The sequence below is a fragment of the Culex quinquefasciatus genome, chromosome 3, assembly GCF_015732765.1.
Source record: "Culex quinquefasciatus strain JHB chromosome 3, VPISU_Cqui_1.0_pri_paternal, whole genome shotgun sequence".
Classification (NCBI taxonomy): Eukaryota; Metazoa; Arthropoda; class Insecta; order Diptera; family Culicidae; genus Culex; species Culex quinquefasciatus.
Window position 1 is genome coordinate 81,511,088 of NC_051863.1, and position 144,179 is coordinate 81,655,266.

General features: G+C 41.2%; 4 protein-coding genes, 1 long non-coding RNA gene and 1 pseudogene across 5 annotated transcripts; 4 read left to right on the plus strand and 2 right to left on the minus strand.

Moving 5' to 3' along the window:
- Nucleotides 1-20,561: 20,561 nt before the first annotated feature.
- On the minus strand, nt 20,562-35,337 carry LOC6047721 (annotated as a pseudogene).
- Nucleotides 35,338-56,012: 20,675 nt separating this feature from the next.
- LOC119769010 lies at nt 56,013-57,737 on the plus strand. Its single transcript, XM_038260884.1, has one exon. The coding sequence runs from the start codon at nt 56,013-56,015 to the stop codon at nt 57,735-57,737; it is 1,725 nt and encodes a 574-aa protein (XP_038116812.1).
- Nucleotides 57,738-57,838: 101 nt separating this feature from the next.
- Nucleotides 57,839-60,650, plus strand: LOC119769011. The gene is made up of 3 exons (XM_038260885.1): nt 57,839-58,117; nt 58,177-59,886; nt 59,976-60,650. Exons 1-3 carry the CDS (start codon nt 57,839-57,841, stop codon nt 60,648-60,650), a joined length of 2,664 nt encoding a protein of 887 aa, XP_038116813.1.
- Nucleotides 60,651-72,780: 12,130 nt separating this feature from the next.
- Nucleotides 72,781-74,961, plus strand: LOC119769012. Its single transcript, XM_038260887.1, has one exon. It carries the CDS (start codon nt 72,781-72,783, stop codon nt 74,959-74,961), a length of 2,181 nt encoding a protein of 726 aa, XP_038116815.1.
- A 101-nt stretch (nt 74,962-75,062) lies between these two features.
- On the plus strand, nt 75,063-76,958 carry LOC119769013. Its single transcript, XM_038260888.1, has one exon. It carries the CDS (start codon nt 75,063-75,065, stop codon nt 76,956-76,958), a length of 1,896 nt encoding a protein of 631 aa, XP_038116816.1.
- A 29,200-nt stretch (nt 76,959-106,158) lies between these two features.
- On the minus strand, nt 106,159-106,755 carry LOC119770583. Its single transcript, XR_005278899.1, has 2 exons — nt 106,402-106,755; nt 106,159-106,336 (listed from the first exon to the last, which is right to left on the minus strand). It is a non-coding gene; the product is annotated as an uncharacterized LOC119770583 (long non-coding RNA).
- Nucleotides 106,756-144,179: the final 37,424 nt, after the last annotated feature.

The window sequence follows — 144,179 nt, forward strand, 5'->3', positions numbered from 1 at the left end:
AGGTGAAATCAATGACTTTCCTTCACCACTAGAAAGTTACCAAGATGCGGGAATGTTTTTGCAAGGCAATCGGCGGTAGTAAAGAAATTTGAACAGCAGACATTAAAACTGCCCTTTACAGGGCTCTAATAGATTACGAAAAGTTATTCTAAGTTTCCAGAAACAGATTTTCGCAGCGGCACAAAAAATGTGCATCGCAGTAATCTATTTATTACTTCGTGCCTAATAAGCAATTTATTTTAACTGCTATACTTCGGATAATGGCCAAATGCAACTTTTTATGTCCAGTATCAAAAATCATAAAGTTTGATTCCCATATTGCCCCAACTCTTACGGTTCGGCAAATGTCCCCCCATCGGAACACCCCCGGGGCCTCCGGCCACTCCAGGTGGTTGCCACTACTGCCGAAATGTCAAATTTCATGTCCAGTTTCAAAAACCCTAAAGTTTGATACCCGTATTCCCCCAACTCTTATGGTTCCGCAAATGTCCCCCCATCGGAACACCCCCGGGGCCTCCGGCCACTCCAGGTGGTGGCCACTACTGCCGAAATATCAAATTTCATGTCCAGTATCAAAAACCATAAAGTTTGATACCCATATTGCCCCAACTCTTATGGTTCCGCAAATGTCCCCCTATCGGAACACCCCCGGGGCCTCCGGCCACTCCAAATTGTGGCCACTACCGCCGAAATGTCAACTTTTTATGTCCAGTATCAAAAACCATAAAGTTTGATACCCATATTGCCCCAACTCTTATGGTTCCGCAAATGTCCCCCTATCGGAACACCCCCGGGGCCTCCTGCCACTCCAGATTGTGGCCACTACTGCCGAAATGTCATCTTTTTATGTCCAGTATCAAAAACCATAAAGTTTGATACCCATATTGCCCCAACTCTTATGGTTCCGCAAATGTCCCCCTATCGGAACACCCCCGGGGCCTCCGGCCACTACCGCCGAAATGTCAACTTTTTATGTCCAGTATCAAAAATAGGGACCTACATAGGGAAATGAAATGTTCTGGGAGAAATTTCAAACACCCAAAGTCATTCAAATTTAAGGTTCAAAAACTTGTAGTTTTTCTTCGGTGTTGGCACTTTTCTTGTACCGAACAAGCACAAACATAATGAAAACTACCAGATTATTATCAAAAACAGTTTTACAATACTTGTAATTGTTATAAGTCTCGTTTTTTTGCCAAAATTATTTCAAATCGATTCCAACCTTGTTCTTGCATGATCTTGTTGCTCGATTGGAACCCCGATTTGACAGTTCGATTGGAACCCTGAGAGTAACATTTCGCCTCTCCATATAGGCTCTCTAATCAAAAATCATAAAGTTTGATACCGTAAACTGGGGTCAATCGGGACACATGGGGCGAATTGGGACAGCAGTTTTAACCATGTTGGAGCACAATACACCACCACAACGTCTTTGCGCGCTTGCTGTGCCTCGATACGGCTCCGCGAAAGTATCCTCAAAACCACGGTTACTCGGTTTTATCGCGACCCAAAGTGATACTAATCAACGCGGGAAGGTGCCGGGAATCAGTGCAGTGAATTATATTTCCCCTGCGACCGGTGGCGGAGCAGAAAAAGTGAAGATTACTCTGCTGCACAGCGGCGGCATCGTGGGAAGAAACAAAGGAAGCAAAACAAGTGATCGGTCGTGGCCTGGGCTAGTGTTTCGCTACGGGTGACGACACGCACACCATTAAAGGTCGATCGCGGTGTGTCGAGAGTGCAATTTTTTTGAGAAAAAAGTGGTAAAAGTTTTGAAATTGTTGAAAATTTAGAAAGTGATTTCGGTAGCGCAAAAGCACACAAGCACAAAGCAGTGTATTTATGTTTTGCTGCTACGTTCTCTTCCGGATATGAAGACCGTTAGGCTTCGAGACAAAAGCCCCCGTTACGGTATCGAGAGAAAACCGGAGCTAAGTCTCGGTAGCTCGTAGGCGACCTCGTCGCCCCGAGGCTAGGTAGCGCGGCCCTGATAAGGCTGCCTACCGAAAAAGAGGATCGCGAATGGCAAGAAGATTGGAAATCCGGAGCAAACGGCAGAAGCCTATTAAAAAGCAGATCACCGATTGGCGACTCGGTTCTTGGAACTGCAGATCCCTGAACTTTTTGGGTTTCCAGTTCGCATTGGCGAATGAGTTGCAACCTCGCAACTTCGATGTTGTGGCACTGCAGGAGGTGTGCTTGAGGAGGAGCAGGTGCTCGACTGGCCAGGTCGGCAGACCGATTCCCGTTTTTTTCTGAGCGGCGGCAAGGACAAGAAGCTGGGTACCGGCTTTATTGTGCGGGGCAAGATGCAGGATCGCGTGTTCGGCTTCACGGCGATCAGCGAGCGGATGTGCAAGTTGAGGATAAGAGGCCGTTTCTTCAACTACAGCATAATCAACGTGCACTGCCCCCACGAGGAAAAGTCCGATGATGAAAAGGAAGCATTCTACGCGACGCTGGAGGAGGTGTATGACGGCTGTCCGCGGCAGGATGTGAAAGTCATCATTGGGGATATGAACGCTCGGTTTGGGAGGGAGGAAATGTATCGGCCGACAATAGGCCCAGAAAGCCTGCACTCGGTCACGAACGACAACGGCCAACGCTGCATTGACTTTGCAGCCTCCCGAGGAATGGTGGTCAGGAGCACCTACTTCCTCGCAAGGACATCCACAAAGCCACCTGGACATCACCTGACCAACGGACGAAAACGCAAATCGACCACGTCCTGATCGACGGCCGATTCTTCTCGGACGTAATGCACGTGCGCACCTTTCGCGGTGCGAATATTGACTCGGACCACTACTTAGTTGGAGTTGACATGCGCTCAAAGCTGTCGACGGTGTTTAACCAACGCCGGAGCCGGCGGGCCCCTCCGTTCAACACCGCGTGTCTTCAGAACGGAGAAGTGGCCCACAGGTACGCGCAGCAGCTGGAAGCGAATCTGCCAGGTGAGGAGGAACTTGGCGCAGCCTCGCTCGAAGATGGTTGGAGTCGCATACGCTCAGCCATCGGCAGTGCAGCGGAAGCCACACTGGGTAGTGCGATCCGAGTCAGCCGAAATGATTGGTACGACGACGAGTGCCAACGGATTACTGCCGAGAAGAAGGCAGCTTACGACAGGAAGCTGCACAAGGCGACGAGAGGGAACGTGGAACGATACAGGCAGGCTCGGAATCGGCAGGTCGCGGTCTTCAAGCTCAAAAAGCGCCAGCAGGAAGACCGGGATTGCGCAGAAATGGAGCAGCTATTCCGAGCTAACGAGTCGCGGAAGTTTTACGAGAAGGTGAACCGGTCCCGCAAAGGCTTCGTGCCGCGAGCCGATGTATGCAGGGACAACGAGGGGAACTTGATCGTGAACAAAAGCGAGGTGTTGGACAGGTGGAAGCAGTACTTCAACGAGCACCTTAACGGCGATGAAGCGGACGGAGACGGCGTTGGAGTCAACCTTGGAGCGCCCGCAGCTGATGAACAGTTCCCGGCGCCTGATCTAGAAACGGTGAAGAGGGAGATCAGGAAGCTGAAGAACAACAGAGCTGCCGGCAAGGATCGGTTACCCGGTGAGCTCCTCAAATATGGAGGAGAGAAACTGGCGAGGGCGCTTCACTGTGTGATCTCCAAGATCTGGGAGGAGGAGAAGCTACCGGAGGAGTGGATGGATGGTGTCGTGTGCCCCATCTACAAAAAGGGCGATAAGCTGGACTGCGGCAACTACCGCGGCATCACGCTTATCAACGCGGCCTACAAAATCCTCTCCCAGATCCTCTGCCGTCAGCTGTCACCCCATGCAAGGAGGTTCGTGGGGCCCTACCAAGCGGGCTTCACTAGCGCGCGCCACCACGGACCAAATATTTTGTCTCCGACAGATCCTCGAGAAATGTCGTGAGTACAACGTGCCCACACATCACATCTTTATCGACTTCAAGGCGGCCTATGATACAGTCGACCGCGAGCAGCTATGGCAGATTATGCACGAGAACGGGTTTCCGCCTAAACTGACTCGACTGATCAAGGCTACCTTGGATGGTGTGATGTGTCACGTGCGTGTTTCGGGGGATTTAGCGGAACCCTTTGGATCACGCCGAGGGCTGCGGCAAGGTGATGGCCTATCCTGTGCGCTGTTTAACATCGTCCTTGTTGGCGCCAACGCCAAAGTAGATTTAATTTGCCCAATTTTCAGCTCAGAAGATATAGTTTCCAACCGATATGATTTTTTAACAGTGTCAGGTATAGTAAATTTGCAATAATAACCCATCCATTTCCACAGTGTCAGTTAATCCTTCCATTGTTTCAAGCACATAACACAACACAAATGTACCCGCACATACACGCCACACATTGAAGAAGAAAAGAAACAATAGCATGTAAATAACCGCAGACCAACTCACCATTCGTGTCCTTTCCTTTCACACATATTTCATTCATGTATCTCACAGCACACAATAGGCTCAAGGACGCGCAGCGCGCGTCTGAATAGGCAGCTTGCGCAAACAGACCAATAGGAGAGCAGGGAGTAGGAATGAACGAAGTATGAATGGAAAGAAGAAGTGGCGTGTACATGGTCTAGGGAAAAAGGATTGCGCACCCGAGAGGAGATTAAAGAATAAGAATGTTTTTGTTGCAAGAATGCAAAGAAGATTCGGAAAAAATTGCCGAAGTTTTAGCTTTAAAAACCAAATGATTTTGTTAGTCCGTAAGTCAGTTTAAGCTTGTAAATATAGCAGTAAAGATCGTGAAACAAGCTGTTTTCTTGCATCCTGGCCAAAGGAGTCCACTTGAGAAAAGTTGTGAATACAGTCCACTCGCCGATTGTCGCCTTGAAGCTGTGTTGTACCACGGAATTTCCTGCAACACAGTGGAAAGGTTGGACAATCAACAAGCCCTCCTGGAGCCGGGCCTAGCGCTCCTACATGGTCCTTCGAGCCGGATTTGTGTGAAGTGTTCGGACCTACAAGGTCCTTCAGACCGGAATTGTGCGAAAAGTGCGGACCTTCATGGGGTTTCAACCCGTTATTCTGTGAACGTTCAATGAGAGTCGCCAACCGGAAGTAAAAGTGATCCGTCAACCCGGACATGTGAAAGTGGCCTTTAGCGGATGCGAGGAAGAACTGACAAGTGGGTCTAAAGAGACCAAAGTAAAGCACAGCAAAAGTGTTTTACAAACCAAAAACTCGTGAGCCAAAAAGTTGGCAAAGTGCGTCCACGCCGTGGACAAAAAGTTGCAACAAGCAAAAGGTTGCAAAAGTGAAGTGAAGTGAGAGCGCCAAAATGGTGTTACACACGCCAATGAAGCAGCCCGTGAATCCAGATGAAGTGAAGTCGCTGATTCATCAGCGGGGACAGGTCAAGGGAAAAGTGACGAGAATTAAGAGTGCCCTTGACGAAGCCAAGAAGAACCCGCAGAGGATAACCAAGGCGACGCTGAAAGTGTACGAGAAGAAGCTGGAAGCGCACTACCAGGAGTACGTGTTGCGCCATCGTGAAGTGATCGAAGCAGTTGACAAGAAGGAGGAACAAGATGATGTGCTCGACGTGTTTGACCAGCTTCACACCGAAACGCTGGTGCTGGTCGAAGAGCTGATGGAGATGTTCAACCAGCCGGTCGCTGGCCCCTTTCAAGTCGGTGCCAACGGAGTGGCGCCTCAAGTGATCGTGCAACAGCAACCTCTTCGAGCACCGATACCGAGCTTCGACGGGCAGACAGAGAATTGGCCAAAGTTCAAGGCCATGTTCGAAGACCTCGTCGGTCGCACCCGCGATTCCGACGCCATGAAGCTGCATCACCTCGACAAAGCCCTGGTCGGTGATGCAGCTGGGTTGATCACCGCGAAGATGATTCAAGACAACAACTACGAGCAAGTTTGGAAGGAGATCAGCGAGCAGTTCGAGAACCAACGTGTCATCGTGGATACGCACATCGATGGATTGTTGCAGCTCAAGCCAATCACCAAGGGAAACCACAAGGACTTGCAGGCGCTCACCAAAGCCTGTGATCGCCACGTCGCCGGATTGCAGTACCAAGGACTCGTCGTCGACAGGCTGTCAGGACTTATCATTAACAAGCTAGTGGTAGGGTGCTTAGATGATAGTACTAGACAGCAGTGGGAAAGGACGCAGAAACAAGGTGAGTTGCCAGACTTTAACCAAACATTGCAATTTTTGAAAACCGAGTGCCAAGTCCTTGAACGTTCCCAAAATTCGCGCGTCTTGAGCTCAGCAAAGGAGCAAAGCAACACCAAGCCATCTTGCCCCAAACCAACCCCAAAAGCCCATACTGCCACATCTGCAAAGGTCGCCAAGTCATGTCTGGTTTGTGGGGCGGATCACCGTCACTTTGAATGTTCTAAGTTGCTGGCGATGACAGTTCCGGAGCGCAATGCCAAAGTTAGTGAGTTGAAGTTATGTTTTAACTGCCTCCGAGCTGGTCATCGACTTTCTAGTTGCTCCAGCAACCTGAAATGTCAGACTTGCCACAAGAAACACCACACCTTGCTCCATAACGACTCTTTCTCCAAAGCTCAAAGCGTAAGACCAACCCCAAGCCTCCAAGTAACGAACCCTACAACACCTCAGTCTAAATCTCCCAACCTTCCCACGTCCACTACACTGAGTCAGAACCTGCAGCAGCAAACCCCTCTCAACTCTTCATGTTCATCCAACCATTCCCAGAGTTTGAAAACTGTGATGTTGCTGACGGCTCTTGTCCTGATCGAGAATGATGGAGATCCCGTTCCTTGCCGTGCGCTTCTTGATAGTGGTTCGCAAGTGAACTTTCTCTCCGAGCGGATTGCCGACAAGTTGAAGGCCCCTCGTGAGTCGCTGTACGTTCCAATCGCTGGTGTAGGTGGGTCAAAGGTGTATGCTAGGGAGAAAGTCAGGGTTACCGTTCATTCCAGATACTCGGCCTTCGCCGCCAGTATCACATGTCTGGTGGTTCCAAAGGTGACTGGAATCATCCCCGGATCGAAGATTGATGTTTCCTCCTGGTCGATCCCAGTGGGAATCCAACTTGCGGATCCAGAGTTCAATGTCCCCGAGAGAATTGATATGTTGATTGGTGCCTCCATGTTTTTCAGCCTGCTTAAGTCAGGACAGCTGCACCTGGCAGACGGTCTGCCAGAGTTGCGCGAAACTCATTTCGGCTGGGTATTTTCCGGCGAAATCGAGAATTCTGTGAACCATTCACACATCGCGAACAACGCTTCGTTGGATGTGCTGAATCAAACGATTTCAAGTTTTGGGAGGTCGAGGATCTTGCCGATCCAACGCCCCCACCCTCTGATGTTGATGAATGTGAGACGTTGTTCGTGGAAACGCATAGTCGTTTGCCGTCAGGTCGATTTGTTGTTAGATTACCTTTTCGAGAAGATGTTTCAGGGTTGCCAGACAACCGTTCGCTCGCTCTTCGTCGGTTCCTGCTGTTGGAGCGCCGTCTCAACAGAGAACCAAGTCTGAAGCAGCAGTATGCTAAGTTCATTGATGAGTATGAAACCCTTGGTCATTGTCGTGAGGTTGATGAGTCCAAGGATGTAGACCAGCATCGGTACTACATGCCCCACCACGCCGTCCTGAGGCCGATGAGCTCGACCACGAAACTGCGAGTAGTGTTCGACGCGTCGGCCAAGCAAGGTTCTACGGCGAAGTCGCTCAACGAGGTTCTCCACGTTGGAAAGCCGGTCCAAAGTGATTTGTTCAGTATCCTCCTCAGATTTCGTAAAAACCCCATTGCATTCACTGCCGATATTGAAAAAATGTATCGGCAAGTGCTTATCGACTCGTCTCAGACGAGGTTCCAGAGAATTCTGTGGAGGAGTGACTCTTCAAAGCCGATTCGCGTGCTGGAGTTACAGACGGTAACTTACGGTACAGCAGCTGCCCCTTTCCTCTCGACCAGATGTCTAGTTCAGTTGTGTCAAGATGAAAGAGAGAATTTTCCGCTAGCATCTGAGGTGGTTCGTGATGATTGTTATGTCGATGATATCCTTTCCGGTGCTAGCTCCGCTGACGAAGCTGTAGTCGTCCAGCGGCAGATTCGAAAGATGCTTGAGTCTGGAGGTTTTCGTGTCCACAAATGGAGCTCGAATTGCCAGGAAGTGTTGAGTAGTGTTCCCGAATCTGATCGCGAGAAACTTGTGTGCCTCGATCAAGGAAACGAGGTCGTCAAGGCACTGGGTCTGACATGGTGTCCCCAGTCTGACGAATTTATGTTCGTGGTGCGTCTTCCAAAAGATGTCATCGAATTCACCAAGCGAAGTATTTTCTCTGAAATCGGCAGGTTGTTTGATCCCATCGGATTTCTATCCCCCGTGATTGTTGTTGCGAAGCTTTACATGCAGAAGTTGTGGTTGATTGAGTTGCCATGGGACGCTAAGGTCGAAGGAGATCTTCTGGCGTCGTGGTTGTGTTTCCGTAGAGCCCTCCCCAAGGTTAGTGAAATTCGGATTCCACGCTATGTTATCAGCCCGTCGACTGTCGCGATTGAGCTTCATGGATTTTCCGACGCTTCCGTTGTTGCTTACGGTGCAAACATTTACGTCCGATGCATCTTGTCCGACGGTAGAGCTCAACTTCGCCTCCTCTGCAGCAAATCAAGAGTTTGTTCGCCCAAGAAAGATCTCAACATTCACCGCAAAGAGTTGATGGCGTGTGAACTGTTGGCTCGCATGATGGTTAGAGTTCTCGAGACTGTCAAGTTTAAGGTAAGCCAAGTCGTACTTTGGACTGACAGTCAGGTTGTCCTCGCGTGGCTTAAGAAGTCCTTGGCGAAGCTCGATGTGTTCGTCCGAAATAGAGTTGCCAAGATTTTTGAGCTCACTGCAGAATTTATTTGGAAATATGTCAGGTCAAAGGACAACCCCGCTGATATTGTTTCCAGAGGCATGCTTCCCGAGGCTCTAATGTCGAAGTCCGAGTTCTGGGAAGGCCCATTCTTCCTGAGAATCGAAGTGTATGATGAGGAAATCCCCCCAGAAATTCCAGATGATGAACTCCCCGAGTTGAAGCTTGGTCCGATCATTGCAACCCCAGTGTTCAATGAAGACCAGCTTCCGGTGTTTACAAGGTTCAGTTCGTTCAGAAAGCTGCAGCGTGTGATGGCATACGTGCAGCGTTTCATCCAAAATTGTCGTCAGAAAGATCCGTCTTGTCGAGTGTTCATGATTCACCCAACGATCCCTGAGTTGCGCGCTTCGCTGGAACTGATCGTAAAGATTATTCAGCACGAAGCACTCAGTGACGAAATCCACCGTGTTCAGAATGACGAACCGTGCAAGAAGATTGCAGGTTTGCACCCGTTCTACCAGGACGGTGTCTTGAGAGTTGGAGGTCGGCTTCAGCAATCCTCGCTGTTGTTTCACTCCAAACACCCCTACATTTTGCCGAAACACCCTGTAGTTGACCTTTTGATTCGCGCTTATCATGAAGAAAATTTGCATGTCGGTCCCAAGAGTCTGATCGCTGCTTTGAGGACAAGATTTTGGCTGATCGACGGAAGGTCGTCAGTTCGCAGAATCACCCATCGTTGCGTCACGTGTTTTCAGGCTCGCCCGAAGGTTGCTAGTCAGTTGATGGGAAATCTTCCTGCATATCGTGTCAACCAAGCTCTGCCGTTCGAGGTCACAGGTGTGGATTACGCAGGTCCAGTTTATGTCAAGGAAGGTCGATACAAGCCCAAGATCGTAAAAGCTTACATCTCGGTGTTTGTTTGTATGGTCACTCGAGCCGTACATTTGGAACTCGTTTCAGATATGAGTACAGAGACTTTTCTCGCAGCTCTGAAACGCTTCGTAGGTCGTCGAGGACTTCCCGAGAAATCCACTCCGATAACGGAACCAATTTCCGCGGAGCGAAACCGAGCTACATGAGCTCTATGAATTGTTGAAGTCCCAAGTCACAGTCGATGAAATCGCTCAGTTCTGTCAGCCTCGTGAAATTAATTGGTCGTTCATTCCCCGAAGCCCCCAACTTTGGTGGTATTTGGGAAGCCGCCGTTAAGAGTACCAAATTTCATTTGAAGAGAACTCTCAAGGAAGCCAAGTTGTCCTTTGAAGAGTACGCTACAGTTCTGACTCAGATAGAAGGAATTTTAAATTCACGCCCTCTCTATGCTACCTCTTCAGAACCTAATGATTCAGAGATTCTCACCCCCGGACACATTTTGATTGGTCGTCCCCTGACCGCCGTACCTGAACCCAGTTGTGAAGGTGTTCAGATAAATCGGCTCAATCGCTGGCAGTACATGCAGCGATTGCGCGATGAGTTTTGGAGAAAGTGGCATCGCGATTATTTGCAAACCCTTCAACCCCGCGGTAAGAATCGAGTCAAGTCCGCCAACATCAAACCAGGTATGATTGTCTTGCTAGAAGAAAAGATGCGCCCGTGCAGGTTTGGAAGTTGGGAAAATCACAAAAACCTTCCCGGGAAAGATGATTTGGTGCGTACGGTAGAAGTGCAGATCGGTACAGTAGTGTACAAGCGGGCGATCCATAAGATTGCTGTTCTGCCAATCATTGATAATGCAAATTTGGTTAAGGTCACAGAGATTCTATCTCTGCCCGGCGGGAGTATGTTGGCGCCAACGCCAAAGTAGATTTAATTTGCCCAATTTTCAGCTCAGAAGATATAGTTTCCAACCGATATGATTTTTTAACAGTGTCAGGTATAGTAAATTTGCAATAATAACCCATCCATTTCCACAGTGTCAGTTAATCCTTCCATTGTTTCAAGCACATAACACAACACAAATGTACCCGCACATACACGCCACACATTGAAGAAGAAAAGAAACAATAGCATGTAAATAACCGCAGACCAACTCACCATTCGTGTCCTTTCCCTTTCACACATATTTCATTCATGTATCTCACAGCACACAATAGGCTCAAGGACGCGCAGCGCGCGTCTGAATAGGCAGCTTGCGCAAACAGACCAATAGGAGAGCAGGGAGTAGGAATGAACGAAGTATGAATGGAAAGAAGAAGTGGCGTGTACATGGTCTAGGGAAAAAGGATTGCGCACCCGAGAGGAGATTAAAGAATAAGAATGTTTTTGTTGCAAGAATGCAAAGAAGATTCGGAAAAAATTGCCGAAGTTTTAGCTTTAAAACCAAATGATTTTGTTAGTCCGTAAGTCAGTTTAAGCTTGTAAATATAGCAGTAAAGATCGTGAAACAAGCTGTTTTCTTGCATCCTGGCCAAAGGAGTCCACTTGAGAAAAGTTGTGAATACAGTCCACTCGCCGATTGTCGCCTTGAAGCTGTGTTGTACCACGGAATTTCCTGCAACACAGTGGAAAGGTTGGACAATCAACAAGCCCTCCTGGAGCCGGGCCTAGCGCTCCTACAGTCCTTGAGGGCATTATTCGAAGGGCGGGCATTGACACGAGTGGCACGATCATGAACAGGTCCTACCAGCTGCTTGCTTTTGCCGATGACATCGACATTGTGGCAAGAAACCTGGAGACGGTGAAGGATGTCTACACCCGACTGAAGGTACAAGCAAGGCGTGTAGGACTTGGCATGAATACGACGAAGACGAAGTACATGAGAGGAAGGGGTTCGAAGGACGTTGGCCCCCCATGTCTCACCCCTCTAGCTGTGGATGATGATGAGTTGGAGGAGGTGAGCGAGTTCGTGTACTTGGGATCGCTGGTAACCGCCGACAACGACACCAGCAAAGAGATCCGGACTCGTATTTTTGCCGGGAATCGTGCGTACTTCGGATTACGGAAGACTCTCACATCAGATCGAGTGCAACGCCGCACGAAGCTGACGATGTACAAAACACTGATTAGACCGGTAGTCCTCTATGGCCACGAGACTTGGACGATGCGGCAGGAGGACGAACGAGCCCTTGGAGTTTTCGAACGGAAGGTGCTACGAACGATCTACGGTGGAGTGCAGGTGTCTGACGGAGTGTGGCGAAGACGCATGAACCACGAACTGCACGCGTTTCTTGAAGAACCGACCATCGCCACCCAGGCGAAGATCGGGAGGCTCAGGTGGGCCGGCCATGTCGCCCGAATGGACGAGAGCCAGCCTGTCAGACTGCTTTTGACCGCGCTGAACCAGCTGGCGGAACAGGCAGAAGAGCAGGGAAACCGCGCGCACGGTGGGGAGATCAAGTGAATGGTGATATCCGGAAGATCTGTAACCTGGGAAAATGGAGAGTAGCAGTTCAAGATCGAGAAAGATGGAAGCGTCTTCTTGCTACAGCACGCGTACCTGGTGCGCTATGCTGATTGGTATGGTATGTATGGAGCACAATATTGTGATTTTTCTGGTTGGTTTCGGTTAGAACAGACTCAGACTAACAAAATGTGTACATCCATTTCCATATTTAAAAGCTTTAAGTGCTCTAAAAACTGCTGTCCCTATTCAGACTGTAGTCCCGATTCGCCCCAGATTACGGTACCCATATTGCCCCAACTCTTATGGTTCCGCAAATGTCCCCCATCGGAACAACCCCGGAGCCTCCAGCCACTCCAGGTGGTGGCCACTACTGCCGAAAGTTCAAATTTCATGTCCAGTATCAAAAATCATAAAGTTTGATACCCGTATTCCCCCAACTCTTATGGTTCCGCAAATGTCCCCCCATCGGAACACCCCCGGGGCCTCCGGCCACTCCAGGTGGTGGCCACTACTGCCGAAATGTCAAATTTCATGTCCAGTATCAAAAATCATAAAGTTTGATACCCGTATTCCCCCAACTCTTATGGTTCCGCAAATGTCCCCCCATCGGAACACCCCCGGGGCCTCCGGCCACTCCAGGTGGTGGCCACTACTGCCGAAATGTCAAATTTCATGTCCAGTATCAAAAACCATAAAGTTTGATACCCATATTGCCCCAACTCTTATGGTTCCGCAAATGTCCCCCTATCGGAACACCCCCGGGGCCTCCTGCCACTCCAGATTTTGGCCACTACTGCCGAAATGTCATCTTTTTATGTCCAGTATCAAAAATCATAAAGTTTGATACCCATATTGCCCCAACTCTTATGGTTCCGCAAATGTCCCCCTATCGGAACACCCCCGGGGCCTCCGGCCACTCTAGGTGGTGGCCACTACTGCCGAAAGTTCAAATTTCATGTCCAGTATCAAAAATCATAAAGTTTGATACCCGTATTCCCCCAACTCTTATGGTTCCGCAAATGTCCCCCCATCGGAACACCCCCGGGGCCTCCGGCCACTCCAGGTGGTGGCCACTACTGCCGAAATGTCAAATTTGTTTGTTTGTTTGTTTGTTTGTTTATTTCTCTGGTAGCGTAAGGTTTGCACCTTTTAAATTGCTACTTCCGATTTTGATCGACGTGCATACACAAATTTTATAACCTAAATTGTATACTAATAATTGAAAGCACTAAAATTTGAAAAAAAAAACTAGTGTCACTTAAGTCTGAATTCGCTGGTTCAAATCGTCCTTTTCGTTGTTGTCTCGTGTTGCTGGTAGTGTAGCGTTGTCGTGAGGTAATGTCCAAGGTTCATCCGAGGGGATGGGGGTTTGCCCCTTGTGCGACCTCTTCCTGGTGGCCACAGGAGCCCGGGGGGTTGTCCCTATTCCACTCTTCCTTTGACTTGTGGTTAGGGGGGCCCCGGGTCTCCTGAGCCTCGGTGGATTCTCCGGTTGGCGTTTCGTCGGTTCGCGTTTCGTCGGTTGGCGTTTTGTTAGTTGGCTTTGCGTCGGTTGGCATCTCGTCGGCTTGCGTGTCGTGTTTACCAGGCGCCCCGGAGGAGCCGGAGGGTTGTCCCTATTCCACTCTTCCTTTGACTTGTGGTTAGGGGGGCCCCGGGACCTCCGGGCGCGACAGTGGTTACACTTCATTCCAGTGTTCTTTGCAGTCTCTCTTGAAGGTTGCCTCAGATAAGCTGTTCTTGACTGCGGGAGGAGTGAGTTCCAGTACACAACCCCTCTGACGAACATAGTGCAGGCATATCCAGCTGTACGGTTCGCTGGGACGACCAAGTTGCGTAGACGTCGGCTTCTTGCATGGATGAGTTTCTGGTAGAGCGCTGGTGGTGTTTGGGTCGACATCAGGTTTCTCAAGAACAGACCAGATCGGTACGCGAATAGGTTTTGCATCGGACATCCAACGAGGTTCTTTTGTAGGTGGCTCACGTGGTCACGCCTCCGCAATCCGTAAACGTAACGTACGCAGCAGTTAAGGGCCACACGTAGTCGATTGAACAGACTCGATGAAAGACGGACAAAGAAAACGTCGGCGAATAGAAAGTGAGGCAGGACAAGGGCTTTGAACAGCTTCAGTTTTGTAGCCACGGGTGCAGTCGGTATGTAGCTGTAGAGTGTGCGAAGGCTGGCGTAGATTTTGCCACATTGCTGTGACACAAGACCGTCCCACTGCAGGTCGCTCTGGAAGATGAATCCAAGGTTGCTTGCACGTTCTGTCCACTGAATTTGCTCACCATTCATTTCGATGCGCAGGTCGGGAACAGAGTCACCTCTGCGGTTCGCACTTTGAATAAAGAGGGCCTTGCTTTTAGCGGGATTCACGAGCAAACGATTTCGGGTCGACCACTCGGCAACATTCTGGAGGTCCTGATTAGCCATTCTGATCAAATCACGCGCGCATGGACCAACACCACGGATGTAGAGCTGGACATCATCTGCGTACAATTGGATGGAGCAGTGTTTGAGAACGTTCGGTAGATCGTTGATGTGGCAACAGAACAATCAAGGACCGATTATTGATCCTTGCGGGACGCCCGATGTTGGCTCAGCACAATCTGAGCAGCGATCATCACAGAACACTGTCTGCTTCCGTCCTCGTAGGTAGGAGTTCATCAAGTTCAAGGCAGTCGAAGAAAAGTTGAATTGGGTTTCCAGCTTGTCCAGCAGTTTGTTGTGGGGGATAGTATCGAAAGCTTTTGAGAAGTCCAACAGGATTAGTACCCCAACACCACGCCTGTCGATTGTGGACGCCAAATCGTCGTGGACGCGAAGCGCTGCAGTTTTGACGCTTTGACCCTTCCGGAAACCTGCTTGATATTCTGTTAGAAGATGGTTGTGGTCGATGTAGTTCGCCATTTGCTGATCGAGAAGCTTCTCAAAAGCTTTGGACAACGAGCATAGGATGCTGATCGGTCGCAAGTTCGTCACGTCGTTTGAGTTCGTTTTTTTCTTTAGGGGCAGAACTTTAGCATGTTTCCAATGGTTGGGAAAGGTAGATGTATTGATGAACAGGTTAAACATGTGGGTTATTTGTTGGATTACAAGTGGCAGCACGATTTTCAGAAACCTGATTGGCAAACCGTCCATCCCTACAGCGTTCGACTTTACTTCACAGATGGCGTTGACGACCTCCCAGTATTGAACGTTGCGGAACGAGAAATTGTACTGAGATGGCAGTGTTCTTGCGTGTTGAGCGTTCCTAGTTTCAGCTTGTGTGAAGCTCGAGAGAAACATATGGTTGACTTCATCGGGATCGTGGTCACATGGTTGAGATGATTTGTCTTTTCCAACTCCAAGATTCTTCACGCGGGTCCAGAGCAGCTTTGATGGGATGTTTGCGTCCAGGTGACCACCGAGAAACGTCTTTTCGCCCGTTCGATGACAGAGTTCGCACGATTTCGCAGCGTTTTGTACGTATGTCGCTTGAGGTCCTTTACGTCCGGAGCAGCAGTTCGCCAATCCTTGTACGCCAGGTCTCGTTCTAGAATTGCTCGTTGAACATCACCTGTAAACCATCTGTTCGATGCATTGCGACGAGAGCTCGTCTGAAGCGGGAAACAGGTGTCGTGCACAATTTTGAGTTGTTCCGTGAAGAACTCCAAGGAGTGATTGGGGTCCGAGATTGCGTAGAAGTTTCTCCATGGAATACTGATTGTGGCGGTCTTCAGGGCATCAGCATCAAAATGCACGTAGTCACGATAGTTGTTCACTGTGGGCGTTTGCGTAGCGTCAAAGTCCAAAGATGCGTAAATCAGGTCATGCTGCGACAATCCCGGAAAATCGACTTGCCCGAAACGTAGGATTTTGTCCCTGTCGTTGGTCACTAACAAATCCAGTTGAGAGCATCCAGTATCGTGGTAATGGGTCGGTTCGCAGCCGTAAGGAACGAGTGAAAAACTTTCGAATGCTGAGAGGAGCAGCGTACGCTTATTGCTCGCTTGAAGCAAATCAGTGTTGAAATCGCCAACCAGAAAGACCGACTCGTAGTGCAAAGTGAGACTAGTCAGCTTTTCCTCGAGGAAAGATGCACAGTTGTTGTCAGGAGGGTTGTAGACGACTAACAGCAGAACTTTGAATCCGTTTAGACGAAATTCCAAGGCTAGACACTCGGTTTTATCGGCGGACTCGGTGGTTAGTTCGGTGTTGAAGATCTTAGTGCACGACATAGTATCCCTGTAGTAAACAGCGATACCACCGCCTCGCTTGTACACCCTATCGTTACGTACGACAGAGTATCCTTGGACGCCGATGCTGCGGTTATTCCTTGAGGCAGTCAACCAAGACTCAGTAAAGCACGCGATGTCAACTATGTGGCTCGACAGGACAGCTCGAACTTCTTCCAACTTCGAGTTTTTCCTCGCACACAGACTTTGGGAATTCCCGTGGCAGATGTTGAGCTTACCAGGGAGAAGTGCAGCATTTAGCACGGCTCCCGGGATGTTCGTGAAAGTGTGGTTGTGTGGGACAGGCATTATGTGTGTGTTTGTGTAAGGGGGAGGGGGGTAAGGGGTGTTTTTAGAGAAGCAGTTTCAACGGGCTTCTTAAAGTCAAATTTCAAAAAGACAATCTTAAAAGTTTCACAATAAAACATAAACATAACTTCAAAAGTGACGCTTTGACTACGGTTACACGTCATCCAGATCTTTCACAGACTGAACAGCGATCGGTGGGTCACCAACCCTGCGCTTTACGTGGACTATTCCTCCTTTGGTGAAAACGGATGTCAGCTTACCCACTTTTTTCAGCAGGAGGGCCGCCTTTTTCACCTCACGAGCGCCAGCGTTCAGGTTCTCGTTGATAAACACACGTCGATCCGACGGCATGCCGAGATGTCGCAGCTTAAGGTCCCGCCTACGCAGGTATGTACTGTAGAACCGGTCGCGTGTAGTTTTTAGAGCGAATTCCACGAGTAGAGGGCTAACGTCTCCGTCCTTCAACCTGTTCACGTGGATTCGTCTGGTACTCGTCAGCAGTTCTTCGCCTCCGCTGCATTCCAGCTGGCGACAGATCGTCGCAAAAAGTGCGTCCGGGTCTTCGTCACTCGCAAATGGCACACCTGAGATGATCAACTCCTTCTGGTTCTCCAAGGCATCGATGTTCAGGTGGAGGTGATTAACACGATGATTTATTTGGCCCAACGTAGCATCCTGGTTGACAAACTTGCCTTCGTATTCTGCTTTCAGTGTCGTAATGTCGCTTTGGAGACCGCTCACCTTGCCTTGAAGCTCCGATTTGATTGTGTCGATTTTACGGTTGAAGTCGTTGCGAAAAGTCTCAAGCATCAACTTCATTTCGGTGAACTGCATCATCAGCATCCTCACAGCAATATCCAACGTCATCGAATTTTCCCCAATTCTGCCATCGATTGACGATTGACAGCCCTGGACGAACGACGACTGCTTGTTGTTGTTTGTGTCGTCGACAGTAGTTGTATTCGTGGCCATCGTGCAGCAGTATAGAGTTATCTAGATAACTCTATGCACAACGAAAACAGTAAAAGTGTTCGTAACAGCGTTCAGCGGTGCGGCTTGTTTGCGATGGCGGTGGTGGATCCAGCTCAGCGGTGCAAATTTATATTTGTTTTAATTGGTCCAGATGACGACGATTTTTGTGGATAACACAAACGGGTTGCGCACGGGTACTTCGGTTTTCGCGGGTGGGAATTCGGGAACGGTAAGTTCGATTTTACATCACTTTTGAAGCTTGTTAACTACGCGCTACTCGCAACACATTTTGCTCGTCAGTGTTGTGTGTTTTCATGTCCAGTATCAAAAACCATAAAGTTTGATACCCATATTGCCCCAACTCTTATGGTTCCGCAAATGTCCCCCTATCGGAACACCCCCGGGGCCTCCTGCCACTCCAGATTTTTGCCACTACTGCCGAAATGTCATCTTTTTATGTCCAGTATCAAAAATCATAAAGTTTGATACCCATATTGCCCCAACTCTTATGGTTCCGCAAATGTCCCCCTATCGAAACACCCTCGGGGCCTCCAGCCACTCCAGATTGTGGCCACTACCGCCGAAATGTCAACTTTTTATGTCCAGTATCAAAAATCATAAAGTTTGATACCGTAAACTGGGGTCAATCGGGACACATGGGGCGAATTGGGACAGCAGTTTTAACCATGTTGGAGCACAATATTGTGATTTTTCTGGTTGGTTTCGGTTAGAACAGACTCAGACTAACAAAATGTGTACATCCATTTCCATATTTAAAAGCTTTAAGTGCTCTAAAAACTGCTGTCCCTATTCAGACTGTAGTCCCGATTCGCCCCAGATTACGGTACCCATATTGCCCCAACTCTTATGGTTCCGCAAATGTCCCCCTATCGGAACACCCCCGGGGTCTCCGGCCACTCCAGGTGGTGGCCACTACTGCCGAAATGTCAAATTTCATGTCCAGTATCAAAAACCATAAAGTTTGATACCCATATTGCCCCAACTCTTATGGTTCCGCAAATGTCCCCCTATCGGAAATCCCCCGGGGCCTCCGGCCACTCCAGATTGTGGCCACTACTGCCGAAATGTCAACTTTTTATGTCCAGTATCAAAAATCATAAAGTTTGATACCCATATTGCCCCAACTCTTATGGTTCCGCAAATGTCCCCCTATCGGAAATCCCCCGGGGCCTCCGGCCACTCCAGGTGGTGGCCACTACTGCCGAAATGTCAAATTTCATGTCCAGTCGAGGGGGATGACACTTCCGCGTTGACCGAGCGATAAAGATTCCTTTGCTTACCTTTTCAGCGTTCACTTTTACCTTTCCGCTTTTTTATGCTTTAACTTGCGATAACCGCGTTAACTCGCGTTTTCGTTTACCTTTTCTTGCGTTTTCGCATCACACTGCTCGATTTTTTTGACAGCGAGAACTGTCAAGAGCAAATGACAGTTCTCGATGTCAAATCAGTCGAGCAGTTTGTTTTGCCAATTTTTTCTGCGTCACTGGACTAGATCGTCGATTTAAAAAAAAACTGGGGCACCCGGACAGGAGTAAGCAGGACACAGCGGCCCGGCTTCCGGACAGAACGGCAGCAACTGCAACCTGAAAGATCGGCATTGTTTACCGTCCGCTAAAAAAAATAAGAAATACTAATTCACGCGTTTAGTCTTGTGTTTTGCATAAATCCGGTCGCTGGAGTACGTTGCGGACCCGGGAGAAGTGGAGTTCCGGCCCTGTGGTCGCATTTCGGTGAAATTGATCGTGTCGCAGATTGAGGTTAGGATGAACGGATCCGACCGACGCTCGATCAATTCCAAAGGTGGAATGAACGGAAGGTCGACGAACTCCGAAACGGCGAATTCCAGCGTCTCACAGCAGTTGCAGGAGATTTACGCAAAGCTGCAAAAGCTGGACGACCTGGAAAAGCTAAGCAAGGACCTCCTTGGGAAGCTGCTGCTGCTTGCGCATCGGATCGACGTCGTCTCCGCTGAAAACCTGCTGAAATGGGGAATCTAGGAACTGCAGCAAGATCGGTTGCAGGAGGAAGTCCTTATCAAGGGAAAAATGTTGGAACGTCCGAATCAACACCTGGAGGTGTTCCGTGGTGTCTGTGGGCGCGCTGGGTTCAACGCGCCGGACGACGTGAAAGAGGTGCGCCTTCAAGAACAACAAACGTACTCACGCCGTGCTGGTGAAGTTCTGGAGGGTCGAGGACAAAGGTCGGTTCATTCGGTGCATCCTCAAGAACCCATTGCGCCATGAGACGGACCAGATGGATTCGGTTGGAAATAAACTGTTGTTGAACGAACTTCACGTGACCTCCACCACTTTCCGGACGAGAGTGTTAGTGGAAACAACCTTGAAAGCGGAATTGAAGCCACCTCACTGGAACATCCTGAAGGTGCGATCCTGAGCTAGTGTGATGTTCAACTTTGCCAATGTCTACTTCTAGAAAAAAAAGTTGTATGCGTACTTGATTGCTCAGTCGCTGCAATTGATTGCACGAGTCGGAAGTCTACCATGCAACTGTTCTACCGGCTGAAACACAAATCTGTCTGCTGTGGAGGAAGCGTCTACAGCAAGAGTGTCGGTAGCGCTATGAGAGTTTTCCCAGAACGCGGTTGGATTTCTTTTGAAACAAGTTCTATTTTTAAGTATATTTATAAGTAGCATTACAGTCTCTTTTACAGTTCATGTTAATAAAGTATTTTAACTATATTTAAAACTCATCTGACTAGTAGTTTTGTTCATCTTCATAGAAACAATCATCTTTTCGTTAAATTTTTGCTCCAGCAGCATAATCCGGCTGTCCAGGATGTCCAGGTCCGGCCATCGCTGCAGCGTCCTTCGATGGGCATGTTGATTACACGTGCACCTGCAAAGAAAATAATCATTAACATAAAAAAAAGTCCTGCAAAACCCCTCTCCAACATTCTTACTCTTCGTTTAGATAAGCGTTACAAACGGTACTCTTCGTTGTCGGCGATCGTCGTCGTCGTCGTCAGCTAGAGCAGAGCGAGACCGAACGCTTCCATGGCTATCGATTCCTCACCGGACGTTTCCGCGGCCAACACGCAAAGAGCGTCGTGCAGCGAACGATCCGCTTCGTCGGTAAAGGCCTCTCCGAGGGAACTCCGCTGAAACGCAGTAGCGTGTCCTCGGCGATCATGACCTGTTCGATCAGATCGCAACGACCGAGACGAACCTGGTCCGGGTTATCACCTTTTCCTTCATCTTCTCCTTCTCGACAATCTTCGCCATCGAGTCCATCTTGATGCTCGATCCAAAAACCTTGATTTCAATTCCCCGGATCACTTCAACCGCATCACGGCATCGACGGCCAACTTGGCAAAGTAGTTTTGCTGAGACAGAATCTTCGACCTGAGCGTCATCCAGGCAATGTTCATTAAATCCTCTAGAAACTTTTCCACCTCCTTCGAATTGTCCTGAGCCGCGGTAATCAGCGCCGAAGGTGTCGCCTTTGTGGTAGCTCTTCACCCGGCGATAATCGTCTTTGGGTGCAACTTTTGCTCGATCAACTTTTCCGCCTCTCGCAGCAACTCTGACGCCAGCACTGTCACGGAAGTCGTTCCATCGCCAACCTCGTCGCGCTTCCAGGACTTATGTCCACGAGGATCTTCGCTGCCAGACCTCAACCTGGCCGGCGCTGCGGCCATGCGCAACCAGAATCTTGTCCATTCCCTTTGGACCGAGTGTGCCCTTGACCAGATCGCCGATCGCGATGGCCCCCTCAAACGAGGACAGCCGGGCGAATTCGCCCTTCTCCTCGGCAAACGTTTCGACGCTTCGCTGGAGGAGGGTCACAATCAGGGCAAAAGCTAGTGATGCAGCGTGGTGGTGCGCCTTTCAGCGGTCAGGCTGATCTACATCCAAGCGACTCGATTATCTGGCAACAAAAACAATAAAAATCACAACTAAAATCACTTAATCGCACTGCCAAAAAAAATTACCCAAAAACCCTCCTTGAGTTTGCGTCAGGATTTTCCGCCAAAGTCCGTCTTAAGCACTTGATGTTAGAGCCGCCTATCACACCCAACACACCGGGAGTAAAATTAACTTTTCCGGTCGTCAAAATGTGCGCCGTGCTGTGAACGGTGGAGCCGGCGATCACACAGGAGCAAACTTTTCCGGCCGTTGACAAAAATCGCAATTTTTGCATTGTTTTTCTTTCTGTCAAAACTGCTTGAAAACAAACCAAAACAAATACCGAGTTGCCAAACATGACCAAAAACTGCTCGACGGCAAGGTTGCAAGATAGATTTCCCTGGCTCAAAAGTCGAGCAGACGCTGGTCGCTTTAACTCGCTTTAACGCGCGTTAACTTGCGATAACTTGCTTTAAGGTGGCGTTATGTGAAAACTCGGCACGATGAGTAGCGTTGATGCTTTTCGAGCTCGTTTTTGTGCGTTTTAGTGTGTTATCGCGGAGTGACGTCCCCCTCGTGTCCAGTATCAAAAACCATAAAGTTTGATACCCATATTGCCCCAACTCTTATGGTTCCGCAAATGTCCCTCTATCGGAACACCCCCGGGTCCTCCGGCCACTCCACTCAAAATCCCTGAAGTTTGATACCCATATTGCCCAAAATCTTATGATTCCGCAAATGTCCCCCTATCGGAACACCCCCGGGGTCTCCGTCCTCTCCGGATTGTGGCCACTACTGCCGAAATGTCAAATTTCATGTCCAGTATCAAAAACCATAAAGTTTGCTACCCATATTGCCCCAACTCTTACGGCTCGGCAAATGTCCCCCCATCGGAATATCCCCGGGGCCTCCGGCAGCTTCGGATTGTGGCCACTACTGCCGAAATGTCAAATTTCATGTCCAGTATCAAAAATCATAAAGTTTGATACCCATATTGCCCCAACTCTTACGGTTCGGCAAATGTCCCCCATCGAAACACCCCCGGGGCCTCCGGCCACTCCAGGTGGTTGCCACTACTGCCGAAATGTCAAATTTCATGTCCAGTTTCAAAAACCCTAAAGTTTGATACCCGTATTCCCCCAACTCTTATGGTTCCGCAAATGTCCCCCCATCGGAACACCCCCGGGGCCTCCGGCCACTCCAGGTGGTGGCCATTACTGCCGAAATGTCAAATTTCATGTCCAGTATCAAAAACCATAAAGTTTGATACCCATATTGCCCCAACACTTATGGTTCCGCAAATGTCCCCCTATCGGAACACCCCCGGGGCCTCCGGCCACTCCAGATTGTGGCCACTACTGCCGAAATGTCAACTTTTTATGTCCAGTATCAAAAATCATAAAGTTTGATACCCATATTGCCCAAAATCTTATGGTTCCGCAAATGTCCCCCTATCGGAACACCCCCGGGGCCTCCGGCCACTCCAGGTGGTGGCCACTACTGCCGAAATGTCAAATTTCATGTCCAGTTTCGAAAACCATAAAGTTTGATACCCATATTGCCCCAACTCTTATGGTTCCGCAAATGTCCCCCTATCGGAACACCCCCGGGGCCTCCGGCCACTCCAGATTGTGGCCACTACTGCCGAAATGTCAACTTTTTATGTCCAGTATCAAAAATCATAAAGTTTGATTCCCATATTGCCCAAAATCTTATGGTTCCGCAAATGTCCCCCTATCGGAACACCCCCGGGGCCTCCGGCCACTCCAGGTGGTGGCCACTACTGCCGAAATGTCAAATTTCATGTCCAGTATCAAAAACCATAAAGTTTGATACCCATATTTCCCCAACTCTTATGGTTCCGCAAATGTCCCCCTATCGGAACACCCCCGGGGCCTCCGGCCACTCCAGATTGTGGCCAATACTGCCGAAATGTCAAATTTCATGTCCAGTTTCAAAACCCTAAAGTTTGATACCCGTATTCCCCAACTCTTATGGTTCCGCAAATGTCCCCCATCGGAACACCCCCGGGGCCTCCGGCCACTCCAGGTGGTGGCCACTACTGCCGAAATGTCAAATTTCATGTCCAGTATCAAAAACCATAAAGTTTGATACCCGTATTCCCCCAACTCTTATGGTTCCGCAAATGTCCCCCTATCCGAACACCCCCGGGGCCTCCGGCCACTCCAGATTGTGGCCACTACTGCCGAAATGTCAACTTTTTATGTCCAGTATCAAAAATCATAAAGTTTGATGCCCATATTGCCCCAACTCTTACGGTTCGGTAAATGTCCCCCATCGGAACATCCGTGGGGCCTCCGGCCTCTCCGGATTGTGGCCACTACTGCCGAAATGTCAAATTTCATGTCCAGTATCAAAAACCATAAAGTTTGATACCCATATTGCCCCAACTCTTACGGTTCGGTAAATGTCCCCCATCGGAACATCCGCGGCCTCCGGCCACTCCGGATTGTGGCCACTACTGCCGAAATGTCAAATTTCATGTCCAGTTTCAAAACCCTAAAGTTTGATACCCATATTCCCCCAACTCTTATGGTTCTGCAAATGTCCCCCTATCGGAACACCCCCGGGGCCTCCGGCCACTCCAGTCCAGGTGGTGGCCAGTTCCAATGATCGACTCCCGCGACTGGCATGTCTTAGCTGGTCCTTGCCTCCAAGCCATCTGCTCCTGGACCTCCAGGTCGTCTGCTACCGGGCTACCAGGCCATCTGCTTCTGATGTGTTCTCGTCGACGTCCAGCAATAGAATGAATTTTTCGGGACAGACCGAGCCGCGTTGCCTCGTCAACGATCCGAAAATTATGAGGTGGAGTGGAGGTGATTTTAAATACATCAATCTCACGTTTCTCGATTGACTGATTGGGAAACTTTCGTTCATCCAACCAGCGTGCATCAAAAAGAGGGGAAATTTGCCGAGAGGGGAATTCGTCACGTAACGTTTTCGCTTCGCGAAAATTTTGGATTGACACCACGTATAGAAACCTTAGGACAAAGTTCTTTGTCAAAAAAAATGATGTGTTATTGACTGCACTTTTTCCCAACAAATAGTTAGCAAAGTGATGCGTACTCGAAACTACACACAGCTTTCAAGTTTCTTAAGCACCAAAATTGTCTTACATATCCAACTTTTCAAACTCAAATGAACCCTTCTCGTAACTCGTAAAACATTGCATCGGAAAAGTTCACCTGTACTGGAAAGTTGTGTCGGAGGTGGTGCTAACAAGAGCTTGTTATTCGATGCTAATGCGGTGGTCTGTTTGTTTGAAAAACATGAGCTATCGAATCTCGTTTGTGGATGTGATGTATTTGTGTGTGGTAAGAGCAAAAAAACATGTCAAACAAATGATACCGTTTAAATTCAGCAACTTACATTTTTGTTAATTTTTACACAACTGGAATGACATTTAACATGGTGGAAGTTTCGGCAAAAAAAAACTTGTTCTTTTAATTAAATTTAACCTAACAAAACATGTTTAGTATTGGATAGTTATGAAAAAATCCTAGTTTTTGTTAAATTTATACCATAATTCGTGCTCCACACATACTCTAACACATTATGAAATGCAACCTTTCTTCTGCTTGAACGAATTGCTATTCTAAACATTTCATTCTAATTCTAATTCAAATATACAGCAATTCCATTTGAAATAAGCCTAAACCGAAAAAAAGTTCTCCGATCGAGCTCAAATTTGTTCTGAGGGTCAAAATAATTAGACCCTTATTTTTTTGTTTGGCCATTAGGTTACCTACATCGTGCTAGGGTTGGTTCGAAAAATGGCAATTTTCATCATTTTCGCAAAAATCACTTTTTATAAAATCATATCTCCGTGTCATTTTATCCGATTTTAGCTGTCTTAGACGCAAAAGAAAGGTGATTAGTTTGACTATTTGAGAAAAGTAAATTGTAAGAAGTTTCAAAAATCCAGCGTAACATTTGAAAACAGTACCAAAAGTTTCGTAATTAAAATACGCAACTTTTGGTACCCTAACATGTATAGGTCATCGCTGAAATTTTTAAGTTACCGTAAACTGGGTCAATCGGGACACATGGGGCGAATTGGGACAACCGTTTTAACCATGTTGGAGCACAATATTTTGATTTTCTGGTTGGTTTCGGTTAGAACAGACTCGGGTCAACAAAATGTGTACGTACATCCATTTCCTAATTTAAAAGCTTTGAGTGCTCTACAAACTGCTGTCCCTATTCAGACTGCAGTCCCAATTCAAGCCTTATTACGGTACACTCAACTCCCGGTGGGGTTTTATCCCTTATCCTCGAATCCCACTTTCCCGAATCCTATATCCCCGAAAATCATTTCCCCGAAAATTCCACATCCCCGAAAATCATTTCCCCGAAAGTGCCACTTCCCCGAAAATCATTTTCCCGAAAATTCCACATCCCCGAAAATCATTTTCCCGAAAATTCCACATCCCCGAAAATCATTTTCCCGAAAATTCCATATCCCCGAATGTCATTTACCTGAATGGCCATTTTACCGAACTGCCGTTTTCCCGAATTTACATATACCCGAATGGTTACTTCACCAAAATATCAAATTTTCCGAATGATGACCTACATATAAACTAAATTGTTATTTAGGGATTTTTTTTATAAAAGTATGAAGTTAATATTAAATTCTCCTACGTGTTTTGTAAGATTAAAAAAAAACAAATTACCGTAGAAGGCCATTAATAAACCATTTCGGGAAAGTGTCTTTTCGGAGATGTGGCATTCGGGGAAATGTCTCTTCGGGAATGTGGGTTTCGGGGAAATGTCATAGATTCTCCCGGTGGTTGGTCACTTTTTTGTTTGACCCTTTTTTAGTTTGTACCCCGTTGGTTGGTCAAAATCAAACTAAAAAGTGACGAACTGTCACTTTTTACATGGTGTTCACGCACACTATCAAAACGAACGTTTCGTAGTGTGTGTGAACTCCTTGTAAAAGTGGTGTCAAACTAAAAAGTGACCCCGTTCGTTTGACAACAGTTGGTGTCAAACCTTCGGGGTTTGAGTGTATCGCAGTTTTAGTAAAAATGTGGATTTTTTGCCCATTTCTCCAATTTCCTGTTTTTGCGCGTGGCGCGTCGTAAAACTCAGTTTTTATTTAAAAAATTCATATCTCGGAAACGTACGGTTCGTCATCATTTTCCGAGGAATCCGATAAAAATATTTTCAGACATAGGCTCTTTGGTCCAGACACGGTCAAAACGAAATTTTTCATACAATTTTTTCAAATTTTAAGCTAGATTTTTGAAACTTTTTACTATTTTTCTCAAATAACCAAACTAATCACCTTTCTTTTGCGTCTAAGACAGCTAAAATCGGATGAAATGACGCGGAGATATGATTTTTTTTTGAAAAAAGTAGTTTTTGCGAAAAATGACGAAAATGACAATTTTTCGAACCCCTTTTATTTTGGCCGAGCAACCCCCAGATTTTTTTTGAGCCCGATCGGAGAACTGTTTTTTTGGTTTAGGCTCTTTTCAAATGTAATGTATATATAATGTAAATGTAAGGAAAAAGCATGGCAATGATGAAGGTTGTCACCATAACACGGAGCGTACTGTGTGAGACAAACTTCCATGTCGTTTTTCTCAGCTTGCTGTTTTTTTTGCATATGGGACATTTATGTGAACATGTGAATGTTTATACAATTTTTTTAATGAAAATAAACTTCCCACGTTTACATAATGTCCCACATCGACGCCGTCGTGCTAACTTCTCGTACGTCGCTTTTTGACGTTCCGAGAAAAACGCGTTTTTATGTTTGACCTTGAATAAACAAAAACTAAAGCACGCAATCCAAACAATGACAAATACCCCGAAGTTTGGTTGAATTTGGTTGCCGGAGTCCCGAGCTATATCTGTGTCAAACGCGTTCTGACCTGAAATCCCTTTGGCCAATTATCGCACTTACATCAATTTTCAGGCTATGTCAAGATAGCACGGCAAGATTGAAACTACTTTCATATGAAAAGCGACAACAATGCACAGAGTTTTTTCGGTTTTTATTGAATATCTCAGGATTGAAGTCGAATTTTGGGGATCTGTGAAGGTCTAAATGTGAGCCATTGTGAGCTGCACAAAATGGCGTTCTTAACTCAATTTGGCCCAAAATGCAAATGTTAGCGCGACAGCGACGATATGCAAAAACAGCAAGCTGAATTGTCGTGGTATAACAACGTAAAAATCAAAACAGGTCATTTTATGTTCATCTTCCAATATTAACGAATCATTATCATTCAATTTTTAAATTACACAAACAGTCTATAGGTATGCAAATAATAACTCTTTGCCTGACCATCATTGAATAATTCAGGGCTGTGGAGTCGGAGTCGGAGTCGGAGCCGGAGTCGGTGGAGTCGGGTCTTTTTGGGGACCTGGAGTCGGAGTCGGAGTCGGAGTCGTCAAAACTCTAACAGCTGGAGTCGGAGTCGGAGCCGGAGTCGGCTAAATTTTAAGAGCTGGAGTCGGAGTCGGAGTCGGAGCCGAGGATTTCTGATAACCCGGAGTCGGCGTCGGAGTCGGAGCCGGAGTTATCTTAAATTCAACAAAAAATATGTTTTTTTTTTGTTGTTTAGTATTTCCTATAGAACAGCTTAACCCTTTACAACCTAACCCCGCCTTTAGACGGGCTTCGATCTGAAAAATCGCCAAAAATCCATTTTTCAACCAATGTTTGATCTTTAAAAAGCATTGGAAAGAAGACCTCTTAAAATTTTAGAAAATTCATGGGTTGGAATTTTTACTTGTTTTACAACGTTTTTAATAATGTCATTTTTAGGGGTCAACTTTGGCTGTGTTTGTTACTAACATTTCCTATATTTTAAGTAAAAAGAAGTATGCAGTAATTTTTGTAGTGTCCCAGACTATGCCTCTACGCATTTTTCTCCAATTCAAATGATAATGGTGTCATTCTATAGCAGAAAATGTGAAAAACAAGCAAAAAGTTGAAAAAGTAACTGTAAAAACATGAAAAAATTAGATAGGCAAAATGTAATTAAATTACGAGGTAAAATAGGCCAAACACTACCAAAAACAAACATAAACTAAACAAGATAAATGCAAATTAAAATACTAAAAATAAAACAAGAAAAACATAAAACAAGAGAAGTAAAGTTTTTCGTAGAACAAAATTTGATCAAAATGACACGGGAAAAATAAAAATTTTCGAAAAAAAAATTTGGGCGGTAGGGATTTAATTTACAAACATCTCATATTTTTATTTGATTTATCAGAAGCCATTGTGTTTTTGAAGCTTTTTATTGAGATTGAAAAGCTCTAATTGTGTTATTACACAATAATCACTAAATGATAACCTCTTACCCAAGTATGTAGTATCATAATTTAAAAAAATAATAAAAAAAATATTGGTTATGTAGTCAGACATATCTATTTGATTCTTGAATGCTTCCTTTTGCCTATATTTATGTGTCCTTTCAATTCAAATTTGACCAAATTTCATCCAGTTATTTCTGAAAAAAGTACACACACAGTCATATTTTACCCCAATAGCATATGTCTTGGTACGAGGTACATAAAAAGATTAAAAATAGTAATCACTGTTTTTGCAAATCAAAAAAGAGTCACTGACAGTTTAACTTTTGTAACGAATAATCAACGATAATAACTCAACATACGCATTTTGTTTATCACTAAGTACAAGAAAATCAATATGTTGCATTTAAAATAATTGAAACTAACAAAAATATCAAAAGAAGTTGCAACAAATTTTGAATCAATCATTGATTGTTGATGTTGATGTTGATTTTAGTTAAACTATTTTGATATCGTTGCTAATTATCGTTGAACAAATCTCAAGAATTCAGTACAAAAATGAACTAATAAAAAAATTATAGAACAAAATGTAGGATTTTAATTTATTTTTCAAATATTATACAAAAAACAAAATCAAAATATTATCAACTGGTACGAATTTTCTTATACTGTATGTCCCACGCCAATATGACGCAAGGTGATAATCATTGCATAACAATGTACCTTAAAAAATTAAATATTTGAGACCTAGAAAATATTTTACTTGTGGATATTTGTTTTTTATTATATTTTAAGTGTTTTCATATATTTTGATGGAGGCGCAAGATCAGCAAAATATAAATTATCATTCAATTCGACCATTCGTTTCCCGCGAATCGTGGCGACAAATATTGTTTCAACGCGATTGTTTAAGTCCTTCAGATAACATCATAACTCATCAGTCATTAATTGGTCGCTCATCTTATAATAATTTAAAAGTATAAATAGTCTGAGGTCAACTCTACGTAAATATGTAACGCTGAGTTTAATATTTCACCTTTTAAACACACATAATTTTGATTCTATCTTTCCACAGCCGGCTGTCATTGAATCATTTATGCTAAACTCAACACCAAATAACCGGGAATGGTCTCATCCGCATCATCCGATTGCTTGCCTTGAGAATGCATAATACATCACCCTATTCAACAAAATCTATTGATTATTGGGCCACATCATCATCCTCTATGATGAATCCTGGCCATTACCCTTCCCCACTAACAAAATCCCAAGTAGAAGTAGTTTTCCGGCACACGCGGGGGTGTGGATATTGTATAGAACCCACCCTTGGTAGCAGCCTGTGCTAACTAACATTCCCGTCCCATCCCCTCGAGATCTACAAACTGACATGGCGGGCGCCGTTGGTGGCCAACGACTGTTTCCTATTCGCACCGGCTCTAGTTTTGATGATCGTGATGTTTTATCTTTTCAGCGCATTCATGCATGCTGTTGATAAGGGAAACATCATTTGATCGTTGAAACGTGTGACCGGTTGTGCTGATGGGATATTACGGTCCAGTTCAGCAACGGAGAAGGACAACCATGGGTGGTCTCTCATGCTCATGCTCATGCTCATATTTTGATGGAGGCGCAAGATCATTCATAAAGCTTCGTTTTAGGGGAAGATTCACGAAGTATCGTGCGCCTCCTTTTTAAAGTATATAAAATTTTAAAATTAAAATAAATTAAAAATTTCAAGGGAAAAATATTTTCCATGTCACAGATATTTGAAAAGGACAAGCGTCATTTCCACGAAGAAATTGTTTAGATACATTAATTTGCAATAATAATCTCCTTCAGCCATGGCGTGATGTACGTCTAAAAAAAAAACAAAAAAAAAATGTTTCGTTTAAAATTGTCATTTTAAAAACAAGGTGTCTGTCACTGTGCTTTTTACAAATGTCAGCCTGAAAGTGAGCAAATTGAATTTTAATGTTCAATAGATCATTAAGGCCAGGTTTCTTTTAGTTATTCTTTCAAAATAAAAATTTAATATTTAAATTTATTAGCTTTGAAAAAAATATTTTCAAATTTGAGGTTAAGCAAATAAATCCAAATTTACTTACAAAACTGTTCTTCTCAAAATGCCTCTAAAACTGAAAATATTTTTTGATTTCTGTTTCTATAACGTATAAAACTTGTAACCTAGAAACTTTTTTTCCGTTTATTTACTTTACTTTACTTTTACTTAACTTATTTTTCTTGAGAAAAACATGACGCTTGGAGAGTATTCAAATAATCATATTTATCAATGTTTTAAAAATAATTAACTAATAATAGCTAACTAACTTTTGAAACATTTAAAAATATGTGGAGTCGGAGTCGGAGTCGGAGCCAACCATTTGTTGAAAGCTGGAGTCGGAGTCGGAGTCGGAGTCAGCTAGAGTTGGTAGGCTGGAGTCGGAGTCGGAGTTGGAGCCAATCATTTGTTGAAAGCCGGAGCCGGAGTCGGAGTCGGAGTCGGCTAATCTGAGAAAGCCGGAGTCGGAGTCGGAGTCGGAGTCGTTTGAAATATGACCCGACTCCGCAGCCCTGGAATAATTTTACCAATGATTCTGAAAATAAAATTTTCCCTTAATCATTATTCCTTATCAATATCTCATGTTAAGAAAGTCAATTGTGATCAAAACATTCTTGGTTGCAAGTGCTATCAATCCGATGGTAAGTTTATTGATCAATCTCAACAAATCGTTTCGATTAACCTCCCATTTTGAAGTTGCTCATCCGACCGGGCTGCAGGAATTGAAAATAGCCGCATTTCGATGAGAGAGCGCTTTGACTGGTGCGACCGGTGAATAAATAAAACGATGAATTATTCATGACACACCCTCTCACAACCGATTTTCTCGTCATGGTGGCAGATCGATATCTCCTAAACTGCCGCCAAAATTTGTACTTCTCAATGGTTACTTCCAGACGGGTTGCTTTCTTCAGAATTTCGATCCACACGTTGAAAACTACCATCGATGGCACTTCTAGAAATGCCAGAAATGTTGGAAAAAGATAATTACTCTACACCCAAACGGCGGTCGCTTGATTGTGATGCATGGCTGCATGAAAGTAGGGGGAGAGGGGGTAATATGCAGCCCCTAAGGGAAAACTGTGATTTTTCAACCATTACAGCATTACCGTGGAAGAATTTTGTTCAATGTTCTAAAACAACTATTATTCTTCGTCATCCATGTGAAAAAAGTCTTAAAAAATTTCTAAATTGTTCTCAAATATCAAATTTCTTTAAAAAAAATTATTCATTTCAAACAACATTGGGGCAAAATGCACCGGGTTAAAGCAGTTTTCACTAGTCACCACCACACGCCGCTGTTTTTACAAAAGAGCTTCACAGCGGTTCATTTTGTCCCGACCACGCTTTTTGCAGAAAATTTAATTAAAAATGCATTTTTTGATGTTTTTATACTCATCTTTCAACAGAATAATGAAGATTATGGCAAAAACTAAATACTTCAACACTTACAATATCGATAAATGCTTTTTATATTGTCCAAAAATCATAATGAAAGTTCAATGAAATTAGCTGAAAACATTTTAGAGTTTTGCAAATAACTCAAGCTGTTTTAATACTACGACGCTAAAATTTTTCCAGCATGGTTTTACAATGTTAAGCTTCCAATTTCTATGATATTTTTTCCCAAAAAAAATCTTCCAAATACCGAGAAAAGCAAGGGGTGCATTTTGCCCCGGGGGTGCATGTTACCCCCTCTCCCCCTATATCAGATTCTGTATGAAATCTGTCCTCATGCATTTTTAGCGATAAAGAGGTGTGGCATTTTTGACCGTTACCGTCAATCATCCACAGTACCGACTGCTGTTTGCCGGTAATGCGAAAATATCTTAACATAACGAGGATTGAACCAACAACGTCAAGGTTATTTATCCGACACGCTACCACGCTTGTTAGAATGGAAGGGACAGAGCTCCAACATATTGTTCTCTTTGAAGTGTTGCTCGGGGACGGGCCACATTATATGTATTGGTGAGAACTGCAGGTCTCTGACATAGGGGAATGACGTCGCTATTTTTAAGACCACGTTTTCCACTTTTTCTCCATCGAAACCGACTACTTTATCGACTTTTTTCTGCTGGGCGAGATGGGACGCCGTTTATTTTTAGACGATGACTCAGCATTTTTCCACTCTTGCACTTGAAAAAACCCAGATGGCAGCACGATGTAACGCCACGTCCCTATGTTTACACACGGGCAAAAATTATCTACGGGCTTGCTGCAAATTTTTATCATAAAATCATAATGTAACATTTTCTGCAGCAAATCCACTGTTGCAGATTTTTAAACGTATTTTTGCTTTGGGTGTAGTAATTTTTATATAATCTATCATTACAGATCATTACAAGTTTGATTTTTTTGTTTTTAACTTCTTGTTCACGGAGAAAAAAGAGTTCCTGAAATCGTGAACAAGTGTTCATGAAAATGGGAACCACGAACAAAGTGTTCAAATTTCATGGAACGTTTTTCAAGAGTTTAGGTGGTAGTACAAAGGGTCATTGTACTCTGAAACATAAGCTTTATTGCTGTAAACAATAATATCAGCAATCTACCCAAGTAACATTTTTTTCCAGGACTTCTTCAGGAGTTTGGAAGAGTACTTGAAGAGAGTTTTATCCTACCGCGGTCCAAACTGCTATGCTGTAGCTATCTTGAAGAGCTCTTGTTGAACTCCTGGAAAAACTGTTACTTGGGTAAGCTTCATTTTAGGACCCAATTGGTCGCATGATAGATCCGGACAAGGTTGTCATTAAAATAGTTGAGATCCAGCATAAGAAACAGATGATAAACACACTCACCCATTAAAAATCTTGTGGACTTCAGTCAAATTTGGTAACGCATAGCTTTTAAAGTTCTTATCTAAACTTTATAATATTCAAAAACGACTCTTGGGACGCCAATATGGAATGGATGAGTTCAAAACGGACAAAATCCTTCGGCTAGTGCCAGATAACGTCATGATTCAAAATCTGGACACTTAGTAGCATATCATTTTTGTTATAGCTTGAAAATGTAGAAATATCATCAGGCCGTAGTATAAACAGTCTGTTTTAAGAGAATTCAGGCAAAATATATCTTTTCTAACTATTTCTCATCAGAATTTAAAAATTAAAATTACTTCTTGTGCTTCGAATCCCGGACACTGATAGAAGCTGATTCGAAATCCGGACACTTTTGCTTCGAATTCCGGACACTCGTGTTTGGTTATGAATCGTACAAATTTGGACCGAAATGTTATTGAGTTGCATTCTTTAGGTCTGAATTAAGCTGTTAACATCAAAACAATCGATATTTTATATAAAAAATTGCTAGAATTTAAGGAAATCAAAACCATAAATTTCTGCTTTGCCTTCCCGGTGCTTTGGACGCCTATGCAATATTTCACGTGAAATGTTTCGCATTTTTGGTAATCTTATAATTTTATTTTATTTAATTGTTTTGACATTAACTACAGCGTTCAAGCAATCTTTAAATGAAAGTTGATGTTGGAATTAATCAAATAACACAGTTTTGACATTCATAATGCGAACTTATATACAAATAATTGATAAAACAAGATGAGGTGTCCGAGTTTCGAAGTGTCTGGGAATTCGAATCATGACGTTAATCGAGTAAAAAATTATTTCAATCAACATCCTACTACACACTTATATCTGTAACCGTTCGGAACCTCACTCGTGAAGGTTACCGCGATTTACGCGATTTGTTATTCGTTTAATGTGAAAGTTGGGAAGTGTTCGCGTGTCAAGTGTTTTGTCTCCGGTAAACGACCCAGCAAGTGACGTCCACCAAGAACGCAGCCAGCAGAAGCTTCCGAAACCGACCACCAGAGGACCTTGTCGGCAGTGGGCGGTAGAGAGGTGACATGACGGTAGGTTGGAAGGTCAAGGAAAAGGCGCGGAAAGAGGAGGGGAAGGAGGTAGAACGACAATCGTCCAGGACTTCCCGAGATTCGTCCTATTGCCCGGACAACGTTAGAGCGAGCAGTCGGAACGCTACAACTCCGCTGCTACGCAAAGTTTAAAGTGAACGAGTGACCGTTAGAAGTGTCCCAGCTAGAACCAGGAAGGAGCTGGAGGACATCAGGTACGCCGTTTATCCGCCAGTGAGCCTACCCTAACAATCCCATCCACCTTATCAACAAACCCAACCGTCATGATCAACCTAACCTCAAATTGACCGTCGTCTCCAGGACCCCTCGTACTTCGTACGCCAAAACCCAGTCCGCAACCGGACGTGGACCCGTGTCGAGCCTGCTCCTCATCCGGGTATTCCGGACACCCTCGATGGTGCTCCGAAGGTCGTAGGACGCAACCATCCACGACGGAGAGCAGGCCGACCAGTGAGTAACGAGGAGGAACCGTTAACGACCGCAGCCGGTCGAGTACGCCATCCAGTACACCAACCCCGGAGGCTGCGCCACGAGACGGCGAGCGCCGGAGCTGCGGGCAGCGGCTGCGCCGCATGAAGGCGAGTAGCAGCAACCACAACAGAAGGAGAGGAAACGGCGTCACCGGAAGCTGAGTCGGAGTACGGGGCCCCGAGAAGAAGGAAGGAAAAGAAGGTCAGATAGTTATAAGAAAGTGGGAGGACAAATAGAGAAAGTTCAACCAAGATTGTGGAGTTTTCACTGGATTCCGACGCATTTCCCAGCTTACCGCGATTCAGGACCGCAAGCATGCCGACCTTGAGGCTACATGAGGGAGTCTCGGTAGCGCTCGTGAGCCGGTGGTAACCCGACAGTTACATATCGTCGCTTATACATTTGCACTGATTTCGTTCCTCAGCAGATATGCAACCGTGAAGGTGGGTCTAATGAATAAGTTCAATTTTCAAATTTCAACACATAACCTCAGTAAGGTGAGGAAGGAAAAAAATGATGAACGAAGTAAATTTTGCAACCATTTCTTTAACATTCATAATAAAACATATCATGCAGTAGAGTCACGTTTTTGCAAAACTGCATGTACAAAATATTCTTCCAAGCAAAGACATTGTTAGTTTCATGTTCAAAGAAAGAAAGGCAAAAGAGTGTCAGCACTTTCACCGAGCTTTCTCCATATACAAATACTTCGACATGCAAAAACACGTTCGTCAGACAAAATAAGCTTCCGTCTGCACCATATGCAGAATTTCGCAATGTGACAGAAACCTTCATTCTGTGCATCGCTCTATTCCTTACCATTCGTTCAACCTTTGACTTGCAGTATTCTTGGAGTTTTGTGCTGAAGACAGCGTTGAAACACTGTGTACCGGGGGTTTCCTGGTTTTGTAGACCCGCGTTCTTCCTTCCATAACACAGATCAAGCGTTTTTTTTTTTTTGTACTATATTTAACTTCAATGTAGATGGATGGATTATGGATTCGTTAATATTTCCATTTGTCCCCATTTGTCGATTTTTAAAATATTTAAAACTTATTTGGGGTTTTTGCCCCAATTTCCCTGTTCCAGATGAAAACGCATTTTAGAAGCTTTAATTAAACGGTGATTACTAATATGCCAACATTAGTAGCAGAAATATCTGCAAATTTAATGTTACAATTTATCAAAGATTCAACAAAAATACTTCAATGCATAAAGTTTTTACATTTTTGTTGACCAGTGTAATGCAAAGGACTAAGAAACTGTTCCTGACATTTTCCACATTACCCTCGAATGTATGGTACATGTTACGAGCAGAATGCCACAGTGTGTTGTGGTAAACATTACATTATCACATGCGACAATTCATTTGTGAGAGTTAGAAATGGTTCGTACACGCAATTGCAAACCGCAGGCTGAGTTGGTTAAGAAACATTAAAAGTAGGATTACAAACAGCACCGATTTCCTTGAACATTTTCAGCGAGAAACTTACTTTGAAATTTGAAGGTTTCCAAATGAGTGCGGGCATTAGTTTACGGATTCGTAAGCGCCTGCGAGAAATTTTCCGGAAGCCAGCATCAGTGGAACCACCGGATTTATTATCCTATTACGTCGTGGCGTCTTTTTGCCGGCTAATCCCGTTCCAGTTGATGGTGCAGGCAATGCTGTACAAAGTGCAAAGGGGACTTAAATTTTCTGCAGCTTCCTGTGGTTTTTCTTGAGTTTGCCTGGCTGACAGCAAACAAGCACACATACAAACAAGAAGCACACGGACATAAACGGGAAATCGCACTTCTGTAAGTGAAATGAATGAAAACGATATTTCCTTTCTCCGGCTGCTCCGGCGCCGACATCTTTACCACATCCTGCTGAGCTGGCCAATTTTCCACCCTTTGATGGGGAGTGGAAGGTAAGAGGTTACCATATTTCATCTTGCTGCAGAAGCCTCTTCTTGGCTAGGTTCGTGCATATCGCACGGTCTATTTGACTTTTGCTGTGAAAGGAAATTGCCTCTTCGCGCTTCAAACTTCCCTCGAAGGATTAAGATCGGCTTGAGGCATTTTATGGTTGGGTATTTTTACGACCACATAAGCTTGTTAGTTGTCATTGTCCATCTTTGGAATCCGTGTTAACTTTGGTGGAAATTTCGTTATTTGATATACTAAGGATATAAAAGTGAAAGAAGTGGCTCTCCTCATACAATATTACTCATTTTTATCTGAGCCAACTTAAGTAGTAGGAAATGACCCAAAAAACGTTCATCTAACATATACGATAATTGGAGTTAGGTTGGCCAGTTTTTGCGTTTAGTAAATTTATTTACAGACATGCATAAATTTATAATTCTGTTTGATTTTACAGGCAAAAAAAATTGTATTAAAACCGATATTGCTAACATATCATAATTCCAAAGAAAATATGGTGACGGTGTTTATTGGACTAACAATTAATCGAATTTATAGAACTAATAGTGTTAACGAAAAAACCAATTATTATGTATAAGTCTTGTGTAGTATGTATACTTTTTTTGCTGTTGTTTGGCAATCATTATGCAACTGGAAACAACAAGTAAATTGACATTAAATTAAATCTCACATGGAAAGATTAATTGAATAGATTGGATCTGAAGTGAAGAAAACTTCAAAAAAGTATTTTAAAAAAATCGAATAGTTGGCTGTCTTCCACTATTGCCAATACCAACCGCTAGTGCCTTCCTTTTAACTACAAGGACTTCACCGCCCTGGGCTTCTAAGTGTTTGAGTACGGCACGGAGCGATGACGCCGCAAACCCCATAATTACACATAGAATTTCAGAGCGCCCGCCGCGGGATTCGAACCAGCAACCTCTGGATTGTAAGTCCAGTGCGTGGTCCGATTGATCCAAGCGGGCGGAACTTCAAAAAAGTATTTGTGTATCTAAAATCTGTTAGAAAATTAAAAATACATAGTAATATAAATAAATTACAATAAAAACCCTCAACATAGATTACTGTTTTTTTTCTTCCTAAAATGACAAGAAGAACTCAAATGCACAAACCGAACCAACGAACTGAAGCTGGAGGTAATGTAGTGAAAACTTTAAAAAGAAAATTCCCTAGACCAGCCCTTCGAGAAGGGCTCCGTTAGAAAAATAGGGCACCGTCCAACGGGACCAAAACATTGCACTGAAACGATTGCGAGCAAGCTAGGTAGTTGAAATGAAAAATTGCTGTACATTAATCTTTCTCGTTTCCCAAGCGGAAAACATGTTGATTTGCACAAAGAGGACAATCATATTAAAGAACAAGGATTGTGAGTCCACCTTGAATGTTTTGCAGTGTGTTTTCTTTCAATATATTTTTTAAGCTTTTCATTTCGTATTTAAGATTTGCAGTTTAAAAGTTTTGGTGATGCAAAATAGTAAGTTAGCAGTTTTTTTACTGTAGCTAAAATCGATTATCGACATTCTCGATTGAGATTTTTTTTCAACCGGATTTGTTTTCACATCACATGTAAATTGTTTGCGAATCTTCTTCTCGTATTCAGTCAGGACAAGCTTCCTTTTGATTATATCATCATTAAATCCATTATTGTTGATTGTGGTTTATACAATCATCTCATATCGTGTACCTTGTATCCAAGCATCTGTCCAAACCAACTATAAATCAAAACAAAGTTGTACTTATGCTGCTTCGAAACCAATCCGATAGAAAACTTTTGCTTAATCCTTCTCATTCTTTCGTTAAAATATGTATACATTTTATTGAATCCGGTAATTTTTCAACAGTTATTTCACCCAAAATTCTGCGAAGAGTGACAAATAAAAGTTGGAACCATGTTTAAGATCACAAAAATTACAGTTTTGGTCAAATCGAGTTCTGCAAAAAATTAGGATCATCTAGACATCCTTACAAATCACTAGATAAAAGAAGGTTAAGGCTCTTGGTATCGACACTTTTTTAAGGGTAAAATGAACCCATGAGTAAAGTACTCCCGGTAACTTCAGGATTGGTTCTGGTTCGGACTGGTTCGGATGCCGGTGGATTTTCTGACGACGTAATTCCGGGTTGGTACGAAATTCCAACGAAAAATCTATTCTTTCGTTACAAAGACCATCAAAACGGTGCTATACCCACTCCAAAATGTTTGTTTAGCAATTCTATGGTACTATATTGCCATTTAGTTGAATCAAAAGTTTGCAAAATTTAGTTTAGATTAGTTTTATATAGACTTTCTAGAGTTATATAAACTTTAATACTAAGTAGTTAGTAAACTTTATATTCAATCCAAATTATTTTTTAATACAAATAACTTTATTTTTGTTAATTTTTCGAAAGGTGTACAAACTATTTTTTCACCTTTTTGATTTTTGTAATAGTATTTGTTATATAACTTTTTAGAGAAATCATCTTTTCATGAGCTTTTTGTTGCAAAATGTCGGCATGAGTTTCTGAACAAGACTTAGTACTTTTTTTCTGTCAACATTAAATTGTTTAGATGTTTCATCATAATATGTGCATAGTGCCCAATGGGTGTAAATGCTTTTTATTACATACTGTATACCTAAGGCTACCAACTGTACGGATTTTTCCCATAGCATACGGATTTTCGAACCTCTTCGCGGATTTTTAAAAGGCCGGAATTTTTGTAGAGAATTTTACGCATAATACGAATTTGTACGGAATTTTAACAACTTTTTAATCATTGAATTGCTTTTTTGATTTGGTCGAAGCTTTTGTTAACTAGAAATTTTTATAAAAAAAACTCTAGAATTTTTCGTTTAGAAATTCCTTACTAAATATATTTATCCATTTTCAAAGGTTTTCTAAAACTTGTGAAAACATTTGAACATTTGAATTGACAAATCTAGAGTTTTTTTAAAGGTCCTATACACTGTTGTGTTTCACATGTTATAGGACCTTTTCAATAAAAAAAACTCGGATTCGGATTTTTGCTCAGCAAGATTTGGTAGCCTTACGTTGGCCTTATGTATGCTATACCGATGCCCAGTTCTGGGTACAAGTAAAACGAAAATCTGGATCTCCCAAGTTATTTCTCCAAGTTGGCTGGGAATTCAGTTTTGGGTTCACTCGCTCCTTTAGATATCAATAGTAAAAGCGACAACTTCAGGTGTAATCAAGCAAAATTAGGAATCACCTTTCTCAATGGAAGCATATCGATTCATTGAACCTGGTTCAAGTTCAACGACAAATTATCCGGTGTCGTCAGAATCAACGATTACAAAAAAAAAAAATCATACACGACTTTCTGTTCTGAAAATCAAAAAAAGTTACAGGCGTATTCCGATTTTTGTTTTGTTTTTTTTTTTTTTTTTTTCAAACACTTTTGATGTTCTTTGGAATGCTTCTTTTCACCAAAAAACTCGCTGCTTGTAAAAAAAATAAAGCGTACTAAACTAAATATTCCAAACCAAACTTGGCTTTCAAATCACGGAAGCACTTGACTTCATCGCATATCACCATCATGCCGTGGCACTCTCCACGTAGATGATGGCACGTTTGCATGTGGCGGAAGCAATAGGAATCACCTCTGTCATAAATTTGCCGATTTCTTTTTCACTCTCACATTAAACGAATTATTCCACCGTTCCGTGATGAGAAAGCCCACATCCATCATCCGAACGTTTTGCCGCAACTTCACGTCGCCGTCATGCTATCTCGGCACTCGCCACTATCAATTTGTTCAGATGTGCGTCAGGTTAGCACGACAACGACGATTAGGGGAGCTTTTTCTGCGCTCAGCTGGCCGAATGAAAACCGGGAGGGAAGTGAAATTTATTGCAACTGATCTCGGCACGTTGTTGACTTCATTCCAACAAAACCATCTCTTTGTACCATCTATTGAAACGGTGCTGTGAGTTTATTTTAGTTAAATGGAATTTTGGATTTTGTGATTATTGCTCAGGTGGTGTTTTTTATAAAATATTTATTTTTTGATTTAAGTTTGTATTTCTTATTTGGTATTTGGTACAAATAAGTTATTTTTTTTTCATTGTCTTCCAGAACAGTTTTGAATATGAATCGGCTCTAATTACTAGAACAACTATATCATATAAAGAGCGACTCCTAATTTATCCCGGGCAGTTGGTAATAAATTCATGCCATTTCAATAACAAATACTGTTCAAACAACAAAAAATGTTGAGAAATATTCTTTCAAAATCCATTTCTACGTAAGATTTTAATAACATTTAATGTTATCATAACAAAATTTGTTATTGGTCTGATATTGATTGAAATCAAAAACGTTGTTGACTTCATTCCAACAAAACCATCTCTTTGTACCATCTATTGAAACGGTGCTGTGAGTTTATTTTAGTTAAATGGAATTTTGGATTTTGTGATTATTGCTCAGGTGGTGTTTTTTTATAAAATATTTATTTTTTTGATTTAAGTTTGTATTTCTTATTTGGTATTTGGTACAAATAAGTTATTTTTTTTTCATTGTCTTCCAGAACAGTTTTGAATATGAATCGGCTCTAATTACTAGAACAACTATATCATATAAAGAGCGACTCCTAATTTATCCCGGGCAGTTGGTAATAAATTCATGCCATTTCAATAACAAATACTGTTCAAACAACAAAAAATGTTGAGAAATATTCTTTCAAAATCCATTTCTACGTAAGATTTTAATAACATTTAATGTTATCATAACAAAATTTGTTATTGGTCTGATATTGAATGGGAATAACATTTTTTGTTATGGAGGAGATGAGATAATCGGATTAGTTGTTAAAATAACAAAAAAGAATAACAAAGATTTGTTCGATTTGTTGTTAAAAATGTTATAAGTCTTATATTAAAATAACAATCCAAAAACAATAACGTTACCTTATCCTCCTTTAGGTGGTTGGGGCCTTCCTCACATTCATAAAGTCAATACATTCAGTAAAAATAGCAACATCCCTCCTGAACATGTTTAACAAATCAACTTTTGATAGGGTTCACAGACCTTTAATATTTCTAGCTCATCGGCAAGGTCTGATAAAAAAAAACCTATCCAACGGTAGTTCGCATGGAAGATTTAGACAATGTTTCTATCACAATATCTGAAAAACGGCCTCCAAAAAGTGTATATATAACATTTAAATTCTAATAACTTTTGATAGGGTTGTCAGATCCTCGATGTTTAAGGCTCATTTGAAAGGTCTTTTTTAATACCTTCTTGAAAATGTATAACATGATACGGTTTCTTGCAAAAACCACAATTTTTACAATCTTCCGGACATACGCCAAAATCGTTTTTTTAGCATAATTTGTGAAGTACTTAACTAAACTTGCTGATTGTAAATAGAGACCTATGGGACCCCAAGACGGATCGAATGAGCCTAATGTGGTCAAAATCTGTTCATCCAGTCTGGAGATAATCGAGTGACAATTTTTTTGTTCACCCACCTAAACACATCCACACAGACATTTGCTCATAACATGATTTTGAGTCGATATGTATTGTGTACATGAAGGTGGGTCTACGAGGTCAAATTAATAAGTTCATTTTTCGAGTGATTTTATAGCCTTTCCTCAGTAAGGTGAGGAAGGCAAAAATCATAACGGCGAATAACAAAACTTATTATACGTAACATAAAATGTTATTTGCCTAGTATTTTCGAATATCAAAAAATGTTATTCCCACGTTATTTCCGTCTGCTCGGGATAACAATACCTAATTTTACTGTATGCGACGGTATCAAAGCTAGGCAGGCCAAGGGCTTATGAAAAGCAAATGCAGCCTATGCTGTGTGTCATAGACGGCTTCCCATGGCCGACAGCAAATCGTCCTACTCGTATCTACTTGTGGCGTGGCAGCAGGTGCTGTTGACTTTGTACACCATGCCACCGTGACCATCGTTTAGACCCGAAGGCTCATATTATTCACTGTACAGCTGGTGATAGAGCTCGCCGATCCAGACTCGAATGTGCGATTGCGTAAATTAGTCAAATTCAGATGGTGGCAATGTCATGAGTTGATTTTGGATTCAGCATGAGGTAAATTGGTTTTGATTTCCTTCTCTTCAATAGCAGTGTGCGAAGTGGCTGGCAAGGAAATTATGGGAAAATAAAGCTTGTATCAAAACCGAGCAATTTCCGCAGATATCGGGCATTGTCTCACCTTGCCTAAATATAATGAAAATCAGACATTTTCTCGACCAACCTATAAACTTCCAATTCCAATGTTACTAGTTCCAGGAAATACTATGCGTTCAACTTAAAAAAAATGGTTGATTTTTCTAGACTACATTACCTCAACTCATTCTGAGAAAAACGTATTACAAGGTTTTTGTCAAACTGTCAATTTTCCGATTGTTGCATCACAAAATGTGTATAGTGCTCAAGAGGTGTACTATTTGTTTTACATACTGTACATACCTTAGTCCTTCTAATTGAATTCTCCTCACATTCACAGACACCTTAATTGCAGCATATTTCCGTTGATGTTTTCCGATATCTAGATCCAAACGGCTAGGCCATGGATTTTTGCTGCTGCCAGCAACCACACCAACCGTGACGAGTGTTTCCTGCTAGCTTGCTGGCATGTTGTGTATAATGGAACATCCGGTGGCAAAATACTTCCGGCTTTTGTGCCACTTTCATTGCGACTTGGCGGCTCATTCCGGTTGGTAGAGCAACCTACAGCTACAGGTGCATTTCAGAATTCATTTTAAAATTTACGAGCAAGGTGATGCTCTTTCAACCCCGTCTGTCAGCCTTCGTGACCTCTGACATTAGATTGTATTTTTCATGTAAAATTAACTAACTTCATAACGATTCATATCTACATCTCTTATCCATTATATCATTCAGACATCAACAACACCAACTCCACCCTGAAGCAGTGATTTTCATCACTTCAAATCACTTCATTAATCACAAGAAAGTCAGCATCACATTCAAGATTTTCATCTTTTGAATCTAACCTTCTCTGTTAACTGGAATTTAGAATATTGTGAGATTATTATTTTCTCACCAGACAGATAAACTTTTAATATACCCATACGAGCCAACAGGGCAAGAAGCGGTGGACCCATTTTGCGTCCCTCGTAATCTTGATTCCATTTGCTCACACTTTGCTGAATTAAATCGCGGAGCAGTAAAGAAATGGTCATAAAGAACGATGGAGCCTCTCGAGTTTCATTGAGCTATGTCGTCTGTCAGAATTTATGTTTTCTGTCAGGAAATGATGAATCTGCTTCCATGCGTGATTGATGGTGTGAGATTTGATTCGACACGAATTGCTTAAAATATGAAATTGTTATAAGAGGCATTATTACGTGATGAGAATAATATACGTGACATAAGATGATTGAAAATCTTCTATTTTACTATAGGAAAAAACGGATTGGTTTGATCAAATGAATTTTAAGATTTCTACTGAAAAGGAGTTAACGAATGTGGCTACGATTGTACTCAAATTATTTTAAATTAGCCCAAGTCTGATACAAACCAAACTTTTCCATAATTTCACTGCCGGCCAGTAAGTATTGTATAGGAAACAAACACACTTCCACACTGTTAGTCGTCTAGTTTTCCAGTGCTTTGGTAAATTGTTCACTTCCGAGTCTACGCCTCATGAAAAAACCGGCCCAGATTCAAAGTGTGCCCCCACACCAGTGCATTCTTCATGAAAAATGTTCGCAAAAAAATCAACGACAACATCGGTAAAAATTCTTGGTGGTGAGGTGGCCACGCCGTCAATCAGACTTTCGCCTACGGGAACCACCTCGACCGATAAGGCAGACTTGCTCGGCCCACTGATGTGGCTCCCTGACCGGCCATGATGTTTGGATGGTCTGAGTGCATTTGATGTACGTCAGACCGGTTTCGGGTGTCAGGTGCAGAGGTTTTTTTTCGCGCCCACCCATATACAAACCCAAAACACTTGAATATCGAGCAATGCCAAGGTAGTTAGAATCAGAAAGGTGTGTTTTCTGAACTGTTATCTTCACAAGATTTTTTTGTAATTTAGTATTCTTCGGAATATTACTTTTAAAAGGCAATGCTTTTGTGATGTACACAATGTAAGATACTGCCTAACATTGTAGATACCTTGAATCCAATATACGGTAGACTAAAGCATAGAAGACATAAAAGGATTTTTTTGTGAAATTTTCCAGCAGCTGCACTTGTACCGTAACCCGGTGGTCCAGTAGCCCCAGCATGATGAAACTTACACAGTACAACGATAACTTGAACTCCTATATTGCGCCTGTAGTTGCTCAGGCCTTGAAAACAATCAACGATTCACGAGAAGGGAATTTAATTTCTTCTCGTTGCTGTTCGATACCATCGATAATTGCTCGATGAATGGAAATGTGTTTTGTAGTCTTGAACCTGGGAATTTGTTGATGCTGCTTGTGTAACTTTTCAACAGTTGAATATTTCGTTTTCGTCCTCACTTGATTGCTGAGCCCTGAATACGAACGGCGATGCGTTCAAGCTAACAACATGCTATAAATTCACAGTCGAGCTTGATTTCCCAGGAAAGCAGAAATCATTCCCATTTTGCGCTGGCGGCCACGTTCCTTCAAGCTTCTGGAGGAATTCACTCAGAGTGATGCCAATGTCGATTATCCCGGAGAGGTGTGATTCCTAGCGGAAATTGGTTCGTGTTAGGAATCCCGACGCCCAACAGAGTAGTGTATCAAAAAGGAAGGGTTTCTGGGAAGCAATCCAGGTCAATTGGAAGGTTGTATCCATTACGCGGATGGATTGATGCGTTGGAATGGAGTTGGAACGTTGGATTTTTTTGCTTAGGTAGATTAAGATAGTTTCAGGTTCATGATCTCCTAATAAAATCGGTGTGCCTAACAACTAATTTCCCATATAGTGAAAACTATTTGTAGTTTAGTTCACTGTAACACGTCCACAAATCATGTTTAGTATATGAGGAAGCAGTTGTCAGGCACACTGGGGGCTATTTGTAGAACTAAGCACAATCGAAATAATTTCAGTAATTTTAAAATGATGCTTAAAGTATCACATCAAATAGCATCCTGTAATTTTTCCTCTCACACAATTTCACAATTTCCCACTCTTACCTCTCCTGATTATGAGCGATATCTTGAGAGGTAATTATCTGCGGATTATCGGCATTACGCGACGGATCATTGAACTGAATCACTGTCGTCGTCGGCAACTCATGGCCAAAGTTTGGCCTGTCCATCCGCCACAGACAGGCTGTCTGGTGCGATGTCGCAGATGTTTCTTTTGGGTCTTTTGCGATTTTTTTACGATGTCTAAGAGAACAATCAAACAAAAAGTTTTTGCTTAGAGGATAGACTGAGCAGGGCGATACTTGGGCGAACATGAAAAACTTTGTCTCGTTGAACTTTATTAACTTCTTACGGTTAACTTTTTCAAAGTTAACATGAGATTTCAAGCAAAACGATGTAAAAGGACGAAAGCCAAAGTGTTAATTCAAAATGAGTAAACGTGAACAGGATATAATGTTTTCATTCCATTCCCAATGTATGCATCAAAGTCGTAGATGGTTTTATTGACATTTGAAGAAATGGATGTCAACAACGATGAACTGATTAAACTGATTATCATGGTGACTCTTTCATTGCGTCTTGAAAGAAACTTCTATTTTAAACTCCCATTTCATCGCTCTTATAGGAACAAACATTGAATTTCCAAAACCACTCCGCAAAACATTTAGAAATTTTGTACACAACATTGCTCTAAGCATTGAAAATGCGCCTTATCGTCGACCCTTCTTGTGCGTAATGAAAACCTTCTAATCCCGCCCTCGGGAGGTATACAATTTTGCCAGCAAAGAACAGCAAAAGAAGGGTCTCGATCTCTCCGTGCCTAAGCAGATGATGAGTATTCAGCTCATGGTGCTAATCGGCCCTTCTTAACCAGGCCCGTAATGTGTATTTTCCTTGTGGCCACCAAAAGGGTCAACCCGTACTTCCAACCCTCCGAACGCATCCGTCATTCTGAAGTTTGTGGAGTGAGCAAAGTCCGGTGGAACCCAATTCGGTCTCATAAGCTTTGACCCTCTCTCTGACCTTCGACCAGAAAAGCACCGTCAACAACTTTTAAGAGCTCCCAAGACTCTCTTTTCAGTTGGACCCAAAGAAGCTTTCCTAACGGAGAAATCTTTTCCGTTCGCAGCATCACACGATGGCAAATGTGCCTCCCACAGGACCCGTTCGAGGTAGATTTGACAAATGGTATTATTAGGTTTTATTTTCAAACGGAATCAAATAACCTTTCATTTTTTTCATTTTCTTTTCAAATAGACAATGGTAGCTGTTTTCTTTTTGACTCATCCAGCTAGAAGAATAGAAAATGGAAAAAGGTCTGCTGGAAAGTGGCAATTTTGGGAAAACTCTATAAGAAAAGTCAAGGAAAAAGAAAAAGAAAAATATCAGCGGACAGCATATTCTGGTTGACACTTCAAATACCGAGCGTGCTGAAAAACACTTTAAATGCACAATTATACGAACTGAATAAACATGCAAAAGATCCATCCAAAAGACCAATCGAAACTTTAAACTAATTCAAACTAGAACTTGTGGAAATGACACAATAATATCACGGTTTGGTATTTGAAGTGCTATTTTTTCAACTCACAGGGTAGAGTGCCTTACGGACACACAGTTTCTTTAAAACGAGCCGAGCAATTTTGGAGCGGCAAAAAGAAGGAAGATTTGAGATGTTTTGAGGATTCAAAGGAGGGAGAAGGAAATTCGGAAAAGCGGTTTGTTTTTCTCCCACAAAAAGGGATGACAACATTTCCGGCCGAATTGGCTTGCCAAGTCTGAGGGGAAGAAGTTTTTCCGTTTGCCTTTGTAAAATAAAGAATACATGTTGGTTTCATTTGTAATTGAGATCATTTTTATGAGCTCTCAAATGACTTCGCTAATGGAGGGCTTTGAGTAAATACGATTCGCTAAATTATGTTCATATTCCGACAAAAGTTTTCTTTCAAAATTTGCTATTGAAGTGATATTACATTGAAAATGTTTAATAACACGCTAATAAGAGAAAATGTTTTACATTTCAAAAACTCTCCTAATAACAAAATTTGTTATTCGTTCGGTATACTGACTTAGAAATAAAATAACCATAAATCGCACAAATGGAAAAGTTTCTAAGTGTCCATAACGCAATCTGTTATAATTTTTTCTTGTGTTAAATATGTTTAGATCTTTGGGATAATTTTGACCAATTTCGTCAGGGTCATTATTTTGGCCATGAAATGGGGTTTTTAAGCTAAAATTATTCCAAAAAGTTGAAATTTTGAAAGTTGATTTTTTAATTATTTGATATACCCCCTAAGGGACTTTGCTAATATTGGCTAGAACTATGGGATAATTTTGACCAATTTCGTCGGGATCATTATTTTGGCCATGAAATGGGGTCCTTAAGCTAAAATTATTCTGAAAAGTTGAAATTTTGAAAGTCGATTTTTTTATTATTTGGTATACCCCTTAAGGGACTTTGCTAAAATTGTCTAGAACTATGGGATAATTTTGACCAATTTCAGCCGGATCATTATTATGGCCATGAAATGGGGTCCTTAAGCTAAAATTGTTCTAAAAAGTTGAAATTTTGAAAGTAGATTTTTTTAATTATTTGATATACCCCCTAAGGGATTTTACTAAAATTGGCTAGAACTATGAAATAATTTTGACCAATTTCATCGGGGTCATTTATTTCACCATGAAATGGGGTTTCAAGCTAAAATTATTCCGATGAAATTAACTTTTGAGAGTTCATTTTTTTTTTTAATTTTGTTATATTCCCTTACGGAATTGATTGAGAATTGATAACAAATCTTGTAATTCCTTCATGATTCCGTCTGTGTTATTGGTTTGTTATTGCAATAACAATATAATAACAGTTTAAATTATTCTTCGAACAAATCTATGTTATTGATTTTTGTTATTTTAACAACTAATCCGATCATCCCAATAACATATTTCGATCTTCTCACAATATCAAAAACTGACCTTCCCAAGTTATTTCCGTCTGCTCGGGAGGGGACCTTTAGGGGAATTAAAATTGTACTGTCACTTTATTCGAAAACTACTTTATTTTATTTAGACTCCATGTCTAACATTCCTACCCTTGCTGAACTGCAGGCTTTTTAGGAGGGCGCCGGTATCTTTAGGAGTCGGACGGGTCGGCTCCCACTGATCATTTCTGATTTATGTTTAACTTTAGCTGATCTGTGGGAGTAGCAACTCATTTGGCAGTCAATCATGCTCATGCTTAAACTGCTTTTTTTATCTATAGACACGCAATGTTTGGGTTCAAACTACTTGCTCTACGTCAAATCAAATCAGTCATCAAATCCGATCTACGGTGGAATATATTATTCGAGAGCCGCTCTGACTCAGTCAACCCTCATAATTCCTCCAAGCGTATGACAATAATCGTAAACAGTGGATTCAATTTAAATGTAAATCGGAACCTTGATTCCCATTAATGTTTGCCTTAGGCTTCAATGTCCATGGATGTGCGTGAGTGTGTTGTAGTGTGTTCAGGATTCTGTTAGAAACAGGCAACACTAGGTCTTATCTAAATTCCATTCTTAAATTGATTCTCGTTATTGTTACTTAGTGGCCAGACAAGACCAAAACCGAAGGAACACTGCACAGACGAGAACCGTACAGCAACAATGCTGTGGCCAATAACCTCCGTTCTGGACTGGCTTTTGTGAATACTGAGGTGCCTGGTCTTGAGTAGACATAATTAAATGTCTGCAGTTAATTCTGTGGGCATGGCAGTTGTTGTATGTTTGATAAAGTATTTGAACAGTTGATAATTTAATTTTCTCTGGAATAACTGCAAGAATTAATATCAACAAGGCTGAAACTTTGGGTTGGTTTGAGTAGGTAAGTTAAAGGAGTGTCCTGTACTGTGCAAATATTTCCTCTCAAATTGCAAAGGACAACCTTCAATGGGTATGATTTTATCTTTTCACATTTAGTTGCACAAAATCCAACAAGTAAACGCATCGAATTTCCCATGAGGCAATAGCTCTGAATGAGAAAAAGTGACTGTGGTGTATTTTACACGCAAAAAATCTGTTCGGAGATAACGTAAACAAACGTTTACGACTGGGTCTCACATGAAAATCCTTTTCATGGTTTGGTTTAAAAATCGTAAGTGATTTTTTTCAAAGGATTTTTCACCGTTCTACCATCGTTCGATGCAGCTGCTTACGCTGTCGTTGATTTTAGATCTGTGCATTGCGTGCAAATCAAAGCACTTAACATCGATTCTTGGCAACTCCCAGAAGTTGAAGCTATTTCCTATGAAAGAAATCTATTCAAAGTTCTCTCAATTCCGCATAACTTTTCGTCATTACTTTTCTATCGGGTGATTTTATAACTACGTCCAGTATTCCCTTCGGTAGAATTGAGCTGCAGAATGAAGGAATCAAATATATTATGTCAACTCTTCAGCTATTGTAGAAATCATAAATTCCATCCAACCCAATCGTATCTCCGACAAGTTCAATTTATACCAAGAGGACTCCCAGCATTGTTGCTTACAATGTTCGCTTTCGTCTGGCTTGACGGCGCTTGGAAAAACCCATTTCCTTTGAATGGAAAATTTACCATACTGTCACCACTATTACCCTTCCTATTCCCCTGGAGATGTGGTTATGTATCAAGGCTTCCCCGCAAATGGCTGTGGACCGAACTTCGACAAGAATAATTGAAAAATGTTTATTTCCCTTTCTTCACGCACAGAAAAATAGCTGCTGCCAAGGAAAGAAATTTACATTTCAAAAGGAAGCCCCTCTGGCGAACGGCCGATTGCCACAAAAGTGTTCTCGTGGAATAATTCATAAAGAGACCGAGAAACAGCGGAAATCGATTATGACAGTTTTGCCACATTCAATAAAGGTTATTCCGTTTTATACATTGTTGCATGCTTTTACCACGAAGCCAAAAAATAAAAAGGGTTTTTTTGAAAGTTTGAAGAAGTACAAAGTTGAGAAAAGTTTTTTTTTCAGAGGTTTTGAAAACAAAGATGTAAGGTCAACACATAATGTTAATAGACGAGGAAAATAACGAGAAAATACATGATTATTTTAAACAAACTTTGCTTTAAAAAAGTGTAAAAATATGTGTCAGCTACGCTTCCGTCCTTCGCAAAATCTTGACGTGCAATGAAAAAAGCAGCTCGGTCGGCAACACTGGTTGCTGCGATCGACTCACCAACGCGACACCCCTCGTCGCCGCCTGCGACGACGCAACCCACATTAACTCAGTGCGGACGTTACGCATCGGCGGCCGTTACTGATCGTGTGGTCCGCCCTAGAACCGCCCTGGCGGACCGAGGGCGGGCCGCCTGGGCGGTTGAAATTTGACATTTGAAATTTTTCAATTTCGTCCGCCCTCCATCCGCCTTGGCGTGCCATGAGCGCATCGCCTGGGCGGTTCAAACTGATCGCTGAAATGTTTCAATATCGTTCGCCTTTCAATCGCCGCGGCGAGCCAAAGGCTGATTGCCGTGGCGGTTTGCCTCTGAAGGAATTTATTTCGAATTTGACATTTCAGTCAGTGTTCAACGAGCTTCGGTGGGTGTTGTTATTTAATCGGCGGCTACTGATTTTCGTTGTTAACTTTGTGTTGGGAGAAGTGTTGTGTTGTTTAGATTGTTTACTTATGTAAACAAACAGTTGAAAGTGCGTTTGAAATAGTGATTGAAGGTTGTTTTGCAAGAATAATCGTTATTGTTGGTGTAATTTATGTGACACCCCTTATAAATATTGTTGGCAGATGTGCAATCATTTGGAATACTTAGAATTTGATATGTTTCATTGTTGTTATGATTTGATTTATTCTTTTTTGTATGTTTGTATGGAAATTTGGCGTACATTTTGGTAAAAAGTATATCTTTCCCAGGGAAACCTCTTGAAGAGTATCGAGGTGGCATTTACAAAGCGGATTTTGTGCCAATGTTTACTCAATTAATGTTAATGTTTTTGTGTGAATGTTAACACTCCAAAGGTTGCGGGTTCAGTGCCAGCAGTGGAGGCAATTAGTGGTGCAGAAGCGATTTTTGTCTTTGTTTTGTTTGACGTTTTTTAGGTGTGCATGATGCAGGACGTGGGTAGGAAGTAATTTCAATTATTTTCAATTATCAGTTAAGCGGCAACAATATCATTTAAAATGTGTTTAATTTTTTTTAAAGCTTCCTGGATCATTTATAAATGAACTGCTTATATGTATTTATCTATTCTTCATTTGATTTATTTGAATGTTTATATCATTCCTATTCCTTGTCCTTTTTTCTACCATTCCTCCATACCATATATGATTAAATTTCATGAACTAACGACGATTACTGAAATAGCAATGGAACCATCTGAAATTTTTTTCTTTAAAATATAATTATCTTTCTTCCAGCTTCCGGGAATCTTCTTCAATTATAATGCCTACATTTATCTATTCACTAGATGATTTATTTAAATGTTTATATCCTTCCTTATCCTATTCCTTTTCTTTCAGCAATGGAACCATCTGGAGCATTTGTCTGTTTAATTATAGTTGTTGTTTTTGCAGCTTCCCGGAATCATCTTTAAAATTACTGCTTATTTGTATTTATCTTTTCACTGTAAGATTTATGTTTATATTCATATCTACCATTTTCCCATACAATATATGATCAAATTGAATGACAAGAAAGGGCATGGGGTGTAATCTACTAGGATACTTTCTTCGGATTAGCTGCGCTTGTGTTTGATTAGATTAGAGTATGAATTGTTAACATTCAATACGTTGACTGTTTATATGTAAGTACCAATAATACATGAACATTTTAAATAATTTAGTTTTTAAGAATTAGTTAAAGAATTATTTTTATTTGCAGGAAATGGAAAATCTTCGCAACAAGTTTGCTTATCAATATATTATTTTGTTTCTTTATTTTTTTCATCATTTCACCTCAGTGAACTAACAACGCACGTAAGATGTATTGAGAACAACATTATGTTGGAAATTATGTTTTTTTTTCATATTTTTTGTTTTATTTCTAAATTTCAGCACACATGAATCTACAAAGATCTGCATTTCTATATAAGGCACTTTGTGTTTTTTTCAGTTTTAGATGAACTTAAAAAAAACACTATCAGAATCCTGAAGGAACCTGAACGGGTATTCTGCTTGGGCTGATGAAATATGTATGAATGGCGAATCGAGGGCGGGCCAAGGCGGTTGGGGCATTTTGGGCGGATGAACTTTATATAGGGGCGGATCGGGGCGAGCCGCTGGCGGACCAACCTATAGGGGTGGCTGAACCGTATATGAAAGGCGCATCAAGGGCGAGCCAAAGCGGTTGGGGCTTTTGGGCGGATGAACTTTATATAGGGGCGGATCAGGGCGACCCGCTGGCGGACCAACCTACAGGGGCGGCTGAACCGTATATGAGAGGCGCATCAAGGGCGAGCCAAGGCGGTTGGGGCTTTTGGGCGGATGAATTTTATATGGGGCGTATCAAGGGCGACTCGCTGGCGAATCAACCTACAGGGGCGGCTGAACCGTATATGAGAGGCGCATCAAGGGCGAGTCAAGGCGGTTGGGGTTTTTGGGCGGATGAATTTTATATGGGGGCGTATCAAGGGCGACCCGCTGGCGAACCAACCTACAGGGGCGGCTGAACCGTATATGAGAGGCGCATCAAGGGCGAGCCAAAGCGGTTGGGGCTTTTTGGGCGGATGAATTTTATATGGGAGGCGTATCGAGGGCGACCCGCTGGCGGACCAACCTACAAGGGCGGCTGAACCGTATATGAAAGGCGCATCAAGGGCGAGCCAAGGCGGTTGGGGCTTTTTGGGCGGATGAACTTTATATAGGGGGCGGATCGGGGGCGAGCCACTGGCGGACCATCTTACAGGGGCGGACGAACCGTATATGAAAGGCGGGTCGAGGGCGAGCCACGGCGGTTGGGGCTTTTTAGGCGGATGAACTTTCTATGGAAGGCGTATCGAGGGCGACCCGCTGGCGGACCATCCTATAGGGGCGGTTGAACCATACAAAACGGCGTATGTAGGGCGGATGAACGGCGGGTGAAACATTTCAAGGCAAACCTGGGCGACCCGGGGCGAGTCGCTGGCGGACCAACGTCACGATAAAAAATTGATCGTGCGCCAAATTGTTGCAAATTTTATCCGCCTGCGGGTCGCCCGTGGTCCGCCAAATCAAACGCTGGCGGATCGCCAGAGCGGTTTGGCGGTCCGCCAGCGAACCGCCGGCGGGCTGCCCAGTCAATGTGGGAAGGAACGATCGAGAAGGTGGGAATTGGCGCGCAACGGAAGCGCGCGCAATCGAGCAGAAGGAGGAGAAAGAGAGAGAGAGAAGTGGAGATTTTTCACTCCAGTTCGCGACGCGTTCAAGTAAAGACGTGTTTTGTACATAGTGATCGGAATACAAGTTTTGTTAGAAAAGTGAATTCCGCAAAGTGTTTTTGATCACCCGGAGAAAATCCCTAATACAGTCCACCCGCAGATCTAGTTGGGAGATTTGGCCCCAACATTTGGCCCTTACGAGCCGGATAGACAGTTCCTATCGGTAAGTTCGTCGGAATCGGAGAATTCCGGAGTGTCGCGAGGAGTGAAGTGTCCGGAAGTCGCTAATCCCGGAGGGCGTTTCACGTGGCCCAAACAGCGTGAAAGTGACGCGGTTGTGTGGAGGTTCCAGCAACGCGCGAGACAGTGCACCGGAAGAGGTCGGATTGGCCACTGGTAGTGCTAAGTGCCGACAGTGGTCGCGATTGGCCACCGAAGCAGAACATTGCGTGGACGGTAGCGTTGCTACTCGAGCAGGACAGTGCGTGGAAGGTGGTTCGGAAAACCACCGGAGCAAAAGTGAGAAAAGTGATCGGTGAAAGAGTGTGGGCCGCCATCTTGAAAACGCCAGCAAGAGAGTGTTCGGCGAGAAGAGAGCGTGCGCCGCCATCTTGGAATCCGAAGAGAAAAGTGAAAAGTGAGCTGCATCCCGGCGGATGTGGCGTAGTTTCCTGGGGTTGAACACCGAGCCGAAAGTAGAACCGGAAGAAGGCGAGGAATCTGAGCAAGAAGCCAGTGTTCAGAAGAAACCGGAACCGGAAGACCGTAAGCCCGTGGTGGTTCAACTTCCGCTGACTCCGAAGCAACGGCACACGGAGAGCAAGCGGAAAATGGCGGACGAAGAAGTGCAGGCGTTGCTGAACAGGCGCGGACATGTCAAGGGCAAGCTGACGCGGGTCAGGACTGTCCTCGGCCAGCCTGGAATCCCAGCATCGCGGATCGTAGTCTGCAAGGCGAACGCTGAAAAGTACTACGGTTAGTACAACAGCCTTAACAACAATATTATGGACGCAAGGTTGTCGGAAGAGCAGAGGACCGAGAACGCCGAACGGTTTTGGACTTCGAGCAGCTCTACGACGAGGTGCTGGAGAAGATTGTTGAGCTCACAGCACCACCGAATCGTGCCCAAGCGGTCGTCCCTGCCGGACAGGCTAGTCAGCAGGTGATTGTACAGCAGACGCCCTTGCGTGCACCGATTCCAACGTTTGACGGCCAGTACGAGAACTGGCCGAAGTTCAAGTCGATGTTCCTGGAGCTGATGAAGAACTCGCCAGACTCGGACGCCATCAAGCTGCACTACTTGGACAAGTCTCTGGTGGGTGCGGCGACGGGCATGATCGACACGAAGACGCTTCAGGACAACAACTATGCGCACGCGTGGGAGATCCTCGAGGACCGGTACGAGAACCGACGCCTGATCATCGACATCCACATCAACGGGATCTTGCAGCTAAAAGGATGGCGAAGAAGTCGTCAAAGGAGCTGCGAGAGCTGTACGAGGAGTGTTCGAGACACGTTGAAAACTTACGGTACCACAAGCAGGAGTTGCTGGGTGTATCTGAGTTGTTCGTCGTCAACATTCTGTCGTCTTGCTTGGATCGTGAGACACGTGAGCAGTGGGAAGCTACCGTCAAGAAGGGTGAACTCCCGAAGTATGCGCAGACGATCGAATTCTTGAAGCAGCGGTGCGCCATCCTGGAACGGTGCGAGTTAGCTGCCCCTGCGTCGTATGCGGTCCGGTCGGCAGTTCCCAAGGCGGTGCAGTCCTCGAAGCCATCGGCGAAGATCACCTCGGCAGCCGCGACATCCAACGAGGCCGAGTGCGATCTGTGTGACGGGTCTCACGCGAACTACAAGTGTGGCTCGTTCCGCGGCATGAGTGTTGCGGAGAGATGGTCGAAGGTGCGTGACGCGAGGCTGTGCTACAACTGCTTGCGCAAGGGTCACCGAGTTGGACAGTGTCCGTCGGATCGATCCTGTAAGTGCGGTGAGAAGCACCACAGCTTGTTGCACCAGGAGAAGAACCAGCAGCAAACCAAGCCGAAGCCAGAAGCGGCTCCGGTATCAGCGAAGGCGCCGTCGGCAGTGTCATCCGCCAGCGTGAAGGCTGGTCCCAGCGACACGGGTACGCCGGAAGTGAACGATGACAACGAGCAGCAGGCAACTTCGTGCTTCAGCAGCGGAGCGCTGAAATCACCGCAGCAGGTTCTGCTGCAGACAGCGATCATCAACGTGGCGGACAAGTCCGGCAGGTTCCATCCGTGTCGAACGTTGTTGGATTCCGGTTCCCAGGCGCACATTTTGTCGGAGGCGATGGCACGAACCCTCGGTCTAACCTTCGAAAAGTGCAACGTGACGGTCGTTGGAGCCAACGCAGTGAAGACGCAAGCAAAGAAGGGAGTCAACCTTACCTTCTCGTCGAGGTACTGTGAGTTCCAAGACAACATCTCGTGCCTGATTTCGGACAAGCCAACGGGACGGATCCCGTCGGCAAGAATCGAGGCAGCTGCTTGGCACATCCCGAGTGACGTGTTCCTGGCAGACCCGAAGTTCAGCGAGCCGGACGAGATTGACCTGGTCATGGCGTCGAACTACGTGTGGGACTTGCTGCGAACGGATCGAGTGAAACTGGCGAACGGCACCGTGACTCTGCGTGAAACCGATCTGGGCTGGATCGTGACCGGCGTGTACGACCCGTTCCAGCAGCTGAGTTGCCAAGTCGTCCACTCAAACATTACGCTGAAGGATCAGCTGAACAACGCCATCGAGAAGTTCTGGCTGGTTGAAGAACTAGCAGACAAGCAACTTCAAACCAACGAAGAACAGGAAGTGGAAGAGCACTTTCGTGGCACCCACGGCCGTGACGGAAGTGGTCGCTTCGTCGTCAGGTTGCCATTCAAGGACGAGGTTCTTGAGCTGGGCGACAACCGAGTCCAGGCGTTGAGGAGATTCAACCTGCTGGAGCGCCGTCTGTCGCGCAACCCGGAACTCCGAGAGCAGTACACGGCGTTCGTCGAGGAGTACGAGGCGCTGGGTCACTGCAAGGAGATTTCTGAGCATCAAGATTCACCAGAAGTGCGTAAGTACTACCTGCCGCACCACGCTGTGCTCAAACCGTCCAGTTCGTCTACGAAGCTGCGGGTGGTTTTCGACGCCAGCGCCAAGGCCGGCAAGTACTCCTGAACGATGTGTTGAAGGTGGGACCGACCGTCCAGAATGACCTGTTCTCCATCGTTCTGCGGTTCCGTCGCCATCCGGTCGCATTCACCGCCGACGTGGTGAAGATGTATCGGCAGGTGCGTGTGCATCCGAGCGATACGCCGTACCAGCGAATCTTCTGGAGGAAGGACCCGAACGAGCGCTTGCGAGTGCTTGAGCTGAACACCGTGACCTACGGAACGGCGAGCGCCCCGTTCCTCGCAACGCGGTGTCTGGTGGAGCAGGCGGAGTCGGCGAAAGGCCGGTTCCCAGCAGCCGCCAAGATCGTGATCGAGGACATGTATGTCGACGACATGCTGTCCGGAGCCAGCAACGAGAAGGAAGCAGTGAAACTTGTGCTGGAAGTGAAGAAGATCCTGAAAGAGGAGGTTTCCCAGTGAAAAAGTGGTGCTCTAACTCAGAGCAAGTGCTAAAGTGTGTGCCTGAAGAAGATCGGGAGAAGCCGAAACCGATCGAAGAATATAGTGCGAACGAAGCCATTAAGGCTCTGGGTGTCCTGTGGGACCCACGCGAGGATGAGTTTCGTTTTGTGAACTGTTTGGAAGAGTGCGACGACAAACCAGTTTCGAAGGCGAAAGTGTTTTCGGACATCCTGAAAGTGTTTGACCCGCTGGGCTTCGTAGCCCCAGTCATCGTGCTGGCCAAAGTGTTTATGCAGAAGTTGTGGGCCAGCAAGATGGACTGGGCTACTGAACTAAACGAAGAGCTTCTGTGTGAGTGGTTCGAGATTCGAGAGTCTCTAACAGCGCTGAACGACATCCGTGTGCCACGATGCGTCGTGGTGCCCAACACGGTTCTGCACGAGCTGCACGGGTTCGCTGACGCGTCGACCGTTGCCTACGGGGCCAACGTCTACCTGCGCTGTATCCGCGGGAATGGGTCGGCCGAGGCCAACCTGTTGTGCGCGAAATCCCGAGTGGCTCCACTGAAGAAGCTGTCCGTGCCGAACCTGGAGCTGTGTGCAGCGCTGTTGCTTGCGCGGCTCGTCGTGAAGGTCATCGAAACGCTGGATCTGAAGCTGTCTGCTATCGAGCTGTATTCGGACAGCCAGATTGTGCTCGCATGGCTGAAGAAGGATCCGAATCTCCTGGAGACCTTCGTGCGTAACCACATCATCCAGATCTTCAACCTCACAGGTAAGTTCCGATGGAATTACGTGAGGTCAGCCGACAATCCGGCAGACATCGTCTCTCGAGGGATGAGTCCCAAACTCTTGAGTCGGTGTCCGAAGTGGTGGAAGAGTCTTCTACCGCTGACGAGCGCTGCCTATGTTCCTGAAGAACCCCCCGAACTCGAGGACGACGAGCTGCCAGGGCTGGTAGCCATCGTCTACAAAGTCACCGTCTTCGAGGAGATGCCGGTGTTTAAACGGTTCGGCGAGTTCCGGAAACTCCAGCGCGTGATCTGCTACGTGCGCAGATTCGTCCAGAACTGCAGGAACAAGAAGTCTGGACAACCAAGGACGACGTGCGCCTACGTGACAGTTCCTGAAACGAGAGCGGCGTTAAAGTCCATCATTTGGTCGATTCAAATGGCAGCCTTACCAGATGAGTTTTATCTAGCGAAGACCGCACAAACATCCAGCCAGCTCGCGAGCCTGGCACCAATCGTCGACGAGGACGGTCTGCTGAGAGTCGGCGGACGTCTGGAACATTCGAGCCTCCCGTACGAGGCTAAGCATCCCGTGATCCTGCCCCGTCATCACGTGACTACGTTGCTGGTCCGAGCGCTGCATGTGGAGAACCTGCATGTCGGCCCCTCCGGACTCCTGGCCATCGTTCGACAACAGTACTGGCCGCTGAAGGCGCGCAACGTAGTTCGCGACGTGACTCGCAAGTGCCTGCAGTGCTTCAAGGCCAACCCACGCAGGATTGAACAGTTCATGGGACAGCTTCCAGCGGAACGAGTGAACGTTGCAGCCCCCTTCGAGTACACCGGCGTGGACTACACTGGACCTGTGACGGTGAAACAAGGCAAGTACAGACCTAAACTTACCAAAGCCTACATCGCCGTGTTCGTCTGTCTGGTCACCAAGAACATCCACCTGGAATTGGTGTCAGACTTGACAACCGAGGCCTTTTGGCCGCCCTGGATCGTTTCGTCAACCGACGAGGCATGGTGCGCAAGATCTTCTCTGACAATGCGACGAATTTCGTCGGGGCGTCACGATCATTGCGCGAAATGCACGAGCTCTTCAAGCAGGACCTTCTGAAACGCGGAATCCAAGACTTGCTCGTGCCCAAAGCCATCGAGTGGAGCTTCATCCCGCCCAGGGCTCCCAACTTCGGCGGATTGTGGGAGGCGGGCGTGAAGAGCGTCAAGACACACCTGAAACGAACACTGCAGAACGCGGTGCTTACCTTTGAAGAGTTTTCTACCATCTTGACGCACGTTGAAGCGGTCTTGAACTCTCGGCCGCTCTTCAGCTTGTCGGACAGCCCCGGAGATCCTCTTCCGATAACTCCGGCGCATCTTCAACTCGGCAGGCCGCTGCGTCCTGTCGCCAAGCCCTCCCGTAGCGGTGTCGCGGACAACCGTCTGAACCGCTGGGAGTACCTGGACAAGCTTCGTGAGGACTTCTGGGGCCGCTGGTCCAGAGAGTACCTGACAAGTCTGCAGAACCGTGCGAAGTGGACCAAGAAATCGCACAATCTGCAGCCCGGAATGCTGGTCCTCCTCGTCGAGGACAACCTTCCGTCGCAGACCTGGAAGGTCGGCATCATCGTCGAGACTTACCCCGGAATGGACGCGCTGGTGCGTGTCGTGGACGTGAAAACCGGTTCTGGAGCAGTCTTCAAGCGGTCGGTATCCAAACTGGCACCCTTGCCGACCGTAGACAACGACCGGCTTCTGGAGCGCTTCGGTGCTTCAGATTAGCTGGAATGCAGCCGCGGGGGAGAATGTCAGCTACGCTTCCGTCCTTCGCAAAATCTTGACGTGCAATGAAAAAAGCAGCTCGGTCGGCAACACTGGTTGCTGCGATCGACTCACCAACGCGACACCCCTCGTCGCCGCCTGCGACGACGCAAGGAACGATCGAGAAGGTGGGAATTGGCGCGCAACGGAAGCGCGCGCAATCGAGCAGAAGGAGGAGAAAGAGAGAGAGAGAAGTGGAGATTTTTCACTCCAGTTCGCGACGCGTTCAAGTAAAGACGTGTTTTGTACATAGTGATCGGAATACAAGTTTTGTTAGAAAAGTGAATTCCGCAAAGTGTTTTTGATCACCCGGAGAAAATCCCTAATACAGTCCACCCGCAGATCTAGTTGGGAGATTTGGCCCCAACAATATGGTTTGGTAAAATTTGGCAAATAATCATCAAAACCGTTTAGAGGAAAATAAATAATGTTTGCTTGTTGTATGCGTTTTAATATAAATATCAGCCACCTGCTTCCTGTTTCAAAGCAAAATAATAGAACTTGTAGATTAATTACCTTGTGATGGCTTTACGCATAAATATTACCGTGGCTAGTGTGGTGAGATTTTAATTATGAGCCAGGTAAATAATCCAAAATTATGTTGCCACGTTTGGGTGGTGGCTGGTGCCGCATAATTTACGAGGTTTGCAACAGCGCGGAGTATCGAAACCGTAATCTCGTCAATAGGGTCTTAAAGCTGCTTCTTTATGTTACAGGTTTTTTGTTTACTGTTTATCTTTACTTTTATGATGTTTTTTTTATTGCGCCTTGCAGCAATTTCTAGAGTTTTGTGTCAATCGTGCTTGGCCTAGATTTTTTCATCACACTGCTTTGCAGGACAGAGAACTGTCAACTTTGCGCACTTTGCACCGCGCTAGAGTGCTGCGGGATAATTTTCATCACAGTTGGCAAACCGAATTTTCATCACACCATCAAAACAAAACAAGTGCAATACATCGACGTCTGACCACAATCTAGTCATCAAGATGTGGTGGCCGAGGCAGTTAAGTCATAGAGATGGTCTGTTAAAGGTCCTTGGATCGATTCTTGTAGTTGACACTTTTGGGTTTTTTTACTGGTTATTTTTTCTAATTAGCTCGAGGGCACAATTATATCGGCCATCTTGTAACCGTTAGTCACATTTCTGAACGAACCTTTACTTTTAACTTAATTCCTCATTACACATTACACCCTACACTAGCAGCGAAGGGATTTGCGTACCGCTGCAACTAAGACAGATCGGAGTCTTAGGCCATTCAGGCGTCCGTGTGGTTAGTCGAGTGTCCCAGTGTCAGTCCTGTTTTCGTACTGGTCACGCTCTGCATTATGGAAGAGAAAGTGTCCCGGCGTAAGAAATTAATCCGCAGGACCTCTGCAACCTACGGTTTTTGGTCGGTCCAGGCATGTGAGTGCGCAGTGGTCATTGCCTGCATCGAACGTCAAGGACCATCTTCAACTCTGGCGCGAAACGCGCCATCATCGTTAAGGAAGTTCCCCTCTCGGTTCAACCGGATCAGCCAGGTGCTGGGTTGGCCGATACCGTCACTGAGGAAAGACGCCTAGCCGCGTGAAAATCCAGCTACGCCCGCTCGACATCCGGCAGCGGAACAATTTGTTGACTCTTTAATTACTTAGACGGTCCCAAACACTTTCTCTGGGCTGGACGAGCTTTCTGAACTTCCAAAAATAAATAAATAAACAGCCTGCCATAGCAACGGATATCTTCGTCATCACTGTGAAGAAAAATCACTGTGATGAAAAAATACTGTGATGAAAATAATTGCGCAAGACTCTAGTAAAGTGCAAAATGCGCAATACATCTTTTAAAAACATAAATCAAACATTTTAAAAACCGACTTCCAAGTTGCCTCATTTTGGAAAATAAAAAGCGATTTAATGACCCAATTGCTTGCCACGATGGATTATCTCGATATATGCCACAACCACATGATTTCGAAGGGAAACCTATTTTCGCACTGGGGTTTGCTCTCGAAAATATGATCGATATCGATGTGGCGGGTTGAATGTGTGACTTTTGGTTATTTTGAAAATTATGGCTGTTTACGCCTGGTTCCATCATTTAAATATTCTTTTAAAAAGCATGGCGTTTGCCATTGTTTTTTCATTATGCTTTATAATTTAAAAATCTGCCTCGTTTTCCTGCCCTATCCATTGCAATAAATTTAATATAGTATTTTTATAAAACAAAACCTACGCGTAATAAATTAAACATTTTTTTTAATTTGAAGTGAATAATAATTTCGTTCTTCCCAATTTCATCGGCGCTCACCAAAACAGGGTATTTTCATTGTAACGGATATAGAGAGTAGAAATATCATACTAAAAAAAATACTTTCAACTCTGCTGCCATTAATCTTCGCTACCGAAAAATATCGCCTGTCTGGCTGGGTATGGAAGCCACTACTCTGGCTGGTGCTTTTTAAGGGCAGCATACACTGCATTGCTGCACTGCCGAATTGGGCGAGGGAAAGTTTCGAAACATGTGCGAAATTTAAATTTCATATTTCATATTATGCGTACCGTGTTTCTCGGTTCGACAAAAAACTTTTTGCCAACTTGTGTTCGTTCGTACGGTTTAGTCTGGGGGTAGCATGCAGTTGGCCTGAAAAATATGCAAACAACTGAAACTTTGAATTTTGGAAAATGTATGCTTTTTGAATTCTTTTGAAAACATTCCGTCTCATTTACCCATTTACGATACTTATGTCAGTAGGTATAAACAAAAATGTCGAAAATAACTATAATAAATTTTCCGTGTCAAGTTCAGTAACTCTTGAGTCTACGCTTTCGACACTATAGGATGTATTAAATAACCGTTCTCTAAGCTTAACTTCAGCTGAGACCCACCGAGAATTTGCATAGGAGTAGTCTCTGGCAGAGTTCAGCTTTGTGCAGCTGGGTATCGAGTGCATGAGTGCGAATATTTTTTTGTAATCAAAGTTATTTTCTCTTGACTACAGGAAGATGTTTTTCGAGTGTTTGGAGGCGACTCTAGTATGATTTTTGGGAAAAGCAACAATATATTATTTCCCAAGCCGTCGGTACAGCTAACTTTTATACTTGTCTGAAGATTTATTGAACCTTCTGGTGCAACAGATTGGATGATATTAGTTATTCTGGATGTATTTTAGTTTGAAGGTGCAGTTAGTTTTTTTTCCTAAGGATCGATAATAATCCAACCAATACACCAATCATTTTTTGTCACGCTTAGGTAATTTATTTTAACAATGTTGTGAAATAACAAAATATGAAAATTAAAAAACACAATTTGCCACTTTTTCTCTGAATTTCAACGCTCAACAGGGGTTTCTAATCTTAAAATGGTATGGCTGCTGATGTCATTTTCTCATGTAACCCCTAATGCAATATTTATATTCCCTTATTAACAATTAACAGCTACCAGTTTGGCCAGAAAGCCTCGGTCTAGAATATTATCCGCTACAAGTTGAACATCTGATTCTTTGCTAAGCTCTTCGGCTCTTGTAATGGAACATCAAAGCAACTTTCAAGCACATCTTCGAATGTACCTAACGATTTCGCCGGAAGACAAACTCTGAGCAACACGAGAAAAGGGCGGATAAGCATTTGACAGCTGGAACTATTTTGTACATTCCCAGCCAGTTGAACCAGTGTTTCCCAAAGTGGGTACTGGGCCCCACTATTAATGTATGGAAGGTGGGCCCTAGACAAAAAAAGTTTGGGAAACAGTGTGTTAAATGATAGCTGGCCTTCCAAGCTACCTACCTTTTAACACTGCGGGTTTTGTCAAATAGTTACTTATTGTCTTGGAATTTGCAAAAAGTTCTGGCTGTCAAAATGCTTCTGCGCCCTTTCCAAATGTTGCTCCAGAGCTTTAGTAGTATGTATGTTGTCATTTCGCAATGTTAATTACTTTCGCTGTACTTTGATAATCATCAGTCCGTGAACAGGAGAAGGTAAATTGGGTTAAATATATCCCTGAAGGCTGACGAACTCTATCACGCTAAAATCAGCAAAAATTTACCCATTATTTGTCACGCTATCCTGTACTTATAAAATGTCAAATTTGCTCAGACTAAGAGCGCTAAGATTCATCGCATTCTGATAACTCATGACGGTGATCAGATCTATATAAAACTCAAATGCGACGTAGGGTATCCTGAAGGGATAAGAATGCTACCGGTTTTGCTTAACAAGTCCCAAATTTGACCACACACACACTCGCTCAAACGTAGCTTGGCTTTGTGATGAATTTATGAAGGAATATAAAGATACAATTATTTTTCTTTGTTTTATCTGTGTTTATTGCAAACTTAATTATTGAATAAATTAACCACTCAGATGAATCAAATTAAAACCCGCACCAGATTTTTACGTACTACAGTACGAATGAAAATAATTATTGTTCAGTGAATAAAATAAATCTCGTCTCATAATGAGACGCTCACTTATTTACGGCCAATATGGTAAATACCCGTTTCAGCGCTCACTGGAAATAACTGTATTCAATATCCTCAATTATGCAACCAAGCCATGCGCCAACTATTTTGATTGAAAAAAATAAAATGTTATCTCATTTCGTTTTTTATTAAAACATTCGGTGTTGTACGTGTGACACTAGGGCGGAATCGAAAATTGATTTTTTTTAAGCAACACTTTTTTTGGTTCCCTTCTAGGGTCCCAATCAAAATCAAACCATCCACATTAACGACCCCCGGGTCTTTTGTGGTCTCTATTGCAAGTTTCTGCTCGAACCTAGGAGTCCGAAGGCTTGAATGGGGAGAGCACCCAAACCTCTTTATACTCCAAGGAACCTTCCACCCCAGTGTTTGAACTGACGACCTTCGGAATGCGAGTCCAACCGCCGCCAGCGATTCCACCGGAGTAGGCTTGGTTTGGTGTGTTGTTTGTACTTAAGGCATGGCCTAACGGCCTAACAACCAAGGCCGGGACCGACATTTTACTTCCTCATCCGATGGAAGGTTGCAGCAGATGGGAATCGAACCCAGAAACATCCGCGTACAAAGCGGACAGCGTAACCATTCGGCTACGCACTGCCCTCTAGGGTCCCGAACAACCCCCCAAAATTTTGGAGCGTTTGGTTAAGCCCACGATTGGCGCAAAAAAATTTAAAGCAATATGGAAATAGTATGGGAAAATAGAGTGTAACAAAGTTGACTTTTTGGCGGGCATTCAAAGGTTTGTTCCGGTGGGCATACTGAGCCCAAACCCTAAATATGAGCTTGATTGGAGCTCGGTACAGACCTTCAAATTCTAACCTCCAAAAAATCGGCCCCGGCAAACTCAAATGGCGTCTCGGGCGGCGCGAGGTGCGACGCATATCTTTTTTGCCGGGGACAATTTTTCGAAAATTATAATATATTTGAGGAATTTGGGTGCAACTCAACTTAATAATGTCTTCTGAACATTTCTTCATACCCGAGCAGGGGTAAATAACACGGAATACCAAATTTTGGTATTACTTGGGCAAATAACAGCGACCAAAATGTGCCCTTGGTTGCCCAGTAATAGATGGTAAAATACCATGAAATCATACCAAAATCTTGTATGTGTAAGGGCACAACAATACCAAACCATGTTATTCCAAGGGTAAAATAATACCTCAAAATAAAACCATTTCAATACCAAGTTGAGGTCTTCTGGATTTTTGAACATTGCTTGAATACCAAAACTTGGTATTGCCATGGTTTTATTTTTAGGTATTCCCGCGCCCTTGGAAAATCATATTTTGGTATTTCTGTGGTCTTTCACATACATGATTTTGGTATGATTTCATGGTATTTTACCATCTATTACTGGGCAACTAAGAGCACATTATGGTCGCTGGTATTTGAACAAGTAATACCAAAATTTGGTATTTTCATACCATTTTTAGTGCAGCAGTTGCAGTTAGTGAAAAAATGGAAATTATTCATATGCAACAGCCAAATCTACTCACCTGATGATTCCATGTTGTTATTAGTGATATTCTTCACCACACCGAATGCATTTGTCATTGATGAACGGCCTGTGCTTGAAGTTCTTGAAGCTTCTGAACAATAACAAGATTGAAAAATAAGTATTATTAAAATGAAACTGAATTGAAATTCACCAAAATTCATTAATCTGTCGATTGACTCTGATCGCGCGAGAGATCAAATTTAATTTTGTTACACCCTAGATGTGATCCACACGAATAAATGTTACACTGTCCTTGTCTTTCTCACGCCGTCCCTGGTCCATCTTTGATGAGAGCCAGCAGAGAGCAGAGGGAATCCTCGCTCTACTTGATCTCTCCCGGCCAGCCTCCCATGAACAATGGATTTTAGATTATAGTTAGAAATAAACTGCCGACTACGCCAGACGGTTACGCGTTTTAAAATAAACGTTTTTCTGTTCGCGCAATAAAATTGTTTTAGTTCGCGTAGTTTAAAAACGGTGTTTTACTGCGTCCGAAATCTCCCGAACCGACCACACGCGCGGACAGGCTCGTTTTTCAAAGTATTTGGTTATCCTGACTTAGAGATATTTCAACGTTTTTGAGTGGGTATATCACACTAATCTTTAAAATCATCTTTAACATTTTTGGGTTTCAAGTCATTTTAGCGTAAAATTAATTAACTCGTAATTTTTTTTTAACAAATTTCCCATAGTTTCAGAGAAAATTGATGAAACCTTTCAATATTCAAATAATACCAAAATGTGCCATCCTGACTTAGAAAATTTTCCACAATTTCAAGTCATTTCTGTAGGGGGTATATCAAAAATGTTTAAAATCAAGTTTTAAATTTCCGGTTTTGAATGAAAGCATTCGCTTTGAGACATCATTTTAGCGCAAAATTTATTATTTTGTCAAAATTGGTCAACATTTTCCCATAGTTTCAGAGGAATTTAAAAAAAAAACACTTTAATACCAAAATAATACCAAAATGTGCCATCCTGACTTAGAAAATTTTCCACAATTTCAAGTCATTTCTATAGGGGGTATATCAAAAATGTTTAAAATCAAGTTTGAAATTTCCGGTTTTGAATGAAAGCATTCGCTTTGAGACATCATTATAGCGCAAAATTAATTATTTTGTCAAAATTGGTCAAAATTTTCCCATAGTTGCAGAGGAATTTGATAAAATACTGTAATACCAAAAGAATACCAAAATGTGGTGTTCGATCATTGACAAATTCTGCAATTTTGCAATATCAAAACAATACCTTAAATTGGTATGATACCACATTTTGCTCTTGCATAATCCTTAAGACAAATTTTAAAGGGTTCAAGAATACCAAAATTTGGTATTGATACCAGAGAAAGGTATTATTACGCATTTCCCTTGTTATTTACCCATGCTCGGGTAACGATTTTACGTAAGGTTTATCTAAATATAAGAACAATCATGTATGTTTTGCATATTCTGGTTCCATTGCCAATGTTGGCAGCAGGGACGGAATAATCGCAAACTAATCATTTTCGCTTGCGAGCATTCTTCACCCACGAAAGAGAGAGGAGGATTTTTTGCAAAAGAAAATCGCTCCCAAACTTCTCGGAGAAAATCAATCTGTTAATGATTTATTTTGAATTTTCTTGGGCTATACTTCAACGGTGTTAGTTTAATAAAATAATTAAAAATGCAATTTGTAAATTCAGAAATGTGAAAATGTAAGTTTCCCCATAGTAATTTCCATAAAAATTTAATTCGCTTTGCGCCAATCGTGGGCTTAACCAATCGCTAACAAATTTTGAGGGATTGTTTGGGACCCTAAAAGGGACCCAAAAAATGTGTTGCAGATTGGATTTTTATCGTTTTCAATTTTCCCATATAACTAGATTCCACCCTAGTGTGACAAGTTCAATTGCTGTGCCTGCGAGTTCAATGCAATTCAATGCATGCATGCAAAAATGTGCTAGGCTTTGTGATTTGGACATGGTGTGATCATTTACTAAATGTGTCAGATATATATATTTTATTGTTATGGTTGGTATCTCATGTACTACAATTTCTCAACATTCATTTTTTGGTTATTATTTTTTATTTTTCTCCAGGCAAACAAACCAACAACAAGGTTTGTTTAGTTCTCTGTTTCAAATTTATGTTGTAGGCTATGTTTTGGATTCAGGGCTTTTTAATGTTTGTCATATTTAATTCTACAATTTCGTTTAATGTTCCGTAAACTAAATCCGGCTTTTAACACAGGGAATATGGTCAAACAACTTATTCGACATTGTATATTCTTTTAGTAAGAACTAAAATTGATTGAAGTTATAAAAATACAAAACGCTTCGTTTCCTCTAACTATCGTCAATCTTCTAGCTGTTTGTATTTGTTTTCCTCCATTTGATTTACTCGATTCATTAAACGCCTACAAACACATATCATCAAATTAGTCAGCTGATGAACGGTATTCCATATCCAGCTTAAGAATGTCCTTGCACAAATGTTATTGTTCAAACAATTTGATAAATTAAATAAAATGAAAAATAAATACAAATAAGATTTAACTAAACTCGCTTGTAGTTAGATATAAACAAAAAAAAGGTTCATTTGAAATAATTTTCTTTGGGATTGAACGAAGCAAATTTCATTACAGTTCATAAGTCAATCTGCAAAGTTTTGAAATCTACTGCTAGATATATTTCAAGAGTGGGCTAACACCGCTCGTCTTGCTTCTAATTATTTTAAAGTTTCAGACGAGCTGCTTAAATATTAACGTGTCTCTAGGATGCTGTTATCCCGCCAACCACATTGGAATATTATCCCATAATGGTACGAGTTTTTAGCGTTCATGAAAGATGGAGAATCAGAAGTAGTGGACTTTTGGGAAACATTCCGAGCAAAATAAGCTTATAAAAAGTTATGGCCGTAAGTTGTACCATCAAAGCAAAAATTAAGCCACTTTTATTATATCAAAGTTGATCACATGGATTATTGAAAAGGAATAAAAAATCAGTTTTTCGTCTGTCAGATGTGGAGCAGTCTTTCATATCCTTAAATCAAATGTGAGCTCAAGCACGATACAAACTTTCATTAGCAAGAATGAAAAAGATTTCAACTGCATAACGTTTTGACTTGATTGAAGTAAAAGTTTAGTATGGTGTAAAAGCTTTATCTCAGGTGATACAGACATCGAGAAGAACGGGCTCGGCTGTGGAAAAATTTGCTTATTTGCTCAAAACTATTGTTTCTAGTTAATATGTCACAGACAGGCAAATTTAATGTGTATGTACCTAATACCTATATTGAAGGTTTCTGCTCTCGGATTTTATTCACAAGAACTTGTGTCGTGGTGAGATTGCACAATGACGACGAAATAAAAAAAAAAGTAATAAAGAATCTTCTAGAATAAAAATCATCAGAAAAACATGAGCGGCCATCAGCGGAGAGATAAGAATGATTAATTGACCACAACAGCCCAGAAGAGTGTGTTAGGCTGCTACAAAATGTGGAATCATCTCATCTCCAATCTGAATCGAATGATGAATGGAGCTGATGATTAGATTAGAGTATGAATTGTTAACATTCAATACGTTGACTGTTTATATGTAAGTACCAATAATACATGAACATTTTAAATAATTTAGTTTTTAAGAATTAGTTAAAGAATTATTTTTATTTGCAGGAAATGGAAAATCTTCGCAACAAGTTTGCTTATCAATATATTATTTTGTTTCTTTATTTTTTTCATCATTTCACCTCAGTGAACTAACAACGCACGTAAGATGTATTGAGAACAACATTATGTTGGAAATTATGTTTTTTTCATATTTTTGTTTTATTTCTAAATTTCAGCACACATGAATCTACAAAGATCTGCATTTCTATATAAGGCACTTTGTGTTTTTTCAGTTTTAGATGAACTTAAAAAACACTATCAGAATCCTGAAGGAACCTGAACGGGTATTCTGCTTGGGCTGATGAAATATGTATGAATGGCGAATCGAGGGCGGGCCAAGGCGGTTGGGGCATTTTGGGCGGATGAACTTTATATAGGGGGCGGATCGGGGGCGAGCCGCTGGCGGACCAACCTATAGGGGTGGCTGAACCGTATATGAAAGGCGCATCAAGGGCGAGCCAAAGCGGTTGGGGCTTTTTGGGCGGATGAACTTTATATAGGGGGCGGATCAGGGGCGACCCGCTGGCGGACCAACCTACAGGGGCGGCTGAACCGTATATGAGAGGCGCATCAAGGGCGAGCCAAGGCGGTTGGGGCTTTTGGGCGGATGAATTTTATATGGGGGCGTATCAAGGGCGACTCGCTGGCGAATCAACCTACAGGGGCGGCTGAACCGTATATGAGAGGCGCATCAAGGGCGAGTCAAGGCGGTTGGGGTTTTTGGGCGGATGAATTTTATATGGGGGGCGTATCAAGGGCGACCCGCTGGCGAACCAACCTACAGGGGCGGCTGAACCGTATATGAGAGGCGCATCAAGGGCGAGCCAAAGCGGTTGGGGCTTTTGGGCGGATGAATTTTATATGGGAGGCGTATCGAGGGCGACCCGCTGGCGGACCAACCTACAAGGGCGGCTGAACCGTATATGAAAGGCGCATCAAGGGCGAGCCAAGGCGGTTGGGGCTTTTGGGCGGATGAACTTTATATAGGGGGCGGATCGGGGCGAGCCACTGGCGGACCATCTTACAGGGGCGGACGAACCGTATATGAAAGGCGGGTCGAGGGCGAGCCACGGCGGTTGGGGCTTTTTAGGCGGATGAACTTTCTATGGAAGGCGTATCGAGGGCGACCCGCTGGCGGACCATCCTATAGGGGCGGTTGAACCATACAAAACGGCGTATGTAGGGCGGATGAACGGCGGGTGAAACATTTCAAGGCAAACCTGGGCGACCCCGGGGCGAGTCGCTGGCGGACCAACGTCACGATAAAAAAATTGATCGTGCGCCAAATTGTTGCAAATTTTATCCGCCTGCGGGTCGCCCGTGGTCCGCCAAATCAAACGCTGGCGGATCGCCAGAGCGGTTTGGCGGTCCGCCAGCGAACCGCCGGCGGGCTGCCCAGTCAATGTGGGAAGGAACGATCGAGAAGGTGGGAATTGGCGCGCAACGGAAGCGCGCGCAATCGAGCAGAAGGAGGAGAAAGAGAGAGAGAGAAGTGGAGATTTTTCACTCCAGTTCGCGACGCGTTCAAGTAAAGACGTGTTTTGTACATAGTGATCGGAATACAAGTTTTGTTAGAAAAGTGAATTCCGCAAAGTGTTTTTGATCACCCGGAGAAAATCCCTAATACAGTCCACCCGCAGATCTAGTTGGGAGATTTGGCCCCAACATTTGGCCCTTACGAGCCGGATAGACAGTTCCTATCGGTAAGTTCGTCGGAATCGGAGAATTCCGGAGTGTCGCGAGGAGTGAAGTGTCCGGAAGTCGCTAATCCCGGAGGGCGTTTCACGTGGCCCAAACAGCGTGAAAGTGACGCGGTTGTGTGGAGGTTCCAGCAACGCGCGAGACAGTGCACCGGAAGAGGTCGGATTGGCCACTGGTAGTGCTAAGTGCCGACAGTGGTCGCGATTGGCCACCGAAGCAGAACATTGCGTGGACGGTAGCGTTGCTACTCGAGCAGGACAGTGCGTGGAAGGTGGTTCGGAAAACCACCGGAGCAAAAGTGAGAAAAGTGATCGGTGAAAAGAGTGTGGGCCGCCATCTTGAAAACGCCAGCAAGAGAGTGTTCGGCGAGAAGAGAGCGTGCGCCGCCATCTTGGAATCCGAAGAGAAAAGTGAAAAGTGAGCTGCATCCCGGCGGATGTGGCGTAGTTTCCTGGGGTTGAACACCGAGCCGAAAGTAGAACCGGAAGAAGGCGAGGAATCTGAGCAAGAAGCCAGTGTTCAGAAGAAACCGGAACCGGAAGACCGTAAGCCCGTGGTGGTTCAACTTCCGCTGACTCCGAAGCAACGGCACACGGAGAGCAAGCGGAAAATGGCGGACGAAGAAGTGCAGGCGTTGCTGAACAGGCGCGGACATGTCAAGGGCAAGCTGACGCGGGTCAGGACTGTCCTCGGCCAGCCTGGAATCCCAGCATCGCGGATCGTAGTCTGCAAGGCGAACGCTGAAAAGTACTACGGTTAGTACAACAGCCTTAACAACAATATTATGGACGCAAGGTTGTCGGAAGAGCAGAGGACCGAGAACGCCGAACGGTTTTTGGACTTCGAGCAGCTCTACGACGAGGTGCTGGAGAAGATTGTTGAGCTCACAGCACCACCGAATCGTGCCCAAGCGGTCGTCCCTGCCGGACAGGCTAGTCAGCAGGTGATTGTACAGCAGACGCCCTTGCGTGCACCGATTCCAACGTTTGACGGCCAGTACGAGAACTGGCCGAAGTTCAAGTCGATGTTCCTGGAGCTGATGAAGAACTCGCCAGACTCGGACGCCATCAAGCTGCACTACTTGGACAAGTCTCTGGTGGGTGCGGCGACGGGCATGATCGACACGAAGACGCTTCAGGACAACAACTATGCGCACGCGTGGGAGATCCTCGAGGACCGGTACGAGAACCGACGCCTGATCATCGACATCCACATCAACGGGATCTTGCAGCTAAAAAGGATGGCGAAGAAGTCGTCAAAGGAGCTGCGAGAGCTGTACGAGGAGTGTTCGAGACACGTTGAAAACTTACGGTACCACAAGCAGGAGTTGCTGGGTGTATCTGAGTTGTTCGTCGTCAACATTCTGTCGTCTTGCTTGGATCGTGAGACACGTGAGCAGTGGGAAGCTACCGTCAAGAAGGGTGAACTCCCGAAGTATGCGCAGACGATCGAATTCTTGAAGCAGCGGTGCGCCATCCTGGAACGGTGCGAGTTAGCTGCCCCTGCGTCGTATGCGGTCCGGTCGGCAGTTCCCAAGGCGGTGCAGTCCTCGAAGCCATCGGCGAAGATCACCTCGGCAGCCGCGACATCCAACGAGGCCGAGTGCGATCTGTGTGACGGGTCTCACGCGAACTACAAGTGTGGCTCGTTCCGCGGCATGAGTGTTGCGGAGAGATGGTCGAAGGTGCGTGACGCGAGGCTGTGCTACAACTGCTTGCGCAAGGGTCACCGAGTTGGACAGTGTCCGTCGGATCGATCCTGTAAGTGCGGTGAGAAGCACCACAGCTTGTTGCACCAGGAGAAGAACCAGCAGCAAACCAAGCCGAAGCCAGAAGCGGCTCCGGTATCAGCGAAGGCGCCGTCGGCAGTGTCATCCGCCAGCGTGAAGGCTGGTCCCAGCGACACGGGTACGCCGGAAGTGAACGATGACAACGAGCAGCAGGCAACTTCGTGCTTCAGCAGCGGAGCGCTGAAATCACCGCAGCAGGTTCTGCTGCAGACAGCGATCATCAACGTGGCGGACAAGTCCGGCAGGTTCCATCCGTGTCGAACGTTGTTGGATTCCGGTTCCCAGGCGCACATTTTGTCGGAGGCGATGGCACGAACCCTCGGTCTAACCTTCGAAAAGTGCAACGTGACGGTCGTTGGAGCCAACGCAGTGAAGACGCAAGCAAAGAAGGGAGTCAACCTTACCTTCTCGTCGAGGTACTGTGAGTTCCAAGACAACATCTCGTGCCTGATTTCGGACAAGCCAACGGGACGGATCCCGTCGGCAAGAATCGAGGCAGCTGCTTGGCACATCCCGAGTGACGTGTTCCTGGCAGACCCGAAGTTCAGCGAGCCGGACGAGATTGACCTGGTCATGGCGTCGAACTACGTGTGGGACTTGCTGCGAACGGATCGAGTGAAACTGGCGAACGGCACCGTGACTCTGCGTGAAACCGATCTGGGCTGGATCGTGACCGGCGTGTACGACCCGTTCCAGCAGCTGAGTTGCCAAGTCGTCCACTCAAACATTACGCTGAAGGATCAGCTGAACAACGCCATCGAGAAGTTCTGGCTGGTTGAAGAACTAGCAGACAAGCAACTTCAAACCAACGAAGAACAGGAAGTGGAAGAGCACTTTCGTGGCACCCACGGCCGTGACGGAAGTGGTCGCTTCGTCGTCAGGTTGCCATTCAAGGACGAGGTTCTTGAGCTGGGCGACAACCGAGTCCAGGCGTTGAGGAGATTCAACCTGCTGGAGCGCCGTCTGTCGCGCAACCCGGAACTCCGAGAGCAGTACACGGCGTTCGTCGAGGAGTACGAGGCGCTGGGTCACTGCAAGGAGATTTCTGAGCATCAAGATTCACCAGAAGTGCGTAAGTACTACCTGCCGCACCACGCTGTGCTCAAACCGTCCAGTTCGTCTACGAAGCTGCGGGTGGTTTTCGACGCCAGCGCCAAGGCCGGCAAGTACTCCTGAACGATGTGTTGAAGGTGGGACCGACCGTCCAGAATGACCTGTTCTCCATCGTTCTGCGGTTCCGTCGCCATCCGGTCGCATTCACCGCCGACGTGGTGAAGATGTATCGGCAGGTGCGTGTGCATCCGAGCGATACGCCGTACCAGCGAATCTTCTGGAGGAAGGACCCGAACGAGCGCTTGCGAGTGCTTGAGCTGAACACCGTGACCTACGGAACGGCGAGCGCCCCGTTCCTCGCAACGCGGTGTCTGGTGGAGCAGGCGGAGTCGGCGAAAGGCCGGTTCCCAGCAGCCGCCAAGATCGTGATCGAGGACATGTATGTCGACGACATGCTGTCCGGAGCCAGCAACGAGAAGGAAGCAGTGAAACTTGTGCTGGAAGTGAAGAAGATCCTGAAAGAGGGAGGTTTCCCAGTGAAAAAGTGGTGCTCTAACTCAGAGCAAGTGCTAAAGTGTGTGCCTGAAGAAGATCGGGAGAAGCCGAAACCGATCGAAGAATATAGTGCGAACGAAGCCATTAAGGCTCTGGGTGTCCTGTGGGACCCACGCGAGGATGAGTTTCGTTTTGTGAACTGTTTGGAAGAGTGCGACGACAAACCAGTTTCGAAGGCGAAAGTGTTTTCGGACATCCTGAAAGTGTTTGACCTGCTGGGCTTCGTAGCCCCAGTCATCGTGCTGGCCAAAGTGTTTATGCAGAAGTTGTGGGCCAGCAAGATGGACTGGGCTACTGAACTAAACGAAGAGCTTCTGTGTGAGTGGTTCGAGATTCGAGAGTCTCTAACAGCGCTGAACGACATCCGTGTGCCACGATGCGTCGTGGTGCCCAACACGGTTCTGCACGAGCTGCACGGGTTCGCTGACGCGTCGACCGTTGCCTACGGGGCCAACGTCTACCTGCGCTGTATCCGCGGGAATGGGTCGGCCGAGGCCAACCTGTTGTGCGCGAAATCCCGAGTGGCTCCACTGAAGAAGCTGTCCGTGCCGAACCTGGAGCTGTGTGCAGCGCTGTTGCTTGCGCGGCTCGTCGTGAAGGTCATCGAAACGCTGGATCTGAAGCTGTCTGCTATCGAGCTGTATTCGGACAGCCAGATTGTGCTCGCATGGCTGAAGAAGGATCCGAATCTCCTGGAGACCTTCGTGCGTAACCACATCATCCAGATCTTCAACCTCACAGGTAAGTTCCGATGGAATTACGTGAGGTCAGCCGACAATCCGGCAGACATCGTCTCTCGAGGGATGAGTCCCAAACTCTTGAGTCGGTGTCCGAAGTGGTGGAAGAGTCTTCTACCGCTGACGAGCGCTGCCTATGTTCCTGAAGAACCCCCCGAACTCGAGGACGACGAGCTGCCAGGGCTGGTAGCCATCGTCTACAAAGTCACCGTCTTCGAGGAGATGCCGGTGTTTAAACGGTTCGGCGAGTTCCGGAAACTCCAGCGCGTGATCTGCTACGTGCGCAGATTCGTCCAGAACTGCAGGAACAAGAAGTCTGGACAACCAAGGACGACGTGCGCCTACGTGACAGTTCCTGAAACGAGAGCGGCGTTAAAGTCCATCATTTGGTCGATTCAAATGGCAGCCTTACCAGATGAGTTTTATCTAGCGAAGACCGCACAAACATCCAGCCAGCTCGCGAGCCTGGCACCAATCGTCGACGAGGACGGTCTGCTGAGAGTCGGCGGACGTCTGGAACATTCGAGCCTCCCGTACGAGGCTAAGCATCCCGTGATCCTGCCCCGTCATCACGTGACTACGTTGCTGGTCCGAGCGCTGCATGTGGAGAACCTGCATGTCGGCCCCTCCGGACTCCTGGCCATCGTTCGACAACAGTACTGGCCGCTGAAGGCGCGCAACGTAGTTCGCGACGTGACTCGCAAGTGCCTGCAGTGCTTCAAGGCCAACCCACGCAGGATTGAACAGTTCATGGGACAGCTTCCAGCGGAACGAGTGAACGTTGCAGCCCCTTCGAGTACACCGGCGTGGACTACACTGGACCTGTGACGGTGAAACAAGGCAAGTACAGACCTAAACTTACCAAAGCCTACATCGCCGTGTTCGTCTGTCTGGTCACCAAGAACATCCACCTGGAATTGGTGTCAGACTTGACAACCGAGGCCTTTTGGCCGCCCTGGATCGTTTCGTCAACCGACGAGGCATGGTGCGCAAGATCTTCTCTGACAATGCGACGAATTTCGTCGGGGCGTCACGATCATTGCGCGAAATGCACGAGCTCTTCAAGCAGGACCTTCTGAAACGCGGAATCCAAGACTTGCTCGTGCCCAAAGCCATCGAGTGGAGCTTCATCCCGCCCAGGGCTCCCAACTTCGGCGGATTGTGGGAGGCGGGCGTGAAGAGCGTCAAGACACACCTGAAACGAACACTGCAGAACGCGGTGCTTACCTTTGAAGAGTTTTCTACCATCTTGACGCACGTTGAAGCGGTCTTGAACTCTCGGCCGCTCTTCAGCTTGTCGGACAGCCCCGGAGATCCTCTTCCGATAACTCCGGCGCATCTTCAACTCGGCAGGCCGCTGCGTCCTGTCGCCAAGCCCTCCCGTAGCGGTGTCGCGGACAACCGTCTGAACCGCTGGGAGTACCTGGACAAGCTTCGTGAGGACTTCTGGGGCCGCTGGTCCAGAGAGTACCTGACAAGTCTGCAGAACCGTGCGAAGTGGACCAAGAAATCGCACAATCTGCAGCCCGGAATGCTGGTCCTCCTCGTCGAGGACAACCTTCCGTCGCAGACCTGGAAGGTCGGCATCATCGTCGAGACTTACCCCGGAATGGACGCGCTGGTGCGTGTCGTGGACGTGAAAACCGGTTCTGGAGCAGTCTTCAAGCGGTCGGTATCCAAACTGGCACCCTTGCCGACCGTAGACAACGACCGGCTTCTGGAGCGCTTCGGTGCTTCAGATTAGCTGGAATGCAGCCGCGGGGGGAGAATGTCAGCTACGCTTCCGTCCTTCGCAAAATCTTGACGTGCAATGAAAAAAAGCAGCTCGGTCGGCAACACTGGTTGCTGCGATCGACTCACCAACGCGACACCCCTCGTCGCCGCCTGCGACGACGCAAGGAACGATCGAGAAGGTGGGAATTGGCGCGCAACGGAAGCGCGCGCAATCGAGCAGAAGGAGGAGAAAGAGAGAGAGAGAAGTGGAGATTTTTCACTCCAGTTCGCGACGCGTTCAAGTAAAGACGTGTTTTGTACATAGTGATCGGAATACAAGTTTTGTTAGAAAAGTGAATTCCGCAAAGTGTTTTGATCACCCGGAGAAAATCCTAATACAGTCCACCCGCAGATCTAGTTGGGAGATTTGGCCCCAACAATATGGTTTGGTAAAATTTGGCAAATAATCATCAAAACCGTTTAGAGGAAAATAAATAATGTTTGCTTGTTGTATGCGTTTTAATATAAATATCAGCCACCTGCTTCCTGTTTCAAAGCAAAATAATAGAACTTGTAGATTAATTACCTTGTGATGGCTTTACGCATAAATATTACCGTGGCTAGTGTGGTGAGATTTTAATTATGAGCCAGGTAAATAATCCAAAATTATGTTGCCACGTTTGGGTGGTGGCTGGTGCCGCATAATTTACGAGGTTTGCAACAGCGCGGAGTATCGAAACCGTAATCTCGTCAATAGGGTCTTAAAGCTGCTTCTTTATGTTACAGGTTTTTTGTTTACTGTTTATCTTTACTTTTATGATGTTTTTTTTACATCTTTTAAAAACATAAATCAAACATTTTAAAAACCGACTTCCAAGTTGCCTCATTTTGGAAAATAAAAAGCGATTTAATGACCCAATTGCTTGCCACGATGGATTATCTCGATATATGCCACAACCACATGATTTCGAAGGGAAACCTATTTTCGCACTGGGGTTTGCTCTCGAAAATATGATCGATATCGATGTGGCGGGTTGAATGTGTGACTTTTGGTTATTTTGAAAATTATGGCTGTTTACGCCTGGTTCCATCATTTAAATATTCTTTTTAAAAAGCATGGCGTTTGCCATTGTTTTTTCATTATGCTTTATAATTTAAAAAAATCTGCCTCGTTTTCCTGCCCTATCCATTGCAATAAATTTAATATAGTATTTTTATAAAACAAAACCTACGCGTAATAAATTAAACATTTTTTTTAATTTGAAGTGAATAATAATTTCGTTCTTCCCAATTTCATCGGCGCTCACCAAAACAGGGTATTTTCATTGTAACGGATATAGAGAGTAGAAATATCATACTAAAAAAAATACTTTCAACTCTGCTGCCATTAATCTTCGCTACCGAAAAATATCGCCTGTCTGGCTGGGTATGGAAGCCACTACTCTGGCTGGTGCTTTTTAAGGGCAGCATACACTGCATTGCTGCACTGCCGAATTGGGCGAGGGAAAGTTTCGAAACATGTGCGAAATTTAAATTTCATATTTCATATTATGCGTACCGTGTTTCTCGGTTCGACAAAAAAACTTTTTGCCAACTTGTGTTCGTTCGTACGGTTTAGTCTGGGGGTAGCATGCAGTTGGCCTGAAAAATATGCAAACAACTGAAACTTTGAATTTTGGAAAATGTATGCTTTTTTGAATTCTTTTGAAAACATTCCGTCTCATTTACCCATTTACGATACTTATGTCAGTAGGTATAAACAAAAATGTCGAAAATAACTATAATAAATTTTCCGTGTCAAGTTCAGTAACTCTTGAGTCTACGCTTTCGACACTATAGGATGTATTAAATAACCGTTCTCTAAGCTTAACTTCAGCTGAGACCCACCGAGAATTTGCATAGGAGTAGTCTCTGGCAGAGTTCAGCTTTGTGCAGCTGGGTATCGAGTGCATGAGTGCGAATATTTTTTTGTAATCAAAGTTATTTTCTCTTGACTACAGGAAGATGTTTTTCGAGTGTTTGGAGGCGACTCTAGTATGATTTTTGGGAAAAGCAACAATATATTATTTCCCAAGCCGTCGGTACAGCTAACTTTTATACTTGTCTGAAGATTTATTGAACCTTCTGGTGCAACAGATTGGATGATATTAGTTATTCTGGATGTATTTTAGTTTGAAGGTGCAGTTAGTTTTTTTTCCTAAGGATCGATAATAATCCAACCAATACACCAATCATTTTTTGTCACGCTTAGGTAATTTATTTTAACAATGTTGTGAAATAACAAAATATGAAAATTAAAAAACACAATTTGCCACTTTTTCTCTGAATTTCAACGCTCAACAGGGGTTTCCTAATCTTAAAATGGTATGGCTGCTGATGTCATTTTCTCATGTAACCCCTAATGCAATATTTATATTCCCTTATTAACAATTAACAGCTACCAGTTTGGCCAGAAAGCCTCGGTCTAGAATATTATCCGCTACAAGTTGAACATCTGATTCTTTGCTAAGCTCTTCGGCTCTTGTAATGGAACATCAAAGCAACTTTCAAGCACATCTTCGAATGTACCTAACGATTTCGCCGGAAGACAAACTCTGGAGCAACACGAGAAAAGGGCGGATAAGCATTTGACAGCTGGAACTATTTTGTACATTCCCAGCCAGTTGAACCAGTGTTTCCCAAAGTGGGTACTGGGCCCCACTATTAATGTATGGAAGGTGGGCCCTAGACAAAAAAAGTTTGGGAAACAGTGTGTTAAATGATAGCTGGCCTTCCAAGCTACCTACCTTTTAACACTGCGGGTTTTGTCAAATAGTTACTTATTGTCTTGGAATTTGCAAAAGTTCTGGCTGTCAAAATGCTTCTGCGCCCTTTCCAAATGTTGCTCCAGAGCTTTAGTAGTATGTATGTTGTCATTTCGCAATGTTAATTACTTTCGCTGTACTTTGATAATCATCAGTCCGTGAACAGGAGAAGGTAAATTGGGTTAAATATATCCCTGAAGGCTGACGAACTCTATCACGCTAAAATCAGCAAAAATTTACCCATTATTTGTCACGCTATCCTGTAGGGGAAAGTGGGGCAAGTGTAACAAGCTAAGGAAATGCTCGTTATAACCCATTAAAAAGTTAAAAAATCTGTCGAATTTTATTATAATCATCTTATTCTAGGTCTTGACTAAGACTTTGTTTAAACAAGTTTTTAAAAAATCCTGTTTTTTAATGTGAAACATTGATTTTAAAATTTTTGATTTGCCGTACGTTCTACTCAACTAGTGGGGCAAGACGAGCAACCCGTTGGGGCAAGAGGAACAATGCATGAAAAATATGGTAATTTGCTAACAATTAAACTGTTATCACTTAGATACATAGGATTAGAATGTATTTGAATGGTTTCTTCCATTTTTAGATTAAATAATAATATTTTACTAAAAATTTTATCGTTTTTACGAAAAAAATACTACTTCGATGATAAATAGTAAATTTTCATAATATCACTATACTTTGTATGTACAATTTTTTTAACGATTGTTTATCAGTTTTTAAGTACTTTCATGTATTTATTTCCCAATAAAATATGTTGTTGCAGCAATTCGTAATTTTTTCCATACTAAAAATCCATATGGTACACTTGCCCCACCTGAACAAGATTTTTAAAAGCTCTCAACAAAAATAACCAAAAGTTAAATCATACTTTGTAATAGGTGCATGTCATTTGTAGGGACACTACTGATCTAGGAAAAATAGCATTTTGATAAAATGAGCCTTAAAACGAACCCTAAGCCTTATTTTGTACTTTCCAAATATTATAAGAAAACAAAGGTTTCGAAAAAAACTTCATTAAATCTTATGCCCCGTGGCGTTTACGTCATTTTGGCGGTTATGTGGTAGTAGAATCAGCTAATTGCATTGCTAGCAACAATTCCTCATACTGGAAACAATCAAAATTGTACAAATTACGGCCGTAGGAGCGATTGTTCCTCTTGCCCCATATGGTCGTCTTGCCCCACCTTCCCCTACTTATAAAATGTCAAATTTGCTCAGACTAAGAGCGCTAAGATTCATCGCATTCTGATAACTCATGACGGTGATCAGATCTATATAAAACTCAAATGCGACGTAGGGTATCCTGAAGGGATAAGAATGCTACCGGTTTTGCTTAACAAGTCCCAAATTTGACCACACACACACTCGCTCAAACGTAGCTTGGCTTTGTGATGAATTTATGAAGGAATATAAAGATACAATTATTTTTTCTTTGTTTTATCTGTGTTTATTGCAAACTTAATTATTGAATAAATTAACCACTCAGATGAATCAAATTAAAACCCGCACCAGATTTTTACGTACTACAGTACGAATGAAAATAATTATTGTTCAGTGAATAAAATAAATCTCGTCTCATAATGAGACGCTCACTTATTTACGGCCAATATGGTAAATACCCGTTTCAGCGCTCACTGGAAATAACTGTATTCAATATCCTCAATTATGCAACCAAGCCATGCGCCAACTATTTTGATTGAAAAAAATAAAATGTTATCTCATTTCGTTTTTTATTAAAACATTCGGTGTTGTACGTGTGACACTAGGGCGGAATCGAAAATTGATTTTTTAAGCAACACTTTTTTGGTTCCTTCTAGGGTCCCAATCAAAATCAAACCATCCACATTAACGACCCCCGGGTCTTTTGTGGTCTCTATTGCAAGTTTCTGCTCGAACCTAGGAGTCCGAAGGCTTGAATGGGGAGAGCACCCAAACCTCTTTATACTCCAAGGAACCTTCCACCCCAGTGTTTGAACTGACGACCTTCGGAATGCGAGTCCAACCGCCGCCAGCGATTCCACCGGAGTAGGCTTGGTTTGGTGTGTTGTTTGTACTTAAGGCATGGCCTAACGGCCTAACAACCAAGGCCGGGACCGACATTTTACTTCCTCATCCGATGGAAGGTTGCAGCAGATGGGAATCGAACCCAGAAACATCCGCGTACAAAGCGGACAGCGTAACCATTCGGCTACGCACTGCCCCCTCTAGGGTCCCGAACAACCCCCCAAAATTTTGGAGCGTTTGGTTAAGCCCACGATTGGCGCAAAAAAATTTAAAGCAATATGGAAATAGTATGGGAAAATAGAGTGTAACAAAGTTGACTTTTTGGCGGGCATTCAAAGGTTTGTTCCGGTGGGCATACTGAGCCCAAACCCTAAATATGAGCTTGATTGGAGCTCGGTACAGACCTTCAAATTCTAACCTCCAAAAAATCGGCCCCGGCAAACTCAAATGGCGTCTCGGGCGGCGCGAGGTGCGACGCATATCTTTTTTGCCGGGGACAATTTTTCGAAAATTATAATATATTTGAGGAATTTGGGTGCAACTCAACTTAATAATGTCTTCTGAACATTTCTTCATACCCGAGCAGGGGTAAATAACACGGGAATACCAAATTTTGGTATTACTTGGGCAAATAACAGCGACCAAAATGTGCCCTTGGTTGCCCAGTAATAGATGGTAAAATACCATGAAATCATACCAAAATCTTGTATGTGTAAGGGCACAACAATACCAAACCATGTTATTCCAAGGGTAAAATAATACCTCAAAATAAAACCATTTCAATACCAAGTTGAGGTCTTCTGGATTTTTGAACATTGCTTGAATACCAAAACTTGGTATTGCCATGGTTTTATTTTTAGGTATTCCCGCGCCCTTGGAAAATCATATTTTGGTATTTCTGTGGTCTTTCACATACATGATTTTGGTATGATTTCATGGTATTTTACCATCTATTACTGGGCAACTAAGAGCACATTATGGTCGCTGGTATTTGAACAAGTAATACCAAAATTTGGTATTTTCATACCATTTTTAGTGCAGCAGTTGCAGTTAGTGAAAAAATGGAAATTATTCATATGCAACAGCCAAATCTACTCACCTGATGATTCCATGTTGTTATTAGTGATATTCTTCACCACACCGAATGCATTTGTCATTGATGAACGGCCTGTGCTTGAAGTTCTTGAAGCTTCTGAACAATAACAAGATTGAAAAATAAGTATTATTAAAATGAAACTGAATTGAAATTCACCAAAATTCATTAATCTGTCGATTGACTCTGATCGCGCGAGAGATCAAATTTAATTTTGTTACACCCTAGATGTGATCCACACGAATAAATGTTACACTGTCCTTGTCTTTCTCACGCCGTCCCTGGTCCATCTTTGATGAGAGCCAGCAGAGAGCAGAGGGAATCCTCGCTCTACTTGATCTCTCCCGGCCAGCCTCCCATGAACAATGGATTTTAGATTATAGTTAGAAATAAACTGCCGACTACGCCAGACGGTTACGCGTTTTAAAATAAACGTTTTTCTGTTCGCGCAATAAAATTGTTTTAGTTCGCGTAGTTTAAAAACGGTGTTTTACTGCGTCCGAAATCTCCCGAACCGACCACACGCGCGGACAGGCTCGTTTTTCAAAGTATTTGGTTATCCCGACTTAGAGATATTTCAACGTTTTTGAGTGGGTATATCACACTAATCTTTAAAATCATCTTTAACATTTTTGGGTTTCAAGTCATTTTAGCGTAAAATTAATTAACTCGTAATTTTTTTTTAACAAATTTCCCATAGTTTCAGAGAAAATTGATGAAACCTTTCAATATTCAAATAATACCAAAATGTGCCATCCTGACTTAGAAAATTTTCCACAATTTCAAGTCATTTCTGTAGGGGGTATATCAAAAATGTTTAAAATCAAGTTTTAAATTTCCGGTTTTGAATGAAAGCATTCGCTTTGAGACATCATTTTAGCGCAAAATTTATTATTTTGTCAAAATTGGTCAACATTTTCCCATAGTTTCAGAGGAATTTAAAAAAAAAACACTTTAATACCAAAATAATACCAAAATGTGCCATCCTGACTTAGAAAATTTTCCACAATTTCAAGTCATTTCTATAGGGGGTATATCAAAAATGTTTAAAATCAAGTTTGAAATTTCCGGTTTTGAATGAAAGCATTCGCTTTGAGACATCATTATAGCGCAAAATTAATTATTTTGTCAAAATTGGTCAAAATTTTCCCATAGTTGCAGAGGAATTTGATAAAATACTGTAATACCAAAAGAATACCAAAATGTGGTGTTCGATCATTGACAAATTCTGCAATTTTGCAATATCAAAACAATACCTTAAATTGGTATGATACCACATTTTGCTCTTGCATAATCCTTAAGACAAATTTTAAAGGGTTCAAGAATACCAAAATTTGGTATTGATACCAGAGAAAGGTATTATTACGCATTTCCCTTGTTATTTACCCATGCTCGGGTAACGATTTTACGTAAGGTTTATCTAAATATAAGAACAATCATGTATGTTTTGCATATTCTGGTTCCATTGCCAATGTTGGCAGCAGGGACGGAATAATCGCAAACTAATCATTTTCGCTTGCGAGCATTCTTCACCCACGAAAAGAGAGGAGGATTTTTGCAAAAGAAAATCGCTCCCAAACTTCTCGGAGAAAATCAATCTGTTAATGATTTATTTTGAATTTTCTTGGGCTATACTTCAACGGTGTTAGTTTAATAAAATAATTAAAAATGCAATTTGTAAATTCAGAAATGTGAAAATGTAAGTTTCCCCATAGTAATTTCCATAAAAATTTAATTCGCTTTGCGCCAATCGTGGGCTTAACCAATCGCTAACAAATTTTGAGGGATTGTTTGGGACCCTAAAGGGACCCAAAAATGTGTTGCAGATTGGATTTTTATCGTTTTCAATTTTCCCATATAACTAGATTCCACCCTAGTGTGACAAGTTCAATTGCTGTGCCTGCGAGTTCAATGCAATTCAATGCATGCATGCAAAAATGTGCTAGGCTTTGTGATTTGGACATGGTGTGATCATTTACTAAATGTGTCAGATATATATATTTTATTGTTATGGTTGGTATCTCATGTACTACAATTTCTCAACATTCATTTTTTGGTTATTATTTTTTATTTTTCTCCAGGCAAACAAACCAACAACAAGGTTTGTTTAGTTCTCTGTTTCAAATTTATGTTGTAGGCTATGTTTTGGATTCAGGGCTTTTTAATGTTTGTCATATTTAATTCTACAATTTCGTTTAATGTTCCGTAAACTAAATCCGGCTTTTAACACAGGGAATATGGTCAAACAACTTATTCGACATTGTATATTCTTTTAGTAAGAACTAAAATTGATTGAAGTTATAAAAATACAAAACGCTTCGTTTCCTCTAACTATCGTCAATCTTCTAGCTGTTTGTATTTGTTTTCCTCCATTTGATTTACTCGATTCATTAAACGCCTACAAACACATATCATCAAATTAGTCAGCTGATGAACGGTATTCCATATCCAGCTTAAGAATGTCCTTGCACAAATGTTATTGTTCAAACAATTTGATAAATTAAATAAAATGAAAAATAAATACAAATAAGATTTAACTAAACTCGCTTGTAGTTAGATATAAACAAAAAAAAGGTTCATTTGAAATAATTTTCTTTGGGATTGAACGAAGCAAATTTCATTACAGTTCATAAGTCAATCTGCAAAGTTTTGAAATCTACTGCTAGATATATTTCAAGAGTGGGCTAACACCGCTCGTCTTGCTTCTAATTATTTTAAAGTTTCAGACGAGCTGCTTAAATATTAACGTGTCTCTAGGATGCTGTTATCCCGCCAACCACATTGGAATATTATCCCATAATGGTACGAGTTTTTAGCGTTCATGAAAGATGGAGAATCAGAAGTAGTGGACTTTTGGGAAACATTCCGAGCAAAATAAGCTTATAAAAAGTTATGGCCGTAAGTTGTACCATCAAAGCAAAAATTAAGCCACTTTTATTATATCAAAGTTGATCACATGGATTATTGAAAAGGAATAAAAAATCAGTTTTTCGTCTGTCAGATGTGGAGCAGTCTTTCATATCCTTAAATCAAATGTGAGCTCAAGCACGATACAAACTTTCATTAGCAAGAATGAAAAAGATTTCAACTGCATAACGTTTTGACTTGATTGAAGTAAAAGTTTAGTATGGTGTAAAAGCTTTATCTCAGGTGATACAGACATCGAGAAGAACGGGCTCGGCTGTGGAAAAATTTGCTTATTTGCTCAAAACTATTGTTTCTAGTTAATATGTCACAGACAGGCAAATTTAATGTGTATGTACCTAATACCTATATTGAAGGTTTCTGCTCTCGGATTTTATTCACAAGAACTTGTGTCGTGGTGAGATTGCACAATGACGACGAAATAAAAAAAAAAGTAATAAAGAATCTTCTAGAATAAAAATCATCAGAAAAACATGAGCGGCCATCAGCGGAGAGATAAGAATGATTAATTGACCACAACAGCCCAGAAGAGTGTGTTAGGCTGCTACAAAATGTGGAATCATCTCATCTCCAATCTGAATCGAATGATGAATGGAGCCTTCGTTGGATATCGAAACGATACTAAATGGCCATTCCCAGTGGGTACATAACTAAATGATAATCATAATTAATGAATTTGATCTAATGTGACATCGTTGCACATCACATGGCAGGTTTTGAAGTTGTGAATTTGCTGCTGGTTTTTGGGCAATATCAGGTTTCGAGTATCGTGTTTTCATTTTAATTTGCGAATTGATTTTTCTAATGTTAACAGGCACATGTTTGCTAGTTCTGATTAGGACTGGAGTTATGTTGATTACGTTTGTACACGATGTGTTTGATTCCATAGTGAGTACATACAACAAATTTGGTCGCTATATTTGACAGCGACCGGGACCGTGGTGTAGGGGTAAGCGTGGTTGCCTCTCACCCAGTCGGCCTGGGTTTGATCCCAGAAGGTCCAGGTGGCAAATTTTGAGACGAGATTTGTCTGACCACGCCTTCCGTCTGACAGGGAAGTAAATGTTGGTCCCGGTCTAACCTATTGGTTAGGTCGTTAGCTCAGTCCAGGTGCATAAGTCGTCTCCCTAGGTCCTGCCTCGGTGGAGTCGCTGGCAGGCAGTTGGTCTAACAATCCAAAGGTCGTCAGTTCGATTCCCGGGGTGGATGGAAGCTTAGGTGTAAAAAGAGGTTTGCAATTGCCTCAAAAATCAAGCCTTCGAACACCTAGTTTCGAGTAGGTATCTCGCAATCGAGAACGCCAAGGCAATGCTGTAGAGCGAATAATTTGATTTTGATTTGGATTTGATTTGACAGCGTGCTAACATTTTTCCCTGAATCGGCTATTAGAGCAATTCCAGCTCAAAACAACATTTGTTCATGTACTTTTCTTAACATTTTTTTACATTTTTATTTTTAAAACCTCATTCCTACATTTTTCGTGAGTCATTTTTTTCATCTTAGGCTATTCCCACCAAAATTAAATAATAAAAAATCCCATAAAAGTGGCATGGTTTTTTTCACTCTATTATTCAGAAAGTCTGCCAAACTTCATACAAGTTTGTCTATGACCACTTTTTGATACGATACAACGGCTTCGAGATACAGCAATTTTTTAGCTATCGAGTAAATCTGGCTACAGATACATTAAAAAATGGCTTACCTTAGCGTAGGATAACATGTCTACAAAGTTTCATTGAAATCGGAGAGGGTCAGGTACAACCGATTCCTTATTTAGCATGGAATTGCTCTATACAAGAAAAGTGAAAATTACAAAGATTGTTTAGGGACCATCCATAAACCACGTGGACACTTTAGGGAGGGGGGGGGGGTATGGCGATTGTCCACGCTCCATACAAAAAAGATTTTTTTGTATGGACAATTGTCCACGAGGGTGGGGGGGGGGGTCGAGATTTCCAAAAAAAGTGTCCACGTGGTTTATGGATGGTCCCTTATGGGTAATTCTCCGCCAACTCACACAGCAGTTGCCCCGACCCCTCTTCGACTTGCGTGAAACTTTGTCCTAGGGGGTAACTTTTGTCCCTGATCACGAATCCGAAGTCTGTTTTTTGATATCTCGTGACGGAGGGGCGGTACGACCCCTACGACTCTTCGTATTTATCCAACTCGGTGAACCTCGTTGGATAAATGTACGACTCGTGCTGAAAAAAATCCTCTTTTTGCAACTTGTTGCATAAACTACTATTTTGCGTTTCTCTTTGTTTCATCGTCCGTGTCTGACGCGGGTAGCGATGAACGACCATGCTCGACGACGACCATTTTTTTTCCAAACTTTTTTTTCGTAAAATCGCGATAACTCGTCATGTTTATAAGCAAACCCCTCATGTCTACATATCAAATTTTTTGTAATTGTCTGTTCTACAATTTTGTTGAACATTGTTACACTCTAAAAAATAACCCTGCAAAGTTAGAAAAAACACGAAATTTTAAAACGAAAAATTTTGTTCTAAATGATTTTTCGGATTTCTGAGTACGCCATCAAATCGGGCGTCTAATTTTACATAAAAGTCCCTTTGACATTAAATTTCTATCTCACCACCGTTTCAGGCTGCAAATTATTGAAAAGCACCTCTTTTTTCGCATGTTCAAAAATGGAAGGGGTCGTACCGCCCCTCCGTCATGAGATATCAAAAAACGGACCTCGGATTCGTGATCAGGGACAAAAGTGACCCCTTAGGACAAAGTTTCACGCAAATCGAAGAGGGGTCGGGGCAACTTTTCCAGATTTCGTGTGAGTTGGTAGAGAATTACCCTTACACATTGTGAACCGAGCCAGCACATAAAACCTACACAGTTAACAAAAATTTGGTACCGTCATCAGGGGTGACATTGGTATATTGAACCTTTCTTCAAATTTACACATTTTTTTCTGTGTAGGCAAAATTAAGGACAAATTAAAACATCCAACGATTCCCCGACTCAAGAGTCACAGCTGCAATATTCTGCGTCATCAAACTAAACTGTGCAAAACCGGTACCCAAGTGCACTGAAGTGATTGCAGCCGGCGCTGTCAGCATAAGCCGCTTTAACAAATCCTCTTCAGTTGGTATCTGTTGGTTTCGGAACGCCCAATTTCCATTGTGAGGAAAAAATGCAATCGTAATGGAACCGTGGACATGTATTTGCATTCCAGATTAGAGTATCAATATAAATCATTTCAATGTATTAAAAATTCAGATGCATATTTCTTTGTAAACAACTAAAACATAAAATATACCGAACATTCATTCAATTTGGAAAACTCCACAATTTCAACTAATTAATGATAAAAGTGAAGTATCGTCTTTAAGGTCTTAAATTTCAGACACACGATGCTCCAGAGCTCAGTTTAGCAAACGTAAATTTTCCCGTAGTTTACTAATCTTGTCACAGTTCCAATTTCGACGTTAATAAATTCAAACAATCCACTGTTTTACGCCCAATTGCATTCGGAAATTCTACCCCATTGAATCTGTATGAAATTTTCACCCCTTTTTGGGTGACCTGGAAATGGAACGAATGCTGCAGCGCAGCTCAGAGGTAGCAGGACGTCCTTTTCGATGTAAAGCATGCTAACCAAATCCAGCAGAACGCAACCGCAGCAGCAACTACTGGGATCAATTTTGGTGGTTGAACTGAGCTATGCTACCCTAAATGGATTGCATGAAAGAGTGGGTTTCCGATCGGATATGTTTAGATGCCGCTCACGTGTAAATATTTACTGACTTATTTTACACTTTCACGGTAGCTAGAAATGTTGATCAATTTTAAATGATGGTCAAATATTCCGAAAAAAATAAATTCATAAAAAAATAAGTTATTACACCTTAAAATTATTATTTTTTGCAAAAAAAGTAATCTTGTCAAATTCCGAGCGTAAACATCGAGGGTCGAATATCAATTTCATTCTGATTAAAACAGGTCAGGATCATGTGGTTGTTTCCCCTCTCATCTTATCTTCAATCCTGAGGGGCACATGTCCGTAAGCGGGATCCAAAGCTCTATGCAATTCTCGGCTGACTCAAAGGACCTAGTTCTACCAGAAGAGCTGTCCTTCATCGGACACTGGCGACAACCGACGAAGAAAAGAAGGGCAAACAATTTGCACTCAACGTCAACACATTTCTGGCTGATGAAAAACTATGCTCAGTCGAGGTTATAATTAAAAGATCCCAGATAAGGAAAGCAGAGCCCAAACACGCTACTGGGAGTAATGTAAATTTAGGTTGCCGTTGGGAGAGGGACACTGCAAAGAAGTTCAATCAACGTTAGATGAAATTCGATGAGTCTTTCAAACAGAACTGGTAGTTCTTCATCACTACGTTGTAAATTTGTGAAAGAAATATGTTTCTCAATGAAACAAAATGCACAGCAAAACTTCAAAGATTGACCAACAATTATTGTCCAAATCAACATGCTTTCCGCATGATAAACGAAAATGACTAATGTACAGCAATTTTTCAGCTCGACTCGCTCATTTGGAATCACAACAGTGCAAAGACTTGTACCGGTGGACAATCGCACATTTTTTCGTAGTGCCCTCTAGGGCTAGTGTAAACTTTTTCTTCGGATTTTTCACTGCATTACGTCAAGCTGTGTTATTTCGAACCACGCAGTCAAGTGCAATTTTTCATTTTAGCTGATTTAAAGCTGGGAAAGAAGTTTTAGATTTCCTGACTCTTATTATTTCCCAACAAATTTTACCGATTTTACACTGTATTAGTATTATTCAGCTAAAGCTTCTTACAACTGCCCACTGAAGTTGGTTCAGAAGAAAAAAGTAAATTTGTAAAAGTAGCAACAAAAAATCACTCTCTACGTTTTGACGGTCTAAGCCGGTATATAACCGCCCTTTAGCTTATCCTTTGGACGGAAAAAACTCACTAAACAAGATTACGTGGTCGTAAAAATACCCAACCGTAAAATGCCTACAGCCAATATATTAATCCTTCGAGGGGTTTGAAGCGCGAAGTATCCATTTCCTTTTTTGTTACAGCGAAAGCCATAAATGATCAGATGCAAGATGAAATATGCTTAACCTTTCACCATTCTTTCGAAGGAGGCAGAATTGGAAATGCTAAGGCTGGAAGTGGTAAAGATGTCATCGCCAGAACCGATTCCGAGAAGACGGGTAACATCGTTTTCATTCATTTCAGTTACAGAAGTGTGCTTTCGCTGGTGTGTGTATGTGTGCTCGTTTGAAAATCTAAGAAAAACCACAGGAAGTTAATGCAGAGCAGTCTTTGTACTTTGTATAGCATTTTCAGCGCCACTATCTAAAGCAGAATTAACTATGTAATAGGATAATTTATCCGGAAATTTCAATGGTGTTTGCTTCCGGGAAATTGTGAGCACTCGCTTGAGCATTCATAAAAAAAAATACTCACAACCGCACCTACCAACCAACTTTTACACTGTCACAAATAAGTGAGTTTATGTTTGGCTGCATAAGCTGTACCTGTTTCAGCGTTGTTACTATTAATTTCCAGTCGCAGTGATTTAAAAAAAAAACATTATGTTAACCCATTCATTTCAAGTCAGCACACATTTTTAAGCAAAATTAAGTCTACTCTTATTGTTGCTGAGCTTATTGTTTTGTCATCAAACAAACATTCCTTGCCATTTTCAGAGCTTAAATCTGTGCAGACAAGGGGAATAAAAAATAAATTGCTCAGAGAGTATTTATTTCACTTTCTTTTATTTGCGCTGAACAAATGAACAACTTGGAGCAAAGAAAAAAAACACGTTCTAACGTATTCGCTGCAAACAAAGCTCAAAGAGAATTGGCCAACGTTTATATATTTGCGCACATTTCAAATATATTCCTTTTAAGGTTATTTCTGAATTGTTTGGTGGGGACGCCCGTGATCAAATCCCAAGCATTCTCTATCCCATACTGTTGAGAATCTGCAAAAAAAAAAAAAAAAAAAAACTTGGCAACTTTATTTTCGCACCAAATCTTGAGGATAAGACTCAAGCTCATACCATCGTCGTCAGGACGCCGTGAAGTGCTACATGTTGTTTGTATTTTTTCCTGTATACTTTGAAGGGCTGAACAAACTTGTAGAGACGAGCAGTTTGACAAAAATGTCAGTAAATCGATGTTCCTTAATTTTGTGAAAATTCACATTTCAACAATTCTGAAATATCTGACTTGTTTTGAAAGTAAGTAAACTTAAATAATGGTACACTCGTTTGATGACTTGTTTCGCACTGAGTGCCGCACTCAGAGCTGTCAAAGTTTTTTTTTTAAGAAACTCGCGCTAGTTCCGCACAGGAGTGTGCTGTGTCCTATCCCTCGCCTAGAACAGAACAAAATCCATGATAAAGCTGTCTGACCAAGACTGTCAGACCAAAGGGTAAAAAGTAAACAATCTTGGTCTTTGACGAAGGTGCTCTCAAATCAAGAAAAGAAAACTTGAAAAAGAATTTTATTTTTTCAGCTCAATAACTGAATTTTGGCTGCAAAATTTAAAGTACGCAAGAAAATGATTAAAAAGTGCGGCGTCCTGTACACCAACAATTAAATCAGCAGTTAAGAGCCTTATTCGTTCACTTTAATTTTTGATTGCATTTTCGATTTATACCTGAAAAAATCAAATCAAATTATTCGCTATACAGCATTGCCTTGGCGTTCTCGATTGCGAGATTCCTACTCGAAACTAGGTGTCCGAAGGCTTGATTGTTGAGGCAATCGCAAACCTCTTTTTACCTCTAAGCTTCCATCCACCCCGGAATTCGAACTGACGACCTTTGGATTGTTAGTCCAACTGCCTACCAGCGACTCCACCGAGGCAGGAACCAGGGAGACGACTCCTACACATGGACTGAGCTAACGACCTAACCTCTAGGTTAGACCGGGGCCCACATTTACTTCCCTGTCCGATGGAAGGCGTGATCAGACAAATCTCGTCTCAAAATTGGCCACCGGGACCTTCTGGGATCAAACCCAGGCCGACTGGGTGAGAGGCGCTTACCCCTACACCACGGTCCCGACGATTTACACCTGAACAATCTTACAATTATTTATGCGATTTTTTTATTTTTCTCGTTCCCTTGGTTCCGCTCGAGTTTCGCCGCCACCTTGGAAGTGAAACTCTAGTGCCGCACTCGATATTTTTTCAGTTTCATGCGAGTTTCACCTCGATTGAACCCAAACTAGCACCGACGAGTACGCACCGGCTCTTCAAACGAACGTACCATAAGTCTAGCACTTTGGTGATTGATGCAAACAAGCCAGTTTCTTTCTTTTTTTTTAATTTATATTTATTCAAATTTCTTTTCCATGTACATTCATTCAGTTAAAATATTATTGAGTGTCCAATCACAAACGATGACTTTTCACCTCAATTTTAAATACTAGCAACTTTCATGTATTCATGAAATATTGTAGCTTTCGCTATTCAGTGATTTCAAATGTAGGAGGTCCTACATGTACAAAAGGGAAAAGGGATACCTTAAAACTAACTTATAAACTATATAAAGAGCGGATCAATGCAGCTGAAGACTGCAATGATTTTTGTCGAAATGCATCAATTATCTTATTGGACATAACATCCAAAGTGTCAACTTCGGCTAATTGATGAAGTTCACTGGTGCTGAACCAGAGAGGAAGTTTCAGAATTTTGTTCTGAATCCTCTGAAGTTTTTTCTTCCTGGTTAAGCAACAGCTTGTCCAGATCGGCACAGCATAAAGCATGGCAGGTCTGAAAATTTGTTTATAAATTAACAGTTTATTCTTGAGACAAAGTCTAGAATTCCTGTTTATAAGTGGATACAAACATTTAATATATTTGTTACATTTAACCTGGATACTTTCAATGTGATCCTTGTAAGTAAGGTGTTTGTCAAAAGCAAGTCCAAGATATTTCACTTGATCCTCCCACTTTAAATTTACCTCATTCATCTTTAAAATGTGATGACTTTTTGGTTTAAGAAAATCAGCCCTTGGTTTGTGAGGGAAAATAATAAGTTGAGTTTTTGCAGCATTTGGAGTAATTTTCCATTCTTTATTATAAAATATTGTATAAAATTGGACCCAAAATGCTTCCTTGAGGGACGCCAGCACGTACAGGTAGTTGATCAGATTTGCTATTCTGATAACATACCTGCAGAGTACGATCCGTCAAATAATTTTGAATAATTTTCACGATATAAATCGGAAAATTAAACCTTTTCAAAAAAAAAATTTTCGAGTTGACGTCAAAACCTCGGTTGGGGCGCACGTCTTTACACTTTCGCGCTGCGAGTTGTTTTTTCGCTAATAGTTGCAACCACTCTCCGCGCTAGGCAAATATTGCCTACTGGCCCGCATCATGAACGAGATGCGTGGCTACCGTAAAAACACGGTGGTGATCGATTTTGGACCGGTCCCAAAACCAACAATAACACAAATCCGCAAGTTCGCCTTCGAGCAGCTCAAACTAGACATCACACAAATTCGCAACCTCCAGCTCAGCATGACCAAGTCATTTGTTTACATCGAGATGAGTCCAGAAATCAGCGCAGAGGAACTGGTGGCAGAGTTCGACATGAAGCTCACTATGACGTCGGAAGATGGAGTACAAACTCCGATCCCGTTGCACACTGCAGATGGAGCTACCGAAATTAAGATCCACGATCTTCCCCCCTACATGCCCACCCAGATTATCGCGCAACACCTAGCAGAGTTCGGCGAGATTCTGTCCATCACAGATGAGCTGTGGAAGGAACACTTCCCGGGTGTACCGACAGGTACGCGGATTGTTCGGATGAGGATCCGAAACCTATTCCATCCTATGTCAACATAGGGAAGAAGTGGGGTACGTTCGTTACCGAAATCAGCGACCCACCTGCAGACACTGTTCCCGCTATCTCCACGTTGGACAGAAATGTTCTGACGTTAAGAAGGCTATTACGGGTAGCGTTAACAGCCGCTTGACACTGGCCGACATCGTGTCGGGTGTAAACCCGAGCACCGAAGAAAAACAAAACACCGAAACCCTACCAGCACCACCTCCATTGATGCCACGACCATCTTTCCCGATCGAGACGCTGAACGAGGAACAACTCCTTGCCGATGAGGAGGCTCCGGCGATCCCTGAAGTCGTTCCGGAACAAGAAATCAAAGGAGACTCGACTTTTCCAGAACTAGATTTCGCTGAAGATGAAAACTACGAGATTTCAAGTGATGAGGATACAAAAATGCAGACGGATGAAGCCGAGTCGGAAGCCGATTCAGCTGAAGATACAACTGCAGGGAAGAAACGCCCCGCACGTCCCAAGCCACAGAGGAAGTCCAAACGGCTGTCCGGATCCAAGTCCAAACCTGGCTCCTCCAAGTAACTTTGTTTTCAACTTGATTTGCATTACCACGTTATCTACGTCAAACTACTCATCGTCATCACAAACTCGCCACTCTTCAGCAACCATTTACTTCGCGCAACACATAGTTCTTAAAGGTAAAAAGCTCCGGTATATGTCCTGCCGAAGCGTCCACAGATACTGCCATCCCATTCAAAGCTCCCAAACTGCTCACAGATTTTCCGAACAAGGCGCTCCTGGAGTCGCTTACTGCCGCACGTCTGGCTCGTCGTCGTTGAAGAAAGAATACCATCACGCCGCTTCACCTGTTCTCATAGGTAAGAAGCTCAAGTCCAGGTATATGTCCTGCCGAAGCACCAGATACTGCCCGCCCCTCAAAAGTTCTCAAACTGCTCACAGATTATTCGAACATGGCGCTCTTGGAGTCGCTCCCCATCGCGCGTCTGGCTCGTCGTCGTTGAAGAAAGAATACCATCACGCCGCTTCTCCTGTTTCTATAGGTAAGAAGCTCAGGTCCAGGTATATGTCCTGCCGAAGCACCAGATACTGCCCGCCGTTCAAAAGTCCTCAAACTGCTCACAGATTGCCTGGCCGCTCTGCATCTATCATCCGCATCTACGGCTCGACGTCGAGCACACAAACTGCTCGCAGATTTTCCTGCCGAGCTGAACTTGGAATCCGCAACCGAAACACACCCTGCCCGGCGATGAGGACAACATATCAACAAGCAGCTTCACCTAGTTCCACAGGTAAGAAGCACAGATATATGTCCTGCCGAAGCACCTCCGGATACTGCCTTTTCTGCAAAAGAATCTCAATTACTCACAGATCGCAGAACACATCGTGGTGTGCAGAAAATTTGCACGGAACTTACCTGCCGGGACGTGCACCGCCTCGCCAACGGCTGGTGATAATTGAAACACGGAAGTTCAAACTCGCATCAACACACGGTCCAAGAAAAAAACAGGTGAAAGCAGCGCTTTTGGAAGTGGTATGTAAACACAAAAACCATGACAGCAGCGCAAGAACAGCTGTTTTGTCAAACTATTTGACAGAACCAGAGACCTGGAACGGACATCAAAACGTAAAGGGTCACACAAAAACGTGCGACACTAGCGGCATCTGTTGGGCAATAGCAGCACTACGCGGGCATTTTCCTAAAGGGTCTAAGTGGATTTAAAAAGTTATAATTTCGTATCTATCAACATAAACAACATCACGAGCCAAACTAAGCTGGATGCGCTGACCAGTTTCATGCGCGCCCACGAAATAGACGTTTTCTTCCTTCAAGAAGTTGAAAACGATACTATAAATATCCCCGGCTACACCATGCTGTACAATATAGACAATCGAAGAAGGGGCGTTGCAATTGGATTGAAATCTACAGTTGAGCATGTAACGGTTGAGAAATCACTGGACGGACGATTAATCGTCGTACGCTTGAGAAATGGGACAACGCTGTGTAACATCTACGCGCCTACTGGTTCGCAAAACCGCCAGTCACGTGAAAATTTCTTCAACTGCACCTGTGCTCACTACTTGCGCAATCTTTCTGGTCCGCTAATTTTGGGAGGAGACTTTAACTCAATCGTGAACGACCGTGATGCTACAGGTGCCACCCCTAAGAGTGAAATGACTTCACGATTGATGACTTCGCTTGACCTGATCGATGTGTGGAGGGAGATACATCGGAATCAAACAAACTACACTTTCGTTCGAGGAGGTTCTGGTTCAAGACTGGATCGTTTTCTTGTGTCGAAGTCAACAAGAGAGCATCTAAGGACAATCCAACATGCTGTTACTTGCTTTAGTGATCACAAAGCTGTGATAGTGCGCATGGTGATGCCAGTTGCGGGTACAAATATTGGTCGAGGAGTTTGGAGATTGAACGCAGCAACTATGGACGATGAGGACACAATGGCTGAGCTGCAACGGAAATGGGACTATCTAGTAAGGCAGCGACGAAACTTCACATCCTGGCTAATCTGGTGGATAGAATTTGCTAAACCAAAGCTGGCTGCCTTCTTCAGATGGCGGTCATCGATCCAAAATAGGGTGTATCGAGACTCAATGGAGCTCTTGCATGGGGAATTAGCTCGACGCTATGAACTGTACATCGACGACGCTTCGCAGCTTACTCGCATCAATCACATCAAAAGCCTGATGCTGAGAATGCAGAGGGAAAGATCCAACAAATCACGCCTGCTATATGATACCTACCTACAAGGAGAACCGACAAGCACGTTTCACCTGGCCGAAAAAAGCCAAAATCGAAAGTCAACATACATTCACCAGCTAGAGATTGACGGAAGAATCATCCAAGGACCGGAAGTCGTACAACATGCAGTGGACTACTTTGAAAACCTGTTCTCAAACAACATTGTGGACTTTCATTCACCTGACTTTGTGCCAACCTGCAGAATCCCTCCAAACAATGAACGCAACGAAGCAATCTTTGAACCTGTGAGCGAAGAAGAAATTATCAAGTACATCAAGCAAAGCTGTTCGAGGAAGTCACCTGGCGAAGACGGTCTACCCAAAGAATTTTACACGAAAGCGTGGGACATCATCAAGCAGGAATTCACGATGATAATGAATGAAGCTCTTCAAGCACCAGACACTACTTCCAAATTTATGAATGGAATAGTTGTGCTGGTGAAAAAGAAGGGTACCGGAAAGGACATGAAGGCGTACAGGCCGATTACGCTGTTAAACTTTGATTACAAAGTCTTAACTAGAATAATCAAACAACGAATCACGCCTCTTGTCGAAACAGTTCTTTCACGTCACCAGAAGTGCTCCAACGGGAAGCATAACATCTTCGAAGCAACGACAAAGATCCTGGACAAAATCTCTGCACTGAAATTCCGTGGCCAGTCTTCCATGCTTGTCTCTTTTGACATGGACCATGCGTTCGATCGGGTCAACCACAGCTTCCTCTTCAGGGTGATGGAGCAGATGAACTTTAATCCTCGCTTGATCAACTTCTTACAAAAATTACTAGGAACTCGTTCTCTAGAATTCTGGTGAACGGAAATCTATCACGTCCGTTTCAAATACTACGGTCCGTAAGGCAAGGCGACCCTCTCAGCATGCTGCTCTTCGTCCTATACATGCAACCATTGGTCGACAAAATTGTTTCAGAGGGACTCGCTGGCGACGCGCTGAACGTTTACGCAGACGATCTAAGCATATTTGTACCAGACGGAAGACGACTCACGCAGTTAGTAAACGTGATCAAAGCTTATGAACCAGTTTCTGGTGCAGTTCTCAACCTTGCGAAGACAGTGGCGCTGAAAATTGGAAATGTAGACACAAATGGTATTCCGCCTTGGCTGAATTTCGAGGACTCCTGCAAGATCTTGGGGCTTATCTTCACGGATACCGTGAAGAAATCCATGGAGCTTACCTGGCAAAACATTTTGAAGCAGTTGAAATGGCGACTGTGGATGTGCAAGTCTCGAGTTCTAAATCTGATCCAGAAAGTCATCCACATCAACACCGTTGTGTCTTCCAAACTGTGGTACGCAGCTTCAACACTTCCGCTTCCTAAAAAATTTGAGACGCAGATTCTGAAAGAATTTCGGAACTTCCTGTGGATTGGTGGGAAACAACACATCCGGCTGGAGACTTTATCTCTTCCCAAATCTCGTGGTGGTCTGAATCTTCACTCACCTGGCCTCAAATCAACTGCGCTGATCACAAACAGGATGCTGAAAAATGAAAGTGAACTAGACCTCTTCAGGGACATGCGATACAACACACCTTTCTTTCAGATACCAGCCGCTTACCCACAAATCAAAACAACTGTTCTGGAAATATCAACACTGTCACCACGTGCAATTCAGCAGCCCAGCTCGTTCGTCATCTTCCAAGAGCTCCTGGAGGGTGAATGTGATCCTGCCATCCTAGAAACCCAGCGAGAATGGAGACGTATCTTCAAACAACTAGGAGATCAAAAACTGGACTCTACACTTCGATCCAATTGGTATTGCGCAGTACATGGGAAAATCCAACACAACGAGCTACTGCATCGGCAAAACAGACGATCTAGTCCGAACTGTGACCATTGTCCGCGGACAGTGGACACACTAGAGCATAGGCTATTCGAGTGTCGCATAGTTTCCCCAGTATGGAGTTATGCGAAAACAAAACTGAATGCTATTAGTCCTAACCTTAGACATAAACGGAATGAGTATTTTCTGTATCCATCATTTAGTCGATTGTCACGAGAGCATTCAATTCAAACAAAACTCATTGTTGCCAAATATTTATATTTTGTTTGTAATAATTCTATAGATAACATTAGTGTAGAAAACTTCAAATTTGAACTTTAAAATTTTAAGCGAATAAACAAGGACTATTAAAAAAAAAAAAAAAAGCTTTTTTGTAATCTTCTTGTGATGACACGAAGGCTTCTGCCTTTGGCGGAGATGCTTGTGTCATCAGCAAAAAGTGATTTCTGACATCCTGGGGGCAAATCAGGCAAGTCAGAAGTAAAAATATTGTATAAAATTGGACCCAAAATGCTTCCTTGAGGGACGCCAGCACGTACAGGTAGTTGATCAGATTTGCTATTCTGATAACATACCTGCAGAGTACGATCCGTCAAATAATTTTGAATAATTTTCACGATATAAATCGGAAAATTAAACCTTTTCAATTTCGCAATCAAACCTTTATGCCAAACACTGTCAAATGCTTTTTCTATATCAAGAAGAGCAGCGCCAGTAGAATAGCCCTCAGATTTGTTGCTTCGAATTAAATTTGAAACTCTCAACAACTGATGAGTAGTTGAATGCCCAAGGCGAAATCCAAACTGCTCATCAGCGAAAATTGAATTTTCATTAATGTGCGTCATCATTCTATTAAGAATTATTCTTTCGAATAATTTACTAATAGATGAAAGCAAACTAATGGGCCGATAGCTTGAGGCTTCAGCAGGATTTTATCCGGTTTCAAAATCGGAATTACTTTGGCATTTTTCCAACTACTGGGAAAATATGCCAAATCAAAACATTTGTTGAAAATTTTGACCAAGCAACTTAAAGTTGCTTCTGGTAATTTTTAATTAAAATGTAAAAATGCCATCCTCACCAGGGGCTTTCATATTTTTAAATTTTTGATAATAGATTTTATTTCATTCAGATCCGTATTAAAAACTTCATCTGATGAAAATTCTTGTTCAACAATATTCTGAAATTCTATTGAAATTTGATTTTCAATAGGACTCAAAACATTCAAGTTGAAATTATGAGCACTCTCAAACTGCTGAGCAAGTTTTTGAGCTTTTCCCCATTAGTTAATAGAATATTATCACCATCTTTTAAAGAAGGGATGGGTTTTGAGGTTTCTTAAGAACCTTTGAAAGTTTCCAAAAGGTTTGGAATAAGGTTTAATTTGTTCGACATCTCTTGCGAACTTTTCATTTCGCAGGAGAGTGAATCTGTGGTCAATAACCTTTTGCAAATCTTTTGAATTCGCTTCAGTGCAGGATCACGAGAACGTTGATACTGTCTTCGGCGAACATTTTCAGACGAATCAGAAGCTGAAGATCGTCATCAATAATGGGAGAATCAAATTTGACTTGGACTTTAGGAATAGCAATATTCCTAGCATCCAAAATTGCATTAGTTAAAGATTCCAAGGCTGAATCAATATCAGCTTTGGTTTCTAAAACAAAATCATGATTTAAATTATTCTCAATATGATGCTGATACCTGTCCCAATTAGCTTTGTGGTAATTAAACACAGAACTATTGGGTCTGGTAACTGCTTCATGAGAAAGTGAAAAAGTTACTGGAAGATGATCAGAATCAAAATCAGCATGAGTCACTAAAGGACCACAATACTGACTTTGATTTGTCAACACCAAATCAATTGTTGATGGATTTCTAACAGAAGAAAAGCAAGTTGGCCCATTCGGGTATAAAACCGAATAAAGACCAGAAGTGCAATCTCTGAACAGAATTTTACCATTGGAATTTACTTTTGAATTATTCCAAGATTGGTGTTTGGCATTAAAATCACCGATGATCAAAAATCGAGATCTATGCCGAGTAAGTTTATTCAAATCCCCTTTGAAATAATTTTTATTTTCCCCAGTGCATTGGAATGGCAAATATGCAGCTGCAATCATAATTTTCCCAAAAGAAGTTTCAAGTTCAATGCCCAAACTTTCAATAACTTTTAACTTAAAGTCACGTAACGTGCTATAAGTCATACTACGGTGGATAACTATTGCAACTCCACCGCCATTTCGATTCATTCGGTTATTAGTTATAACTTTATAATCTGGATCACTTTTCAAATAAATGCCAGTTTTCAAAAATGTTTCGGTTATAACAGCAACATGCACGTTATGAACTCGTTGAAAAAATTCATTTTCTTTCGCTTTTAAAGAGCGAGCATTAAAATTCATAATATTGATGGAATTACTTAGATCCATGATTAAACTTCAGGGTAAGAACAACATCATTCGCAAATTTTAATCCAATCTGGATTGCTTCCATCATGGATGTAGCATTACTCATTGTTTGAATCAAACCAAACAGTGAGTTTTGCAAAAAAGTCATTTTTTCAAACGTAACATCGCCGAGATCAGAAGATCCCAAAGCGTTGCCAGCAGAAAATTTTTCAAATGAGATTTGAGGTACCTGCGCAATTTCAGAAAGATTGGTAGAGGATTTAAAATTCGTGGATGAACCTGAAACGACGTTAGCATAAGAAATGCCATTGTTGTTACCTAACTTTTCCACGGTAGGGGTATTTCTAGAATTGTTCGAGTGAGACAGCACGAACGTTTGATTTAAAGATGCAGGTACAACCTGACTTTGAGAAAATTTCGGTTTGGATTTCGGCTGATGCTTAGCACGAGAATCCAAAACCTTTTTCTGATGGGGCAATCCCAGAAATTTGATTTGTGATTTCCACCACAATTTGCACATTTAAATTGGGTGACTTCTTTCACGGGACAATTGTCCTTGTCGTGAGAAGAATCCCCGCAAACCATGCATTTTGGAACCATGGCGCAATGATCAGTACCGTGACCGAATGCCTGGCAACGCCGGCACTGGGTCAGATTCTGGCCATTACCGCCATGTTTCTTAAAATGCTCCCACTTTACCCGTACATGGAACAAAAACTGTACTTTGTCCAAAAGTTTCAAATTGTTGATTTCATTTCTGTTGAAATGAATCAGATAAAATTGTGAAGTCAAACCAAAGCGAGAAATATTCCCGTTTGATTTTTCTTCATTGGTATTACTTGGGATGGGGCAAAGCCAAGCAACACCTTAAGTTCGTTTTTGATCTCATCCACCGACAAGTCGTTGGAGAGACCTTTCAAGACCGCCTTGAATGGCCAAGCATTCTTGGTCTCATACGTGTAGAAATTGTGTTTGTGGTTTTCAAATAACCAACAAAAGTTTGGTGATCTTGTAAAGATTCCGTCAACAAGCGACATTCTCCTCTTCGACCAAGCTGGAACGAAACTTTCAAATTGCAAGTTTCCTTGCAATTCTTCAGTTGCGTTCGAAAGCTGGCCAAATCGGAGACGGAAGTCACTACAATTGGCGGAGCCTTTACTCGTTTCTCGACGGCAGAAGGCTCAGTACGAGGAGAAGGTTCCTTGTCTTCAGGTTCGGATAAAACACCGAAACTGTTTGTCAATGGAATTGGAGGATTGACCTCACATTCAGAATCAGAATCAGACCTCAGAAGAGGCTGTTTTCTTTTTCTGTTTCCGTTAGCCGGCTTAGCGTTCAAACGCTTCACCGACGTAACGACCAAATCTTCAGAAGATTTGCGTTTACCTTTGTTTTGACGCATTTTGCAAGCAAAGTTCTCTTAAAAAGATGGCTTTGTTTGTAAAATACAACAAAATTTCAGGTGGGGTTAGTCTTGAAAAGACTGTTTAGAATTTTGGAAAATAACTCAGGTAGTCTTTAAAAAGACTGTGAATTTTGTTTTGAAATAACTCTGAGCTTAGGTAGTAAAAAATACCGCAGCTCTAGTGTCCGTTCACCACGAAGGTTCGCAAGACACTGAAGCCAGTTTCTAAATCTTAACTTGCAATCTCGTTAAAACTCAAAGCATGAACAATTTAACAACCCTCACAACTTAAGGGTGCACAGTAACCAAGGAAGTTGTTGTCTTATTACACCAAAATAGTCAAACTTACGGAATCCTGCAAAAATCTGATTGTAAAAATAGTCAAACTTTGTTATAAATTATTTGGTAGACTGTACTTTAGGGGATTGTAACCTGTGTTTTCACAGTTCCAATAAAAAAATACACACTGAATCAAAGACCAGCATGATTTGACTTAAAGGAAGATTGTAAATTTTTAAATTGTTGTCTGTAAATGTTTAAATATATTTAAATGTATGTCTTAATGTTTATCGTGTACCACATGCATTTATTTTATATTTATTAACCTTTGGTTGGTGTCATACTAGGAGATTTTTATTAATTTATTTCCTATTTATTAAAATCTATTCACGCATGATTAAATAAAAAACAATTAGAAAACAAGCACAGTTAAAATCAATTAAAAGTAGGCGACTCTATTAAGTCGAGAAAAGTCACAAGAAAAATACATAGACACCAACCCCATATGAATTGTAAGTTTCAGCCTGTTCCAGCTGACAGTGACAGATGTCACTGACAACCAACTGTTATTGTTGCAAGCGGAAGTGAGCTGGCGGGAACGGATTTTCTGGGGTATAAAAGCGGACACAAACGAAGGCCCGGGCTCTTATTTTACCATCGTCCGGAGGAGTGAAGATCGGCAATCGCGCCGGTGTCACCCGTCAACATGTGACCCGGTTTTAAGTTCGCGTGTGCAATTTGAAAACCTAATTAAAATTCACACATCAAACAGTGATAAAACAGTGACGTACCACAAGATTAAAATCACTTAAAGTTAATAGTACGGACTGAGGAAGGACAACACTACAAACGGTTAGTGGACACCACGGACAAGTTAAAAACCCTAGCCGCGTTAAGTCCCCTCGGTCAAAAACGTACCCCCGAGCGAGTGTAGTGTAAAGAAACTGCAGTGAAAAGTGTAAAGTGGTCGGGACTGGTCGCACGAAGTACCGCGGTACTGAGTGCATTGTGGTACTCGTCAAATACTGTGGACCAGTCCCCCAAAGAACAGTGGTGTGCCTCGCTCGGGATGGACCACTCTTTTGTGCGCACGGTACCACTCCCCGGACAGCGAACTCGGCCATCCGTCACCATATGGCCCGCGAAACGCCGAAGAAGAAACCCCCCCCCCCCCTCGTGGCCCTCTTGGGCGAAGCCATCGAACCCCGGCGGCCTTTGAGGCATCGCCGACGTTCCCGCCGAGTTCCGGAACCAGCCACCAGCAGCGGATCAACAGCAGCAGCAATTGGCGCCCAACGCAAAATAAAAAAGTGCTTTATTTCCTGACCAGAAATGAACCCCTTTTTTAAACGGTCTCCCGGAGAATTTCAATTAACTTCATTAATTTCAATAAAAACAAAATTAGTTTTCATCAGTTTATCCTACGAGGCAATTAATCACTTTGGAAAAAGAAAAATATAACCGCAAAATACTCCATGAGCTTAGGCACAAATACAACCAAAAGTTTCTTATGTTGAGCGAAATCATAAATTAGCAAAAGTTGCAAAAGTGATGCTCCTGAAACACACGAAATAACCAAAGAATTCTGAACTGTGATAATACTGATGAATGTGATCTATTTATTTATTTTGTCTTTTGTCGTTATTTATTTATTTATTCTTTAAACGTTCTATTTGCATGCTATTTCAATCAATTTGTTCATTTTTCATCGAATCTGTGATATTCAAAACGCTTCAAAAAGTTTGATGAATTTCTTGAATGAATTCTCAAATTAAAGTTCACTCACAAACCAATTCATGAATAAGAAAACATAACATCATTGCGAAACAACATAATTTACGAGCATCACTTTGAACAGCATGAGGAATACGAACGATAAGAAATGTCAAACAGGTCGCAAAACCAAGTGCGAAATGCAACAGAAATCGTAATCAAAATGGAAGCGCAAAATAATCATCAACACTTGGTCAATTTTCATCTCTTTTGTCACCAAAGTAAAATAAAAACGCAGATCAAACACCATAACTAATTTATTTCACTATCATCAACAATCTTGTAACTTACAAACAACTAGAAACAATTATTCTATTCACTTTAACTTTTTTCACTGTCATCACTCTAATCAAAATTCACCTGAGAACCAACGGCAACATCTCCCAGCTTGCTTGGATCGTTGAATGAAGTCGTTGATTTCTGAAATTAGGAGAAAGAACATTAATGAATCACTAGAATTGAATAAAATTACAGAAATAACTTACCGAATAAAAACCAAATCGCCGTTCATGCCGTCTAGCTTTGTGGAATGTTTTTATTTTTTGACTGACATTCCCGTGACAGTTGTGGTTGACAGAGCGCAGGGGTGGAACAAACGCCGTCGAGTGTAACCCACGGTAACCTGCTAACGCTCAGTACGCAGCCACTTCTGAGTCGTTCAAAAACACTGTGAAAAAGTGTCTAGTAAAGTTTAATTACTTTTTCTATTCTTTCCTTCAGAAACGAAGAAAGTAATAAAAGTTTAATTTAAGTTTACTTAGGCACTAATGCCTAAACACATCACCTTGACTGATGCATCATGTCAACGGTAGATGAAATCTAGTTTAGGGCCCTAACATAATAACCTTTCAGCAATTAGCTTGATGAAGCATTGCGTAGCATAGAATAATTAATTATTGTATGCATGCGAACTTGTATGCAAGCTTGTATGAAAGTTTAGAATGAATGTGGGGGTTTTTGAAAGAATTTTGAATGAATCGTGTGATGAATGAATGCGATCCATTCTGGTCCAAGTTTTCACTTGCGACGTAAAGGATTTTAGTTTATAATTTTTCTGGTCCAAATAAATTTTTGTGACGTAATCAATTAACAAGAAACGAACCAAATTTTCTGGTTTCTTGTTTTTTCGTTTTCTTCAGATTAATTTATTTTTTCCTAGTGTAGTCCCGGATACAGAGAAGCATATTTGCAATTTTGATCTCTTATCCGTAGACTAATAAGAAATCATCAATAAATTTAATGCGATTTTCGCTACCTTAAGATTCCACTTAGCATTCGTTACGGCTGGCTGATATTCGTGTTTGTAATGGTGTATTAATTCATTGAGATCATTATGAATTGGCAGAAACGAACTTCTCTAGTCATTCAACCAATTCAATCTGATATTCTGTGATATTTGTTGTGTTTATTTATTCTTTTCCCATAAGTGATGAATTGAACTGTGATATATTTGGTGAACAATATTTATTTATTTAATTTTAATTTACTCTTTAATGAGTGGTGGTCCTTAATTCTGAAAAATCACAATGGTTTAGTGGAGAAGAGCTTTCCTTCAATGGTACCAATCACTTTAACTAAATCAATGATTTGGCTGAAGCTAAGGACTCGAGCAATGTCTAGATGTGTATGTGCCTAGAATAACAAATTAAAAAAAAAAATCAAATCATTAAAATATTGCCCCTGAGTTTACTTTACTCTTTAAAGAGTGGTGGTCCTTGATTCTGAAAAATCACAATGATTTAGTGGAGAAGAGCTTTCCTTCAATGGTACCAATCACTTTAACTAAATCAATGATTTGGCTGAAGCTAAGGATCCGAGGAATGTCTGGATGTGTATGTGCCCAGGATAACAAAAAAATAACTTTGTCATTTTTTTAACCCGACTCCGGGAAAATTGTAACCTGTGTTTTCACAGTTCCAATAAAAAAATACACACTGAATCAAAGACCAGCATGATTTGACTTAAAGGAAGATTGTAAATTTTTAAATTGTTGTCTGTAAATGTTTAAATATATTTAAATGTATGTCTTAATGTTTATCGTGTACCACATGCATTTATTTTATATTTATTAACCTTTGGTTGGTGTCATACTAGGAGATTTTTATTAATTTATTTCCTATTTATTAAAATCTATTCACGCATGATTAAATAAAAACAATTAGAAAACAAGCACAGTTAAAATCAATTAAAAGTAGGCGACTCTATTAAGTCGAGAAAAGTCACAAGAAAAATACATAGACACCAACCCCATATGAATTGTAAGTTTCAGCCTGTTCCAGCTGACAGTGACAGATGTCACTGACAACCAACTGTTATTGTTGCAAGCGGAAGTGAGCTGGCGGGAACGGATTTTCTGGGGTATAAAAGCGGACACAAACGAAGGCCCGGGCTCTTATTTTACCATCGTCCGGAGGAGTGAAGATCGGCAATCGCGCCGGTGTCACCCGTCAACATGTGACCCGGTTTTTAAGTTCGCGTGTGCAATTTGAAAACCTAATTAAAATTCACACATCAAACAGTGATAAAACAGTGACGTACCACAAGATTAAAATCACTTAAAGTTAATAGTACGGACTGAGGAAGGACAACACTACAAACGGTTAGTGGACACCACGGACAAGTTAAAACCCTAGCCGCGTTAAGTCCCCTCGGTCAAAAACGTACCCCCGAGCGAGTGTAGTGTAAAGAAACTGCAGTGAAAAGTGTAAAGTGGTCGGGACTGGTCGCACGAAGTACCGCGGTACTGAGTGCATTGTGGTACTCGTCAAATACTGTGGACCAGTCCCCCAAAGAACAGTGGTGTGCCTCGCTCGGGATGGACCACTCTTTTGTGCGCACGGTACCACCCCGGACAGCGAACTCGGCCATCCGTCACCATATGGCCCGCGAAACGCCGAAGAAGAAACCCCCTCGTGGCCCTCTTGGGCGAAGCCATCGAACCCCGGCGGCCTTTGAGGCATCGCCGACGTTCCCGCCGAGTTCCGAAACCAGCCACCAGCAGCGGATCAACAGCAGCAGCAAGTCGACCAACGAGCAACAACGATACTAACCTAAAAGCATGCAAGTACCGAAACAAAGACAAATACACGTGAACAAGTTAAAAGGTCTTTAAACACCCCCCCCCCTTCTTGGCCCTTCTCCCCCCCCCTAAGCCCCCTTAAGTAAAGTGGTTAAAATTATTGAAAATAAAAATGTAGGTCAAGATCAATCATGCTGTGTCGTCTTAAATTATTTATAATATCTGGTCTTTTGCTTGTTTTGCCCTGTAAAGTGTGTGATTCAGTGTAAGTGTTTTAAAGTGTAATTATTCGTTATTTATCAGAAGTTATTGTAATGTCCCGTGGAGTACCGTATGCCGACCCTAAGGAGCAATCCACCTAGCTGGACTCCTTGTGCACTTCTCCCTTTTTTCTAATTTGCTAGAAAGAAAACCCAACAAAAGATTTCTTCTGATATCTTCTTACTTCTTCTTACTACTTCTTATATTTTCTAAAAAAAGTCTTACAGGATGAATCAAAATTATATAGATAGTTCCCGTAGTTTTGAAGATACTAAAATGTCTGTAACACAAATCTGGGTGCAAAAGCTCTGGTTGATGTGCACCGTTAAATAAGGCATGTTTTCTGCAAGAAAAAAGGTGGTTCTCTAACGATGTCTGGAGTTTTGGGAAGAGATGGAATGCAACCGCAATGTAATGTGCACCACAACACGCTGTAGAATTCGTCTTCAGCTCGTAACACGTTCCGTACATTCAGGGGTTGTGGTGGGAAATGCCAGGAACAGTTCTTCAGTCTTGTGCATTATAGATGGAAGTTTCAGAATCTGAAAAACCGGGAAGAGCTCGGTACATTGCATGGTGATGCTGTCTTTGGTGTCGTTTTGCTGTTGTGACTCCAGAAACAAAAGTTTTCAAGAACATTGTAAGTCAAAGGCTAAACGTAGTACAAATGGTAAGGAACGAAGCATAAGTTTTTCCTTTCTGTCACACTGCACAGTTCTGCTTATGGTGCAGATAGAAGCTTATTTGAGCTGACATATGTGTGTTTTGAAAATCGAAGATATTTAATAAGCGGAAAACTAAATTGTTTGCTCATTATAACATGACTTAAATTAATTCAGTATTATTAAGATCACTTGATAAAATATGTAAATCTATAATTTAAATGTTATTCCCTTGAAGATGCTATGTTACGGAAGGTACATCTTAATGGAGACGAAATGATTTTGTGGTTCCAATTTTGTCCATCATTGTGTAAGTAACATCCAAACGTACAGAAGAACTTAATTTAAATTTAAATTTAATTTTATTTATTTCATTGTGTTAACATAACACGTGTGCAGTTACTATACTAAGTTGAGATATGGATTACTTTCCAACAGCCGGAGAGTTGATAAGCACTTTCCCAGCGAGTAAATCAACAGAAGGCAAAAAGTTCCAATAAAACCATCAAATTGATGATAGCTTATCAATTACAGCAATAATTTCTTGCGACACCTAATTGAATTACGTCCAAAACAACACACGTCAGCAGTGAATCAATTACACACATTTCTTTTTCTGTCATCACTAAAGAAACTTTCTCGACAACGGGGGAAAATAAATAAATCGTCTTTTGAGTCCATTGTCAGCACTTTTGCGAAATTCAATTAAGAAGTTTATAAAGAACTTCACAGCAATGTCTGGCTGTTTTGCTCAATTTTGGCTACCTGTTCTTGTTTTGGTATGCAACAAGAGAAAAAAAAAACAAATGATTTTAAAGCGGCATATTTTTTCATCCTCAGGAGAGATATTAGTGGTAGGTTTGTTCATATGAATTCTATAACCCTCAAAAAAGCAACCTACATAATACCAATAAACAGAGTAGATTCTGGCGACAGCTTGAGAGATATCGATCTACCACTACGATTAGTGAATCAACGTGCCAGAAACAATTTAACAATTTAAGGTCGTACACCAATGACTGTCAATGATCGTTCTGAATTCAGGGTCCAATGCGTAACATTTCTTCGTCGTCGATGCAATCCGGGCCGAGAGGAGACTCTGCATGTCCGAACCTGTGCAGGTACTTCCTGAAGTAGCCATGGCACTGTGTGAATATGAAGGTGACCCATCCGTGCCTGTGTGTGTGTGTGTGTGTGTGTGTGTGTGTGTGTGTGTGTGTGTGTGTGTGTGTGTGTGTGTGTGTGTGTGTGTGTGTGTGTGTGTGTGTGTGTGTGTGTGTGTGTGTGTCCAATAAAATTTCCAACGTTAAGTCCGTCCTTGATAAAAGTCTGATGGACACTACAACATCCAGAGGCTATCTTTTAGCTCATATAGTTCGCACTGCATGTTGCTGCTGCTTGCTGCTCTAAAATTCTTTGTGTAAATATGGGTATTCGGCACCGTCGCTCCCTGCCATACTTCCATACATGTAGGAGCCCAGGGTGGCGAAGTCCTTGTAGATAAAAGGAAGACACTAGTGGTTGGTACTAGCAATGGTGGCCGACAGCTATATAGTCAACTTCGTTTTCGCATGTTGCTGCTTCCACGCAGCAGATTCAAGTACCCAGAATGTCACGCCAAATACATGGATTGACAGCGCAGATAGAGCTTTAAGACAAAGTCCTTTGTCAAAAAACGGTTTACCTTCGCATTGAGGTACACCACATTTTCAAACTTTGTACTTGGGAATTTCATTAGTTTCCGTTCAATAGACTGCCTGTTGTTGACATACACAGAAAAAAATGATGGTAATATTCATCAGGAAATGGTGACAGATTTTGTATTCAAAAAGTTGGAGTTTTTTTTCTAAAAGGTCCAATAAACCAAATTTTTAGTTTTTGCTTTCTGGGTGTTTTTCAATACCCCTGACTCAAGGCGGTTTCAAAAACACCCAAAAAGCAAAAACTAGAAATTTGGTTTATTGGACCTTTTCAAAAAAAACTCCAGAAGTGTAATATTACATCAGGAATTGATGAATATTCATCAGTTTTTGATGAATATTCATCAGGTTTACATTTTTTCAAATCTAGAGTTTTTTTGATTAGGTCCTATAACATATGAAAGACAATAGTTTATTGGTCCTTTAAAAACAACTCTGGACATCTATATTAGGGTGGGTACGTTTTTCAAAAAGTTCTCGGATCAAGTTTTAGTATGGTTCCCCTTGTAGGGCAGGCCCATAGAGACTGTCATGTAACGCACCACGCGCAAAAACAGGAAAATGACGAAATCGGCAAAAAATCAACTTTTTTCACTAAAACTGCGATAAATTAAAAATTTCAGCAATAACCTATACATGTCTGGGTACCAAAAGTTGCGTCTTTCAATTACAAAAATTTTGATACCCAGACATGTATAGCTCATTGCAGATTTTTTTAAGTTATCTCCGTTTTAGTGAAAAAATTTGATTTTTTGCCGATTTCGTCATTTTCCTGTTTTTGCGCGCGGCGCGTCAAAAAACGTAGGGGAAATTCTCGTTTGTTTGGCAGGTTAACCCGAGCAGACGGTAATAACAAAATTAATAATATTTCAATAACAAATCCTATTAAAATAACAAAAAGTGTTATTATTTTATCCTGAAGTTCAACTTCAAGAAGAAAAAATAATAACAGTTTCTGATAAAATAACAAAATTTGGTATTGAAGTGATATTATATTGAAAATGTTTAATAACACGCTTATAAGAGGAAATGTTATACATTTCAAAAACTCTCCTAATTACAAAATTTGGAATTCGTTCGGTATACTGACTTAGAAAAAAAATTACCATAAATCGCACAAATGGAATAGTTTCTAAGTGTCCATAACACAATCTGTTATAATATTTTCTTTTGTTAAATATGTTTAAATCTTTGGGATAATTTTGTCTAATTTCGTCGGGGTCATTATTTTGGCCATGAAATGGGGTCCTTAAGCTAAAATTATTCTAAAAAGTTGAAATTTTGAAAGATGATTTTTTAAATTATTTGATATACCCCCTAAGGGACTTTGCTAAAATTAACTAGAACTATGGAATAATTTTGACCAATTTCGTCAGGGTCATTATTTTGGCCATGAAATGGGGTCTTTAAGCTAAAATTATTCTAAAAAGTTGAAATTTTGAAAGTTGATTTTTTTAATTATTTGATATACCCCCTAAGGGACTTTGCTAAAATTGGCTAGAACTATGGGATAATTTTGACCAATTTCGTCAGGGTCATTATTTTGGCCATGAAATGGGGTCCTTAAGCTAAAATTATTCTAAAAAGTTGAAATTTTGAAAGATGATTTTTTTTAATTATTTGATATACCCCCTAAAGGACTTTGTTTAAAATGGTGACAACTATGGGATAGTTTTGACCAATTTCGTCGGGGTCATTATTTTGGCCATGAATGGGGTCCTTAAGCTAAAATTATTCTAAAAAGTTGAAATTTTGAAAGTTGATTTTTTAAATTATTTGATATACCCCCTAAGGGACTTTGCTAAAATTGGCTAGAACTATGGGATAATTTTGACCAATTTCGTCAGGGTCATTATTTTGGCCATGAAATGGGGTCCTTAAGCTAAAATTATTCTGAAAAGTTGAAATTTTGAAAGTTGATTTTTTTAATTATTTGATATACCCCCTAAGGGACTTTGCTAAAATTGGCTAGAACTATGGGATAATTTTGACCAATTTCGTCAGGGTCATTATTTTGGCCATGAAATGGGGTCCTTAAGCTAAAATTATTCTGAAAAGTTGAAATTTTGAAAGTTGATTTTTTTAATTATTTGATATACCCCCTAAGGGACTTTGCTAAAATTGGCTAGAACTATGTGATAATTTTGACCAATTTCGTCAGGGTCATTTTTTTGGCCAAGAAATGAGGTCCTTAAGCTAAAATTATTCTAAAAATTTGAAATTTTGAAAGCTGATTTTTTTAATTATTTGATATACCCCCTAAGGGACTTTGCTAAAATTGGCTAGAACTATGGGATAATTTTGACCAATTTCGTCAGGATCATTATTTTGGTCATGAAATGGGGTCCTTAAGCTAAAATTATGCTGAAAAGTTGAAATTTTGAAAGTTGATTTTTTTTAATTATTTGATTACCCCCTAAGGGATTTTACTAAAATTGGCTAGAACTATGAAATAATTTTGACCAATTTTATCGGGGTCATTTATTTCACCATGAAATGGGGTTTCAAGCTAAAATTAATCGGATGAAATTAACTTTTGAGAGTTCATTTATTTTTTAATTTTGTTATATTCCCTACACAGAAAAAAAATCATGGTAATATTACATCTGGGAAGGAGTACAGCTTCCAAATTTACATTATTTTTTGCTGTGTAACGGAATTGATATATTTAATGAGAATTTTTGATGTGTGAATAACAAAAACTGTTATTATTTTCACAGAGCCAGGAAGTCGGAGCTGACGTTGAAGTTCGAGCTGGAGTGAGACCTCGGAGACTGCATCGGATTCAGCAAATTTTCAGCAACTTTTACTTGGAGTCGGAATCTGTGAAGTCGGGTATTTTTAGAGAGCTGAAGTCGTCGTTGACATGTCCTGCATCCAGAGTCGAAGTTATCTTCAAAGTATGGATTCAAAGTCGCTTGGAGGTACTCGACTCTGCAGCCCTGACTAGTACAGAGGAGTTATGGCAACTGCAGGTTTATTTGCAAATTACAAATAAACCAAAAAAATACTTTTTTGTTATGGAGACATACCGGTTCAATAACATTTTTTGTTATTATGCTGCTCCACCTCTCCGCACAAAATAACAAATCTAATTATTCCTTCATGATTCCTTCTGTGTTATTGGTTTGTTATTGCAATAACAACATAATAACAGTTTAAGTTATTCTTCGAACAAATCTTTGTTATTGATTTTTGTTATTTTAACAACTAATCCGATCATCCGAATAATATATTTCGATCTTCTCACAATATCAAAAACTGACCTTCCCAAGTTATTTCCGTCTGCTCGGGAAGCTCTCGCTCCTAACTCCATCCAATTTGCTGATTTTCACTATTTAAACAACTAATTTTGCAAAACTTTTGATAGAAACTTGCTTGCTCACTTCTTATTGAGCTATTTATCACTCGATTTCAGTTGGAAACGCTTTTAATTAGCTTTAATTGAATGTCAAAGTTCTGACCTGCCAACATTAGAGGCACGCTGGAATTAGATGCTGTTCCCCTAGTTTTTATTTTCAAAAAATCATATCTCGGAAACGTACGGTTCGACATCGCCAACTTTTTGATATATATTGTGAAATTTTCCGAGAAATCCGATAAAAATATTTTCAGACATAGGCTCTTTGGTCCAGACACGGTCAAAACGCCATTTTAAGTTTTCAAAAATAAGAGTCTTATTTAATTTGAATCACATTGGATTAAAAATTGTGATGTATTTAAAATTGAAAGCGTAAAAGAGGTTTCTGGTGACTCACCACACATAACCTTTGGACGCCTAGAAATGAGCAGAAACTTGCAACAGAGGTCACAAAAAACCGGGTGTCGTTAAAGTTGATTGCTTTGCTTTTTTTAAATCCAAAGCACAATAAAGAACAACAACAAAAATATTTTAGGCTATCTTAATTTGCTATTGTGTAGATTATCACCAATAAATAGAATTGAAATTATTCTATGATTTTTAGCTTGATTTTATGACTATTTAAAACATTTCCCGGGATCCCAGTAAAATCCGGGACTTAAAAGATATTTTGCCCGTTCCCCGGAAAAATTGGACGCCCTATGTTTTTCTGTATCAGTTCTAATAAAAACCAATCAAAAATATCATAATATTGTGCACATGGCATAAACAACTGACCCGATTCGCACCATATGACGATATTACAAAGTGTTAATCAAAATCTTTAAAAAAAATTGATCGTAAAAACACTCATTCAAATGACCAATTCTGAAAAATATTTGATTAAATTAGTGGCAGCCAGTTGAACATTGTCATATTTGTATGTGCAATCTGTTTGATTTTTTTCGATCGACAAAAACTTGCTCTGTCTAGTAGCACCACTCGAAATCCATGTCAAAGTTAATGAAATAAGCCCGGATGTTTCAATTTAACTTTTCCACTCTATTTCACCGGCTCAAATGGAACGGCCAGACAGGGCCAATAAATATTAATGAACGCAAATAAACCAGCGCTGACGACGAGTCCGACCAGCGCAAAATGAAAGCTCTGAAACGGGACCTCAATTCTTGCGAGCTTCGACAACTTCACCCAGCCGAACTTTGGTTCCATTGCGCCCAGAATTGTGGCCTCGGAGTGGATGGAATTGAATTAATTAAGCCCAAATCCGAAACGAAGCAATGATTGCTGTTTGGTTTTCTGAACAGTCCATTTCTTACCATGTTTCGGTTGCGCTTTTTGATTTGTAAATTTCTTAGTTTCGGTAAACATTGTGTTCAGTACTTATAAAAAGGTCAGTTGATCATATAAGGTCACCTAGAGATTCTTCATCGCATATACATTTAATTATGTATTTGAAACAATGATATGTTTCACACAACGTCAATAAACTGGATTCAGAGATATATTTAAAAAAAAACATTGACCTACTAAAATTGATAAACGGTGCAGTACAATGTAACAAAAATGGCTTTTTGGCGGGCATTCAAGGGTATTGAAAAAATCTTTTTTTACGGGTTAAATCTAATTTAAAATTCAAATGCAAAGCGCCAGCTCCTGTTACGTCCAATCAAGCTCATATTTTGGATTTGAGCTTAGTATACCCAGTGAGTATTATCCACCGGAACAAACCCTTGAATGCCCGCCAAAAAGTCATTTTTGTTACACTCTACTGTGCAGCCTCAACTCAAGGAGAAGCATGAATATTAGAGTGCCCAGAAACATGTGCACTTTGAATTTTACAACAGTTTGTATGGAAAATTAGGGCGGTTCGTCGCTCTTGCATACAAGCAAAAAATACAGTCAATATGTGGGAGTAGCGAACAACACTAATTCTTTATACAAACTTTGGAGAAAAACGAATCGGCCCTGTCTAAACATTTTTTGAATAATTCAAAGTGCCATGTGTTTCTGGGACCCCACAGTTCAAGTTGAGCCTGCACTGAAATTTTGTTGGTCGGTGTAATCAGAGTTCAGTACATTGATTGAACATAAAGCACCATGCGTCTCCAGCAAAATGTACTGGGATGTTTTTAAATTAAATATAGTTTATTAAATCTTTCTTATAATAATTACATTTGATTTACATTATAAGTGGTCAGCTGTGGCTCTTCAGCTTTAGTTTGCTTTTCGTGATTTGAAAACTGTTCATTTTTATAACTTTAAAAGTATATGATTTATCATTTTTGTAACACTAGGTACAATGAGGTAAAAAATGTTAAGAAAACATAACCTAACCTAAAACTAACTTAAACTTACCATAAACTAAACCAATCCTTGAATCAAGGAATATTCAGAAATAGCACATTTTTTCCTTGAATTTCAAACATTTTTCTTGAATCTTCTGATCCAACATTTTTACTTCTGCTAATTAATGAACCTCACTTGATCTTGTCCAGCCAGGAACATTCTAAACCATTTTGAGTACCTTGTTTTGGACACGCTGGAGCTTCAATTTATGAGTTCTAGCGCAACACTCCCAAACAGGTACTGCATACTCAATAACGGGGTAAATTATTTGTTTGTATACTGCTAACTTATTTTTCAAAGAAAGCTTTGATTTTCTGTTAATTAAAGAGTACAAGCACCTGGTGAGAATTCTGCACTTGTCCAATAGTTTGTCTACATGCTGCCGAAACAAAAGTTTCGAGTCAAGTATGAGACCTAAATAGACAACTTCCTTTGACCAGGGATCATTCATTTTTATCAAAACATCATCCTTTGGGTCAAATTTGACCGATTTGGAAAGAGGAAAAATGATGGTTTGAGTTTTTGCTGCATTTATGCGAATTTTCCATGTACTGGGAAATCATTTCGTTGAATTTGAACATTTTAAAGTGTGTTACCGCAAAATATAAGATGAAAGCATCGAGACTGTCCACGTTGTTTTTGATGATTGTTGAGAACAGTAATTTGTTGGTAAGTGGATAAGTAACATCAGCCGTGGCGAATGGAGGTAGTTCAGATATGATTTCGATACGTATGTTTAACCTTTTGAAAGTTTCAGCACCCTTAGTCCAAAGTTGACGGTTCGTTTACATTTCCATTTAGAGAACTTATTGTCGAGTTTGTCGTGTCACATTTTCAGGAATTAAACAGATGAAGCATTGTATGCCAACGAGTATAGCTGACTGTCGTAGATAAGAAGGAAACATTTAAATTTATGAATATTCAAAACAGCATTTCTACCCGTATGAATACTAACAAGATGCCCTGATTCTGGAGTTAGGAAAGAGAGATACAAAGGAAGCATGAACGAAAATCTGTACAGCAACAAAGATTTCTTCAAAAACAGTATCTTTCCGTTACTTTAAAATTTTCGCAGAAAGAAGTCAAAAACGAATTATTTTCGCGAAAACCTTAACACTCCATGAAAAAAGTAACAATTAGCATCGTTGAAAATTTGCTAGCTCCACTAGACTATCCTACAGAAGCAATGCATATTTATCCTAATTGACCCTCTGATGAAACACGCTTCAACGGTGTATTGAATAACTGCCTGCATCTATGATGGATGCAAGGTTAATTCCAGCAAATCGTTTCATTTGAATGATTTCCCGTGATACGGAACGCTCAGAACAAAGCTCATTCGCTGCTAAGGCGAAATCAATCTGCAAATTGAAGCCCAATCACCTTCTAACGTGTGCTCATGTGATCCGGATTTCCCTAGCAGCACGTCAGTATCGAATGACAGGCTTCAAATTGGCCAACGAGAGCTTCAGGTGATCTAATTGGCAGAACGTGATAGTGTGTTGTTCAGTGCTTGAAGTTGAGCACAAAGCGTTTATCGCTTTGAATTAGGGGACGATCCACAAACCACTTGGTCACTTTTAGGAAATCTCAACTCCCCCATCGTGGACAATTTCCATACAAATAAAATCATTTTTGTATGGAACGTAGAAAATATTCAGACTCCCCCTCCCCCTTAGGTGACCACGTGGTTTAGGGATGGTCCCTAGGGGAACATCTGTCATGTCATAAAAAAGATACTGTAAATCATAGGAAGTTAAAAAAGGTAAACAAAACGTGTATCAGTTTCTGTAGGGAAGCGAGTTGGTAAGCTTTTTGGTTACTTTAGGTTTTCCGAAATAAGAATAGTCCATCTTGTTTTTAAGAACGAGTCCACCCGTCTCTCAATACAAATGAAAAATCGCCCTTTATGATTGATTCTAAGCAACTTTACAGTCCAGGATCCAGGATTTTCTCTTGATTTCTAGAACAAAGTACTGGACGTTGTATGCTTGTTTGAAAGAGCACATGATTTTGAACCAATCCGCATCTATAACTCAAATTCGATGAAAATGCTTATGAGACATTTATGCGATCAGGGGCAATTTATCAGCCACCGGATTAAGCTACCAAGAAATCCAGATAAAGAGATTTTGTAGCCAACAAAACACATTCATAAAATCAGATCAAAATATTTTGTTTCTTATGGTACTCTACCCATCCCACGGAATGACGAAGATGTTTTTTCCATTGTCAGCTGAAAATCTTCGATATAAAACCGAGAGCGTGAGTGCCTAAATGAGCTCATCTCGTAAGAGACTGTTCGATGAGCACCGATGAATGCTCAAGTAAGAATTTCTCATATAGGGTTGTTCATTTGGGTACGCCGGATGTTATTATTTTCAATTAAAAATTGCGCTTGAGATACCACCCAGGGTTACCCCTTCGTTGCTGAACAGGACCGTATCCTATGGACACTACTGAACACACACTTTAACGTTATTTACACGTGTGGTAATTTTCCCAGAACCTTGCAAAGCTTAACTCTGGTATGCCACTAACCTTCTATTCCTGGATTAATGTGACCTGTTGCGAGGAATGTGGAAAATGACTACACCAGCCATTTGTTCCCAATGAGCTGTTTGATGATCAATATTCTCACATTCTCAAAAAAGTCGACGATTACTCATTCGGATGAGTCATTGATATCACGGATATCATCTCCGCAGTTGATTTAAACAGAGTGAATTCACTTATTGGAACGACTGACAGCTGTCAAAAGCTTGAATCCACGTGCTCGGAAATCGTCGAACAGTGGGGTTGAAATGTGTCAACTGGATTTGTCGTTTAGGTACTTTTTAATTAGAATACGTTCGAGTTAGCGCGCAGTCGAATTAACGGACATTCAAAGTAGCGTAATTTGAAGTAACGAATCCGCTCTGTACTTCCGGGGCTACAACCTTGTTCATCGCGTTGTTTCCCTAATCAAAAGATGACTATTGCTAATCATCGTGATTACAATATTCATCAGCTGCTATCTATCGAATAAGGTTATGTTGACTTACAAAATTAGATAACTACCGCTGGCCTTCCATTTACACAAACAATACCGTGGGTCGGGAGACGATTACCACAGCACTAAATTGTCTGTGCTCGACTCTTCCATACGTCATATTAAGCACAACAGCGTCATTGTTGCATTATGCTTCGCTTCGCTTGGAGACGTTGATTTCAGGGGATTGCAGACTGGATTTCGCCATGTGACTTAATGATTGTCCAAGCCTAAGTGCCTAGAAATTGATCATTGGCAATATAACCAATTCCGCCTGAACCAGATTCTCACCATCATAACAGCAATACATTACAAGCGGCTCCCATCTCCACCGCGCACCAAGGACAAGGAAAGAGATTTGGAAGACAGGAAAAAAGTTAATGCTTTTTAAGGGGATAAGGAAAAATCTCCACGGTTTCCCCCCAAGAAGGTTTCGCTTGGAGTTGGACGGTTTTTGAGAAGTTTATAGGCTGGTACAGCCATGGTCGATTAAATATTTGTAATTTTTCAGAATATTTAGGAAGAATGATCATCAAGAAATCCGAAAAATCAAAAAAATTGCTTAAACCTAAAAAAACAAAATTATCTTTATTTTTATAGGTTGAGCTATATTTCAAATGGTAATGACAGTCATTTTTGCAGATTTTTCCTTGAACGTTTTCTTATTGCAAAACACGAGGCCCCATAGGGCCCTGTAAAAAACATAACCAAAATTAACTGCGATTTGTATGACGAAAACGCCTTGTCACAAGTTGGTTTGCCTTTGCGATAAGACTAATACGAAACAGAAAACAAAAAATAATCCGGACTTTGCAGGATTTGTCAGCTGCCAAGTAAAAGAACAAATAACTCATGCTTGGTAATATGACAGACGTTAATACACACCGTGATGGTGATGAATTTGGACAGAGCAACGAGAAGCTGTTTTTTTCCAGAATTTTACTTTTCTACCTCAGCTAGGGAGGGGAAATCCTCCCGGGAAACGCTGTTCTCAAGGAGTTTGATGATGAAAAGCGATAAGCAAATTGGGATTGGGAATGATTTAGCTCTTTACGTAAGCACTGCCCTTGATGCAATAGTGTGAAATATGGAAACAAAAAATGTTGATCAAATCAAATTATGCCGTTTCCATTAATAACATATACAAGTAAGCTTAAAACGCCTAAATTCCAAATTAAAAGCGGCTCGTTTTCGGAAAGACTTCATCCATAAAGTACGTCACGCTAAAATCAGCCAAAATTTATCCCCCCCCCCCCTTTGTCACGCTTTTCCTATACTTATAACATGCAATGTCACACTTGCTTACTGCCACTTGGGGAAAATCAAGACAATAGTCTGGTATAGGAGAAAAATCGAAAAAAAATCCAAAAAAGGCAGTGCTAGGAAATTTTTGAATTACTAAAATAAAATTTTAGCAATTTTCCATAATATGCCAAATTAGTCCTGATATATGTCGAGTACAAATTTTGAATGCTTTATTATAATTATCGATTATTAATTATTCAAATGTTCATCTATTTATATATCCTAATCCGAATTTCCAAACCAAAATAATTTTTTTCTCAATTTCAAGAATTCCCGGGATAAAATATGAAAAATCCCGGGATTTGGGAATCCCCCGTTTTCGAAAAATCCCCGGGATGGACGCACTAGTGCCACATGATCGTTGGCCATAAATTTTAAAACACTGCAAATCATGCGGCATACAAAATTCCGTTTTCATCCAATCGAACGAAAAACATAAAAAGCTGAGTGCTGTAAAATTGCGCACGTGCGACCCATCTTTCGCATCCGTTTCATTTGGCCACGTTGCCGCCACTTGCACACACATTGGGAGAGACCCTTGGAGCGGCTACAATTTACTTCATCGCGCTACGACTAGATTTGTGATAAACCTCGTTCAGATTTATGATAATTCATCCGTTGTGAGATTTGTTGAAAGTGCCAAATATATGAAGAAAATGTTGAATATTGAGCTTTCCATTACAAAGATCTCATGGAACGCCGGTTTGATAGCTATCGATTATTTTGTTTTTGCACAGAAAAAAACAATTCTTGAAACTGTGAAGTCAGTTCACGATTATGAGAACCACGAAGGAATATATTCACGTTTATGGTGCAAATGCACCATACTCATGAATAAATTCCTTCGTGGATCTCACATTCGTGAACTTAATTCACGATTACGGGAATTGCTTTTTTTCTGTGTGGGAAGATGCAACCATGTTAAAATTTTCTATAATTAAACGAACTTATCAAATTTGGATCTGAATCGTATAAAAGAGCTTTAAGCATTTGAATCATTTTCTGTTTTTATTTATTATAACAAAATATCGACTTGATGCTCATATTTTTCAACTAGGTAGCTAGCAAATTTATTCTACCTATCATCAAATTATTTCTCGGAAAACATCTCAATTTCTCAGAGGCAAAAAATATCACAGAAAACAGCCGGAAACACTTGGCACCACCGCACATCATCATCATTCCATGCCACTCTTCACGTGTGCACGTGCTCATGTGGTGAATGCAAAGGGAATCACCTTTACCATAAATTTACCGATTTTTTTTTTCACACCAACATAAAACGGATTTTTCTCGTCTGTTCCGTGATGGGCAAATCCATATCCATCAACCAAACGTTTGCAGCAACAGCATGATTTGAGGATAGCTTTCCCCTGCGAGCTCAGCTGGCCGGAAAGAGCCATGGGAGTGAAATTTATTGCAAATGATCTTGGCACGTGGTTGACTTTATTCCAGCGAAACCAGAACCTTCGTAACCGTCAGAACCGTAACACGAGTTTATTTCAGTCAGTTGGGATGTTTGTTCATCCCTATCTAAATTCAAAGAAGCAACCATGCGCAAAACAGCATGGGATTTTGTATACACATAGACTAAAACATGTTTTAATAAGATGAAAGGTCCGATTTATATTTCTGTTACTTTGCTTGGACATACAAAAAAAATCAACCAATTTTTAACAAACAATGTTTTGACCTAAATTTCAAACAAAGCATCACGTGACGGTATCAGAACACATACCACAGTCACCATCAAGTCAAACCAGACAGCTCGCGCAGTGGATGGACTTTGGCAAGACTAGTGGAGATAATGCTGTGCCCTATGAACGGCATCCACGGTCATCAGCGAGTTGTCCTACTGCGGCGTGGCAGCAGGTGATGTTGACTTTGTACGCCATACTGCATATAGTCGCAAAGGCTCATATTAATCACGGTGCAGCTGATGACATCTTCATTTAACGTCACACCACAAGTGTCCGCTGGAGCGCTCCATTCGGTCCAACTCTCTAAATTCTGGATCAACACGCGAAAAAGGCGGATAAGCAATTTGACAGCTGGAAGTATTTTGAAAATTACGAAGTAATCTGCAATTTATTCACAAAACCCGAAGTGTAGCTGGCCTTCTTAGCTACCTTCTATTGCTGCGGATTTTGGTAAATAGTTACCTGTTGTCCTGATAGATTCTCAGCTGTAAGAGAGATTAAATGGAGTTGCTTTGTTTGTAGTCATTAATCCCAAGTAGCACTCTTTGTTCGCCAAAAGATTTCCGAACTGGTTGTTGAACGATTTACTATGTTTTCCCAACAACTTTGAGAACTCTTGAACGCTGGAAAAAGCGCATGTTAACGCTTGTGCAAAAATTGTTCAACAACAAAAAATAAAAATAAATAAGCGATGTTTTACTTGCTACTTGGGTATATTGACTTTCAAATTCAAATTGAGATGTTGATAAGGAAATTGTATTAGGAAATAAAACTTAGTTCTCTTTTTACGATTGCTATTTGATTTTTTTTTTGTTGAAAATCTATTGTGACGAAAAGTCTAACCCATAATAACCAAAAATAAACAGTGCTGAACAGCTCATTATATAGCATTAATTATCCTTACATACTAGGTTGCTAAAAAAATTCAACTTTTCAGAACTTGTTTTATAGGTAAAACTCATCAACACTGTTTTGGTCTTGATTTGCACCTATTATAAAGTATGATTTATCAGTTGGTAATTTTTGTTGATAGCTTTTGGAAAACTTTGTTCAGGTAGGGCAAGTGTACTATATGGACTTTAAGTATGGAAAAAATTACGAATTGCTGCAACAACATATTTCGTTGGGAAAATATATACAAATACTTAAAACTGATAAACAATTCGTCAACTGTCTGCTATCTTGTGACAACGACCATTTAGTACTATTCAAGAATATCGATATTCGATTTTTAAAGTTTGATGATAAATATTTTCAAAACTATGAATGGTAGAGCCAAACCTTTTGAAGCAATCGGTTCGTATACTATCGCTTAACAAACGCTCCAAGTTTCAACTAATTTGGTTACACCAGTAAAAAGATACAGTAAATTTTGTAATCAAAAATCTGAAAAACACGCGTCACAAGTGTGTTTCGAAAGTAAAATTGTACTACGTGTCACAAGTGTGCACAAAAATTCCCGTACAAACTAAAAAAGACATAAATCAATAGTTTAACCGAATTAATCAGTATATTTTCAAAAACAAAAGATTGCATTGCTTTTAGAAAGTGTTATCAACATAAATTTGTGAAAAACAAAACAAATTTTCCACATTTTTCAACAACATGTATGACGTGTCACAAGTGTGCACGATCATTTTGATGATAAATTGGTCTATGTCACAAGTGTGTATTGCGATATCCGGGAAACGGAAGCGAGTTTCCAAAATCGGGTTAAAGCATCTTGTAGTGTTTATTAAGTATAGCAAAACGTCATCATTAACTCATTTTCGACCAAAACGGTCTATGTCACAAGATAGCACACAGCTGTCGAATTGTTAAAATAAATTATCTCTACCAAATATAGTGTTATTAAGACAATTTTCTATTTATCATCTAAGTATTTTTGCCTTCCTTACCTAATTGAGGAAAGGCTATAAAATCACTCGAAAAATGAACTTATTAGTTTGACCTCGTAGGTCCACCTTCAAGTATACATATCGACTCTGAATCATGTTCTGAGCAAATGTCTGTGTGGATGTGCGTAGGTGGGTGGACAAAAAATTGTCACTCGATTATCTCTGGACTGGATGAACGGATTTTGACCGTATTAGTCTCATTCGATCCATCTTGGGGTCCCATAGGTCTCTATTTACAATCAGCAAGTTTAGTTAAGTACTTCAAAAGTTATGCTAAAAAAACTATTTTGGCTGTGTCCGGAAGATTGTAAAAAGGGTGGTTTTTGAAAGAAACCTTATCATGTTATACAATGAGACCAAAACATTGAAGATCTGACAACCCTATCAAAAGTTATTAGCACTTAAGTGTTATTTATACACTTTTTGGAGGCTGGTTCTCAGATATTTCAATGAAAATGATGTCCGGGTCCATCATGCGACCCATCATTAGTTAGATAATTGAAATACCTTTAAAATAAAGTTAAAATATCGAAGATCTGACAACCCTATCAAAAGATATTAGCACTTAGGTGTTATTTATACACTTTTTGGAGGCCGGACTTTAGATATTGTGATAGAAATATTGTCTGAATCTTCCATGCGAACTATCGTTGAATAGGTATTTTATCAGACCTTGCCATTGAGCCAGAAATATTGAAGGACTGTGAACCATACCAAAAGAAATAAGTAATAAAGTTGATTTGTTAAACATGTTAAGGGGGAATGTTGCTATTTTTACTGAATGTATTGACTTTATGAGTGTGAGGAAGGCACCAACCACCTAAAGGTGGATTAAGTAACGTTTTTGCCTCCTCACATCAATGAGGAAAGGCTTTAAAATCACTCGAAAAATGAACTTCTTTATTTGACCTCGTACACCCACCTTCACGTATACCTATCGACTCAGAATCAAATTCTGAACAAATGTCTGTGCGTGTGTCTGGATGTGAGTCCGTGCACCGAAAAATATGCACTCGATTACCTCCGGACTGGCTGAACCGATTTGGACCGTTTTGGTCTCATTCGATCCGTCTTGGGGTCCCACAAGACCCTAGTTAATATTATGAAGTTTAGAAAAGTACTTCAAAAGTTATGCTGAAAAAACGATTTTAGCTAAACTTTGGAAGATTGTAAAAGGGTGGTTTTTGTAAGAAAACCCGTCATGCTATATATTATTAGAAAGGTATTTGAGAGACTTTTCCAACGCGTTAAAGAGATTGAAGATCTGACAACCCCATCAAAAGTTATGAGCACTTAAGTGTTATTTATAGACTTTTTTGAAGCCGGATCTCAAATATTTTGATGAAAAAGTTGTCCGGATCAAAGGTAATCAAAAGACCTTTCCAACAAGCCCAAAAGATTGAAGATCTGACAACCCTATCAAAAGTTATAAGTACTTTAGTGTTTTTGATACACTTTTTTGAGGCTGGATCTCAGATGATTTGATAAAAACAAAATAAGTGTTATTTATACACTTTTTTGAGGATGTGTAGTGTCTTTACTTTATGAATGTGAGGAAGGCACCAACCACCTAAAGGTGGATTAAGTAACATTTTATATGTATTATTCATTGACAAAATACTCTGTTGATTGGATGATTTTGAATTGTGAATTCATGTGTTTTAACATTTACTTAGTTTTGTTTGAAATAATATCACTTTCTTTTATGTTATAGACAGTGACAATTTCAAATGATTGACATTTTAAAAATTCAACAAATTTTGTTTTATTTTTCCCTATCTCAAATTGACGTCAACGGCGTTAAGCGGATTGATGAAAGCAGTTCCTCAAATCTCTATAACATACAATGAACCTTCGTTATTGGAGGGTTCGATTCCAACCTTGGTTACCTGTGTTGGCATACGCAAAATAACAATTCATGTTTGTTCCTATAGCCTATGGCGTAAAAAAAAGGATGCTGAGGAAGTACCATCATCCTCCAGATCACTGCTTTCCGTAGGCCGACGAGGAAGCATACCCGTTCCGCAGTATCACGTGAACGTGAGGACATGCTTTTCAATCAAACTTTTTCAATCTCCTGTTGGGTAATGAGTTCCCGCATGTCCAGCTTCAAATGCGTAGCTTTTAAACGCTCGGAAACCGATGGATTGAAAATTTAGTCTCGTCAGAGTGACAGGGTTGGCGTGAATTTTGACAAGTTTTTAAATAGTTTTCGGGTATCAAATTCGCTAACTCTGACAATTGTTTAAAGCATAGATGCCCTTGAGCTGCTATTTTCGTCTAAGGTAACATTTGACTACTGCAAATTAGCAAAGCTTCTAACAAAATGGTTTCAATATGAATATGAAGTTTGGTTTTTGATATTTAATTTCAACACTAACCATTTATTAAACAATATTTTATATCAGCTTCAATTTGTTTAGCTTTATCATAATCTCTTTACTAAGAAAAGGCTAACAGGATAGGCAGAATTGATTAGTTCAATTTTCTTTGACTGTTTTTAGATTAGAATTTAGATTTTTTCCCCTTTTTGATAATTTTATCACAATTTCTTTCATTCTTTTTACGCTTTGGCACAATAATAAGATCTCAAAAGCATCAATAAAAAAAAGAAAGAAAACAAAAATTTTATGTACCGTTTCAGAAAAGTAGAGCAAAATAAAGTTTCGGCAATTGAATTCTTAATGAATGCAAATGCATTTTTTGTTTTTTACCCTCAATGCACAATCACATCCGTATTGTATTTCTCGGTAAAGTGGACCCACTCTTTTTATTGTTGACGTTTTATCTTTTTCAACGCTTCGGCTTCCCAGTGCTCGTTGGTAGCAATTTAAATCAATATTCTGAAATTATTCGTGCAAAACACCTGGTCACTTTCAACTGTTGGCATGGAACATGACAGAATAGAAAGTATTTTTTTCTTTCCGTTTGGACTGTGAAGCAACTGAGAAAAGGGAAATTTTGTATGAACATTAGTTTAAGTGGTATGGTTCAAATTTGGCTTTCTGTCTTCCATCACAGGACTGGATGATACGGGTGTACTGAGCCTGAAATCATGGTCAGACTCTGGGTGCTGAATAGTGGTTCGCAAAACGGCCTCAATTTTGAACTGTCAAAGTGGAACCAATTTACTGTACGCCAATAGCAGAGAGTATTATAATCGATTATCAAAAAAAATATTTTTAAAAACCTAAAACCTATTCTAACCGATCAAAACTTGAAAACAGACACAATTTTCCAGCAAAAAATGACAAAAACTAAACAAAATAAAACACATAGTACGGATTATAAAACAGCTAATTTACCAGTAAGAAAAAGTCATGCTTATGCTTGAACAGCCTCCTTCTTTGTAGATGTAAACAAGGTGGGATCATTCAAAAATCACATTACGCATTTTGGAATGTATTTCCGATATGCCAACATTATGGCGATAATAAACTAAAATTGAGACAAGGAGCGATTGTCTAATCTAAATTCAAAACAGATTTTTTTATATGAACATCCACCTAGGGGTGTCTACGTGGTTTATGCATAGCCCTTATCTCAAGTTTATATTTTTAACTAAGCATAGTTTTATCTACGGATTCACCCTATTGAAAACATAATCCGGAGTTGCTTGAGGACGGGTCAAAAGATATGAATATTGGTGAGGACTGCAGATCGCTGACATGTTAACTCACGAGCAAAATTGATCTGTTCTAAAAGGTAACATTTTTTGTAGCAACTCCACTATAACATATTTTGATATATTTTTCCTGTGGGTGTAGTTTCTGCGGTAAATAAGCTACCGTCGCTACTCCTAATGATCACTAGGCCACATTTTGGCGCAGTCTGTACCAGACTTCAATACCTTGATATCCAATTTGAATCGCGAGCCTGCTGCAGTGTTCGGCAAGGTGGAATTACATGACTCGATCTAAAAAGAGCGACACTTCACTGAAAACGTGTTTGGAATAATGATTCCCCCCCCCTCTCGCAAGTATCCACGTGATTTATAGTTGGCCCCTTGTTGGCTTTGCCATGACCACTAGACAGTCCCATTCGGTGCATCTAGATCTTTTGACAAAAACAAATCACACAAACGGAATAAGCGTTAAACAACATTTTATTTTTAATTCTATTCCATTTACGAAAATTGGTTTAATAGGGTCTGTTTCAGTGACTCGAAAGGGGGGTACGAGAAATTGTGTTTTCTTCATTTCTAAAGAAACATCGTTACTGCCATCAGCAATTCAATTCTGCATAATGCAACACTCCCACAGGATAGATAGAAAACAATGGCTTTTTTTGGGGAGTCAAAACGAGAGCTTTAAAATCCCTCCTACTGGCGTCATACCAACTGGGGTCGTGGTTTTTGGTCCCTCCCAGGGGACGTCTTTCTTGAAGTATCTTCGCACACAAGGAGAATACATGTTCTGTATACAGCCAAAGTTGCTCGGTTTAGTGATATTTCATTGGTAATTGTTTAAGTTTGCTGAACAAACTGGTTTCTGGTAGAACTTTTCCCTTTTCAATCGCACTTTGTGGCCACTGGCCATGGCACAGTTTGGTTCAGTTTTGAGCTTTCTAAACAAGAAGTTGCGCTGGTTGCACTTTTTGGAAGATACATGCCTGAGACATGCACAGCAGGGTATGATGCTGACATCGTCTCTCTGCTCGGTATCCTTCTATACTTGGATGTTGCTTCTTTCGAACGACGGAAGATTTTTGGCGACAGAAATTTCAACTGGTGTCACAAGTTTAACTCGATAACACTTGTCTAATTCAACACATCCCTGGTGTTGAGTGGTTTCTGTTTATTTTCTGTTTATAGACAATTTATGCTTGAAAGGTATCTCTTAAATGTTTTTGCAGAGCACTATGCTCCGGTTTGATTTGTTTACAGTACTTTGTACGATGAATAAAAAACTTCAGCTTAAATATTTATGACGAAAACATTATCACATAAATGTTTTCTCCAAGAAGTCGAGTCGTCATGTTGTGTATCACGGAGCATTCAGAGTTAAAATACTTCCGGTATTTTCTCAGAATAATTTGGCATAATAGCCAAATTTTCAATAATGGTTCAAAATACAAATTCACCGTCATTTCCAATTCAAAATGGTTTTCTTTGTGTTTTTTAAAGAAGCACTTAAGGCTCTGGAAGACATCATTCCCGATCGGCCATTTGGTGGCCATGTTTGTTTTAGAAAAACATTCAAATCCTGATTCAGTATTGAATTAGGCCTTCTGAAATGTTAGTCTTGATTTAAAAAAATGAAAATATAGTTTTTCGAAAATATTGGAAAATTTCACGAATGTTTCATATTTTAACATTGTAAATCGGGTCATTAGTTGCTGAGATATCGACGTTAGAAAATGGTGGGTCGTTTGGGTGATACTTGGAAAACGTCAATTTACATGTTTTTAAACCTTTACATCGCAATATCTCAGCAACTAAGGGTCGCATCAACAAAGTTCAAAAAAGCAAAATATAGAAAATTTTCTCAGCTCTTCAAAAATATTTTTTCAAAAGTGGGCAAACATGTGCACTAATTTAAAATAATGAAAAACTGCGACTGTTTTCAAAAAAGTTACTTAAAAAATTAAAAAAAAATCATAACTCGGTCAAAGAATTTTTGCACAACCTGAAATTTTTTGAAAAGTTGGCAGTTCATGTCCTCTAAAACATATCAAAAAATATCAAAAAAATAAAAATAGTGTCTTTTTGCAAATCAAGTTTTAGTGACAAAAAGTTAAAAAGAAAATCATCAAAAAAGTTTACCGTGTATCTTTTTTTTTTCAGTGTAGTCCATATCCATTTCTACAACTTTGCCGAAGACACCAAATCGATCAAAAAATTCCTTCAAAAGATACAGAATTCTTAATTTTCATGCATCGTTTTTGTATGGACAGCTTCCAAATTTGTATGGAAAATTATATGGACAAATTAATTATGCAAAATGGCTTCTTTGGGCATACCGAAGGCACCAAAATAGTTTCATTCGGATTAAAAAATACAAAAATTCAAATTCTATAAAAAGACCGATTTCATAGAGAATTGCACTATAGTGATTATTTTTGCATTTCAATTTACTATTTCTGGACCCAAAATTTAGAACCATTGACAGTCATTGTCCCAAAAGTGAAAAACACCATCTATACCACCTTAATTTATCATGAAAAGTTACTTTTTCTGGACCCTGAATTCATTATCATCATTGACAGTAATTCCTTCAAGAGTGAATGACATCATCTAGGACCTTAAGTTGCTTCATCAAAGTTCCATTTAATCATCAAATTTGATGGATATGCAAAAAATACAAGAATTTGCCCAGATTTGTTTGTATTCAATTATTGATGGTTGCAATCAGCAATCACTTAGTAGAACACGAAAGAGATAGTTTTTGCTTAGAACCTCGCTAATATCCGTTTCATTTGACCTTAAATTCTCATCTCATTCTCTAATTAGAAAACATGTTTTGTGTGCAGTCATCCGCATCACAGCAGATTTAACCTGCAACGAAAAGTCGACAAGCAATTATCGTATAACTAACGCTACCACATATAACAGCGCCAGGTTCTATGTGCACAATGTGCTCCGAATGCATAACGATGATAGATGGCATGGCACACACATAGTGCAGCTGATGCCTGCTCCGAAACCTAGAAACATAGTGGTCCCGTGGTCCTATCTTAAACCGATTACTAGACTCGTGCACGTTTGTTCACATCTTTCCATTTGTACCATTAGATTGCAAACATGGTCCAGCTGCTAACTGCACTTGCCTTCTCATCCTATGGAAATTCCAAAGAAACGCACGTCCATGCCGTGTACCCTTAGTCGAAACACCAAGTTTGGCCAATAAGTTACACAATTTCGCCACCTCACCAGGACCGACATCGCTGACCGTTACGATTCAGTAGCAAAACACCTGACGTGTAAAAAGCTGATAAAACATTGCAGCACGTGTCCTGTGCTGGCTGCAGCTGCTGTAGACTTGGACGGGAGACGATGTTGCAAGATGTTAATGTGGTTATCATAGTACCACTGCAAATGACCTTCGACTGACATGCCACGTTCAAGAGTTCAGTCCTAACATCGTAGTGCCAATATTACCAACTCTGCTTGCCGCAGTTTGGCTATTTCCCTCTTTTTTTCAAAACATAAACCATTTTCTATCAATTATGTTTGTTATGCTATTTGACAGTGCTGTTAAACGTTCATTAACGTAAACGCGTCCGTTAATCGTTAATGTACGTTAACGTGTTATTCCTTTTAAGGCACAGATTTTAAGGGCATATATCTCCCAAATGACAACATTTAGCGGGTTACTTCCAATTTAACTTGATGCTATAAGCTCCCGGAGGAGGTATTGCCTAATCCGAGCATGGGTAAATAACAAGGGAAATGCGTAATAATACCTTTCTCTGGTATCAATACCAAATTTTGGTATTCCTGGACCCTTTAAAATTTGTCTTAAGGATTATGCAAGAGCAAAATGTGGTATCATACCAATTTAAGGTATTGTTTTGATATTGCAAAATTGCAGAATTTGTCAATGATCGAACACCACATTTTGGTATTCTTTTGGTATTACAGTATTTTATCAAATTCCTCTGCAACTATGGGAAAATTTTGACCAATTTTGACAAAATAATTAATTTTGCACTATAATGATGTCTCAAAGCGAATGCTTTCATTCAAAACCGGAAATTTCAAACTTTCAACATTTTTGATATACCCCCTACAGAAATGACTTGAAATTGTGGAAAATTTTCTTAGTCAGGATGGCACATTTTGGTATTATTTTGGTATTAAAGTGTTTTATTAAATTCCTCTGAAACTATGGGAAAATTTTGACCAATTTTGACAAAATAATTAATTTTGCGCTAAAATCATGTCTCAAAGCGAATGCTTTCATTCAAAACCGGAAATTTCAAACTTGATTTTAAACATTTTTGATATACCCCCTACAGAAATGACTTGAAATTGTGAAAAATTTTCTTAGCCAGGATGGCACATTTTGGTATAATTTTGGTATTAAAGTGTTTTATCAAATTCCTCTGAAACTATGGGAAAATTTTGACCAATTTTGACAAAATAATTAATTTTGCGCTAAAATCATGTCTCAAAGCGAATGCTTTCATTAAAAACCGGAAATTTCAAACTTGATTTTAAATATTTTTGATATACCCCCTACAGAAATGACTTGAAATTGTGGAAAATTTTCTTAGTCAGGATGGCACATTTTGGTATAATTTTGGTATTAAAGTGTTTTATTAAATTCCTCTGAAACTATGGGAAAATTTTGACCAATTTTGACAAAATAATTAATTTTGCGCTAAAATCATGTCTCAAAGCGAATGCTTTCATTCAAAACCGGAAATTTCAAAATTGATTTTAAACATTTTTGATATACCCCCTACAGAAATTACTTGAAATTGTGGAAAATTTTCTTAGCCAGGATGGCACATTTTGGTATAATTTTGGTATTAAAGTGTTTTATTAAATTCCTCTGAAACTATGGGAAAATTTTGACCAATTTTGACAAAATAATTAATTTTGCGCTAAAATCATGTCTCAAAGCGAATGCTTTCATTAAAAACCGGAAATTTCAAACTTGATTTTAAATATTTTTGATATACCCCCTACAGAAATGACTTGAAATTGTGGAAAATTTTCTTAGTCAGGATGGCACATTTTGGTATAATTTTGGTATTAAAGTGTTTTATTAAATTCCTCTGAAACTATGGGAAAATTTTGACCAATTTTGACAAAATAATTAATTTTGCACTATAATGATGTCTCAAAGCGAATGCTTTCATTCAAAACCGGAAATTTCAAACTTGATTTTCAACATTTTTGATATACCCCCTACAGAAATGACTTGAAATTGTGGAAAATTTTCTTAGCCAGGATGACACATTTTGGTATAATTTTGGTATTAAAGTGTTTTATCAAATTCCTCTGAAACTATGGGAAAATTTTGACCAATTTTGACAAAATAATTAATTTTGCGCTAAAATCATGTCTCAAAGCGAATGCTTTCATTAAAAACCGGAAATTTCAAACTTGATTTTAAATATTTTTGATATACCCCCTACAGAAATGACTTGAAATTGTGGAAAATTTTCTTAGTCAGGATGGCACATTTAGGTATAATTTTGGTATTAAAGTGTTTTATTAAATTCCTCTGAAACTATGGGAAAATTTTGACCAATTTTGACAAAATAATTAATTTTGCGCTAAAATCATGTCTCAAAGCGAATGCTTTCATTCAAAACCGGAAATTTCAAACTTGATTTTCAACATTTTTGATATACCCCCTACAGAAATGACTTGAAATTGTGGAAAATTTTCTTAGTCAGGATGGCACATTTTGGTATTATTTTGGTATTAAAGTGTTTTATTAAATTCCTCTGAAACTATGGGAAAATTTTGACCAATTTTGACAAAATAATTAATTTTGCACTATAATGATGTCTCAAAGCGAATGCTTTCATTCAAAACCGGAAATTTCAAACTTGATTTTCAACATTTTTGATATACCCCCTACAGAAATGACTTGAAATTGTGGAAAATTTTCTTAGCCAGGATGCACATTTTGGTATAATTTTGGTATTAAAGTGTTTTATCAAATTCCTCTGAAACTATGGGAAAATTTTGACCAATTTTGACAAAATAATTAATTTTGCGCTAAAATCATGTCTCAAAGCGAATGCTTTCATTAAAAACCGGAAATTTCAAACTTGATTTTAAATATTTTTGATATACCCCCTACAGAAATGACTTGAAATTGTGGAAAATTTTCTTAGTCAGGATGGCACATTTTGGTATAATTTTGGTATTAAAGTGTTTTATTAAATTCCTCTGAAACTATGGGAAAATTTTGACCAATTTTGACAAAATAATTAATTTTGCGCTAAAATCATGTCTCAAAGCGAATGCTTTCATTCAAAACCGGAAATTTCAAACTTGATTTTAAATATTTTTGATATACCCCCTACAGAAATGACTTGAAATTGTGGAAAATTTTCTTAGTCAGGATGGCACATTTTGGTATAATTTTGGTATTAAAGTGTTTTATTAAATTCCTCTGAAACTATGGGAAAATTTTGACCAATTTTAACAAAATAATTAATTTTGCACTATAATGATGTCTCAAAGCGAATGCTTTCATTCAAAACCGGAAATTTCAAACTTGATTTTCAACATTTTTGATATACCCCTTACAGAAATGACTTGAAATTGTGGAAAATTTTCTTAGCCAGGATGGCACATTTTGGTATAATTTTGGTATTAAAGTGTTTTATCAAATTCCTCTGAAACTATGGGAAAATTTTGACCAATTTTGACAAAATAATTAATTTTGCGCTAAAATCATGTCTCAAAGCGAATGCTTTCATTAAAAACCGGAAATTTCAAACTTGATTTTAAATATTTTTGATATACCCCCTACAGAAATGACTTGAAATTGTGGAAAATTTTCTTAGTCAGGATGGCACATTTTGGTATAATTTTGGTATTAAAGTGTTTTATTAAATTCCTCTGAAACTATGGGAAAATTTTGACAAAATAATTAATTTTGCGCTAAAATCATGTCTCAAAGCGAATGCTTTCATTCAAAACCGGAAATTTCAAACTTGATTTTCAACATTTTTGATATACCCCCTACAGAAATGACTTGAAATTGTGGAAAATTTTCTTAGTCAGGATGGCACATTTTGGTATTATTTTGGTATTAAAGTGTTTTATTAAATTCCTCTGAAACTATGGGAAAATTTTGACCAATTTTGACAAAATAATTAATTTTGCACTATAATGATGTCTCAAAGCGAATGCTTTCATTCAAAACCGGAAATTTCAAACTTGATTTTCAACATTTTTGATATACCCCCTACAGAAATGACTTGAAATTGTGGAAAATTTTCTTAGCCAGGATGGCACATTTTGGTATAATTTTGGTATTAAAGTGTTTTATTAAATTCCTCTGAAACTATGGGAAAATTTTGACCAATTTTGACAAAATAATTAATTTTGCGCTAAAATCATGTCTCAAAGCGAATGCTTTCATTCAAAACCGGAAATTTCAAAATTGATTTTAAACATTTTTGATATACCCCCTACAGAAATGACTTGAAATTGTGGAAAATTTTTTTAGTCAGGATGGCACATTTTGGTATAATTTTGGTATTAAAGTGTTTTATTAAATTCCTCTGAAACTATGGGAAAATTTTGACCAATTTTGACAAAATAATTAATTTTGCGCTAAAATCATGTCTCAAAGCGAATGCTTTCATTCAAAACCGGAAATTTCAAAATTGATTTTAAACATTTTTGATATACCCCCTACAGAAATTACTTGAAATTGTGGAAAATTTTCTAAGTCAGGATGGCACATTTTGGTATAATTTTGGTATTAAAGTGTTTTATTAAATTCCTCTGAAACTATGGGAAAATTTTGACCAATTTTGACAAAATAATTAATTTTGCGCTAAAATCATGTCTCAAAGCGAATGCTTTCATTCAAAACCGGAAATTTCAAAATTGATTTTAAACATTTTTGATATACCCCCTACAGAAATTACTTGAAATTGTGGAAAATTTTCTAAGTCAGGATGGCACATTTTGGTATAATTTTGGTATTAAAGTGTTTTATTAAATTCCTCTGAAACTATGGGAAAATTTTGACCAATTTTGACAAAATAATTAATTTTGCGCTAAAATCATGTCTCAAAGCGAATGCTTTCATTCAAAACCGGAAATTTCAAACTTGATTTTAAATATTTTTGATATACCCCCTACAGAAATGACGTGAAATTGTGGAAAATTTTCTAAGTCAGGATGGCACATTTTGGTATTATTTGAATATTGAAAGGTTTCATCAATTTTCTCTGAAACTATGGGAAATTTGTTAAAAAAAATTTAAGAGTTAATTAATTTTGCGCTAAAATAACTTGAAACCCAAAAAAGTTAAAGATGATTTTAAAAACTAGTGTGATATACCCACTAATATTGAAATATCTATAAGTCGGGATAACCAAATACTTTGAAAAACGAGTCAATCGACAGATTAATGAATTTTGGTGAATTTCAATTCAGTTTCATTTTAATAATACTTATTTTTCAATCATGTTATTTTTCAGAAATGCCAAATGCATTCGGTGTGGTGAAGAATATCACTAATAACAACATGGAATCATCAGGTGAGTAGATTTGGCTGTTGCATATGAATAATTTCCGTTTTTTCACTAACTGCAACTGCTGCACTAAAAATGGTATGAAAATACCAAATTTTAGTTTTACTTGTTCAAATACCAGCGACCATAATGTGCTCTTGGTTGCTCAGTAATAGATGGTAAAATACCATGAAATCATACCAAAATCATGTATGTGAAAGACCACAGAAATACCAAAATATGATTTTCCAAGGGCGTGGGAATACCTAGAAATAAAACCATGGCAATACCAAGTTTTGGTATTCAAGCAATGTTCAAAAATCCAGAAGACCTCAACTTGGTATTGAAATGGTTTTATTTTGAGGTATTATTTTACCCTTGGAATAACATGGTTTGGTATTGTTGTGCCCTTACACATACAAGATTTTGGTATGATTTCATGGTATTTTACCATCTATTACTGGGCAACCAAGGGCACATTTTGGTCGCTGTTATTTGCCCAAGTAATACCAAAATTTGGTATTCCCGTGTTATTTACCCCTGCTCGGGAAGTGAACACTAGCTCTAGCATCCGGAACTTAAAAAAAAAAACATATTTTTACTGGTTTTATCAAGGAATAACTCAAATACTTATACCTTGATAAAACCAGTAAAAATATGGTTTCCGGAAGTTCCGGGCTGCCGGAACAAGTGGCCACTTAGTCAAATACCTCCTCCGTGAGCTTATAGTGTCAAGTGCAATTGGAAGTAACTCGCTAAATGTTGTCATTTCGACGTCGTCGTGCTATCATGTCGCACCCGCCATTTTGACGTTCCGAGAAAAACGCGTTTTAATGTTTGACCTTGAATAAACAAAAACGAAAGCACGCAATGTAAACAATAACAAACACGTTTTGTTTGGCTGACCATTTTGTGCATTGTCCCGAAGTTTGGTTGAAGTTGGTTGCTGGAGTCCCGAGTTATAATTAAAAATGTTTACGGTAGTCTAACTTGTACGTGCGTCAAACGCATCCTGACCTGAAATCCCTTTGCCCTTTGTCGCACTTACATCAATTTTCAGGGAGTGACAAGATAGCACGACAGGATTGAAACATCTTTCATATGTAGAGTGACAAAAATTTTCGGAGCTTTTATGGTTTTCATTGAATATCTCAGGATTGAAATCGAATTTTGGGGATCTGTGAAGGTCAAAAGATGAGGCATTGTGAGCTGCACAAAATGGCGTTCTTAACTCAATTTGGCCCAAAATGCACGTACGACAAGTTAGCACGATGGCGACGATTTGAGAGGTACAAGGCCTCAAAATCAAGGCATCAAAAGGATTAACGCGTTGATTAACGACGTTAATTTAACTTGCTCCGGTTGCGTTCACGTTAAGATCTGCGTAGGCTTCGATCGCGTTCACGTTTACTTTAACGATTAAAGATTACGTTAAGTTGAACGTTGTTAATTTTTTTTTTTTTAAAGTTTAACAGCTTAACATTGAATTTTCAAAATCACCATAGCTAAAGCATTGAAAATCAAAAACCATTTTGCACAAAAAAAACCCTTTTATCCCGACCCTGAGAGGTACACAACTTTGGTATCTAGGAAAACGATGAACCGATAGCTTAAGATAAGAAGGGTTTCGATATCCTCGTGGTTTAAAGCTCTCATGATGAGCTCTCGGTGCAAATCTGCCCTTCTTAACCAGGCTGTGGCCATAAGTGAAATGGATTTTTTTCCGTAAATAAAATCCGTCGGACGCATCCGTCTTTAATTTTAAGTTTGTGGTGCGAGCGATGTCTGGTAGAAGCTAATTTGATCACAAAACCGTCGACTCCCACTTGACCTTCGACTAGAAAAGCACCATAAACAACTCTTAAGAGCTCCCAAGTCAGCTTTCCAGTTGGACCCGCCAAAAGCTGCCAACCGAGAAACCGGAATGCGTTTCGCAGCCGGATCACATGGCGAATGTCCCTCCCACAGGGCCCGTTCGAGGTAGATTTGACAAATGGTATTATTAGTTCTTATTTTGAAACGGAATCAAATAACCCTCCTTTTTCTTTCATTTTCTTTTAAAATAGACAATGGTAGCTGTTTCCTTTTTGACTCATCCAGCTAGAAGAATAGAAAAGGGACAATAGGTCTGCTGGAAAGTGGCAATTTTGGGAAATACCTTCTCCGGAAAAGCCGACAAGAAATAACAAAAAAAAACCAGCGGACGGAAGGAATCGTCGGGTTTACGCAGTATTTTTTTTTTTTTGTCACTTGGATTGTCAATCGTGGGAATATTAAAATTATCAAAATACAAAAATCATACAAATGAATAATTAAACCCATATTTTTTCTCCGTATTAAACAATGAGTTTTAAACTGTCCTTAGGAATGGCAAATAAAAGACTGAAAAATATATCTTGTGCTTGGTATCCAATGTGTTAATTTTTACTCAAAGACTGAAGTGGCTACACACACTCACAGTTCCCTTCAACGATGCGAGCTGGGCAATTTTGAAGCGGCAAAAAGATGGAAGATTTTAGGTGTTTTGAGGATTCAAAAGAGGAAACGAGGAAAAGCAGTTTGTTTCCTCTAAAAGGATGAGAACGTTTCCGACCGAATTGAGTGGCCAAATTTTTGCGGGGGAAAAAGTTTTTCCCGTTTGCCTTTGTGAAATGAAACCATCGCTTTATGAAGAATAAATTTTGGTTTTATTTGTAATAGAGATCATTTTTATGTCCTCCCGAATGGCTTCTCTTATGGCTCCGATTTTAAGAGGATAAAGCACGCAATATTTTGTCCTCACGCCGACCTGAGGGGATAAAAGTTTTCTCTTTGGAGATGTCGGCATCGCAGTTGATGTTAAGAAATTGTTAAATTAAGATCTTTGATTTTATCACTTAAACGTGTTTATACAGAAAGCGGCTGAAAATTAAGAACGAAACGTTCGAAATAAGACATTTGTCTCAACGATTTTTTTGATAAAATTATATTTTTATTGTTATAAACAAGTTTCGCCATTTTTTTCAGCAGAATTTCACATGAAAACAGCAGTTCACAAAAAACTAGCAATCAAAATTAATTTAACACAATCATTTTCTTGACTCATTTCTGAGTTCATGTACATTCTTTACCATTGCAGTTATTAAAAAAAAAACTTTCAAAATCAAAAGTGTAAATAAAGGAAAGAAAATGTTGTGTTTCGACAATCTTTTTTCTGTCAAGGGACTATCAGATCTAATCCCAAGTTACTAATCTAGCCTATTGTACTATGCTTGTAATTCTTTACCCATCCCATTGTATTGAAGACATCCATAACATGTACAAACTCAAGTTGACTGCTATCCAGGTTTTTAAGCGAAGATGGCGTTCGAATTGTGAACGTCCGAAATGTCAAAATCGCTCAGTAGCACCAACATTAGAAAAAAATGTGGCTGTCATGCTTTTTTTTCGTAATGTTGGTACCACTGCATGACTTTGACATTTCGGGCGTTCACAATTCGAACGCCATCTTCGCTTAAAAACCTGGATATGCAATCTAGAATTTTTTTTTTTAGTTTTATTATAGAGACTTTACACCATTGTGCATTCATCTCTTCAAGGTGGATAGTGAAAGAGGAAGGATTACAGAGTTTAAAATCACTTCAATAATTATTACCATGCCTTTTTTCTAACGATTTTTGTCTATGTTTCAAATATTAAGCGGAATATTTAAAGAGTGAATTATCAAGTTCTTCAAGTTTATCTTCGTCCTCTTCTTCCAGGGATTTTGAAGTTATCTCACAACACTTTTTCTTATAATAATTTGCTTTTATGACATCTTCATCTTCTTCATCTGTTTCTTCTGCAGCCATCTCTCTTCGTTTTTTTGTTAGTTCGTCTTCCGCGTTCAAATATGCCTGTAAGCGCTTTCGGCGGCGGGTGTGCTTAGAAAGCACGGTCTCGAATCCATCGTTGTCTTCTTCGTCCATTTCACTTGCTCTGGTTTACTATTGTTGCTTTTACTGCTGCTGCTGCTTGGTTCGGGTTCAATCGGTTGTGTACTGCTTTTTTGGTTCACATTTTGTCTCGAATCCGCACATTTTTTGTTCTTTGTTCTTTGCAAAGCGATTTTTTGCCTATAATCGTCACTGTTGCAGCAGCATTGTTTACAGTGATTGATTTCGGCGTTGGCTGTTTCAGCAACATCCGCAGGGTCCGAACTCCATTTGGGATTCCTGGGAAGAAGTTAATCCAGCGGTCGTTGGTGATGGTCAAAATTTCGCCGTATTTACTCATCACTTTGACTACGTCATCATTGCTTATGCCTAGAGGTAGGTCAAGCACACGAACTTCCGTAGCGTTGTTGTCCAGGTAGATCGGGATTTTGCAACCCTGATATACCAGAGGTTTGTCGATGATGGACGAGGCCATTGCTGAGTCGGCGAACTGCAACACGGCTATTTTTCTTCTATTGCATAATTGCAATGCTCGCAAGTTTTCTTGGTGTACTTGAAGGTCTGCGAGATATTTTTTTGCAATCTTCGGGTTTGGTTGGTTTTGGAGTTGACAAAAATCCAGAACCACACTGTTTTTGTCTACGGTGCACATTTTAAAAAAAAAAGCGGCGACGCGCACACAAACTGCGGACTGGCGTTGAGAATGCGACTTGTAAGGTCGGCGGTTACTTTGCAACTGTCAATCTAGAATTGATTTCAACTCATAAATTTGGAATTTATTCCCAGTGGCTCTCGAGTGGAAAATCTAAGAGTTCATAAAATCGTCGACCAGGAAGGAGAAATCTTAGCTTTAGGACATTGCAAGTAAGGTTGACAATAGCAGATCCAAAAATTGCAAGTTGGTTGTGAGAATATTTGCACAGCACTCTGCTGCTACATCAGACAAGCGGAAATTGGAGAAAATTCCTCTAAACCTTTTCCAGGGCCAGGGCGCTTCAGTGTATAACTGTCGTTAGTGTGCCACCACCCAAACCCCATTTCCAAATGGAAGGCAGTTTTGGACAATGAAAATATGGTAAACATGGGAGAAAACATCCAGCGGCTTCAATCAGACTGATAGAAATTGTTGGACATGTTGTGTAATGTCCAGAACACGTAAAAAAGCAATCATTGTAAAATTTAACTCTTGTTTGTGGCAAACAAAGGGACATTGCATCGCATTGGCAAATATTTGGGCTTCCGCTATAAGCTTCATTTTTTTTGTTTGCGATAATGGGGTGTATTGTTTTGAGTTCAATGCACATTAAAAAAAAGCTTTGTGTTTAAATAGTGCCAAAACATAACTACTCACGTCATAGCAAAGAGAACAACAAATTCAGCAGCCTTTCTATTTTGCAAACGAGTCTTTACTATCTACACTATTATGTGTCTTGTAAGCTCAGACGTCAAATCCGGTACATTCTTCGAGAGCCATTGTGACTCAGTCAACCTTCAGAATTCATCCAAGCGTACGAGAATAATCGTTGACAGAAGGGGATGTTCCTCCGATTCAATTTAAATGTAAATCGGAACCTTGATTCCCATTAGTGTTTGCATTAGGCGTAAATATTCGTGTTTGTGCTTGTGTGAGCTGCTCAGGACTTTGCTGGAAACAGACCATAGAGGGTCTTATCTAAATTCTATTCTTAAATTGATTCTCGTTATTGTTATTAAGTGGCCAGCCAACAAAATACCGATGGCAGGCTTCAGACCAGAACCGTGCAACAACGGCGGTAAGGCCTATATCGAACGACTATCCCGGGTAAACGTCTGAACTTGATTGAATGCTAATGTTGCTGCTTGTTCAAGTTGAACGAGCTTTTGTTATGAACACTTTGGGTGTCTAGTTTTCAATAGACGTGATTAATTATAAACAAAGTAAACTGAGTATATGGCATAGTATAAGCTACATTATCTAATATTGTTTAGTACAAAAGTATAGAGATTGCTTTTCGTTTGAGCATAAATGATCGATTTCCATAATTTATTTAATATGGCAAAATATAAGTTCTTATCCGACAGAACTTGGACAATTTTGGGTGAGAATTGTGCCACCTGGCAGAAAAATACTGAAACGATGTTTTTCCTCGTACATTTTCGCAATTTTCCCCATATAAACATCATCGATAAAAAGCGACCCCTAAACATTAATCGATTTGGCACAGTTGTTAATTTTTGTCTAAAGAGTCGAGCCAGGGGGTATCCCTGATGTCGATTTTTTTATTGTCACCCTTATGTACAGTCTTATATGGGTATTTGGCCTATATAACAAAATCTTTTCGACAAAACAATGTCAGAAGTGATACAGAACTTCGAGGAAATATCTTTATACATCATCATGCAAAAATAATTTACTTGTTCTAGACCTTCGGGGCACCAGAACAGGTTCCAACCGGAAACGATGCACTGAGCTGATGTCAATCAGCTGAACCGATTGGAACCGTCTCCGGTGTCCAATAGGACTTAACCATGTCAATAAATTTTGCAAGATGATTTTGTATCATTTCCGACGATAGTTAAAAATATGGATCATTTTCTACCGGATGCATCCAATTATGTCAATTCTACCAAAAGTTATAAGATTTTTAAGATAAAAAAAATAGGGGACAAATGACATTCAAACTGTGATTCATTCCAGTAAACGGTATCTAGACCGCTTAATTTTGTTCGTACGCTCATCGTACTACTCAGTTTTACCTCACCTGCACTGATCAGTTTCTTGCTAAGTTTTTCATTCCATTTGAGCAAATTTATTTAGTGTGTTTCGACCTTTTATTTGTTTATATTGTCCTTTTGCGGTAGGATCGAGTGTTCTTCGAAAGTGCTGCGCTGAGATTCCCTCTCAAAATACAAGAGACATTCTTT

Coding starts and splice junctions, on each gene's coding strand:
- LOC119769010 (XM_038260884.1), top strand. CDS start 56,013: ATGGCGAAGAAGTCGTCAAAGGAGCTGCGAGAGCTGTACGAGGAGTGT.
- LOC119769011 (XM_038260885.1), top strand. CDS start 57,839: ATGTATCGGCAGGTGCGTGTGCATCCGAGCGATACGCCGTACCAGCGA. Junction 58,118..58,176: donor CAGTGAAACTTGTGCTGGAA/GTGAAGAAGATC, acceptor TCTAACTCAGAG/CAAGTGCTAAAGTGTGTGCC. Junction 59,887..59,975: donor TCGTTTCGTCAACCGACGAG/GCATGGTGCGCA, acceptor CTCTTCAAGCAG/GACCTTCTGAAACGCGGAAT.
- LOC119769012 (XM_038260887.1), top strand. CDS start 72,781: ATGGACGCAAGGTTGTCGGAAGAGCAGAGGACCGAGAACGCCGAACGG.
- LOC119769013 (XM_038260888.1), top strand. CDS start 75,063: ATGTATCGGCAGGTGCGTGTGCATCCGAGCGATACGCCGTACCAGCGA.